This window comes from Musa acuminata, chromosome BXJ1-7 (assembly GCF_036884655.1).
Source record: "Musa acuminata AAA Group cultivar baxijiao chromosome BXJ1-7, Cavendish_Baxijiao_AAA, whole genome shotgun sequence".
NCBI classification, from domain to species: Eukaryota; Viridiplantae; Streptophyta; class Magnoliopsida; order Zingiberales; family Musaceae; genus Musa; species Musa acuminata.
The window spans coordinates 35,909,639-36,031,534 of NC_088333.1; the positions used below are offsets into that span (position 1 = coordinate 35,909,639).

A 121,896-nucleotide genomic window follows, 5' to 3' on the forward strand; every position below is an offset into this window, starting at 1 on the left:
TGCATCACTGTTTATGGAGTTCCACCTAGAGTCCATCAAGATTTGGACTCTTAATAATAATTAAATATTAAATAAACCTCTATCTGACTTTAACTAAACTAAACAGACTCAATAAACATTATTCAAAAGTTCAGAAAAAGGGTCCTAACACTATCTACGTTATTATGGGGATACACCATAGAATCTACAACTTACCTTCTGAACATAGTTTCAACTAATTTTGTAGTGTCTACACCGTATGAGATATGAAAAGTGAAGAAGCCTGATCTTAAGGTTGTTAAGGTTTGGGGTTACCCTACCCATATTAGAAGACATAACCCTAACAAGTTGGAATTCAAGACGGAATGGTGCAAGTTCGTGGAATACCCCAAGGAGACTTATGAATATTATTTCTAATACCCTAAGGACTAAAATATATTTGTAGCTAAGAGGATAGTGTTCCTTGAGAAGGAACACACTCTTGGTGGAGAGAGTGAGACCGTGATAGAGATAAATGAGGTTGAAGAACCTAGCTCAAGCATCATTCCGCAGTTCGAGTCTATTTAAGTATCTAACACATAAGTTTTGACTTTACTTAGGTCCGATAGAGTACCCCATTCTCCTGAGAGATATGTGAGATATATCAAAAAATGGGATGTTGAGGATATTGATCCTCAGACCTATAAGGAGGCTATTACGAGTATGGACTCCGGGAAGTAGTAAGAAGTCATGAATTCCAAGATGGATTCCATATATTCCTATAAGGTTTAAAACCTAGTTGATGCACATGACGGTATCACACTCATTAGTTACAAATGGATCTTTAAAAAAAAATTAGATTAAATGGAAAGGTGGAGACCTATAAAGCAAGACTAGTAACTAAGGGGTATTGTCAAAGGCAATATGTTGACTATGACAAAACATTCTCCCTAGTAGCTATGTTAAAATCCATCTGAATTCTATTGGTTATTATAACATGCGTAAAAGCAGTGAGCAAGTAAAATTAGTAAGTAATGAAGGTAAATAACAAAAGAAAAGAGCACACTAGATTTACAGTGGTTCGATCATCGTGACCGACGTCCACTCCCGATTCCTCTTCACTTGAGGCTATCAGCTTCCACTACCAATCTACCAATCTTCTTTCTAATGGGTAAAGATCAACTACCCTTATAACTCTTTCTTCTTTTCATAGGCTTGGGAGAGAACCTTTACACTCCTCTTTTACAAAGTATCCCTCATACACCTCCTTTAGAACAACCTCTAAGCTCAACGAGGAGGGACTCAACTTTCTCACGGAGTTTTCATACTTTAAACCCCAAGTTTTCATTCACTTTTCTTGCTTAGCTAAGTAGGAAATATTATGGTATTTTATAGACCCTAAATGACTTAAAAAATAGAGCCAAAAAATTATATCATCCTAGGTTTCCAAGATACTAGTGGTACCACCATTACTATGTGGTACCATCATCTACTAGATTGACAACTAGCGGTACCACTACTTGTTAGTCTGACACTGGCATTGGGTGGTATCATCGCCTAATCTAACGATATCACTACTTGACATAGTCTCAGAGATTGTGTCTGGGTAGTACTATCGCCTAGATAGCCTAAGAGGCCGAGTCTCAAGCGATGCCACCGCTACCCTTGGTGGTGCTATTGCTTAGGCCAACTAAAGGTTACTGAATGAGCTTTCCTTTTAGCCCAAAATAGCCCCAACTCAGGCCCAATGAGCCCATAGTTAAGTTACCATTATTGTACCCCAAAATTGACTTAATTATACCTAAACTAACTCGATCTAAATACACTCGATTATAAGCATAAATCCTATATAGTCCGACATGTTATTAGTTCATTCGACGCTTTGTCCGATTCTTCAGCGCATCATCCTCTCTTTCGGTGTATTGCCCAATCGGCATGTTGACTCCTATATCTTCCGATCTCCTTAGCGCAATGTTTAATTTTTCGACCCGATGCTTGAACTCATGGCATAAAGTCCTTTCGGCATGTCGACCATTCCTTCAGCCCAATATCTTATTCTTTCTCTTTTTAATCGAATTATCTTTCCATGATTGAAGTTATGTTGAATCTTCAATTTTGATGATGAAACTAATTGATAATGTTATGATCTAATCTATGTTTTAAGTGATGCAGAACTAACTTCGATCAAGGAGAGGTAAATTAATTGAAGTAGAAGGAATCAGATGTTGGGTCGAAGTTGAACATGTTAGAAGATTGGACATTGGGCTAGAGGATTAGTCACCGTGCTAGCAGAAGGACTTCGTGCCATGAATTCGGGCATCAGGCCAAAGGATCAGACATTAGGCCAAGGAGATCAGAAGTTGCAAGAATCAACATGCCGATTGGGCAATACCTCGAAGGATTGGACGAAACGCCAGAAGAACCAATAACATGTCAGACAACATATAATTTATGCTTTGTAATAATTTGTCTAGATCGAGTTAGTTTAAGTCTAATTGAGCCAGTATTTGGTGAAACAATATCAACTCAATTAGGGGCCAATTGGGCCTGAATCAAAACTGAATTGGGCCTATTATTTGGCCCATTTAATGTATTGTAGCAGGTGTTAGGATCGAGTTGGCACTAAGAGGGGGGTGAATTAGTACAACGAATAAAATCATCGGTTTTGAAATTTCATCGTACAATGATAAACCGATTCCGACGAAAACCATTTTATAAAGATAAATTTAACTTGAAAGCATACAGAAGAATATATTGAGAAGGTAAAGCAAATAAGACAATTTGCAATGTAAGTAAAGAATTTAAAGTAAATGCAAATCGAGTTTTATAGTGGTTTTATCGTCATGACCTACATCTACTCCGTCGATTCCCCTTCCGTCGAGGACACCAACATCCACTAATAATCTTCCTTCAATGGGTGAAGATCAACTACCCTTATAACTTGATTCTCCTTTTGATAGGTTCAGGAGAGAAACTTTACAACCCCCTTCACTCCTCTCTTAAACAAGACTAACACTTAAGAGTTTTTAGAGGAGTTCTCACAAGATTACAACAGCATTTATCTTCTTTTTTTCTCTTTAATCTTATGTGTGTTAACTAAGGATATGAGGGATATTTATAGGCCTCAAGTGGATTCAAACTTGGACCCTAAAAAGATCTCATTCCAGGTTTTCTGGGTCCTGGCGGTACCACTATCTATGTTGGGTGGTACCATTGCCTGCAGCACTAACACTAGGCGATACCATCGCCTAGTCTGATGGTACTACCACTTAAAAGACTATGTCTGGGTGGTATCACCGCCCAGACTAGTGGTACCACTGCCTGACATTGACACTGGACAGTACTACCGCCTAAAATAGTCTTAGAGACTGTGCCTGTTGAATCTCGAATTTTGATGATGAAGTCAATTGTTGTTATCTAATCTATATGTTGAGATAAGTGTGCAGGATTAACTATGATGAAAATAAGATATGTAGCAGGAGTTGCACCAGAGTCAAGACAATGATCACGTTGGGAGTTCGACGGAAGTTCGGACAGTCGTCGGAGGTTCTACGGGAACAAATCCGAGAAGTCCATGAGCTTGCCAAAGAAGCTCGTCGGAACTCGCCAAGTGGATCGTCGCAAGTCTAGGAGTTTGCCGGAAGTTCGCAGGAGCATCACCGAGGGTTCATCGGATGATCGACGGAAGTTCGCCGGAAGCTCGCCGAAAGAAGCGATTGACGCACCATAGCAAGTTGTAGTAAATGTCTTAGGAAATATTATAGTTAGCACAATGATTAAGTTGGAAATGAGTGATGATCCCATTAACTTAATCTTGGGGCAATTGGGCCCTTGAAAAACCCAAATTGGGCCGAATGGATCAACCCATTCGGACCCTGATTTCTGCCAGGTGGTTGAATAGCCCAAGCCAGGCGGTGGCACTGCCTGGGCTCAGTCTTCGAGCTCTGGCAGGTAGTGCAACTGCCAGATCCCGGAATTATGGGAATTGACAATTTTGAGCTCCAAATTCAAACTGGGTTGGAGCCTATAAATACCCCACCCTTTCAGCACTGAAAGGGCACTCAAAACACACCGAAATCCTGATCTTATTCTGTGATTCTTAGAGCTCAAAATTGTTGTAAAGGCCAAAAGTTCTTCTCCCTCTTTTCTTCCAAGTTCTGATCTTTAAAGAGAGGAGAGAAAATTCTGTAAGGGTTGTCTCTTAAGCCGTCAAAAGGAGTGAAACTGTAAATGGGTGGTTGACCTTCGCCTATTAAAGGAATGCCTCTAGTGGACGTCGATGACCTCGTCGGTGGAGGAAGCCAAAAGTAGAGTAGGTCAAGATTGACCGAACCACTCTAAATCTCAGTTTGCATTTACTTTGAGCATCTTATCCTTGCTGCAAATCTCCTCAAAAGCTTACTGCTTTTTGTGCATATACGATCGGGTTTCAAGCTTTGCACTTTCCGAATCGGCGTTTAGACGTAAATCCGTTTTATCGTACGATCATCATATTTCAGTTTACATTTATGTTTTGATTTCTATAATAACTGTAAATTACCTTTATATCCTTGCTTTAACTGCATCTTGCTTAATCAAGTGATTTACGAATCAGCATTGAGACGTAAATCAGTTTTTTCGTACGAATATCATATTTCAGTTTGCGCCTACTATCTGATTTGAACCATAACTGCAAACTGCATTTATATATTTGCTGCATCTCACTTAATCAAAAGTTAAAGTGATTTATGAATCGGCTTTCTTACCGAAATCACTTTTATCGAACGAACGCGGTTTTTTTTTAATCGTAGAAGGTTTTCCGCTGCACTAATTCACCCCCCCCCCCTCTTAGTGCTCTTGATCCTAATAGTGCCACGATAGTTTCACCTGTTTGGTCACTATTTGGGCCTTTTCACTTGGCCCAACAGTCCCCTAATTGGATTGGCCCAATTCCGACCTAATTATGTACTAACTACGAATTGTAAGGCATACACTAAGCAAATCTGATTCGGTTAGTTTAGGTTTCTTCCGGCGAACTTTTGACGATCTCTCAGCAATGTTCCAACGGACTCCCGATAAACTCTTGGACTTCATGACGATCTTCTTAGCGAGTTCCGACTAGCTTCTTCAACAAGATCTTGGATTTCTCAGTAAATTCCGGTAGAACTTTCGACGAACGTTCGAATTTCCAACGAACTCTCAAACTCCCAATGAAATCTCGTTCTTGACTCCGGGACTTCATTTTGCTTTATGCCTTGATCACTATCGTATTTAATCCTGCACAAATAAAATCTACTTCGATCTAGATAATTATTACAAAGCTTGAATCATGTTGTTCAGTATGTCATTGATTCATCAACGCTTCGTTCGATTCTTTGGTGTATCGTCCTCTCTAGTGACCTATTGCCTAATCGGCCATTTGACCTCTGCAACTTCGATTTTCTTAGCTCAATTTATGCTCTAATTGGTTCGATGCTCGAACCCATAGCCTGAAGCCTTTTATCGATACGTTGACTGATCCTTCGGCTCGACGTCTAATTTTCTAACATGTTTCTCTTCGGCCTAACATGATTCTTCCTGCTTTAATTGTCTCTCCCTAATCGAAGCTTTCTACGTCACTTAAAACGTAGATGAAATCATAAATACTATCAATTTGTTTTATCATCAAAATATGAGATTTAACAGCAAGGTCTAGTGGTGGTACCGCCCAAACACAGTCTTCAAGATTGTGTCAAGCGGAGGTACCGCTCAAACATAATCTCTCAGACTGTGTCAAGTGGTGGTACCATCAGATTGGGAGATGGTATCACTAGTGTATATTGGAAAATCTAAGGGTGACATTACATGTGCAGCGGAAGAATATAAAAATAAAATCCCTTAATTTCCCATCGATGCGTTTGTCGTTATGCAAAGATTGGTGCGTAAAATCTACGAAACTTAAAAATTACATGTAAAATAGTTGTATTACCTAGAGAGATCGTATATCCTTGAATTCCTACATATTTGAAGGAGAGGATGAAGGAAGTTAAGTGCTCGTCTCTCTAGCGGTGATTCACACAGTAGGGGAGGGGGAGAGGAGAATAGGAAGTGACAACCAAGAGAGGCTTTAGCCTATGAACCATTAGTTCCCTCCTATTTATAAAGATCTACTGTCAACTTAACCCTAATGAATCCTGCCCTATTGGGTATTAGATCTTCATCCAACTACCCAAGTCTATTAGATTAGTGGGTCTCTACCCAATAATCTCTTATTAACTCGTATTGGTTCTCATCCAGAGGATCCAATAATTCATTGGCTTTTTGGATATCCAATAAAATAGGGGCTTCGACAAATATCTCATATCTGAACCTCTACTCATCGCAATACCTACCATATGTGTGTGACCCTCTAGGCCCAATATCGAGCTAGCCGTGAGTCATACCTATCAGAACTTCTTTTAACTCAATGAATTATTATCTCCATAATAATTCACTCGACTCATCGACAACGGACATACTATGCCATTAGGCCGCAGTCCCTAAACGATATAGGGGAATCCAATCCATTGGACCTATTTGTCCTCAGTTACCATATACCTATAGTCCATCATCCATCTAATATCTCAAAGACCGTATACTGGGCATGATGCTGTCAGACTCATACGATCTCTGCTCAAGTCTCACTCTAATTGGATTCTTCCGGAGAACTCTTCTCTCTTAATCTGAATGACTTTGGCCAGAGATTTGTCTAAGTAAGAATACATGAGATATTCCTCTTATGACAACGAGAGCGGATGATCCTATATCAATACTCAATAGTCATCGTAAGGTTGGCTATCACTCTCGATGATCGGCTATGCTAGATTTGGAACCTCCAGACTTATAAGTCCGGTATCAAAGATTGGAGTACTAATACATGACATCCTTAGAGTCTCAAGTCTAAGGACCAGATACACCACTGGGACTACGAAATCGCTATCTGATAGTAAAGTATTATCGACCATCTAACATTTCTTAAGCGGAGCAATCAATGAACTCATTCTCCAATGAGCACATATACTATATCCCTAGTGTCCCCACACAAGTAGCTATAAGACCAGTTGTATCTATCATATAGACGGGTATACAGCACACCAATCTATCCGGTTATCTCAATGTCCCTCTCGAGTAACCTATGATCGGAATTATTTAGGATTTATGTTTAAAGGCAAATCAGTCTCATTATTGTGATCTCATGACAATCTGATTCCTATTGCACAGATCCATGGACATCACAATATATTCAAGCAATAGGCAATATAAAGTGATAAAATACCAAATAATAATAATAAGCAAAAATACTACGTGTCAAGTCATACGTGTCATCACTCACGTGATTGGCTTACAAGGCATCTATAACTAATAGTATCAGTATGTTAGTATCGTCAAACTGGGTGATGGTACAGCCTAGTATCAGACTGGCAAGCGATGGTACCACCCAATACTAGCGATGGTACCGCCTAGTATCCCGAAAAACCATGATGAGATTATTTTGGCTCTAAATTTGACTATATTTGAGGCTTATAAAAACCCCACTCATCCTTGCTCGGTGAACGTATCAACTTAGAGCAAAAAAGAAGGAAAACACGATTATAATATTATGAGAATTCCTCTCCAGCTATAAGTGTTGGGTAAAATTTAAGAGAGGGGTGAGTGGTTGTAAAGGCTATCTCTCAAACCTGTGAAAAAGAGAAAATAAGTGTAAAAGGATAGTTGATCTTCACCAATTGAAAAATGATCGGGTAGTGGAAGCCGGTGGCCTCGAGTGAAGAGGAATCGGGAGTGGATATAGGTCATGATGACCGAACCACTATAAAACTCGATTTGTATTTCTATTTTTCTTTTTATTATCATTTTCATATTGCAAACTGATTTACTTCCTTACTACTTTCACTACATTTACAAATGCGCTTTCAAGTTAAACGCTTTCCAATATCGATTTTCATCGAACGAAAATTTTTAAGCCATCGTGATTTTATCATAAGCACTAATTCACCCCCCATCTTAGTGCCAACACAGTCCTAATAATTGGTATCAGAGTAATATTTTTCTCATTTGTTTTAACACCCAAGAGAAATGACTTTTATCGGCTTTCAAGAGGGTCACTCTATCATTTATTTTCCTATGTTCAATGGGATAGACTACACTTATTGGAAAACTCGGATGAGAGTTTTCTTACTTTATATGAGTTTTGATTTATGAAATATCGTTGAACTTGTTTTTTAAACACCTTCTAAATCTATGAATGAATAGAGCGATTTTGATTAAAAAAAATCTTTTTCTTTGAATGCAAAAGCTATGAATGCTTTGTTTTGTGCTTTGGATAAAAACGAGTTTAATCATATTTCCATTTGCGAAACTATGCATGACATTTGGCATACTATTGAAATCACACGTAAAGGTACTAGTAGAGTTTAAAAGTCTAAAATAAATCTTTTTATACATGATTTTGAATTGTCTTGAATGAAGCCAAGTGAAACTATCATTAACATGTACACCTATTTTATGGATGTCATCAATAGTTTAAAAGCTCTTGGCAAATATTTTTCGAATTTTGAACTTGTTAATAAAGTTTTACGATCTCTTTCTAAAAATTGAGATTTAAAAGTAATTGTAATACAAGAGGCAAAGGACTTAAACAAGTTTTCACTTGAAGAACTTATCGGGTTTTTGATGACCTACGAAATGACTTATATGACCCAAGATGAACTTGAGAACAACCTTCCAAAGAACAGAAATGATTTTGCACTTAGAACAAAAGAAGACCACTCGACGAATTAGAACAAAAGAAGACCATTCGACGAAAGCTTAAATGATGATGACTTTGAACTCTTAACAATAAAGCTTGAAAAGTTCTTAAAATAAGAATTAAATAATAAAAATGAACATAAAAAGAAGAAAGCACTCAATGTGACTTGGGATGAAACGAGTGCATGAGGAACAAACTGATGAAGACAAAGTGGTGAACTTTGCTTTGATGGCTCTTAACAATGAGGTAAATGACTCAACCAAAATGTCATTACCATACAATGAATTATTTGATGCATTCAATAATTTGTATGATGAATTTAAATTAGTTGGTAAGAATTTTATATTGCTAAAAGGATCATGTTTCTCTTGCTAGTGGATTTGAATAATTAAAAAATAAGCATGATAATTATATGTTAACTCCTTGCACTAAGTGTGAAGAGTTAAACTTATTCAAAAAGGAAATATTTAAACAACAAATGTTAGATAAATTTAAAATCGATAGCAAATCTTTAAATATGATTCTTACAAATAAGAGTCATGTTCGTAGAAAGAAATGAATCGGCTTTGTGAGTAACACTCAACAAAAGTCAACCACTTTTGTTAAAGGACCCATATTACATGTTTCCCATGAAATTAGATATAATTTTTGTGGTAGGTGTGAACATTTTGTATATAAATGTCCATTTAAGAAGTATGACTTGTATAAATTAGTTTGGATTCCTAAAGGAACCATAAATGATCTTATGTCAAAAATCAAGATAGATAGATCTAACCATGACGGATCCAAAGTCAAATCGGTACCTAAAGGAAACTCATGTTTCATATAGAAATATCTACAATTGAAAGCTATGAGCAAAAATCTTGATAGTGGATGCTCAAAGCTTATGACCGGAGATCTAACACAAAGCTCACTATCCGGAACAAAGTGATTTTAAAAATGCTTTATGTTTAATGAAATCATGCTTGATAATTTAATGATTTAATTATGCATGATGATTTAAAGTCATAATAATTTTTATGATTTATGGCTTATTGGTCTTGATACTTTTGTGATGATTTTTTGTTTTTTGTTTTTAAACGATGATGCATGTTTTGATTTGGGGTAAAAACTTAGGCATGCTTGTATGAAATCAAACACTTAAATTTAAACAAAAATGAGATAATATATTTTTTAAAAATATCTCTAAAGTCTTTCGATTTTTCAATAACTGATTCTTAGTTATGAATTGATTTTATGTTATCTATTGAATTAAGAAAGCGATTTTAATAATTTTGATGATTTAATGATTTTAATTTGAATACATTTTTATCCATGATCTTGATTCCTTGACATGTATAACTTTGAGAATTTTTTTGTGAATCAAGATCTCTCAGTTGATCTCTTATGTTTTTTTTGTCATTTATTAAAGAGAATACTTATCCAAATGAATCATGATTTTTATCTTGATTTCTCGATATTCTTAAAATTCTCTATGATGCATTTTATTTAAGAGGAGATTTTCTATATGTATCGTGAGATTTCTTATGCATAAATCAAGATATTTTACCATTCTAATCTCCTAATAATTCTTTTTGTTATTTACTAAGAAAGAGATTTGTCAAAATGAATAATGTTTTTTGGTATTCATGACTTGATCTTTCATTTTTTATGATTGAAATATTGATGTAAATTTATCTTTATCATGATTTAAAAATTGATAAAAAGAGAAAGGAATTATAATATTGTATTCTTCCCTTCTCATTGATAATAACAAAAGGGGAGAAAGATTTGCTAGCTTGCACAATTGAAGAAGAAGCTAAAACTTGCAAACTTGCATATCTCAAAAAAGAAGCTAAATTTGTAAACTTGCATAACTCAAAATTATTGCTAGCTTGTATGTTGTAAAATTTGAATATCTCAAAAACTTGCTAGATACACTTCTCCTTTTTTGTTGATAATAAAAGGGGAGAAGTAATGATGATGATTTGAATCCTGTGTGGTATCATATATTTTTATATTTTGAAACATTTGCATGATTTTCTGAATTTAAAGGTTCTCTCAATATGACATATTGATAGGGGAATTTTAGTTAAACTCCGTCATCAATTGGTTGTCATCATCAAAAAGGGAAGATTATTGAATCTCGAATTTTGACGACGAAACCAATTGATAATGTTATGATCTAATCTATGTTTTAAGCGACGTAGGACTAGCTTCGACCAAGGATAGGTAAATTGATTGGAACAAGAGGAATTGGATGTTGGGCCAAAGTTGAATATGTCAGAAAATTACGCCAAGGAGGATCGGTCAATGTGTTGGTAGAAGAACTTCATGCTGTGATTTTGAGCATCGTGCCGAAGGATCAGACATTACGCCAAGGAGATCAAAAGTTATGGGAGTCAACATACCGATTGATCAATATATCGAAGGAGAGGACGAAGCACCAAATGAACCAATGACATGTTGGATAAATGATTCATTCTTTGTAATCATTTGTCTAATATCGAAGTAGTTTAGGAGGCTAATTAAGTTAGCTTTTGGTATAATTATGTTAACTTAATTAGGGGCTAATTAGGCCTTAATTGGGACTAATTTGGGCTCATTGGGAGGCCCATTCAATGACCCGAAAGTTGAGTTAGGCGGTGGAACCACCTGTGAGTTGGAAAACTCATAAAACCTAGTCTCTTAGGTTGTCTAGCGATGGTATCGCCAGATTGGACGATGGTACCATCCAATGATAATGTGTCTGGCAATAGTACCACTTAGTGTTAGGCTATAGGCGGTGGTACCGCCCATACCCAGAAGACCCAGAATTTTAAATTTTTGGCTCCATTTTGAAACTATTTGGGGACTATAAATAACTCACTTTAGTAGCAAGAAAAGAGCAAAAATTCTTGAGGAAAAAATTGAGTAAACTATGCCAAAACTTTGAGTTCCCTTCTCCTAATGCTTAGAGTTAGTCCTAAGAGAGATATGTGAGGGACTACTGATAAAAAAAGTGACATGTAAATGTTACCTCCTAAACCTGTGAAAAGGAGAAAGTATTGTAAGAGGGTAATTGATCTTTGCCCATTGAAGAAAGATCGATAATGGACACTAGTGGCCTCAACATAGGAGGAATCAAGAGTAGATGTAGATCACGATGACCGAAGCACTATAAACTTGGTTTGTACTTCTGTTTTATTGTTTACCTTTATTACAAAATGTTTTACTTCCTCGTTACTTTAGTTATACACTCTTACGAATATTTTCAAAGTTAAACATTCCTTGATACGATTTTATTATACGAAGATTTTTGAATCGATGCAACTTTTATCGTAAGCACTAATTCACCCTCGCCCCCCCCCCCCCCCCTTAGTACCGACTTGGTCTTAATAATAAGAGCCTATGAGATTATTGGATAGAGATCTACTAATCTAAGAGGCTTGGGTAATTGGATGTTGATCCAATACCCAATAAGGTAGAATCCATTAAGGTAAGTTTATAAGGATCTCTATAAATAGGAATGAACCAAAAAGTCATAGGCTAGACCCTTTTTGGTTGCCACCTCTTATACTCCTCTCTCCTCTCCTTCTTAGTCGATAGCCCCTGTCTGGGGCCTGTTGACAACAAGAAGGGCTGGCCCCTTCTTGATCGTGTGGTACGCGTGGAAAGGAGGATTGTGCAGTAATTTCAAGAGTGTTTTCTTAGCCCCTACTGTGTGGATCATCGTTAGAGATGAGGACAGTTAACCTTTTTATCCTTTTTTATAGATTTATAGGATTTCAAGGTTATATGATCTTCCTAAGTAACACATCTTTAATATATGCATAGTTTTTCGATTTTATAATTTTTGCATACTAATCTTCACATGATAATGAAATCTTCTTTTTCTGTAGAAAATTTTGAGATTTTATTTTATGTTCTTTTGTTGCATATGTGATGCTACCCCAGATTTTCGAACATCAAGAGCCTATAAGATGGATGAGTCTCGAGGCCCACAGAAATGTTTCATCATTCAAGAGAACACCACTACAATAGGGATCAACAGGTATGAGATCAACCATAGTTAACATATCCTATTGAAACCAAGCACCCCCTTTGTCCGGACTAGGTGATGACCAGAAGTCACCATGACAGATTTATACTCCCACTATGGTAATCGAGCCAAAGCCCACCATCGACAGAACACCCTCTCTTGGAAGCAACAGAAGGAGAGTTCGCTATTAACCTCCTGGAGCTGAAGGGGGGAGGCAAAACCACCATGACGGATTCATAATCTTACTATAGCGATCGAGCCAAGACTCACCAACAATGGAACACCAAAAGTCAGCACCCTTTCCTGGAAGTAGTAGAAGGAGAGTTCGTCGTCAACCTCTCAAAACGGAAGCGAGAGGCAAAAATTAAGAAAAGGTGTAAACTCCCAAAATAGAAGGGGGAGAATGGAGAAAAACACAAGAAGATGGAATCTATCAAAACAAATCTACCATGATGGAGCCATAAGCTGCCATGATGGGTGATCCGAGATCAAGTCTCCAATGACTCATCACCCTTAGACATGATTTCAGAAGGGGTCACATAATTAATTGTAGGGAGCATTAATTCTTGATGGCATGACCCAACTCTTCGAGCACTTGATGTCTATTCCTATCCCTTGTCCATTTTGAATATGGCCCTACTTTGATAATCAATATGCCCCTAGACATCCTTCCCTAATGTTGCCACATTTACTAGCCTTTGACATATCAAGTATAAAATCCAATCCCCAAAACCAATCAGTAGGAGGAAAAACAGAGACTATAAAAAAACTCTCTCGAGCCCTTCTAAACCTTATCTATTTTCTTGATTGACTTAATTATCGGATGAGTTGAGTTTGGAAGTCTCTCGACACTAATTAATTATGCAAGATTCACGCACATCTAGGGAATACCTCAGGACTACGTGGAGCATCCCTTGATTAGGCCAAGGCTCACCTTGGAATAACTCCAAACTTCCTTCAAGAGACGAACCATATCTTGTAAGAACTGTGAGCAAAGTCTCAAGATTATACTTACTACCCCACTCTCATTCCCGAATTTCACCCTAGTAATCCGTTTAGGTTTCTGGGGTGGGTCCGTGCTTTCGGATTTGAATCGAGCCATGTTGACCTCCCGATGACACCTAAATAAAAATAGTTTGTAATTATAATATTAATAAGATCAAATTTATATGAACTTAGAATTCAAAACTATTATTAAAAAAATATTATTTTGAATTCAAGTTGGTTATATTTTTAAGATGACATGTAGATCTGGAAAATCTCGTTAAGACCTCATCGTCAATTGATTTTTCGATATCCATGAAGTTAGATGACTATCTTTATATATAATAATGTTAAAATAATTTTTATTTTTATAAAATTAGAATATTGATTTCGAAGAAATAAGTAATGCTATGACATGATATCGCAATGTTGTTTTGGCTGATGATACAAAAAAGTACCATGACAACACGGCGGGTACGTCGAGCAAGCCCCAAGCTTGGACGTTTCGTCAGGCGCCGCCCCATATCGTCAATCTTGTCATGTCACGACCGATTTCCACCGACACGCTATTCTCTGGCGAAGCACCCGGCGTCAACGTTGCCACCACAGCAGGAGGGAAGCATGAGCTGCAACTGATGTCTGCTTCCGGCGAGCCACTACGCGGTCAAGCAATGCACCCGGCGTCAACGTTGCCACCACGGCAGGAGGGAAGCATGAGCTGTAACTGATGTCTGCTTCCGGTAAGCCACTACGCGGTCAAGCACATGAGCTAAACGTGGACGACGAAGACGAGGAGGACGAAGAGGACAGTAGCGAAGAAGATTAAAATTGGATGTAGGATTTTACGAGGAGAGGGCTCTTCTCCCTTTTCCATCTTTGTTCCCCTTCTTATTCTACCTCCTCCTCCCCATTTGTTGCTGGTACTTGATGTATCGTTCCATTCAGTTTCATAACAAAGCAGAGTGGCCTGCAGCCATGATAAACCATTCTTCGTGCGAGTGTAGTGCTGCTTCGATGCGGGTGGCGGTGGCGGCGAGGGACTGGGTCAGTTGCAGGGGAGGAGACGACGTGGTGCGAGGCTCCGCCTCTAGGTAGGACGCGGGACCCACTCCTCCTTTTACTCTTCCTTGTCCAAAACCGTGGACGGGGCACTGTTCCGCACTTGCGCTCTGGCGTGGGATCACCCACGCATCTTGTTTTGGTGCCTTCCGTTCCGCCGACCACGTAAACTAGGCAGGATGGGCCAGTATAGGTGGGCGGGCATCCATCACTTTGTCGCCTTCATATTTGCTCCAAATGTGGTGGTTACGTTAACGGGATCTTCCCATGAAATCAACTACCAGCCGGCCGTGTTGTGAGTTGATCTTTTTGTCTTGTTTGTTCTGCAACCTTCTTATCTTCGAGTCGACGCGCATCCATGGATTCGTCCCTGCAGCAGGATCTGGCTTTTCCCCACCCAGTTACTGATATGGTATCTAATGCTGACTGGAATTACAGCATGACGAACGTGATAGAGCAACTGCGAGGTCAGCTTACAGGCCCCTTCTCCTTGATCTTTATTTTGTTTGAAACGGGTGATAATGTCTTTCGTAGTTTTAATCACACCTACAATGAAGTTGTTGGGTTTGGAAATTGCTACGCTGCCATCTTTCAACTTTTGACTGGTTGAAAAGGCTAGGAATATTCGTCTGATAAAAAAAGATGTGGCTCTTCTGATTATGTTGGGACATAGTTGCTTTCAGTGTGACCTCTCTACTAAGATTTGGAGGCTTACTCAAGATCGAATGAATATTCAATTTGAATTCTTTATATACCAATGTAGGGATGCTTGGATTAAAGAACTTGTTGAGTTCTTTAATGATTGGAGGAAAAAAGCTTCAATGATTGGGTAGTATATGCTGGTTCGGTTGTATATTGGTTAAGAACTTGATGAGTTGAGATGAACAGATGAAACCGATTGAGCTTATAAATGATTTTCAAGATATTCTGAATTAGTTGAAATTAAAATTCTATTGATAGATGAGTTGTGGACTTGTATTCTCCTTGGTACCTTACTTGATAGTTGGATAATTTTGGTATAATTATGATTTTAATAATAAGTTTTCGTAATGAAAGAAAAATTAAAAGAAAAAACTTGTAATAGAAAAGAGGAAGAGACAATATGAGAAGTCCTAAAGATTTTAAAATCATGGTAAATAAAGATCGAAGGTTCAAATTTCAAATTAAGAATGAAATATATCATTGTGGTAAATTAAGCTCAATGAATCTATTGGTGACATTATCTAATGAGATAATTGACCTACCAACTTTGTTAAACTGAAACTAGTGGATATATACCCGTTAGACTATAAGTCAATGATATAATCTTGAAATATCAATATTTTGATTAGTTAAAACTATCAATGTCTTATTTTGTTCATGAGAAAAATATGAATTTAAGAAAATCTCCATTAATGATACTTCATGTGAAAATGAGTTTAATTGGCTAAAATTATGAATAATTTGTTTTGCTTATAAGAAAAATAAAATTAAAAAATCTACATTTATGATACTAAACATGAAAATATGATAGACATTTAGAGTCACACATGATAGAAGGCTCGTGACATGTCCTCCAATCATATCATGGTAGTCCTGTACTTTGAGCCTTTCATTATGCCCTTTGCTATGTCAACTGAATAACAATAATAGATTAAAATTATCTAATATAAAATACTCTACAATTGAATTGGTAAGTAAAATCATTTTAAAAAGTTTGGATCTAGAAATTATTATAATTTAGTAAGTCAAAGATACAAGTGATTTTACACTTGAAGAATTCATAAAGATATTAATAATTGATATACCCATTAGACCTATATAAATCAGTCCAAATTCTTATTTGATTTTGATGTGGGACTACACCAGGTTACATACATATTAAATTTATAGATATTATCAATGGATTAAATTAATTTGATAAAAATTACTCTATCATTGACTTGGTAAGTAAAATTACTTACAAAAAATTAAGATCTAGATATGATCACAATTCAACAAGTAGTCAAAAAACACAAGTGATATTTCACTTGAAAAACTCACAGGGTTATTGATGACATATAAGATGATATACAAGACATGTGAGAAAGAAGAAGAAAGCCTACTCAATTAAATAAACAAAATAATACTTAAGGTAAGATAAAATAAATGTAGTGAACTAAAAGTAGAATAATGATCCATTAGAGAAGTGATAAAGTACCTTTATAACCTTTGAAAATAAGATAAGTGATCCATCTGAAACTTCTTTATCATATGAAGAAAAATATATAATGAGCTAAAAATAGTTTGTTTAAAATTATAGTCATGATAAATAAAATCTAGAACGTGATAAATCAAAGTCTACATCTCGTAAACATGTATTAATTATCTTTGATACCTTTTTGTTTTTCTTGACTAGCTTATTGTTCATTTAAATGTCTATTCACCTCCTCTATCAACACCACTATTATATAGAATCCAAGTCTTGTCTATATAATTAGAAAAGAATTAAAGTGAAAAGACTTATAATAATTAAAAAATGATAGTAAGAAAAAAAAAAAAAAAAAGGAGACTTACCATCATCTAGTGCCTTAAAACTTCATTAGTGAGCTTTAGGAAAATCACATCTTGGACAAAGGTTGTAACCTTCTCAAAATCCTATGATGGCTTGTACATATCTAACATCTACTAACGGTTACTGATATCCTTATCATATGGGTTGGACAATCACTCGACTACCATGACTTAGTTAGAAGAAGGGATACAATATGATGTTTACTCCTTTGTAACTCTTATCTATGAGATATTTCTTATCTTGAGACAAAGATAAAGCAGGAAAGCAATATGACTAATTATTGACTTCTCTCGTTAACGTCATAGAGGACTCTCCCCTAGACATCTTTTTTACTGCTCTACGTTTCTACCATTGCTCCACATCATTTGAGGGCATTGCAAAAGCTAAAGATATAGTCTCAATAACAACTTAGGGGGGCCTCTTATTTTGATGACCTTAAGATCTTGGATCAATTCCTTGAATTATTGATAAAATTTTTAGGATTTCAACAAGCTTTTCAACAAGTTTCTCAACTTGCTTTGCCTCATGATTGATTAGCCCTAAAGCTCTTTAAGGAGTAACAGAGGCTATCAATAGTAACTCTTTTTTTTTTTTTACTTTCATAATGCTTGAGGCTCCTCGAAGCCTAAAACAAGTTATAGCTATGACTAGTATATTTTCTAGTAGTATTGAAAGATAGTGCAAAAAAAATTGTCATTCAAGTGGCACACACCTATGAAGACAACCAGATTGAGTTAGGAATTTGATGCAATTTGAATACGAGTCGTTCACTAATAATTAAGGATTTCATCCTAAAATGATAGAGTATATATATTCAGGGCCACATTGGCTTATATTGATGTTGCTTGACAATAGAGCTAATAACTAGTATCTAAGAGTAATTAGATACTTCTCCTAGGAAGTCTCTACATCAACCTCCTAAATCTCATAGTCGTAAAATTATCCTATCCTATAAATAGACATGTCTATCTTCTCTACACCTATATTTTATAGAGGTAACCAAGTTATAAAATCTTAGGTAAGCAAGTTATAAAATCTTAGTCTCTTAGAGATGGAGGACAACTAATAGATGTTCTAACTCCTAAATCTCGGAGCCCCTAAACCAATCCATCCTTTAGATGAATATATCTATCTTTTCTATACCTATATTTCATAGAGGAGGAAGAGTTACACAAACCTGGGCCTCTTGACGTAGAGGACAAGTAACACCTTTAAGAGGGATAATTCAAATTTTGGCTCTTTTAGGTGGAGTTATGAGGATCATTGCCCTAAACTCTTTTGATAAATAAGACATTAGAATTTGACAAATATGGACTCATGCTAAACTAGCCGATGCTTTTGTCGTTTGGCTTCTCCGATAATAACAAAGCTTTTGTCGTTTGACTTCTCCGATAATAAACTTTGTTAGCTTGGTAGAATTATTACAAAAGATGTCAAGATTCAAATAATACAAAATCACTTTGGTACCATGTCACTATCAAATCATAATGACATATTCAATATCAAAATAAAAAATATTCTTTATAATCATATAGACTTAGGGGCTCTTTTATAATGATATATTATTTTTATTTATTTTTCTTTAATATGTTATTATTCTCCTTACGCTATATAAAATTTTCTCCTTATAGAGGGAGACAAAAAGAAGCTTTTTCAACCTTGTTTCAAAAATCTCTCATCCTCTCATTCATTAAACTCACATAACTCATACTATCTTATATTTAAGACTTAAGAATCGGAGAAAGATTAACCAAGAAGCCTCCAATAACTTTTATTTTGTAATTTCTCTTCACATAGCTCATACTATCTAGTAACTTTTGAGACACTCAAAAAAAGGAATAAGATTAATTCCACTAATGCTTGGACATTATATTAGCTTTGATTCAATCTATTTGTTGAAAACTAGATAAATTTAAAATTTTACATCAAATAAGATGCAAAATTTATGGTGACGTTAATTTCGGAATGATGGGTGAATATTTCACATATTTATTAAAAGTTTAATATAGAAAAGATATGACATGCTTTATGTTGTTGCGTTACATCACTCGAATAAGATCACAATTCGTTATAGCATTGCTAGAATCATCAGATTTGACGATCGGTGACGACGATGGGGCTTCTCACCACATGCTTATCTGAAATCCATCTCAATTTTCCTTCAACGGAGTTGACTGGGCGACCCGTCCACTTGGCGCTGACTGTGAAACTCTTCCTCTCATTCACTTGGGTGAAATTGAGGATTTGAGGCTCAACAGTGAGAAACACGGTGTCGGGCACGTTCACCTTCACCTTGTAGCTCGAGTTCGTGGATCCCACGTTGGTGACTGTCCTACTCACAGTGTGGGTGATGTTCCTTGGGGTAAGCGTGATGGTGGGATAGTTGAGTTGTGCTTCGGTGAGGTTCTTGACTGTCTCACATTTAATGGATCTGCCACGAACTATGGCCTTGGCACCAGCGTCTCCATACTTGCCACAAATGTAGGCGATGTAGTCATCGATGTCCAAGTCGTAGACGAGACCGGGATCAACTGCTTTTGAGGGATTGACGTGTCCGGCGCCCATCGCATAGAAGCTGGCCGACCCACGCTGTTCGTCCTGGATGAACCTCCCCTGTCGGTCTTTGTCGTCGGAGGTGGTCATGATGGCTGATTTGATCGCCGCCGCCGACCAGTCGGGATGCAAACTTTTTACGAGTGCAGCGATCCCGCTCAGATGAGGGGCTGCCATGGAGGTACCGGACTGTATTACAAAGGTATCATTAGCTGTTCGTCGGTCGATCCACGCCGCAAGAATGTTGACACCAGGTCCGGAAATATCAGGTTTTATGATGGAATAGCATTCCCGGGCAGGACCCCTCGAGGAGAAATGAGCGATGGCGGGAGCAGGAGTTACTCCAAGAACCGTGCCTCTGAAGGAAATGGTTGCCGTCGCATTGGACGTTGAATTCACATATGTTATAATTGGATTGCCGTCGTTGAAGGGAACCGATGCCGTCGGGAAGTTGCAGGTGCGGTCAACCATGGTGTAGCCTTCTTCATCAAGGTTGACGACTATCATGCCGATGCCGCCTGCAGCCTTAACATTAGCCGCCTTACCTGTACAAATCAAGTCGTCGGCCTGGCAGACGGCCACCTTACCCTTGACTTTCTCGCTGACAGTATAGCAATTATGGTAGTCGTAACTTGTGTCAGTTATGAATAAAGGAACAGGGCCTTCAGGAAAGTTTGGTGGCTGGTCCATAGATTCCGCGTTGATCTTGCGCCCGTCACCCAGCTCCACGGTGGCTTGCAGGCTTCTGTCCATGGTAGTTGCCGCCACGGTAAGAACCCATGGCGCTACACTGGACAGGGTAGACTTGAATGGCCCGTCATTACCAGCGGAACAACTCACGAAAACTCCTTTCTCAACAGAAGCACGAAAGGCAGCAATGGAGACGGGATCCTGATCAAAACGGGTGGGAGATCCTCCCAGAGACATGGAGATCACGTCGACACCATCTTTAACGGCAGCGTCGAACCCGGCCACTACAGCTGATTCCGAGCATCCGTCGTCGTTGCACACCTTGTAGATAGCTAGATGAGCGTGTGGTGCGGTCCCGGCTGCAGTGCCACGAGCTAAGCCAAACGCGCTGGCGTTGCGCACAAAGTTCCCAGCTGCGGTGCTTGAAGTATGGGTTCCATGCCCGTATACATCGATGGGTGGTTTTGCAGTATCACCAGCAACCAAACTCTTGGCACCGATGAGCTTGTTGTTGCAGCCGGTCTTGAGGTTGCACGAACCTTTCCATTTGCCAGGCGGCGGCGGCGGCACCCCGCGGTCATCAAAGGAAGGGTGATTGGGCGTTATACCAGAGTCGAGGACTCCGATGATGACCCCCTTGCCTAGGCCGGAAGCCTGCCATAGTCCTTGGCCTACTTTAAGGCCGAGGAAGTCCGCCGTATGCGTGGTGTGAAGAGGCAAGACACGGTCCGGGTGTGCCCGCAGGAAGCCCTCCTTCTTTGCCATATTCTTCACCTCCTCCTCCGTTAGCTTTGCGGCGAATCCGCTGAAGACCTCACTGTAGGAGTGGAGCAAGCGCTCGGAGTTGTCGTTAGACTCCGGCAGGAAGGACTTGTACCATATCTTCAGACTCTCTTCATCCAAGCTCGCAGTTGGCGTTTCCAGTTGAATGATGTAAGTCCGTGGCTGCTCGGTCTCATGGTTAGGAGTGTTGTGACAGAAGGCAACGAAGGGATTCTTCGATAAGAATGGAACGAGAGCAAGGAGGACAAAAGAAATCCATGGTGCATGAAAGTTCTCCATGCCGATGAAGCAAGCAGGAGAGAGAGAGAGAGAGAGATGATGATGATGATGGAGGACCTCCTCTTGTTAACCTTTCGATACAGCTGCCATGTACACAGAGAAACAAAAGGACCTATGGATGGGAAATAATCATCACATCATATTTGCGATCAAAAGAGATCGTTTCTGTAATAATTATGATAAAATGTAGAATGCAATCATCACATAATATTTGTGATCAAAAGAGATCATTTCTGCTAATAATATTTGTGATTAAAGGAAAAGTTTCTTGTATAAGAAACTTTTCCTTTAAATCTTATTTGGAATACGAAGATAAAGTATCATAATGTTGATTTAAGAGTGTTATTCTTCCTTTGTGACCTCTATTTGGCAAATTATGTTACTTAGAAAGAGGTTAGCAGGGGACAGATTGGAAATAATAGGAGGATTTATCATAGTAGTAGAATGAATGCATAGAAAATTTGCCCAAAAACAAAAAAAAAGACGAATAGGATATTTATAGATGCAAGATTTGACTCGATTTGCCTGCATAAAAATAAAAAGAAACTTAATAAACTTCTAAGCATGGGCTAATTCCCAGTTTACATTCTAATTAGGGCAACGACAGTAAGGCTGTGTGATAATAGCGTGTTGTTTTTGGTTGATAACTTGATAATTATGGATCATTGGCCATAATTATGCTGTCAGATTTTTTAGAATTTTGAATTCACAATCGAATTTAGATTTCCACCACTAGAAAGTAACTGTTACGAGTACCACACCTTTGCTCTATTTGTCTGTTGGATAAATGAATTTATAAAAGAAAATTAAAATTAAATTAGGTGAAGGCACTTTAAGATATGTCTAATCCCAAAATGATAAAAAAAAATTATTTTAAATAAGATAATATGATTTTTTTTTAATGAATTTAGACATTAAATGATAAAAGGTGACTCATTGACACCTTTCAAAAGTTAAGGCAGAATCAGATTTTTTAGGTATGTGGAATTTGGAGCTAACTTTGGTCCTCTCAATGCCTATCTTAAACTTAGTCTTAGGAGTTAATTGGGTCTGATGTGGGATCATGTAAGAATTATGTTAGGGGCATATCAGACAGGTGCTCTTCTTGTGCCTAAATTAGTGAGTAGAAAAAAAAAATTTATAGAATTTAGAGAATTCGCTTGAGTTAAGATACCTTGAGCCTCGAGCTGTAGTAATCTTTGTAATTAAATAAAAAGTTAATTTAGGAGAATGATTTCATGAGATTATTTAAGCACTAATCGAAGGTCAAAAATCATTTGAACTATTAGATGTTATAGTTGGCACTATTATGCCGACCATGTGAGCCACTCGTTTGATGCATCGGGTAGATAGGTTGTATGAATCGTTGTTGGGTTAGCGATGGTGATATGACGTGATATGATATTATGATATCTATATGTTATATTTCTCATTTCATCTATCTCCTATTATGTTTTGACATATAAAAAGTATCAAGAAATAATGTCTTTTATCTTTAGCCACATCACATGTGGTGAGGATCATAATTATAAATTTGGTTTATTCAGATATCATGGGTGCTTTAGCCTCGCTTGATTGTGTTAGACAATAGATATTTTGCTACCAAAGATGCTTGATAGGTGGATTCAATTGTATTAATAGATAATAGATAATTGATATTTTAAGAACTTAGAGTATATTTTAAAAGATCACAAATTAATATCTTACTTTTTTAATAATATTAGATAGAGGTGTAGGTATAAGGAATTCTTAGTTTAAAAAGTTAAAATATATTTTTAAAATATCAAATTGATGTATTATATTTTAAATAATATTAAATAAAGTTATAGAGATTAGGGACTCTTGTATTCCATATCTACAAATACAAATAGGTGTCATCTACATGTATAGATTCATCCAAGCCTCAATTACTCAAGCCAATAGAACTAAAGTGCTTTTCTTTTTTAGAAGTTTAATATTATTTTTCTTTTTCATCTTGATTTTTTTTCTTTTATTTGGTTTGATCTTAAGCAAGTAATATATTATTACTACTATTTGAGAAAGGCTTATACTTACATGTGATCCCTCCCTTTCTTCACACACCATAATCAGATTCGATCACAATAGGGACAACATATGCTCCATAGCATGATTTAACCACATAGTAAAATGACACTTCATGATTAAATTTAATTATAAAAATATAATAAACTATTTAAGGCCAAATTCAATCACGTCAAGAGATAACATATACTTCATGATCAAATTTAATCATGTCAAAAAAATATATTATAGTTAAATAAAGGATACTTTATGATTAGACTTAACTACACTCAAGATGAAGTCCAACGTAGAATTTTGAGATATGCATTTAAGATGAAGTTCATGTAGAATTCAATAGATAGCATATGCTTCTTAATTGAAGTCCAGTATATCAATCAAGGTGACAATCCACGCATGTGGTCTATCATTGGCGCTTCATGCATTAGTATGCATAACTATCACTGCTTACTGATCAGTGTTTCCTTGGCTTATGAAGGGGTTCCACAGGTGAACTATTGGGATCTAAAGGAGATAGATAATGTCTATCAATCTACCATGGCCAATTAGAGATGGCTCTGTTCCTTCTTAATTGAAACGTTGGACAAACCAAGGGTTTTTTGGGTCTTTGTTCCATGTACACTTAACGAGAGCTTTGGTATTTCTAGGCCATTGAGCTTTCGGCATTCAGTAACTTCCCAAGCTCACGTTTTAAAGGTTAAAAATGTATTGCTTTGGGTCATTTCTTTATAGTTATATTTTTAAAATTATATTTATGAGATAGCTTTCGAGTTTTGTTGATCATAATCTTCAACCTCGAATATATCTAGTATTAATTATATTTCATAATTCTGAATCTAATATTTGTGATTCATTTATTCTCTTGAATGCATAATTATATTTTTACTGATTTATATAGATGACTTAATTATTATAAGTAATAAACTAATAATAATTAATTAGTTTATTCAAACAGCTTTGAAGCAAGTTTTCTATCAAAGATCTTAGGTTCTTAGATATTTTCGTAGTACTCAAGTCATCCATACAACAAGTGGTCTATTTTTTTCTCAACAAAAGTATATTTATGATCTTCTTGATTGTACCAAAATAGTTGAAACCAATATTGTTACTATGCCAATCTATACAAGTATTCCTCTTATATTATTTGATAGTGACAATTTTAATAATGCCATTGAGTATCATTAAGTTATTGACAATTTATAATATTTGACATTTACTCATCCGAATATTACATGCATAATTAATAAATTATTTTAATTTATGCACAAGCCTCCTTCCAACCATTTGATAATTATTAAATGCCTTCTATGGTATTTAAAGTGCATTATTAATCATGACTTATTTTTTTGAAAGAATTCGCCTCTACTGCTTCATGTATCTTCATATGCTAATTGAGTAGGTAATAAGAATGATAGGATATCTATTAGTATTTATATCATATTTCTCAATCATAATCTCATCACTTCGAGCTTAAAAAAATAATGTTACTTTGCAAGATCGAGATTGAATATTGAATGATTGCTTTTACAATTGTCGAATTTTATTAGATTTCATCCTTGCTATATGAACTCTTTATCACATTCTTTAATACTCCATCAATATATTATGATAATATAAATACAACATATCTATCTGATAATATGAAGTACATGATTATCGATTTTTACTTTATCCATGACAAAATTTAAATTGATGAACTATATGTCTCTCATATCTCAACTTCTCAACTTATAGATACTCCTACTAAGTCTCTCTCTTATCAACAAATACTTCTATTTGGTCTAAGATCGGTACCTCCAATGGGAGTACCTGGGGGCATATTAGAAAGAATGTCATTAAAAAAAATATCGTGATCCTCTTAGTATTTTGATAATATGTTATCATAATTCTAAATCATAGAATTTATGATAACATATTATAGTAATTCTATCAAATAGTGAGGATCATATTTTCAACATAATTTCTCATGTTATAAAATAATCTAGATAAATATTTTATATTTATAATTGATTAAAAAAATATATAATCATCATATTTTGTAACTCTCTTTATGTATATAAATTCATACTCACTATCAACAAAAATTAAAGTTAATAATTTCTTTCATATATTTGGATGGAATTAAAATGACATGTTTAGCTTTAATAATCCACCGAATCCCTCATGCATTAAGATCTAAATGTTTGTGCATGGTTTATACACACGAAGTCCTGCCTTGGGCTTTGCCATGCAAAATGGACAGTACCCAAACCAGTCGTTTCCCTTCTATAAATTAATGGCTGATTCCAATTATGGTCAACTCCTTACAATGTTCAAGAACAAAGGGTAAGTTGTCTCTACGTGAGGCATTTGAACTAAGGTTTATACTAGTAACTTGGCATCTCCCTAGTGGTACTGAATCCAACAGCCATCCACATTAACAAATCGCGAGGCAGAAAGCTTGTGAGATGAGCCTGCAGATTGTAAACAGATCTATTTACAGGGCGACATCCATGTGTGTAGTGCTAACGTCGGATTAAGATGGATTAAAGATAACGGGGTCAATCAGATATAGTATTATGATTCGACTATATGCAATATAGTTTGAGACGAGCTCTTCCATTTAGGGATCCAACGAATCTAAGTTGAATTTGCCAACCACTGAGATATATGGAATCTACGTATTTGTTTTTTTGATGTCAACTGTCTTTCTGACAGCCCGGCCATTTGATCTTAATTTAGTCTCATGTTTTCATGAGTTAGAAATTGGAGAGGAAGAAAAGTGTCTCATTTAATGTAGATTTCATGAACTAAGAACTAACATAAAGGATATGGTGCTGCTTACTGCAATCATGTAGTTGAGGCCTCACTCTAGTTTCTGTTCTCCCTCATTTTGCCTCTCGCAGTAAATTGTAATGGTTACCGTCTTTGCAGTTCGTACTGCAAAGACAGCAGTCTTTTGCTTGTTTGCAATGTCACCTCTTGTGATTACAGTAGCTATTGTGAGTATGCTGGGTCAAAAGTAGCTGTTGATTTCAGATTTTGATGGAAAGTTCCTGGCATGAAGACTGCAAGTTGTGTGAGTGTGCCTTTGTCAGCTGATCTATTTCATCCTCCAATGCGATTGCCAGTCCCACCACAGCCAGCTGGTGTACTATGCCAACACCAAAGCCATCAGTGCCAGGGGAGCTCGCACTTCCTGGTGTTTCTCCTGCAACTGGGGCTGGGCTGCTGCTGTCACCAAGGAGAGAGATGCTTCTCTTTTCTTTGATCCCCCCTTCTTGCTGAATCTTTGTCCTTCGACCTAACAGGGCGTAAATTTTGTTTGATTTATTTGATTATGGACTCGATTTGTATGTAGCTGAACAGATATAGTGTTAATTTTTTGCAATTAACTTCCATGCAGTTATTTGCGTTACAAAGTTGAGTTAATTAAGGTTCTGTTAAATTCTCCTCATTTAGTGGATAAAGACAAGTGGCAGTCCATGTCAGCCCATTATTGTTCTTGAAGGAGGTCTCAAATGCACTTTTAGAACATTGAGATGTACTTTTATTGTCTTTTTTAATCATATACAAGTTGAAAAATTGAGACATCTGTTGACTTTGATATGGTCCAAACCCATGAGAAGATTTCGTCAACTTATATAGGATGTGATGCTTTAGTCATTAGATGTGGTTCAGCATCAGGGGACCATAGCTCCAATCCAAGCATGGTGGTTTCTCTTTTATGCAAGGGAATCAGTCTCTTACAAGGATAGCTAGAGAAATCATTTGTCCTGTTTCCTCATCCTTCATCATGAGTTAGATTGATTTCTTTCTCGTTGTAGGCAACTTAAGAACATTATTTGAGACAGTATCATCAAATCCAGCAATGTGGGAGATGTTAATGCCGAAAACATCAACAAAACTGTATCAATACCCAAATGACCAGCATATTTTTTTGATCTCAATCGTAGTATCCCACAGATCTATGCCCCTGATGATTGTTTGATTGAGGATGAAAACCATTAGCTGAGTTACGAGTTTGAATGGTGAGGATCAAGGTCTCTTCATAGTGCAGCTTGGTCAAGAACTGGTGAAGTGAATGAAAACTTTAATGGTCATGGGCTTGACCTTTTCCTTCTCTGCTACTCTACCATGTTACACATCTACTGCTGTGTTTATGTTCCTAAAAGAACTCGAGCTTGAAGCTCACGATAACAGACACACAGGATTTTGACATCCATTTCCCAGCAACTTTACCATGACTTTTGCATTGCACCAAGTTCTTCACCGATTGCCTAAAGCCTCTTAATGGATTCGGTGACTTGGTAACGAGTAAAAGTTGTTCTTCATCCTTGGACACCTGTGCAAAGGCATCTTCAAATCGCTCCCATGCATCACGAGATGCGTTCAACCCCGTATCAAGATGGAGGGCTTCTTCTCATAAAGTATCACGAATCCAGCTTTCGACAAGGCCTTTTTATCCTATCTCTCCATGGTTAGATAAAAGCTACAGGCTTGCTGAGCTTAATTCCTTCTCTTCTTAAGATCATCATTTCCAAGCAGTACATAGATTTTATTGTCCTCGATATTATGTGATCATTATCTCTGTTCTTAGTGTGCAAAGAGTAAGTGGCGAAGACTGAATTCGAGTTCACGACATTACGACAGACTATCGATATCTTTATCGATTATGTTAGCTGACACCGTTGTCATGACCTCTGTTGAGTAAAGCGAAACCCAAAAAGACTTAGCTTTATAATATTCCAGCTGATCTAAAGGAAGCTTACACTTCACACTAGATAAGCATCCGGCACTGGTGAGACACAGTAGTATAAAGTGAGATGTAGAAAAAGATGATGACGCCGTGCATCCCTCAAAGCTTTTTCCTTTTTGAATTCCCCATATGGATAGCAAAGATGAGCACGATGCCAACTTCATCTTCTTATCAGAAATCGTCATTCGACGCAGGAAAGACACGTGCATCAGATGCGTCTTCTCTTGCGACATGCTTTAGATTATGTTGTGGATTGGCCTTCCATCGAGTGAAATCTATGGTTGATCATAGGATGGAAGTGAACAGGAAAGATAAACTTGAAGAGAGTTCTCCTGCGCGCTGAAACGAAAAACTAAACACCAATCTTATAAGTTCATCAAATCATGGTAAAATGGGTTACAATTGCTTGCTGGCAGTCAGCTATTTAACATCATCAGCATCATCATCAGCTTTTATGTCATCTCTCTCTTCTTTTGCCTCGTTTGTTTTCGGTCAACATGAGTGCAAAGGGAAAGAGTGGAGGTGGAGGCTATGGGAGTGATGCGACTCCCGCTCGATGAGCCACCGGAGATGGAGGAAGTCGTCGACGGAACAGGGAAGCTTGAGGGGGCCGGAGGAGCGGAAGCCGTAGACCTCTCGAGCTGCCTCGAGAAGCCTCGTGAAGTGAGGGTGGTGGAGGTAGGCTATAGGGATGACGAACCTCCGGAAGCCGCCTTCCTCGCCTTCCAGCCCTACTCGTACTGCAAGCCATCCTTTCTTCACCTTCGTCCTCTTCTCCTCTTGCATCGCTGTCTCGCTCGCTCGCTCACTCGGCCTGAGGTTGGGTGGGGAAGGAGAGCTCGTCTTAGCCTTGGCTTAAGCACTGCTCGCTGCTTTATAGAGTTGAGGGAAGAAAGGTAAAAAGGTGGGAGGCTCCAAGATTGGTGGCCACGTCCGTTGCTACGGAACTCGTCCTCCATATTCCTCATCTTTCCATTGCAGTATGTAATTTTTAGATATTTCACGTATCGGCCCTTCATACTTTCCCCTATTAATTCGTGTATTTATATGTTTGTCCTTTCAATTTTTAGGATTCTTCACATATACCCTCCTCCGCAAATAAAAGATCCGAGGAAGATCATTGTATCTGATCTTATATCTAAATATTTTAAAAAAAAATTAATTCAACATCTAAAAATAATAATTTTGCTGATTCTTTGCTGACTAAACCATGTAATAGTGGTAGATGGGATCCGTATCAGCCGACAATTCCAATACCCAATGATCAACATGCAACTTTCCACATAAAAGCATGTGTCTCAATAGCCTTCTTTATCTCAATTATAAATTGGATTGGGCATAATGCAATTCTGATTCAGCTTATCTGTTTAACATTACAAAATGAAGTCATAAACACGAGTGATTAGCACAGAGAGTGAGTCGTCGGGTCAAAAAATTTTCGTCACTCGAAGAATATAAGACCAAAGCGATGATTCGTTCTTGATTCTATATTGAAAGAAGTCTGGTGCATTGAATTCATCTCATAGCGGCTTGAAATCGAGATAATATAAGGGTACACTATTCATGGGAAAATAATGTAGCATCATGGAATTCTAGTCATCCATCTGCCCAAACAAGAAGAATAAATGCTTTTGGCTGGTTACCTGCAATGTTGGTCTCTTTGGAATTGCAGAAGTTGGTCTGATTCAAAGGGTAAAGATGCTTTGCGCTGTTTTCAAAAGCAACTGACTTGGACTCTTTGGACTCTGGCCATCCCTTTCTTCATTCTTCTCGAGTCATTTGGAAGATGGAAGATGCCATTTGGAATTTATAGGTGATTTATGGCTCAAAATGCAACTTAAGAACAGAGATGCCAACTATTCTCAATATCCATGTCCTCCTCCTACAATTTGGACGCTGAAAAGGATGTGTGTTGGAATCCAGATCTTGAGGAGCACCTTCCTTTGTATGTGTGAATATTTCTGGTCTTCAATTGGCATCAGGAAATGCTTCTGCTTGTGCTGTCGAGGGACATGGTATCTTGGTCTTCACTGTCATATCTCCTACTTGTCTCCTTGAAGTGGCCAACCAACTGTTCCTAGAGCCAAGCATCCCTTGGCTCTTCTCCTACTCTTCTGTATTGAGAAGTTGACGGTATGATGCCAGAGAGCTCCGTGATCCCATAAAACACCTCTCCCGATATGCGTCTTGCATCGGATGGTGATGGTCTTAATCTCCGGTCTCAGTGAGGTGTGGGTTCCACCACCTAATGGGAGGCAATGCATGGGAGCATCCATCCCTGGAGCTCAAGTTCAGTGCACCATGGAGGATTACAACAGGTTTCTTGCATGAAAACGATGGTGCTGCCTTTTTCTTGGTTGTTTTCTTCCTTTGTTTCTTTGACTCAGGCTTCAGATTTGCACCAACACCTCACCTCCCGTATGAGCATCTGCTGCGACCCAAAACTCTAAGATGTGTTTCTGGGTGATGGGACGGACGTCTCAAGTGTACAACCAACAGCATGATGACAGCAAGGAGGAAGAGGAATGATGCAAACTGATAGTGCTAGATAGTGATGGTGGCAAATGGTGAAGAGGAAATGGAACTGATTGCAAATGGGGTCACGAGATATTCCTTGTATATTTGGCCACCCAAAAAAGAAGGATTTAAGGGTCCCAATTGGAGATTGTAGGGATGTTCTACTTACTGAGGGGGTTCAGTTCTCCCAAGTTGGGCTGCGGTGGAGCACTTCACCACATGGTTCCCCTCTCACTTGGTTTATGTTTCCTGAGAAGTCAATCTTCTTCCTTGAGTTCCGTCATGGAACACTCGCCTCCCCGAGTGCTTGGTTGAGTCCCCCTTCACTTATTGGAGCTGCAAGTCAACCCTCCATTCATAAATACTTAAACCAAATGTGGCCACAGAAAGAAGCACACCAGTTCATCAAATAGCAGAAAGGAAAGCAGTAACCTTTAGTTCAGATGATGCAGTCTCTTTCCAAGATCACTAATAATGGCCAACCAAATCAGCTGCTATTGAGCTTGTATAGATAATTCTGTTTCATTCTCGTTCTATCAGCGATAGTTCATCTTGAACATTCAGCCGAACTGCCCAATGAGTTCTGAAGATTGAAGTCTTTGATGTGTTTCCTTGAAGCTGTTTGCCAGAAATTTCATCATCTGCAGCTATTCTTCTTGGTTGACGCGTAAAAGTGGCCTCTTTCGGTGGGACTAGTCTTCTCCTTTCCGCCACCTCCTATGTTGTGATCCGTCCTTCTCACCTTCTCGCTCTGGTGGCCCGCAGCACCAACCGGTCCTTTGGCGGACCAAGAGACGCAGAACGCTCATGCATTTCATGTGCTGCAATCTTCTCACCATGAAGTCGGCTGAAGCCACAGTCTCCTAAACAAAATTCTCATCGGTCTGTTGGTAATCCTTTGAGCGAAGCATTGTTGGGATCCAAGGAGGGTCAATTTAATGCAAGTAGAGTCAATGACCGTCGAAAAGGTACGATCTTATTGTGATGCCAAAGCCCATTCTGTTTTGTTGGGATTGGTTCTTCTGAGAATAAAGAACAGAGATTTCAGAGTTTCTCGACCTCTAATATGTTTCTGGTTGCAGGCATTACTTTGCTGTAGTTCACAGAAACAGGGATCAGCTACATGAATCATTTACCACCATCATCTATGTTCTCGAGGCCAACGTTGCCTTGGATCAAAGGAAATCAAAGATTCCAGATGTTAATCCACCACGTAGAATTGTGTTAAACTGGTGCTAAATCATAAACGGATGGAAACTAGGAAATGGATGAACATTCACATTTGGTAGTGATAATTGAATGGCTGAAGGTTCAGTTGCTTTCGAGTTTGGTGATTCTCTGGCTGATGAAGCTGGAATGGTTCCTCAAGTGAAGATTGCATATCTAACTATTAATGGCCAGAGGTACCTCCCACCTGCCATGACTGAGAGGATGAAATGATCTTAAAGCTTGTAGGTGGTAGTACAATTTGATCTGGCACAAACATTAGGGAATATGATGTTTACAAACAGAATTTACAATTGAGAATGGAGAATGGAGAAGATGACAATTGAGAGGAAATGCTACTGCAACTGTGAGGATTTACAAGCAGGATGGGGACATGGCATGATTACAAGATCAACCAGAAGGGAAATCTTTCTGGCAGAAAGAAAGGAATTCCAGGCTGCTTCAAAATAGAGATTGTGATAATTTAACTATGCTTCAGAGACTTCTAAATGGCAGCAGATTAAAGTTCAGTGAAGTAATAGTTACTGAGTGCTGCGAGGAAAGATGCTGGTTTCCTGAAACTATGGAAGATTGCTAATTCTTGAGATCCGATCTAACACATTTAGTTTCTATGATTTATGTTCTCATCGGTCAATCTTAAAATTATAGCATTACTGCTAGGTTGTGGTTTTCCGATCAATCCTCACCATTGATCACATTCTCTCTCTCTCTCTCTCTCTCTTAAGTTCGTGGCATGATATGTGTAAGCGAGGGTGATGGATTCCGAGGAGCGAGCAAGGTTTGGGGACTCGAGGGGGCTGCTTCTTGTCCCCAAAACCCAATCACAACTAAGTCCTCTCATGTGATCATGCCTGGTCATCCTTGTGGCATGTCTTATTCTTCCATGCACCGTGTTGATGGTCTCTCTTATGCACATATCTTTTTTTTTATCCTAATTCTTTGATTTTGGATCATGGCTAGAATTTGGATCTTTTGAATGATCGGTTTGATCTCTCGGTGGTCGAGGAAATATCAAGGATCACACTTTCGCTTAGTATTGAGGAAATTAGATGAGAAAAGCGAAGCTTCACTCTTGTCATAACCAATTCTCATCTTCTTCACTGTGATAGTCTTTGTTGATCTGCCAACACTCGGTGGACTTAAGGAGAACAAAGGACGGGCCTCTACTCACTCACGAAGCCTCTAAACACCTAAGGGAGTCTCTCTATTCTGTTGAGGAAAATCCAATTATATAATAAAATCTATCTATCATCGAGTCATTAAACACCTGAGAGAGTGTATTAGACAGATTGATAAACATTATCTTTGTCAGTCAGTCTAATATACTCCCTCAGATGTTTAGTTTAGTAGATGTGGTCTTAATGAATGCCAAAGGCAGATTGCTTTTGTTTCCTTCTTCTATCTGCTACATTTCACTTCCTATTCGATGAAATGGATAGTAGGAAATCTTCCCCCGTTCTTCCTCGGAGGAAAAGAAAGAGGAAAGAAGAGAGAATAAATGGGTGATCAGTCTCAGCTGGATGAACAGCTCTTCTGATCTACCTGAATTCTCCAACAGGTGAGAAGTTCCTCTCCTTAGTGGGTTGGTTGATGATGATGTTAATTAATTTGGAGCCTGTGATCCAACAATTGATTGATCACCAAACCTCGATCAAATGAGAAGAGACTTGCAAGTCTCAACTTTCTTGCACTGGAAACAAACACCTCCCTAGTTGCTCACCAAACCTTAATTAGTGGCGTATGTATCGTCTTCTTCCCAAGTCACTGCCATTTCTGCTAAGTTGTAATCTAATTCATGTTCCAAAGTGCCATCAGATGAAAGCACTGATCGATCTAGACCATCTAATTAGCTCTATAAACACTTTCAAGTGCTCACAGTAATAACTTCTATGTGATGCCTGACACACCTCCCAGAGTTGTGCAGAACTGATATCCTACCTATCCAAACCTAAAAGCGAACAGAGGAATCCAATAAGACTACTACTAAGCATCAAACCCCTGCTATGGATCAACTCCATACTCTATTAGGTACGTTTCTGGTCTGCAACACTTCTTTTCCATAGATTTCTTCCAGCCAACTGCACTAACATCTATAGATCAATTAGTCATGTCCTCATGATTAGAAGAGCCTTCTGCAGTGCCTGATTGCTTTCTTCAAGGCTTGTGACGATGGGAGTAATTCGAGTATGGCTTCTTCTGATGTCGATCATGGCTCTTGCGATTCCGGAAGCCTGTTCTGAGCTAAATGGCCTGAGATTAGAGCTCGCCCATGTGGACTCCAATGGCAACTTCTCAAAACTTGAGCTGCTCCAACGAGCAGCGCTGCGGAGCAACCACAGGATGGCAAGGTTGACAGCTGCAGCATCTGGCAACAAAGTCCAAGCTCCGGTCCACGCCGGCAGCGGCGAGTTCCTCATGGACTTGGCCATCGGCACGCCTGGTCTTGCCTTCTCGGCCATCATGGACACTGGGAGCGACCTCATATGGACGCAGTGCAAGCCCTGCGTGGAGTGCTTCAGCCAACCTACTCCAGTATTCGATCCCTCGAGCTCGTCCACGTTCACGAAGCTGCCATGCTCCAGCAACTTGTGCCAGGCTCTCCCTACCTTCAGATGCGGCGCCTCCGGCTGTGAGTACCTGTACTCTTATGGCGACTCCTCATCGACTCAAGGTGTTCTTGCAGGTGAAACCTTCACGTTTGGGACTGCGAACCCGACTTCGGTGTCCAACATCGCCTTCGGCTGCGGCGACACAAATCAAGGCAGCGGCTTCTCTCAGGCCTCGGGTCTCGTGGGTCTCGGTCGTGGACCGCTGTCGTTGATATCCCAACTAGGCCTAGGGAAGTTCTCCTACTGCCTCACCTCCTTAGACGAATCCAAGAAGAGCCCTCTTCTGTTTGGCTCACTAGCTGATCTCAGTGCAACCGCAGTCCGATCCACACCTCTACGGAAGAACCCTACACAGCCATCCTTCTACTATCTCAGCCTCGAAGGCATAACAGTGGGCGGGACTCGCCTGCAAATCCCCAGCTCTACGTTCGCTCTGCAGGAAGACGGAACCGGCGGCTTGATCATCGACTCCGGCACCTCCATCACCTACTTGGAACTCGCTGGCTACAGGCAGCTGAAGAAGGCCTTCCTGTCTGAGATGCAACTCCCGGTTGCCGATGGATCCGAAACCGGTCTCGACCTTTGTTTCTCGCTGCCGTCGGGGTCGTCGACGGTGGAGGTTCCCAAGCTGACGTTCCACTTTGACGGAGCCGATTTGGATTTGCCGGCGCAGAACTTCATGATCATGGATTCAACCACCGGTTTGCTGTGCCTAACAATCATGGCATCCAGTGGCTTGTCCATCCTCGGCAACTTCCAGCAACAAAATATACAGATACTCTACGATCTGAAGAAGGAAGTCTTGTCTTTCGTGCCAACCCAGTGTGATCAGCTGTGAATTGCTTCTGTAGATAGGGCATATATATGTTCCTTGGGATTGTATGTGCTGCTTCTGCTTTCTGTGGTTAATGTAATTAATTGATGCTTAATGAAGTTATCATTTTTTTTCCGTGGTCGATCTCAGTTAATAAATTTGATGAATAGTCTTCGAAATATTACATTGTGTAATTATTAATGAAATAATTTGCATAATATAAATCCAACTCTGAAAGACTTAAATCCAACAGCGTACTACGTAATGGACAAACTGACTGTTACATGAAGTAACTCGGAACTGGACATCTCACAGCTTATATTCACGTCGGCAGCCTTCATCCAATCCTTGCCAGTGCTAAAGCGTGTCCACCGGCATCTCAAGGATGAGGAGGCAGATGTTTGACCTCTGAGTCACCGACGCGGTATGGTTCTGTGAGACAGTGGAGCTCCAGCTATTAATTAGGGTTAGTAGTTCGAAGACTGGAAGCTGGCGCTGATCATGACTCCAAGTCTGCCTGCAAGACTAAATTCTCCAAGTTCTTCACAGGTCCAGCTTACAGAGACCATCCTCTCCCCAGTGTCCATCCAAAGACTGGCTGCTGGAGTCGCTTCCAGTGTCGTCTGATACCTCTGAAGACGATGATGAGCCCGAAGGAAAAAGGGAGTGAGGTTTGTGTCATGCACCCGTCTCCAAAGTGTATGGATTACGAAATCCACTGTGAGTAATCTACTAATGGAAGAAGGTTTCGAAGAGTAATCTACTGAAGGGAGTGAGGATTACTCTTCCAGTCTAATCACAGTCACGGAACACAATCTATTAATCATGTGAATGCATGCAGTCAACCTTATTACCAATGTTCCAATGTGCAGTAAAGGTAAGAAACCTACCCAATTGATTGAAGATATCATTGTCACTCCTTAAATGAATGTGAACATAACGTACGGCATACAAGTTGATCCCAATGACCATAACATATAAAAATTATATGGAATTAATTTTCGAGATTGTAAATATTATCAATCAAGAAAGACACATCCAAAAGACCCAATGAAACAATTCTTTTTGGACATTTGAAAGATCATAAATTATCACGGTTGGGGCAAGTCTTTGACCCTTAGCGGTCATAATTATTGCACCGTGGTCACCTTTTGGACCAAGAAAACCTCTCAGCTTTCCCCTTTCACGTGCAACTACCCCTGTCGCACGTGCCGAAGGCGGATCTAAGATCCGATATCGTTGCCGCCTCCAACAACCAACCAATCATGCCCGAATCCGATGGTCCGGAGCGCCACCGAGTCTTCTGGCGTGGAGGATCTAATATACTTTTTGTAAAGAAACCAAATCTTACAAGCTGCGCCATCGCCGTTGGTTTCGGATCCAAACATCCTATATTGCAATTAAGATCTGGTCACCGGTTGGTGGGTGCAACAAGATTCTCTCCCCGAGCGGTTCCCCTTTTAAATCCTTCCCGTTTCTCTGCTCTGCTCTGCTCTGTTTCGCCATGGCTTGCAGAGGGAGTTGATCGAGATGGAGTCGAAGAAGGGTAAGCTCATTCGCACGCAGTCGTCCCTCCTTCGGTCCCCCGTCGCCCGATCCTCCATCCAGAGCATCTTCTCCGTGACCGAGGCCAACGACGATGAGGAGAAGCCCCAACGCCCCCGCCGCCGGCGGAATCGCCACCGCCACCACCTGCTGCTCCTTCTCCCTCTCCTAGTATTTCTCCTCTTCTTTTACCTCAGGCTGGACTCCCCTGTCTTCGCAAACCTCCTCCTCTTCGCCGCCCTCATCTCGCTCGCCTCCCTCGCCGCCCGCCGCTCCCGCGTCTTCGTCACCCGCCGCGCCTCCTCCGTGGACTGGTTCATCGGCGACGACGACGGCCGTGGCCGCCACCGGTCCGAGAAGAAGGAAAACCCCAACGGAAGGGCCGTCCGCGAGGGGGTGGAGGTCTACAGCAACGGGGACTCCTACGAAGGCGAGTTCCACCTGGGCCGGTGCAGCGGCAGCGGCGTGTACCGCTTCTTCGCCGCCAAGGGGAGGTACGAGGGCGATTGGGTTGATGGTAAGTACGACGGCCACGGGATCGAGACCTGGGCACGGGGGAGCCGGTACCGGGGGCAGTACCGCCACGGCCTCCGCCACGGGTTTGGGGTTTACCGGTTCTACAGCGGGGACAGCTACGCCGGGGAGTGGGCCGGCGGTCAGAGCCACGGGGTCGGCGTGCAGACGTGCTCCGACGGTAGCCGCTACGCCGGGGAGTTCAAGGCCGGCGTCAAGCACGGCCTTGGCTGTTACCATTTCAGGTAATTTTTAGCCTCTTTCTGGCAAAATATTTTTTCTGCTGCTGATAGAGTTGTCAAAATAGTTTGCACATTATTAGTGTTGACTGTTCTTAATTACTCTCTGGGGAACACTTTGGAGTGTGAAAGAAGAACACTGCCGTAGTTGATGTGGAAATTGTTGGTCTGTTGAGTCTAACAAATGGAACAGTGGAGTGTGGAGGTGGTAGAAGAGTTCGACCGGTTCAAGTTTCGAATATGAACTGTATATTGCTTGTCTATCTGACGTAATTCTCATAATTCTAACTGGTCTTTCCATTGGGTTAATCTCATGATTGATGTTTGAGTTATATGGAAATGAAAGCATATGAACTAAAATTCTCCTGTAGATGTCCCAATTGCATTTAGACAAAGAACGACAAAGGCAGCCAACAAGAATATAAAAGTTGTTCTAAACTTAGTCAGGTTTGTAAATCTGTCAAGGAAGATATGAACCGGCACAAGATTGGCTATTTCTTGCTGCTAGTCATGTTCAGAAACTTGTGGGCGAGGGCATGAACTAGTACGCAAGACAACCGTCCAAAGGGTTTCATCAAATTAGGTTAATGAAGTTACGCTTACAGTGACATTTTTAATGTTTGTGGATTGGATGGCTTTTCTGGTTCCCATGCTGCAAATGTCTAGATGCAGGCTTCTAGCTTTTTCCGTCATGTAGTTTGTTGTCTTATTGTTTGCTATAAAACAAGATGCAGTCACTTTCAATATTTTGAAGGACATTTATCTTTTTTTTCTCTCTCTTAGTAACCACAAATTTTCAGGATTGAACTCTGTTCTGGCTCCTTCACCAACGTAGAAGCTCTATATTTTTCTCCTCATGTTAGACAAAAATACACATCTGCACGTGAAGATTGGTTTAGCTGTTCTGTCGGTGAAAAGATTTCAAATCTTATTGTTTCTCATTCTCCATGTTATTGTTAGATTGATCATGTAATTATCATCGGAAGTAACTTCCTGAGTTCTCAAGTCGGTTTTTGTTCTTCAGTGATATGGAACCATTCAGAGATAATTCTGAAATTATATTGACTGCAAGCTTTACATAGTGAAACATCAACCTCGACTTAGTCTAAAATTAGAGTATTCTGTTCGATTGCTAGATCTGGTGTGTAGTCCTAATGATAGAGGTCTTCTGTTGCTGCAGGAATGGTGACCAGTATTCTGGAGAGTATTTTGGTGACAAAATACATGGTTTTGGAGTATATCACTTTGCTAATGGTCACTGCTATGAAGGTTCATGGCATGAGGGCAAGAAACAAGGTTTTGGATTATACACATTCCGGAGTGGTGAGACAAGATCAGGAAACTGGGACTGTGGAGTCCTAAACAACTCTCTCCCCCCATCCGACCCTGCTGTCCAGGGAGCTGTTCAAGTATGCGCGCTTTCAGTTTCACTAACCTTTGCTATCTTCTGATACATTTTACAATCTAAAATTTCAAACATGTTCCGATGGATCAGGCGGCTCGGAAGGCTGCGGGGAAAGCTGTTCTTATTCCGCAGGTCGATGATCAAGTAACCAGGGCAGCAACTGCTGCAAATAGAGCAGCCACTGCAGCTCGAGTCGCTGCTATCAAAGCTGTGCAGAACCAGATGCATGGCAAGCTCTGTGACACTGATGTTTAAGTTCCAGCTTTTACACAAATTGTACATTTAGCTACTAGACTGCCGGTGCCCAAGTTAGCGACCGGGTAGGGAATCACCCACCTGAGTCGGAAACTAAGAGAGAAGCTTACAACATCAGACATTTGGTGTCACATGTAAACACCATGCTCTGCTCACAAATGAGAGATGTACATAACTCCTCATGTATATGATCTGAATTTGAGTTCACAGAGTAATTTCAAGTATCATGTTCTCACAGTTTCACTTGTACAGTCCCCAAACAAGTCTATCATCGGAGAGTATGTCCCATGTGCTTGTATATGGATGTTCACATGGGAAGCAGTAACTTGTCTCGAGAACCTTTGGCATCTTATATGTCTTTTAGGAACTCCTGAGTTGATTCAATCATTCTTTCGGTCTTGGTTTCTGCATCTGTACCATACTATATTCCAACTTCTGCTCTCACAGTAGTTGCGTGTTGCCCGCTCGATGTTATAGGGTCATAGTATTCAGAAGCCCAGAGTAAAAAGGGTGTGTTCTAACTATTGTCATGAACTACTTTTTCTCTCAAAAAGTCGTCTTTGCACCATTTCCCATCCAAAGGTTTCTTTATAAGCCAACAGTTCCCACCTGCATTCCTGTTCGTTAGAAATGGTGGAGGCATGCTTGGGTGGACATGATTGAACTTGTTTTGATTAGACTACTGTATGAACAGAGTGGGCAATTACGACTCTCTCGTTTATCCTCGGTCTCTGTTCTTAAATGTTACAAAACAAGAAATTTCACAAAGCATTTTATGTTTGATGTCCTTCGGCACCCAACTCTATCTGGAGGGTAATTAATGATGGTGTGCGAGTCATTGCATTTTGTACTCGGTTGCTGTTGATTCATATGATCTTATTCGGCGTGATTTCTAGAAATCATGTGAAGCAACACTTGCAAATAACGTCAGGTTATTTGTCAGCAATTAATGATGAGACGAGTGCAGAATTATTGCGAGGAAGGCGTGAGGAAGACCATCTTGATTTTGATTGTAGGATGAAGACATTGTTGAGATAACGAAAGGTTCATAGTAGGGATGATAAGCCTGTAGAAAATGTTGTGGTGCTGATGTTGGCAAGGTTGACCAATCTTTGTATATTTGCTGACATGATGTTTGCTTCGATGAGCACCAACTGAGAGTCCCATTTGTTGCCCTATTTTTCTCAGGTCAGAAAATGCAACAAAACATGCTTGGCTAAAGCCCTACAGAAGGATACGACATACCTCCCTTCTTTTTTCTCTGACGTGAACCAAATCACTAACTGTAAGGCCGGAAGTCAGTGGTCGCATACAGCATCTGGGAGAGTGACAGCTGAAACTTCCATCAAAGCATACCTGTGTCACATGTATAAAATATCAATATATTCATCAGCCTCTCTCTCTCTCTCTCTCTCTCTCTCTTAAACATGCAGAGGTAATCACACAAGATTTTATTATCTTTAAGATTGTGGATCCTCTAGCTTGGTTAAAGCAACAAGAAGAATATGCTAAGCTATTGACAATCTTCATGGCATAATTAGTTTATTAAATTTGCATGACAATAAACAAAGACAATACGAAACTGTAGATGTTATTTGAAGCAAAGCAAGGAGGAGGCATTATTCATTGGGCTATTGCTCCATGGACAACTTTACATCTAAAAGATGATCCCTCGATCTCTTGTTTGATGTAAAATACTACCAAGATATGGGTAAGTGAGGCACCATGAGATGGTTTAGTTATGGAGAAGATGCTGATGACAATGATGAAAATTTGTTTGCTTGGGGCCCTCCCTACTCTCTTGAGAAGCCAACCTTTTGTAGAGTATCTTCATTAAATAAAAATATATTATAATTATATTTGTATAGTCAACAACCATAGTCCAGACATTTTTCTCTCTCTATTTCTTTATTAAATAATAAATTAAAAATATTAATTAATTTATAAAATGTTGAAACATTGTTAACATAATAGAAGTTAAAAAATATTAAAAAATCTACATAAAGTAGTAATAAAAATATTAATATTTTCAAAAAGATAGAAAGTTCAAAAAACCAATTTTGTAGTATTAATATGTAAACAAAAAGAATTTAGTAAAACCCTAATAATCTATAATATTTAAAACAATGAACACAAAAAAACAACTGTATTTTGTATCCAAAAACAATAATATACAATAATATTCAGAATAATAAAAAATATTAACTGCCAGAAAGACAGAGGTATTCAATAAAACCAGCACAAATCTTGATACATTCCTCTTTATCTTGGGACCTTATCAAAGCTCTAAAAGTTATTAATGGTTCAGAAACTGCAAAGTATTCTGTGTTCTTTGATGAATATATTGCATAAATAGGTTTACCAAGCAGGTTTAAGGCTAAAAGAACCTTCAATAAGTGGTCAAAGCAGGTAAAGCTTAGTGAGTAGTCCAAACAAAAACAAGACAAGGAAGAAAAGAATTAAAACACACAGATAAATCAGAATATAAAGATGCTATAACCCTTATTATTGTTTCTTTAATATAAAGACGAGCATATAAGAAGTCAGCAAAAAGATTTAAGTTGAGGAGATTATTCAGATATGGAACAAAAGGTGATATGTGCATAAAGAGATTTAACTCTTGAAATAAGACTTGGACTATAAAACAAATTGTAAAACTATTGGCAGAATCAAAGAATGAAGAAAAGAGTTCTATTTAATTTCTTCAAGGTACTGACCAATGAATCTAAAGTCAGATAACACTACTATTCATCTGCAGCTAGCATTAGGACCATGGCTGTAATTATGAATGCTAATTGAAGAGTTCTGTGGAATATTTGATGTCAATAGCATCAACTTATGAATTACCAAAGCATTTTCTACGTAGACAAACATGAAGTGATTCAGGGAATAAAACACACGTAGCCAAAATTTCATCTCACAGGAGACACCTAAATACATCCGACTTTACACAAAACTTCATCTCAGGATCATATATCTGCATGATAGAAAGCTAAAATCAAGAAATCCAGACACTCTTCTTGATTGTCCATGACACAGATCTAGAAACACCGCAATATTCTTAATACCAACATGACTTTGAATAATGAGACAGAACATTCAGATTAGATTCTCTCTTCATGTTCTAATAGAAGCCAAGATTCAAGATACATATATCCATATGCTAAAAAGACTTTCTTTTCAATTTCAGTTTTTTCTTTTTTTCAAGTGAAAGCATGACCCAAAGGACCAAAAAGGTCTATACTGTTGTAGCAAGCATAACTAAATGGCTAAAGAGAAGTACCGAGATTGGGCAAAAAGGCAAACTACCATTTCAGTCATCATCTGATTAATCAGAGGCATCACAATCCACCAGTCCCACGTCTTCAGCACTACTGTTGTCCCCTTCATCTTCCGAAGAACTAAACTCATAATCATCCTCCCAGGGATCTCTAAAGGATTGGATTTTGGCACACATCGCCTCAATGTTGTCTTCCATCTTAACATTCCAACACCCACGGACGTCAAGGATTTTAAGAGCTGTGCAGTTAGTCAAAATTGCTGCCAACCCATGGTGGCTGAACTTCCCGTATGCAAGCTCTAAATGTTCAAGCCCAGACATATTGTTGGCTATAGCCATGGCTTCCCCCTCATCCACCTTGGCAGCCACACCATCATCCTGGGTTGTCTCAAATTCTGGTGGAGGCATATTCCTCGTCAGTTGAACTAAAGCCTTGCAGTGCTTCCCCAGTGCTTCCATGCCCTTGGAGGTGATCTTCAGACAGTAACTAATGTCCAACACAGTCAGAGTTGAGAACGATTCTGCATGCTTCTCCACTATCTGGTCAGTCACATCACTCATTGGTATTTGAAGTACGCTAAGGAACCTGACACTGCAAAAAAAAAAAAAAACAATATCTAAATCAACTTAGCTCCAGTCTAGTCATTAGAGCGAGTCTCACACATGGAAATTACACAGTTTCTAAACTTCATGAAAAAGCATAGGGGCATACCAAGACTTACAATAGCTAAAGGTTATACATGTGCCGTGACTTTAAATAATCACCTTCATCTCACAGGTAAGTGGAACTACATAACTACAACAGTTGTACACTGACCTCAATTTCAAGTCACCCTCTTGTGGAATTTGCCAAGGATGAGAAAAAGTAGTAAAGATTTCATGAATCGAAACTAGGGACTTTCATATCATATATGAGTCCAAAAACCAAAAAGGGCCTCAATTGTGTTATATCCGTATTCACCAAATTCACGTGCACAATCATATGCAGATGACTACTACATCTGTACTAAATCAAAAGGCTAAACAACCTTTTAGAAAAAAATTAGCCTAGATAATTTCTATCTTGGACCTCATATCACACTTTAAGGAATAACTTGTCACTTTGCTGTTCCTGCGCTAAACAATGCATGTGCATACAAAACCCATAAAACTCATGCCATGGCCTTAAGTGTAAGAATATTCTAAGGTAACATACTAAACTCATGCCTCAAACAATAGTCATCACTTTGCCTCCACCTGTATAAAACCCTGCACAATATTTAGACTGATAAACTTAAAACACCTAGTAGATTCAAACCAAAGAAACTAAATAAAAAATAAAACCTAATGAATTATTTTTCTTATAACGTATGTTGTAAAGTCATCATTGTCAAACATGGGCCACAAATTCACTACTTTAAGCCAAAAAAGCCTGAAAAAGTTCGGTTGACATGCTTGTACTATTTTAGCACCTCAAACAACTCAAAAACCTATAAAGATAAATGAAAATTAAAGAACAGAGGTGTTAATGAAGTAGAGACAAGGATGCCAAAATACAAACCAGCTTTTCTTTCCTTGTGCCACCAGAACTATCTCCCTGTTTATCTCCTAGTCGGTACAGAACATGCTAGACAAATAATACTTTCCGACTAATTTTATTAACAATCTGAGATGGTAAATATAGAAAATGAACAAACTTGGAGCATAACAGCAGCGACACACCACAAAAATGAACCAAGAACAGGGAAACGGTACTAGAGATTGCTACCACACAAGATTACAGATTTGAATAATAATGTTCCTATTAGAAGTTAAGCTGTTTAGTCTGTAGCAATATTCACTTAATTACATTTATATCTGCAATAATTCCTGTGATCCTCGTTCAATATTAAAGCAGTTAAACCAAAATATGTACTTACTGACAAAAAAAAGTCATAAAATGCACGTCTTTTTATCTGTATCCAACGCTAGAAACAGATCAAACATTTTGAGAATCACACAAATGAAAAATACAATAGAACATAATGCCTAGAGAAAAGCGTAGCACCAGGCCATTGAATAAAAAAAAGTTACACCCATCATTTTAAAGTAACTCATTAGACAAAACAATGATAAGGGATATAAACAAATGACATCTTAACCACAAAAGAAAACCCATACACAAAATCTTCTTCAGCTGCCTTTTGCTCCAAAGTAACTACTGACATACCTCTAGTAAATATTTAACTTATTTGTCAGTGTGAATATAAAATTAGATGTGGTTACTTAGACAGAAATCTATAACAATATTTCTTATTTATGCGTTATGAGCAAAATAAAGAGACATACACAAAACAGACAACACCTGTGTGAATCTATAGAACAGATGGCAAGCATTTTTCATTTCAATGCAAGAACAAGGACTAAGCAGAATGTAAAATATATGAACAAAAAAGATGTCTCACATGCTGTAAAAATGGAAAAAGCTAATTTTCCACCTGCATCTTGAGACAGTTCATTAGACTATGAAAATAAGAGATAAAAAAGGATACAAGTAACAACACTATAAAAGAAACAAAATTACAGAATCCAGAAAAATATAATATGTTCAGCAATCCTCTTTGAAGTTTAGATATAGTGAGTTAGTTTATTACTACACTCATGTTAACCATAGGAAAAAAAAACTAAAATGTCGTATAGTATCTCGACTTGTGTACGCATGTAGCAGCATCTCAATGCAAAGGGTAGCACCGTAGCAGGTATCATATCAGCACAGTTTCCTACAAAAATCTATGCTCTAAACCCTGACGAAAGAAAGCACTCAACTACCAATGAGTACTAAGATAAACACAAAAAACACTACTCTGCAGATAGAGAAATCCTCACCTTACCGCAGATTAATCAATCACTATGACTCTGAAACATTAAGACAAAACTGATAAAACTAATTTCAAAGAAAAAAAGTAGAGAAAATAAGATAGCCATTTTTAAGCAGTAAAAATGAACTGAAACAAGTCGTTCCCACATATTAGACAAAATGAAGGTCCAAATCATCATTGAAGACGCCATTAAACCATCAAAAAAAGAATATATATATATATATATATATATATATATATATATATATATGTGTGTGTGTGTGTGTGTGTGTGTGTGTGCGCGTGTGTGTGTGTATGTATATATATATAACAATAACAATAATAATAATAATAATAATAATAAATCTTACAAGGCAAAAATGATAGAACAAATGAACCATCAAAAGCTTCCTCACGACGACAAAAACATCGAGAGAGTAACCCTAAATAACGTTTCCAAGCATCGATTGGCTTCACTTTTCTTGAGGGGACATCTATTGCTTCATAGCAGAAACTTCTGCGTTCCATGGACGACAATAGCCAGAACAGATGGGGTAGAGATTATCAATTATGTTTCATACATGAGAGAAAGCAGGAAAATATCAGGGAGGGAAGAGGGGAGTTACGATGTGGCGACATAGACGAAACCGGTGTTGCTGAGGCGGTAGGCGGAGAGGCGGCGGAGGGTGCCCCTGCTGCGGCGGACGAGGCGACGGACGACGAAGTTGATGACGTCGGATCGGTCGACGCGGCGGCACCACTGGTCTAAGTCGATCTCCGACCAGCAGTACGGCCCTGCCATCACCTCCCGCCACGACCGGCACACGAACGGAACCGTCCGCGCCAGCACGTCCGCCGGCATCCCCACGAACACTAGCGCCAGCACCTCCGGGTTCATGTCCTCCCACCGACTCCACCTCCCCCCGCCCCCTCCTCCTCCGCTACTTACCGCCACCCACTTCTCCATCTGCGCCTCGCTTCTCTCGTTTGAACGAGGCCTGTGGCCTGTGGCCTGTGGGTAGCATTGCTGCTTCTTTATTGAGGCACCCAGCGTGATCCGAACAGGCGACGCGTGTTTAACTATTCCGATCGAACGGCCTCTACTCTATTTTAAATTGCTAGTGTATTTTGTCTTGTGTCGGATCATAAAGATCGGTGCAATTCGGGGTCTTCTGTATTGTTCCCAGATGTGGACACAGCACGGTTTAACGATCAAGTAGTGGGTCGGTCGGACGTGAAGAGCACCACTTGTCTTCCGACACGATGCTATCATATTGCCTCTTGTGGCAAGCCATAATATGCAGGTAAACATGGACATCTTGTTTTGTACGCATGTCGTTATTTTTGGATAGTTTGTTACAGCCCTTTGTTAATGATAGTCCCATGCGTAAACCAAGAACGGTCAACTTTGTCTAATATCATGAGGATGGATATTAATATAAAGAGTGAAACCAACATATTGTCAGTCGTATATGGGACAAAATAAAGTATTGTTTTGGATCAATGGAATATAAATTCTCAGACTAAGAAGGGAACAGAATAAAGACGATTTAATTATTATGCAGAATCCAGTATATTGAAAAGTTAAATATATAAATAATATATTATTATTATTATTATTAATTGTAAATAAGGATCTTAAGTATATTGTCGAAAATATGTCACATGGCGCTCCCACCTTGCAGCGGAAAATATATATCTACCCAAACGTCGGTTACGCGCATGTGAGACGGGTGACCGTGAGCCATTAAACCAGTAGCTAGAGCATTGCTCTGACTCTCTGGGCCCTCTTCAAGAAGGCGACCGTCAGTCGTTGGGTACTAACAAGTCTTTATTTCCTATAATACCCTTCTCTCCCTCGGTTTCATTTCTTTTTAATTCTAAAACGTCGTAATCCATAAGTTACCTAAAGAATACCTTTCTTCTGCTTCCAATCACAAGTAGGGCATACAAATGAGTAATCAAATGGGTAGGTCAAGTAGTTCTCGTTCCTTTCCCATATCAACGCTCTTCTTCTTCAAGTCACCCCGTTGTGATACGAGTCAAGCGACGACTTGCTCGCCTGACACGCAGGCATAGCACCTCGGGAACTTGGGCCGCGCCATTATTGGCCACCTCAACACCTTATAACTTTCCTTACATGTTACCACGACACTCGCTCTCGTATCTTTATCTCAGAGACATATGATGGCTCTCAGGTAACTCTATGACATCATTACGCCGGCCTGTGGGACGTATAGGAGTTCTACTGGAAATGAAAACATTAAATATGAGGGCGTTTTCGTCATCTGAGGTTCTGGAAATAGGAACTGCCCCAAAGAATGGCGCATCACGGCCGGTTATGCAGCCTTTGCTCCGCTGTCTTCGGTGTAGTGCAAAAAGGCTGCTGGAGAGAGAGAAGAGGGGAAGACGCTCTTCTCTCATCCTCCCCTTCTGCGTCCAATCTCGTCGATCCAAACCCTAAGCCCGCCGCGGGAGGAGCGATTGAAGAAGACCCTAAGCGTCGATGATGGATCTCTCTGAGCAGTCTCGCCGATCCCTCCTCCCCAGCTTCCTCTACTCGCCCACCTCACCGGCCTCCAGAACCCTCGGCCTGGAGCAGATCCTTGGGAGGGTCACCCCGGCCTCGCCAGCCCCTCCCGCCTCGGCGCCCGGCGGGGGCGCTCCGACAGGCTCGTTTGTCATCCAGGCGCCGAGCGAGCCCGGGAAGATCGAGATGTACTCGCCCATGTTCTACGCCGCCTGCACCGCCGGTGGGATTGCCAGCTGCGGCCTCACTCACACGGCCGTCACCCCGCTCGACCTCGTTAAGTGCAACATGCAGGTGAGGTCCTGGGCTGTATCATTTGGCGTGTAGATCCGGGGTTTAAGTCGCAGATCCTGTGGTTCATGGCGGCCAAAAGGATCTGGTTCAGTAGAATTCTTGGATGTTTTTATATTGGCTATTTCATGTAATTCAGTCTTTTCCTTTGCTTATTATGATTGTCGACCTAGGTTTTACTGACATTTCTCTTTTGTTGCCAGATTCTTCCTTGTATGCTTTGGCCATCATTACGGATTTGCTTCCCTTTTGAGTTGATCAGTATGCAAAGTCCTATGTCATGTTTAATATGTAATTTGGTTTTGGAACTTAGGTTTCTGGTTCGTGGATCTATTTTCAGATAATATGTGGTAATTCATACATCAAATGAATAAGTTGAAAGGACTTTGGTAACCCTTTCATTGTGGTTTTCGATGCGACTTATCTTCTTCGTGAGTTCCTGTTTCTAGGATGCTGCTTGAGCTTCTTGGTTGATCTCTGATTTGAAATTTGTGTTCAATGGGTCGTTTGATGACCATAGAGATCGTCCATGAGTAAATGTCGATTCGACCCTTTGGTCTCTGATCTACTAGTTTCAACTTTAGAATGTAATTAATAATGGATATATCTATTTGATGATGAATGCTTGTTTGAAATTTCAGATCGACCCAGCAAAGTACAAGAGCATCTCTTCTGGTTTTGGTGTTTTGCTTAAAGAACAAGGGTTCAGAGGTTTCTTCAGGGGCTGGGTGCCTACACTGCTTGGATACAGTGCCCAGGGGGCATGCAAGTTTGGGTTCTATGAGTACTTCAAGAAGTACTATTCAGATATTGCTGGGCCTGAATTTGCTGCAAAGTATAAGACTCTTATCTATCTTGCGGGGTCAGCATCTGCTGAAGTGATTGCTGATGTAGCTCTCTGCCCCTTTGAGGCAGTGAAGGTGCGAGTACAGACACAACCAGGGTTTGCTAGGGGGTTGAGCGATGGGTTACCTAGGTTCGTCAAATCTGAAGGTGCTCTGGGGTATGTATCTTCTCTTTTCTTTCTTCCTTTTGCTTGTGTATTAGATTGTTGTTTGAAATTTTTTTGTGATTCTGAAATGACTAGTCTCTGATGTTCTGCTTTGTAGATTGTACAAGGGAATTGTTCCTCTCTGGGGGCGTCAGATTCCTTGTAAGTAATTCTTCTTATCTGCTACCATGTTATTGCCAAGTGATCAATATATTGTTGTAATTACTTTTGTGATCCATGTTTCCAGATACATGAGAAGTATGGGTAGTTAACCCAAATAGTTGGACGGATTTTGCGGTCGTTCTTGTTACTTTTTGTTGTATTTATATTTGACTATCATAGTACAAAAATATGCTAAATCCATGAAACTAAAAGTTTAAATTTGATGTGTGAATTACATTATTGATCACTTAGAGTTATCTTCTGGACATCATCATAATCTATGATACATTGTTAAATACTAGAGTTGTGCTGCTTATCTTATTAGATATGTGTATTTTCACTGGAATAACTTTTTTTATCATGTAATATCAGAATGTATTGATGTTATTCTTGTTTGTATGCTTGTAAGTAATTGCTATGTAGCTAAGAGGATCTACGTTTCTTTAGGGGAAATGTGAACATGGTATGAATATGTTGTTATCTATATTTTCTTTCTAACATCCGTTTATTTTGTCTCTAACTTCATTGTCAGCTGCTTGTCTTATTTTCAAACCACATTTACTTGCTTCAGAAAAAGGGAACTGATGTGTTAGGTTTGTATACATTGAAACTTCAGACTATTTGCCATTTCTTTTTTTTTTCTATTTTTAATCTCTCTGTATGATGATGCTATCATTGTGTTTCCAGAGACAAAGCCAGGATAACTTTCATAGTGGGGCAACCTTGATATTTTGTTGTCAAATGGTCTGCAAATGTAGTTACTTGAGATATGAGATTTTACTGAGACTACTGCATTTGCGTTCTTATATAATACATGTGTGTGTGTGAACATATTAATAGATATTTTGGAGTATAATTACAACAATATTTGTTTTGCTCAAAAGAGTAGGAGATGTTTTTGTCTTTCGTAGCTACTTCTAAAGAACCATTTTCATAGAGAGTACAATTTTTGTGATTGCTAGTTTACCAAACATACAAGCTTATAAGATGGTTTGCTTTGAAAAGTGGGAAGCATGATAAACTCATGAATTATCCATTATAAATAAGTAAAGAAAACAATGTACGTAGTCATTTTTTATATCTCCATTTTTTTATTATTCATTAATCAATCTATCTGAGTAGTTTCTGAAAACTTGGTCTTATGTTGTCTGACCAATTGCTGGAATCATTATTCAACTCATTTCTAGTGGCATATATTTGGAATCCTCTGCAAAGTTCTCTTGCTCATGCTTTTCAAGTTTGGGGTCATAGTTAAATTATAGACTACAAGACTTGAATCTTGCTTAACTTCATATCCTTTCATATGTATTCCTTGCTGGAATGAGAGAATATTAGTTACATTTTCTATAGATTGATTTTTCTCACCAACTGGAAGCAGAAATATTTTGACTAAGGAAATGATGAACTGGCATCTTGTGTTTTGCTGAAAACTGTTGATGTGGCAGCTGCGAAATCAGTTTATTTTTCATAGCTCAGATGTATGTGATATAACTTTAAAGGGGAAGTCAAGTTTAACTTCCTCTTTTTTTATGCTGTGCATTGGTTCATTTTTTTATCAAAATAACGATAGAAGTTTGATAGTAATAATGAAAGAATAAGTAGTATTATCTTTTGATTTATTTTTTTCAATTATCTAATATAAGGGTTATGAAGTGTTTCTAATTGCAAACATAAACTTGAATTGCTTATGCAGATACTATGATGAAATTTGCTTCATTTGAGACTATTGTTGAGATGGTTTACAAATATGCAATTCCAACACCAAAGGACCAATGTAGCAAACCACTCCAGTTGGGAGTGAGTTTTGCTGGTGGTTATATTGCTGGAGTATTCTGTGCTATTGTTTCCCACCCGGCTGACAACCTTGTCTCTTTTCTTAACAATGCTAAGGGTGCCACTGTTGGTGATGTAAGTCTTGCGTTATTTGCTGGATCCTGTGACTCTTTCCTCCTAGTATGTCTACATGACGGATTGTCATCATCTTGTGAAGGACTCCACTTCTGGTAGTCTGATGTTGGAGACATTAAGAACCCGACATGTTTATTTTCAACATTTACTGATCTCTTCATTTTCATCAATCAGGCTGTGAAGAAACTTGGGGTGTGGGGTCTGTTTACACGTGGGCTTCCACTGCGTATCGTCATGATTGGCACGCTTACTGGAGCACAGTGGGGAATTTATGATGCTTTCAAAGTGATGGTTGGCCTGTAAGTAACTTATTTTATAACATTGCTACCATGAAAATCCTATGATATTAGTTCCTCTTTTTCAATTAATTTTTCCTAAAAATTCTTTTTCTGCAGTCCTACAACTGGTGGAGTTGCCCCTGCCGCTGCTCCCTCTCCAGAGCTTGCTGAGCTTAAATCTACTGCTTGATATATGTTTCTGAAATTAATCCACTTCATACGGAAGTGTAATTCTTTAAAAGAACAACCCTTTGCTTGCTTTTGATTTTCCATCTCTTAGCCTGAGAAATTTAAACATGTTAAGGTGGCTTTTCAAATCATAGCCAAAGCAAGGATTAGTGAGAAATAAGATGGAGCACGAGGTCTTTGTAACCTTGACCTGCGAAGAGTTGCTAGAACAGGTGATGTTTACTTTCATTTCCCAACCTTTGTAATCTGTTTTCGTTATAAAGTTTGCTAAGAAAATATGTTTCTCATGTATTTAGCAACTTATGGTTCCCATGCAGAAGTGTTTCTTCAGCCAAAAAGATGGATTTCCGTAGGAATACAAATATTTTTATAGTCATATAAAAAATCCTGGTAAAGCAATTCTGATCTTCTTTAACTTGAAAGTTAGCTTTAAGATTGAGGGTGGAAAGTAGTATGTTATATTATTTGATGTAACTTTCTTTCTATTAACGACAGTGTATTAGGCTATAATACATTGCAATTTTACCTTACAATATGAGACATTGTATCTATGATTTGGACTCTAATCATTCACTTCGTGACAGGGAAATGTTATCATCGGCGTCAAAGATTCATCGTCAAATTATTTTATTTATTAATAAAAAAGTAAAACGTATTTATCAATCTATGTTGTTTTGAGATTTATTGAGAGAGATATTGTCATGCATAGCTTATTGCTTTTTCTTCTAGGTTCTAATATATTTGGAGAAGTTGCTTAAGAATGTTTGATTCATTCGGGTTTTCCAAAAGAACAAATAATAAAGTTAAAAAAAGTTGGCCTCCTCAACCCATTTGTGTATGTAATAAAACCTTCCTCAATAATTGATAAATAATAAGACAGAGACAAAATAGATATAAAAACTTCACGGGCAGAGGCTGATGATTCCTTCTCTTCAGGAAATGTTGCACAAGTTTAGTCTACGTGTAATGATCAGATGTTTGACTTCCTGTCATGAGAGTGGAAGCAGACACCACAGCTCATGCCGCACCATGTCCATGCTCCCATGCTAGCTAAGAAAATCTTTTGCTATTGTGTATGTTGAAAATGTTGGTAGCATTGGTTGTGAAAAATTAATTTTTGTAAACTTAAAAATTATATTTATATTGTTATTATATAAAAATTTTAATATTAAAATTAAAACTAAATAATAATAGGTGAATATCAAGATTATGTACTTTTTTTTTTCATTCGGTAAATCTTTATCTGTTGTATAAACACATCATAGTAGAATCTAAAAATTTAAGAATATATTTATAATCTTAATTTCTGACATTTTATCCTAGACTAGGATGGTAATTAGGTGAGTCTCTCCTACCTAGATCATCTCCTACAAAATTTTATTATTAATTTTTTTTATTATCTGATAATTATAATCAAAATTCAGTTAAATCTATAATATATTTTGCTTAATTAGATAAGATCACTTAATTAAAAAACCTTTTAACTTTGGCAACATATCTATTATTCTATCACTATTTAACTTATCTAACATTTTACAGAAATGACTTAAACTACAAGTCAGTAAACTCTTCAAGGCTTTTGCTATCGTGTATGTTGAAAATGTTGGTAGTAGTGGTTCTTGATATAAGAGTAATGATTGTTGATAGAAGATAAGATTTTTTCAACTATACAAGGAAATCTTTTTATTCTCTTAATGAAAATCATGAGGAAAATCCTTTCTCGGAACAATTTAATGTATTTAAGCTTTTTCATTGTTCTTATCTTCTATTCTTTCCATCATAATATCATAGCAATGAGAAAAACGAAGCTTCGCTCTTGCCTTTGGCCAGCGACAAAAAAGCGAAGCGATATGCTCTTGCCCTACTCATGAAGCCTCTCTATTCTGTTGAGGAAAATCCTCTATTTTGTTGTAAACATAAAAAATTATAATTATATTTTTATTATAAATAAAATTAATATTAAAATTAAATTTAAATAACAATAGATGAATATCTTATACCTTTATCATTTGGTAAATCTTTATCTAATCTATAAATATATAGAATTTCAAATTTTAAAATTAGATCTATAATCTTAATTTATGATGTTTTATCCCGGATTAGGATAGTAATTAGGTGAGTCACTTCCATTAAAATATATGATGTTTTTCTATTATATGATAATCATAAATAAAATCTAATCAAATTTATAATATATTTTACTTAATTAGATAAGATCATTTAATTAAAAAAACCTTTAACTTGTCAACATAACTATTATTCTATCACCATGTAACTTATCTAACATTTTATAGAAATTAGAAGTCATTGCAGGCACTTCACTACATAATAGACATGTTAGAGAGCCTAGGATGATAATTAAGAGTCTCTACATCCTGTTATATCCTAAGAAATCTTATAATAATCAAACTTATTTTTTATTGATCGATAATCATAATCAAAATCTAATTAGATTAATAATATATCTTACCTAATTAAATATCATCATATAATCTAACATCCTCTCACTTTCTCTATTAATTAGTAAGATATAATAAAATAAAATAAAATTTTATTTAAAATTTAATTTTACCTAATTGGATTCTAAAATTTTGAAAAGATTTTATACATGACCATGAATTTTTAAAACAAGTGAATAAGTCTAATAAATATAATAATATTATAATAAGTCTAACTATCAATGTGAGTTATAGCGATTGTATATTATTAATGTCATACTCATTTTTATATACTACAATATTATTAATCTTTCCTAATGTAGCCTATAATGACTCTTGTAATTTATCTTGTTAAGATAATCCTATTATCATATTCAACTATAATATGCATAAATATCAATATAAATATGATAGCAAAAATAAATAATTTTAATTAAATAAGAAAAATATCAATAATAGTACTATCTAAATACATATAAATATGAAGTTTATATTTTTTTAAAAATCAAGTCTTGTATTTAATATAATCCTCTTTATATGTCCTTTCTTATCATAAAAAATATTTTACTATGATTTTTTTATTAGTCTATTTAATATTTTCAAACTCGATAAATTTATTTGGTGAATGATGCTTTAACTTTCTTGTTTTATTATCAACTCCTTGAGTAATAGTAAATAATTATAAGATCTTTCTTAGCTTAATCTTAGTTCTATTTGAACATACTTATTAGTTAGTTTATTCAAATCTTATTTATCCTTATTAATATTATATTAAATATTAAATAGGTCAAACTAAGGAGGAATAGAACTAATAATGAACTATGGTTCATCTATATTTATATCTAATGCTTTAAGTTTTGCATCATTGTCAATTACCGAGAATGTTATATTGAATCTCTTGAGTGTCATTATACTAAGCCATGGATGTGATATTATAGTGTTATCATACCTTCATTAATATGTTGGTTAAAGACTCATCAATATATTTAAATTTATCTTGGAAGATTTTATATTATTTATAATTATTATTCTTATAAATATTAGATTGAGCCAATTAGATCTTTCATGAGTATTCATTTTATTAATTTATTCTATAATATTTTTATCGATCAAGTTTATGTACTTTTGAATAAGTAGTGTTAGGTTAAGATCTAATACATGTTCTAATTATTCTAAATAATTTGAATTAGAGAATACAAAGAGCAATGTATGGAAAGAAAATATCACTTTAAAATATACAATAATATTAATACTTTGAGTTATCAAAATATGATAAGCTTTTGATATCATCAATATTTTACCTAAATATTGATATATCCAATGCTTATTTAGAATTATTTATGAAGTACTAATATCATAATATTACTATCTTTGAGAATATAATTCTAAACTATAAGAATACTAAAATAATTTTATCCTACTCTATCATATAATTATTGGAAGTAGATTCTTCTCTAGAATTATCTAAATCTTTTAATTATATATGGTATCATGAATATTATTATTTTTCATATCATTTAGGATAAATTATTTAATACAAATTTATAAGTTATTAGTTTAAGCTCTTTTGATAATTACAAGACTAATATAATAATTTAAAATATCTTATAAATAAATAAAATATTTATTTAATTTATATCGCATGAGCCTATCATCTTCAACCACTTTGGCATCTACTAATCATATAAAACTTAGGATATAAGTTAAAAATAATATTTACTAAATATCCTTTAATATTATTTATGCTTAAGCAATTGAATAATAATAAAATAATTATTATTAAAATATTAATCAAAAAAAAAATTCATATAATAACTGTAATAATAATAAAGCATAAATCATATCTTAATGTGAAAATAAATATTATTTCATAATTTTAAGCCTATGCATATGAATAACTAAACAAATATCCAAAGGAATAATTAGAATTTAATTATCATAAGCAACAATTTATTAATATATCATATGAGAAAACTATAAAAATAATAATTTATATTTTAAAATTTTATATAGAACCCTAAATTAGATCAATCAACCCTATTTAATTGGATAAGTTCAAAACTAAGCTAAACATTAGCCCAACTAGATCAATCAAACTAAAGTTGACCAAAGTCAAATTATGATATTTTTTTTTCAAATTCGATCAGAACAACATTGATCGAATCTCAATCTAGTTAACCAGTTAAAATATAGTTAAAATCAAGTCCAATCAAAATATTTGATTAAAACATATCAAATTAATTAATTTTATAATTGAGACATAAATTAGAAATATTTATTTATTTTGGGTAAAACTATATTTTTGTCAAGATATAGTTGAAATATCTAATTTATTAAAGGGAATAGTTGTGAAGGATATCGATAATAATTAAAATAATTTATAAGGGTAAAATTAATTTTTTAATGGGTGAAACCCTTTTTTTTCCCTAAGCCATCACACTGCATAATCAATTTTCATCTATGCACCACTTATGGTCATCGTGGCATGGGATTGTTTTCACATGACCAATTAACAACTCTGACGGTTGTTACATTGTTCCACCACATGGTTGTGCTTACGCATTGACTGATGGTCGTTGTAGTTATACTATTACATGTACTGATCAAAGGCAATGACATCTCTATAGCCATCATAAGTAGTGACACTATTGCTTGGCCTAATACACACAAACAACTGTGTATATGATCGTCACTAGTTGTCGCACCCCCTATTACCTATAGTAGCACCTATGTGCAGTTGTTGTATATAATTAGACCAACGACCATGAAAAGTCATTACCCTCGATAATGTCATCGTCGATAGCAAACTATCAATAATAGTTCATCGATCAAACATGAGAAACCTCACATGGCTTGCAAGCAAGTGATAGAACAGATGAGATAAGGAAAGCAGATCGACAACACAAACGAATCGTTTAAATATCATAAATCAAAATTGAATAATATCTTTTCATAAGCGAAGAGTGTTAATAAATAAATCTAAATATAAAATAAATCTGACATATTTTTGGATCTAAGGTATTTAATTTTAAAACATGGTTCTGATACCAATTATAAATATAAAAACTATAATATGCTATTGCTATATGAAAAATTTTAGTGTTGAAATCAAAATCAAATAATGATAGATTAAGATCAGGATTGTGTTCCTTTCGATACTATTTTTAAAAATAAATTATTTGATTTACAAACTCACTATCGTCAGATCCGAAAGATACGGTAAAATCAATTTCTCTTCTTTTTATCCTTTACATGACCACTACTAACGATATAATAGGGAATACGGAAGATCTTTTATACATAAAAATAGAGTCTAAGATAATAATTAAAAGAATTCTTTCTATTATAATCTCTTAAAAAAATCCTAATATAATTATTTTTTATTAGTTAATAATCATAATCATAATCAAAATCTAATAAATTAATAATATATTTTATTTAATTAGATAGAATCACTTTTAAAACTTGTTACTATAACCGTTGAAATTTTTTCGCGTTTTGCTAAAGCTAGAAGCCTGTAAATTTATCGATGAAGATGCTTGGAACGTGTTCCTCGTTCCACGGTACAGAACAGATGCTTTGGAACGTGTTCCTCGTTCCACGGTACAGAACACCGAAAGCACTACGACACATGCGTTTGTATTCAATAAGAACGGAGCTGATAGTACGGTGGCGTTTGGAGGAGTTAATGTGTTCCTCCCGCTGTTTCTTACTCAAGAGCTCTATTGAAACATCGGAGCTGATAGATAGTACAGGCACTTGTACCCTGTGAATCAATCCAAGTTAACAGCCAACTCCTTGCATTTGTGGCTGCTCCAAGGTCAACTTTATCTTCCATTAGAACGCTCAAATGGCTGTCTTGATCATCCTTGATGGCCTGGTAATTCTCATCGACATCTTTTCTCGTGGAGGAACCCACGGGTTTGCTTGCTCGGCCCTTAAAGTTGACAGAGAGACTGTACCTAATTCCCAAATGGAAATATATTTCACGTAAAGTTTAACTCGTCCACACGCTTCTCCATCACAAGACACACACTACTAGTCAAGGAAACAGGGAAGGAAGAAGAGAAGACATAAAACATGAGCAGAAAACACAACACCATGGAAACACGCAACTTCTTCCTTCTTTCCGGATCATCTTAAAGTACAGGATGAGACCATAAATCCTGGTGGAGACAAGGTTGACAAACTTTATATTAAGCTCTTGTATGACATTAGCAGACATTACATCTTTATTAAGTACCTTCATGCATTTTGAATAGGGCAAACCTGTAAACGAATTTGAGATCAACTATTCAGATTTTGGCATATAAAGTTTTGATTAGGTCAACTATTTTTTATTTGATTCAAAAACATAATATAAAGCTATGATAAATACGATGAGATTAGGTCAACTATACAAAACTTTTGATTCTCTTCGCATCATGTTTAAAATTTTATTTTATACATTTGTTGTAGGGAATTCGAGATTATCAGCTTGGATATATAATTTGTTACATACTAGTTTATCTTAAAAAAATTTCACGAGAGATCGTAAAAAAGGACTAAAAGAATAATCTTACACTGATAAATATCGAGAGAGTCCAGTGACCCATAATAGATGAAGGTTAAATCGGTGTTGGTATTAAAGTCATACCGATAAATATTTCTGATTTTTTTTCTCTATAGAATGAGTCATCAACTAGAAATTATTGGTTGTTCCAACAAGTTAGTGCAGGGAACTTTCCTACAAAGGTGACCGCATGATGGAACAGAGATATTTATATTGGAAGTTAATTAACTATGTCAATTCTCGAACTAATCGATGCTGAGACAATGGTTGCCTAATCAAAGCAGTTCGATCTGATCTGGCCAATGGAAAATGGTGCATGCGGAGAAGTCGATCCCTCCCAAGAATCTCTCGAGCTTCTCTTTACGACGAAGCTACTGATAAGCTTTTCTTTAAAGGCTGCGTGCAAGACTGGACCTAAAACACGCGGAGCCAAACAAAGATTATCCATCACCAGCGCGAATATATTCTGCATCCTCTTCACATAAGCCTTTAAGCTTAAGAGGTCGAGAACGCTCCTTTGCTCTTCATGGCCTCCGAGTGTGATGGTTTCAGCGATTATATGGTGTTGAGGCCCGACAAGGCAGGCGTTTCTGATCTCTTCCGCCTCTTGTATTCATCGAAGGTGGCGGAGAATGAATCGGTGGACTGCCCCGTCGACACCCAGATCAACGAAAGGAGGCGAAGGTGGGCTATCTTCATCTCTCTCCTCCTGCAGAAGACTTTTCTCCTGTGGAGGAAGCCGATGGCTTGGCTTGGATCTGCACTTGAGTTCTGGCTAAACCTTCTGATGGACAACCATGGATTCGTCTCGCTCTTGTGTAATATCTTCACAGGTGAGTACTATCCATGCCCGCTCACATTGGATTTGTGTTAGCAGCAGTACATATATCTGCAATGCGTACTCCATATGAATTTGTCCTATCCATACAATGGTGAAAGATGACCAGATCGACAAGATAATAGAGCATCCTTCCACAGATTAGATGAATGTGTTTGTAGATGTACCAAATCTAAAGATGAAAATATATGTTTCCTACTACGGTCAGTATCGATCCTATTATTTCCAAATAAATTATTTAGAACAATTTTATACTATCAAAATAACAAAATTTTCCTCTCTTAGTTTCAAAAGGGCACTCCATGTTTTAGATTTCTCATTGAAGTTCTAATCTCCGACTAAATAGAATTGGAATTTCAATAGGACTTGGTCAATCCTATTAATTAGCTCACAAATGAGGGGGTTATCAATACATTTAGGGAAAATGACAAGATCAATGCTAATACATCTCTTCTAATAGGACTTGATGAATAGATTATATATATTAGAAAAGAAGGACATGGAAGATGCTAACATATATATATATATATATTTGGCCATCTTTGGAGTCAACTATAATCCAATTGGCACGTTTCCACTGTATGCATTTATTAATTAGGTTAGAAAAGTAACATTGGAATGTGTCAAACTTTGACAATGATGAACATGCCAAGTCAAGCTTATGTGTCTTTCTACCTCCTTGTTGATGCTTATATATTTCAGACCTTATGTGTATTCTACATAATTATATTTAGCTATTTCGTACCACCTCTTTCTGTATTCTAATTGCTTTTGCATAGGATTACACTTGGCATTCTTCTGATTTTTACCTCCTATTTTTCACCATTTTCTTCCTCATATCTTTCTTTTTGTATGGAAATGGAATTTTGGACATGATTGAATTAAAAGATGGTGCTTTGTTGCAATTAAGATAGCATAGAAATTATTTTTAGGATTTTTTAATCGATTACATGATTTGGGTTATTTTATTTGAGTCTCTGTGATGAATAGTAATTAGTGAGAACTTAAATGCAATTATATAGAAAATTACAAACTAAAATTTAAATTTCTGTAAATTGTAAAAGAAATATTGACTGCAAAATCAATATTTTTTAAATAAAAATATTTTATTTTTTGACTAGCTTACACATCATATTATGAAGTCTTATTATTCAAGTATACATTATAAGAAAAAGAACAAGAAGAGTTATTCCTCGAAGTATTGATGTTTTGGTTGAGAATTCATCGCAAGAATAATTATTTCTTTCTAAAATGATAAAAATGAAGGGAATAGCTCATCCTATTTTGGAATCCAAGCACAAGTGTAAAGAGCTTCAACTCAAGAAATTTAAGCTAGATCGGAAAATAGGCATTCTATTTCCAATCTGTCAGATGATGCGTGGAACGGAGAATTTAGAGTGGCAGACGAATCTGGGAGAATTTTTTTCTGATAATTTAGTATAAGACTTCTTTAAGTTATCATCATTAATGGCGTTTCTTAAAGGAATCGAAAGCATTCGAGATGAAAGAGACGTGATACTGTTCTCGTTCCTTTTTCGAACCAATCATAATTTTAGAGGATTAACATATTCTAAGGCTTTATTATTTGCCTTTTGCTGTGTATTTTGATTCTGCTTCTTTATGTTTCTTATTTACTTCTCAGAAATAGAAACAGATTAAATTTCTCCAATTTATTCCACAAAAAATGAAACAAAAGAAGGCTTCGTTCTCTTCAGGAAAAGTGGCGTATCCCCAGAAAGAATCATCAGCATATAGATCATGTATTGGACAAATGGACACGAGAGAGGAATTAGACGCGAGAATTCAACCAAGCGACGGGAAGTATCACGCAGCACTCTCAATAATGGCTGCAAAACTAGCTTACGAAAATGAATCATGCATCCAAAACATAGTTACTAACCACTGGAATGTAAGCTTCTTCTTGTTCTGCTCTCTGAATACTGCATGCAGAATTCAATTATATAGCTCATTACCATCTGAAAGAACTATCTCATCATCAAAGGCTTATATGATGATGTTCAAATCCTTGATCTTGTCTGCAGATGGAGTACTTGGGATTCTACGATGGTTGGAATGGTAAGACTGATCGACATACGAATAATAATCATTTACTTCGCCCATTAATCTTTTGGATATGTTGCAGCATGCATGCATGCATGCATGCGGCTACTAGCCATCAATATTACTTGCCTATGATTCTAATAGAACATGCTGCAATGCAATGCTACAGACTACCAGGAGCAGTACAGCTCAGAAGCATTTGTGTTCAATGACAAGGCAGCCGACACCGAGCTGATCGTGGTGGCATTTCGAGGCACCGAGCCCTTCGACGCCGTTCAATGGTGCGCGGACTTCGACTTCTCCTGGTACGAGATACCAAACGTTGGCAAGGTCCATGGAGGCTTCATGAAGGAGTTGGGATTGCAGAAGAAACTTGGGTTTCCCAAGGACCTACCTCAGAGGAGAGACAGACCGTCATATGCTTACTACGACTTGAGGGAGAAGCTCAGGGAAGTGCTGCGCCATAAGGAGAAGGCAAAGTTCTTGGTCACCGGGCACAGCTTAGGAGGGGCACTCGCGATACTGTTCCCGTCCATCTTGGCACTGCATGGGGAGGAGTGGCTGTTGGGTAGGCTGGAGGGAGTGTATACATTTGGGCAGCCCAGGGTGGGAGATGTCAAGTTCGGGGAGTTCGTGGAGCAGCACTTGGACAAGCCAAAGAAGAGGTACTTTAGGTATGTGTACTGCAATGACATCGTGCCAAGGGTTCCCTACGATGACTCTGCTCTCCTGTTCAAGCACTTTGGGACATGCATCTACTTCAACAGTCTACAAGGGAAAGGTGGTGAAAGAGGAGCCGAACAAGAACTATTTCTCGTTGTGGACAGTCATCCCCAAGTACATGAACGCAGGGTGGGAGTTCATCCGGAGCTTCTTGATCGGGCACGTGATAGGGCAAGATTACAAGGAAGGATGGTTCATGACATCTATGAGACTTCTTGCTCTCGTAGCTCCTGGTCTTACACCACACACACCTCAAGACTACGTCAACTGCACCAGACTGGGGGCTTCACCTCCGAGCAACAAGCTCGAGTGACTCGGAAGCAAGCTTCGGCATCTTCTTCTTGCTCGGAGTTTCTTCTGGATCGAATGATCTGATCCAGCAATTGTTTCACATATATACTGGCTGTTGGATGATGTATTTTTTGGTTCTATCAAATCATGCAACTATATATTTTACATGGATATACATCTCCTACTTGTAGTGCAGTTTTATGGGCTTTGGTATTTACTTGTGGAGGATCGAATGCACTTTACCAAAGTTGAGTTTTTTTTATTTTTTTATTTTTTGAAAAAGTAAAGTTTAATTTTTACTTTTTTTGAATAAAAAACAAATGTAGCACCGCCTAACAAATTTACATCCCTATCCTCTTTCCCTTCTCTGGTCGGTCATTCTACGGGTCAACTCCGCATCTAAAAATGGAAACGTGGAGGTGACTCAGTCCACGGCAGTAAGAATCGTGTGCGTTAACGCAACGAAGCACTCACCAAGAAAATTAATAGCACGCATCTCATCACGCGCCACAATAAATTTACGGGAGCCAAATATCCCCTTAGCAACGGAGGAAAAGTGAGTACAACATCCACTCGTCCAACCCTCTTCCACCCGCCCGACCCACTCGGGGTTGTCCGCACCACCACACGCACCATGTGGCAGCAGAACACCCCCTCTCCCGCTAGCCAACTGACCGCGTCGTGCCACGTTGCCAATCCCAACACCTCAGTGGCCAAACGAGTGGCGCGTCAAATCTATGGATAGATTGTCATCTCCCTCCCACGATCCATCTCCGCCACATCTCATGAATAAAATCCTCCCGATCTATTTGGTTTAAGCGCTACGATTGTTGCGCTGGTAGCCACCCTTTCTTCACCCGCAACGCACCGGCTGCAGCGTCTTAATGGCACTGTTGTACAGTGCTCCGCTCCATTCTCCCCCGATCCCCTTTCCCAAGACCCAATTCCCGTCCTTGGCTCGTGGCTTCTTCTCCGAAGACTCCTCACATTCCGTTGGTCATGGTCTCCACAGTTGCAAGTGTAGGCGGAGGTGTGCAACCATGACTGTGTCTGCAAGTGGTGCTCAGTCTGCTGCGGCTACCGCGGATTCCGAGCCGGCGCCGGTGCCGGCTCCGCGGAAGCTGAGGATTCTGGTAGCCGGTGGCGGAATTGGGGGGCTGGTGTTCGCGCTGGCGGCGAAGAGGAAGGGGTTTGATGTGATGGTCTTCGAGAAGGACCTGAGTGCCATCAGAGGGGAGGGGCAGTACAGGGGGCCGATCCAGATCCAGAGCAATGCGCTGGCGGCGTTGGAGGCCATCGACATGGATGTCGCGGAGGAGGTGATGAAGGCTGGGTGCATCACCGGGGACCGGATCAATGGTTTGGTGGATGGGATATCTGGGAACTGGTGCGTGTTCTTGCTCTGTCTCTTGACTTTCTCTTAGTTCCCGGTAGAGTTTTCTTTATGGCCTCGCTGTTTCCATTTACTCTTTGGAGTGAAATCGAGTGACATTTGTCCTGAGTTCATTATTTCCTTTACGTAGTTTTTGGCTGCCATCAGATGTATGCTTAATTTGTGATGTCAACCGACGCATTTTATGATGCATATGTAGGTACAACTATTATAGAAACATTAATTCAAGCAATCAATTTATTGTGCGTTCATGCTATTTGTAGTTGTTTCCTAGCTAACCAGGCACTTCACCTAATCTTCTTTTGGTTTCTTTTTTTGGGGAAAAAGGAAGGAGACTGATATTTCTTCACAGTAGATTGATGTAAGCGGAGCAACTTTCATGGTTAACTATCTTGATTAAGGTGGCCTCACTTGATGGGTTAGTAGCTGTATTGACATTTAAGACATGGAAGTTTCAGGCAATAACAGATGTGGGGATGCCTCTAGCTGTTCTGTGCTGCATGCTTGCCATACCAAGGAACCCAACATGTCCATACACTAAGCTGATAGGCCCGAGCAATTATCGAAAATTTCACCAGTTTTGGGATTGATCATTGCAGTTTCTTTGATCTTCAGAAGTCAAGCAAAGAAGTGATGGAATTAGAAGGCATGACAATATAAGTCATGTTCTCCTAACATTCTCCACTTTGGTTAGACATTTATGGACCACATATTTGGAGGGACTTTCCCTCTTTCTATCTCTCTCTCCCTCTTCTGTTTCTCTTTCTTATTGTTCAAGAATTCAAAGCAAATCAGGGCCCCTTATCTATAGAAAGGACTGCCTCTCTACTTTCGAAATCTTAGGGGACCCTTGTTTCCAAGGCTCTTTAGGAGATGTGCAACATAAGTCACACTTCTCTGAGTTCAAAGGTTAAGTTCCACATTGTGTTGGGCCTTTCTAGATGGAGTGAAAATTTTGTTCCGTTGTATTACAGATGATTTCTGGTCGAGTATGTTACCGTTGATTTGGACTACTTGAATAATCGATCTTGAGGAAGAGAATTTGTCAGATGATTGTTTGGTGAAACTAGATATCCTAGATATGGAAATATCCATGGACTAGCTAGCTTCTTCTCGTATCCATGCTCTTGGAAAGTTGGTTTGCTTGGAAGTTATCAAGCCTGGATATGAGAAGCCAATAAGATACTTCTGGAGTAGACAAGACTAAGGGCTGACACCAACGGAAATAATATAACAGAGAGGAGCAAAATATAGCGTGTAATCAGATAGAACACACAACAGGCCTCTGTACATGGGTGAAGACAATTGAGAATAACGCTACTAAAATGGAGGTGGTTTAAGAATAGTGCCAATCACCTCAAGTACTTTTGGCTTCATCTATGCCCTTTCTTTTCCCCGAACTCGTTGATAATGTGTATATCACGACAACGACACGTCATACTGTCTCAACTATTTGGTGTTGGCTACATGAACCTGTTTCCACCATTGAGCTTTGTGTAAGGTAATAACCTTGATAAAAGTACAGATCTCTCTATCTCATGTTGCACCACTAATTCTAATTGACTCACCTCATCTAAGCAGGACATCTATCATGTCTTACCATTCCTAGGTAATAAACTAGATTATCATTTGAAGGATTGCCATTCTTGTACTTTGAGACGCTTTTGGCTGCCTCACTAATTAATAATATCGTCAAGTCTCTTCAGAGTCATCATTCATGGGTGCAAATTAACTACATTTTGATGTCTCATGTTTACAATGTTTGATTATATCTTGTCGCATTAAGATGGACATAATAAAGAGAAATTGTTAAAAATGCCTTTTCAGGTAAACTTAAAGCCAAATTTCTTGACTAGCTTTTAGGTTCCTGTGTACAGTTGCATAATAAGAATTTTGTTGATACATGAACCATTGACTTTGGTTCAAAATTCAGGTACATCAAATTTGATACATTTACTCCTGCAGCAGAGCGTGGACTTCCGGTCACAAGAGTTATCAGTCGCATGACCCTACAGCAAATATTGGCCCGTGCAGTTGGTGATGACAAGATTTTGAATGACAGTAATGTTGTCAATTATGTTGATAATGGAGACAAGGTTGGTTTTCCTTCTTGTTGGATCTTTATCTAATATAATAGGTAATCTAATTTGTTACTAATGACCCAGGTTACTGTAGTACTTGAGAATGGGCAGCAGTATGAAGGTGATCTTTTAGTTGGAGCTGATGGCATATGGTCAAAGGTATGATATTGTATGTTTACAGTACTTCTTCACATGGTTGGATGAATTTGTCACCACCTCTTGTTTATTAATTATGCAGGTGCGTAAAATACTATTTGGGCCCAAAGAGGCATCTTATTCAGGATATACCTGCTACACTGGTATTGCAGATTTTGTACCTCCAGATATTGAAACCGTTGGGTATGCTGAAATTTTTGTCCTTTTTTATTCCCTTCGATGGCTCCAGTGCACAACAGCTCTTTCTTATTTAGATAGCAGTTTCTTGTTTCTTAGTATCTTCAGAATCATTAGAGTTAGTGCCTAAGATTGCTTATTTACTACCTTGTAATTCTTTTGTCAAGGTATCGAGTATTTCTAGGTCACAAGCAGTATTTTGTTTCTTCGGATGTTGGCGCTGGAAAAATGCAGTGGTATGCATTTCACAAGGAGCCTCCTGGTGGCACTGATGTTCCTAATGGTAGATATTCTGCATCTAGGTTTTCCTTAGTTCTGTTCCAACCTTATCCATAAAATGATTGGAAGGGAAAGAAAATCTAAATGATTAATGACTGATGTGTAGATTTCAGATAACAAACTTGAAACCCGAGTCGTATTCACTTACATGTCGGTGCTAGCGTGGCCAAACTTCACATCTTCATGGATAAAAAAAAAACGACGAGCAATTTCTACAGTTCATCTATTTAACATCTAGTATGGTTATGTAACAGGTAAAAGGGAAAGACTTCTCAAAATATTTAGTGGTTGGTGTGATAATGTAATAGACTTAATACTTGCAACTGACGAGGATGAAATTCTTCGTCGTGATATATATGATCGTATACCAATTATGAGCTGGGGCAAAGGTCGTGTGACATTGCTTGGAGATTCTGTCCATGCGATGCAGCCAAATATGGGTCAAGGTGGCTGCATGGCTATTGAGGTATGGTTTCATGCATTTATTTTTTTGTCTTGGTATAAAGATTTTCCCTATCCAAAGATGATCAAATTCCTGGCCTGGAGTTTTTTAAGCATGTAAACCTGAAGCAGAAGTTTATGTATCTGGAAATAATATATACATCTAATATCGATTCATTTGTGAGTCTTACATTTGAATCTTAATATCATCCTTGTAGGATAGTTATCAGCTTGCTCTAGAACTTGAGAAATCTTGGAAGCATAGTGTTGAAACGGGAACTCCAATGGATATTGCATCTCCTCTAAAACGGTAACTTTCTTGTCGAATGATACTGTGCTATTTGGAGTTGTTATTACATTTGAATGAAGGAAAAACTCAATAAAAATGTATAATGCTCGGCATTTGTTAGCCTGCCACTGGCACGTTACATGACATCTGTGCCCATTCTAACCAGGATCATGACATTTATCTAGGTGTACAGAATTTTGTAGATAGTTCCTTATGTCGTCCGTGCTGAAGCATGGACATTACCAGCCATTATGCATGGCATGTAGGCATATCCTCGTGTCTATTAGCATATGTCGCATGAGATAACATTTTATAGTTCTTGTATGGCAGTTATGAGGAGGAGAGAAGGATCCGTGTTGCTCTTATATATGGAATGGCACGAATGGCGGCAATAATGGCTTCCACTTACAGACCATATTTGGGTGTGGGGCTGGGACCATTGTCGGTATGACACCAGGCTGATAACCTCCAGTTTATCTTGATACTAGGAACTCAATTTTAAAGGATCAAATCTCCTTTGTTTATTGCATGACGTCTCTTCCCAATTGAACATCTTTGTCTTGATATTCTTTGTAGTTTTTGACCAAGTTCCAGATACCACATCCTGGAAGGGTTGGTGGCAGATTCATTATACAGTTTGCAATGCCCCTGATGCTGAACTGGGTTCTAGGGGGCAACAGGTAAATTGTGGTTACCCACTTTTGCCCTGTAATTCTTTTGAGTCCCTGTTGTTCAATTTAAACTTTTCTGTGCCTGGAAATTTTCTGAACCGATCTTGAGACTGAGCCAAGTAACTTGTTACTTTTGCAGCTCGAATCTTTCAGGAAGGCCATTGAGCTGTCGTCTAACTGACAAGGTACTCTCACTAGAAGTTAGATGCAGATCAAACTGCTGCAACTGTAAAATTCAACTTTTGTGTGAGAGAGAAGTAACTCATTATAGAATCATGGTAATGCAATTATATGATAACTTTTGCAGGCAAGTGACCAGTTGCAGAGATGGTTTGAAGATGATGATGCAATGGAACGAGCTATGGGTGGAGAGTATGTCTTCTCAAGTTGTCATTAATCAATCATTATTTACACTACAGTTCATAACTAATACATCGTTACTTTTCCAGGTGGTATCTTCTCCCTGCAGTTACAGGAAATGATAGTGCATTGAAACCCATTCATTTGGTCAAAGATATGCATAGACCATTAATAATTGGGTAATTCTTGAGCATACTGTTTTATGTTCACTTTTGTTCTTGACGAGCTAATTAGATAGTCACTGAGCAATTCATGAAATGGCAGAAATCGTGCACAAACTGGCAAAGAAGGAGAGTCATTTGTCATTCCTTCACCACAGGTTAGAGATTGCTAATCTGACACTACCATACCTACAAGTTTTCCTTGCTCTTTCATTGTATAGTCACGATTTGTTAATGTTCCCCCAGTAAGTAGAATGAATTCAGTAGTGACAGCTTCTTGAAAAAAAAAGGGTCCTTCGGTTTTATGTGATGGAAATATAACATAGAGTGAACCTGTTGTCACAACAGGAAGGCTCTCCATGTACTTACTATCATTCAATGAATGGAGCTGAGTGGTGTACCGTTCTACCTATACCACGACCAAAAATGCTCCACGTTCTTGGTGGTTTTCAAAATGAAATAGCCTGTGTTCTCTTGTCCATTAAGGAAAAATAGTTGAAAAAAAGATACAATTTGGGGAGTATGATAGCTTCTGTCCAATTTTGTTTCGAGTGATCAACACAGGTCTCTCTTCAGTTTGTTGTCTCATGTTCTCTCTTTTATTGTGCCATGTGTCTGATTTTGGAAAATTCTTGGATAAATTAATGGAAATTCTCTTACATTGTTGCCTGAATATAGTGGATTCATCTTGGATCAACTGTTGTAGTTTTGTGATTATTTTGGTTTGCTTGCAGATGTTTGAATTAGCTTAGGAATTTTTTTCTTAATGATCGAGTATGATTATACTATTATTTTTGAGAAATGTGAGACTCTTACCCCTTGCACTAAAATACCCTGTTCAGATGAACCATATCAATTTTGTGGCTCTTCCATAAAATAGATGTATTTATATTCTCCAGGAACGAAAGGGGGTTCTGTTCTTCAACTTGTGTTCCTAGCCTTCAAAATGTTGTTGTCTGATATCTTGATCATTTCATGGATAACAATTTTCTTTTTAATCGATAACCTCCTGACAGGTGGCTGTAGAACATATATGTATTAGTTACAAAGACAATGCCTTCTTCTTGACTGATTTGCAGAGCCAATATGGTACCTGGATAACCAAGTAAGTGATGGAAAGTTAAAGTACTACATTGTTGTTTTTAGGAAAATGACGACAGCTAAATGGAAGATTGACATTCTTCTTCTATTTTTCTTCGAGTGCAGCAATGAAAGGAGGAAGTACCGGGTGCCTCCTAATTTTCCTGTTCGAATCCACCCATCTGATGTCATCGAACTCGGTAGTGATAAGAAGGTATTCTGACTTTTATTACATTTTACCAATGTATAGATAATATGAAATTATCATGCATGGGCATGTTTATTAGGATTAATAATGAAACGTGCTTATTAAAATAGGTCACACCATGCACTTCTACCATATAGTCAATAGATTCATGTGCCATAGTATTTCACCCGTACAATGAAATATTTACCTGTGTTAAACCGTGACTACCATGGGTTTCACATGCTTTTATTTGTATGAGGCAAATGTCTCTGTCACATAGACGAAAAATCATTGGTAGTGGAACTTCTATAGCTAGTTGCTGCTAATCTCATTATTAGTGGCGGAACCATATGTTTAAAATTACTAGTAGGTGTGTCTTAGATACTAGAAGAACCATAGTGGAACCATAATTTTTGTGTCTCATTTGCATTCCACTTTAGCAATGTTTCTTCTCTTGATTGTTATAGTAGGTAGATCATCAATAATAATCCTTACCATTTTCATCTTAATACATTGATTTGCCAGAAACTAATATTCATTTATCTTTTGATCCTTTTTCAGGTAACCTTTCGGGTAAAGGTACTAAAGACAGTACCAGAAACATTTCCCAATGGAGGACAGGCGATCCTGCAGGCAGTGTGAAAATTTTTCCAGAGGTGTTCATCGTAAACACGGTTGCTGTACAGCAGGCAATCATACTTGGAGCAGTGTATAATAGCTTATTCATTTGCATTATTAAAGCCATAGAATGCACATCTGTAGTTTGGCGCTTATTTCACTTTCATATCAGATATGGAAGAAGAGTGCAACTAGTTCAGGTTGCAATTCTCCACCTTCTTGTTTTTTCCCTTTCCGCTTATTTTTGGATAAACAGGTCATGTTTTAAGAGGCATTTGCAGTATAATTTTTAGGTGAATTCTGATGTAGTATATGTTGAACTTTATAGTCCTGCACAAAAAGATGTTGAACTTAATGTTGAACAGGTCATTCGCAAAAAGATGGATATGAATGGAGGGTTGTGTATATTAATATCATGTGTTAGAAGACTTCTCGGTGTTTGGATGTCTTTATCTCTTATGTTATGGATATATTTAGCGATTTTTATTGATGTTAGTGCAGGTTCCAGTGTTTTTTCTATCGGTGGGTGGGTGATCATGGACATGTGGATGTAATCTTCTGTTACAACCTTTGAAGGTGCAAGATACACTCGGGAAAGCTGCTGCAGCAATCTTTCTTCAAATCAGATAAGGCTCTTTTTGCGCCTAAATGCATGTAGAAATTTTATGTGTAATCTGGAAAGCATCTGAACTGAGATATAGAAAACACATGTTAATTAAATTAGAATGACCATTGTGGTGCTCATTATTGTACTAATGGCTGATCATATCGCGCCCATAAGATCATGATTTATTTCAGTATGAGTAAATGTTTTCTTGGAACGAAGTATATTAGTTGCTCCATCTTATTGCTTCATCTTTTGCATCCGATTTCTCAAAGGAAACTTCTCCAACCGTGTGCCTGCTTTTTCGACTTGTGTTCTTATTGTGCAAAATTAATTCAGATAGTATAAAAGTCTCATATAATTGCTAGGATATCCAAAACACTTAAATGTTTGATGATCTTCAATGGTTAACATATTGTCCTTGTTTTCCTGGAATTGTACAACATTTTTTTACTTGGAAGAAACGCCTTTGATAGTTTCATCAGGTAAAGGAAAATTTTTCCTGCTCTGTCAACATTTTTGATGAACATATGAGTTGAGATCAATTTGATGATGATGATGATGACATTACTTACAGTAGAAAATATTGTCGACACTCAGATCTTGTTACCTGAAATCTAAAGCTTTCCTCTTCATCTAACATGCTGATGATAGCTTAAGCTTGTTTCCTTAACAGCAACAAAAGATCTCTGTATAATTATAGTACCCCCACCATTCACCTCATGGAAGAACTCTATTTGGTCTTGAACAGCTTGAAATAAGAGCTAGCAAATGAACTGCCAATCACCTAAAGGAACTTGCAGCTACAGAAAACACTCATCAGTCCCAACTTCAATTAGGGTGAAGTCTTCTGCCAATCTTGGAAGCGTGCGCCTTAGTTCTACTTGTCGTTGTTTATGCTATCCACCGAATCAAAATATCATCTTGCAGTGTCAACTATGAAACAGGAATTCTCTCGATAGAGAGAAAGTGTAGGAAAAAACAGTATATGTTGGGCTGACAACAAAGGAGAGGAAACCTATGGTTTTCACACAATGTTTTTGTTTTCTAATCAACCTATAGTTTTCAACCATATGTTTTCTTTTCTAATCAGAAACATTTTCCATGTCGAAAGAAGGCACTCAATTCTTGTGAAAGAAAAACAGAAACTGGCAAAACACTTTTGTGGTGTCCATTTCAACCATTTTAGATGCATACACTAATACTGTTCTGCACGGAATTGCTTGAGCTCTTTCTTAGCTACTTTACATTGGCATCATACAGCCGTATCCTTTTTATCTATTGAAAGCTATAGACACTTTGCTTACTGCATAAGACACAACAACGAGTTCAATTGCAGACCCTGCTGCTCCCATGCTGGACTGTGCTCGACATCCCCCACCATGGCCAGCCAAAACCCATCTTCATGGGCCGCTCGCCGACGCTACACCCATCGGCGGTCTCGTCGCACCTGCCTCTCTTTGGCCTCCGACTCTTGTCGCTCCCCTCTCCCCCTAAACCCTTCAGCAGCACGCCAAAAAGCTTCAGACCTTCTTCTTCGTTATCCATCTTCTCCTCTTCCGCTTCCTTCTTCTTGGTTTCTGTTTCTGATCCGTTTCCTACGCTTAATGCGGATTTTTCCTGCATCAGAACACTGAGGTTTGGCTGACTGACACCCACGAAGTTGGAGAGGGAGGCTAGGAGCTCCCGGTACTGGCGCTTGGCCTGAGCTAGCTCGGTACTGAGGATTTGGTTGTCCATCCTCAGTTTCTCGTTCTCGTGTGTGAGTTCCAGAAGATGCTCAGAGGGTGGCAGCAGGGATGCAGTGGAAGAACTGTGAGCTTCCCCGGAATTAGACAGAGGGGAAGGAGGAGGACGGTTGTTTCTGTCTGCGCTGGCTTTTCCAGCGGAAGGAACTTGTGGCAGAGCTGCCTTTCTCCGGCGGATCTTGCAGAGGAGCCTTTGCTCCCCTTGCCGGAAGTTGTCATTCGCGAACTCCCACCGTTCCGGCACCACTTTGTGAAATCCCTGCCACCAGTCATAGCCATAGCTTCAGGCAGTAAACGACAAGCACAGTTGTACCAAGTAAATATTTAGCTGGTGGATAAGAATAACATATATAAATGTAGGAAGCAGCTCCTGACATCCAAGTAAATGGAGCTTTCAGCATTATTAGCAGCTGCAGGCTGTGGACAATTAATGGTGGGTAGGGTCAAAGTTCATGTGAACAGACAGCCTCGTCTCCAAATGCAGAGAAGACAATGACTTTGATGCAACTCCATGGTTTGAAAACAAGAAGCTCAGATTTCTTTGTGAGAAGGCCTGTGGAAACTGATGCACCTCCGTCGACTTTCGTGCACTACGGCTGCAGCTTTTTAATGCATTAGCGACAGCAGAGAGGTACTTATCAACTACTCTTTCAATCACCAGCGTAGTTTTGTATATCCAATTCCACGTTGTCCAAAGAAAACTAGAAATGGGAGTCTCTGCAGAATTGTGCTTCTCTCACTCAACTCTCCGAAGATGCCAAGTTATGCGATGATTCAAGCTTTAGAGATCAACTGTAGTCTTAGAGAATAATAATAATAATAATAATAATAATAATAATAATAATGTTCTTTAGCAGATAAGTTTGGCCACCGACAGTAACCAATGAAACAGTAGAGTATATTGGTCATGAGTCTTCACCTAAAATGCCTGACGACGAACTCACATCGACGATTCAAATGATATTAAGCTGGCGGATTATGGATCGACAGTACAAGTCGGAGAAGAAACAGAAGAGCAGTAGAACTTACGTAGGTGTTAAGCTGGCGGACGAAACTGGAGAAGTTGTTGTGCTTGAAGTGGACGGGGAGGAGGTCTCTGGCGAACTCCACCGGCTTCCACACCACGAAGGACGTGCCGGTCTCCCCCCACGATATCACGTCGTCCGTCACGTTGTCCTCCACCATCTGGTGCGTCTTCACCAGGAACGGCGCCGGCCCGCCGCCGCCGCGGCTGCCACAGTTGTTCCTCTTCGTCATCATGCCTACCTCTTTCAAGAACTAAACCACCTTAAGACTCGTGGACTCCTTTCCTATGAGAACAAGAAGAAAACTACAGGAAGAGCGATCGACCGGTGCACTATTTGGTTGGGTTTCAGAAGGATCAAAACGCGAAGACGAGGAGAGCGGTCAAGAACTCCCAACCCCAGCAGTAGAAACCGGTGATGATCACCCTGTTGGAGCAACCCAGACCGAGGCCGCCATCAACGTCGCTCCTCCCTGCAACACCTATCGGTCTCTCTTCTTCCATAACCCGACTCACGGAAACAAGAGAAATCATCTAACCCAAAGCCATGGAGATCCGAGGCCAATATGAAACTACGAGCCGAAGGAGAGAAAGATAGGGAGACAAAGAACCCGAGAGCAGAAGTTGCTTTTGGGCTATATGGATATAAATTCTTTTCTTTGGTGATGGGTGCAAATAGAAGTTTCCTTGCATCGCCGTAAACTTTTGGTCGCTTCCAGAGAATTCAAAGACGTAACAAAGGGAGCAAAGAAAGACAAATGCGACGGACCATCTCGTTCTTCACCTTCAGCTTTCCAAATGCTGTGCGCAACAAGACGCTCAACAATCCCAGAAAAGTGAATGCCTTTGACTTGATTTAATTTTTTGCATGCATTTACAAATAATATATATATATATATATATATAATGATTTTTTGTTCTTAATGCTGAGAAGAAAAGAGTATGCACCACGCATGAATTGACTGTTTCCTTGTTGACCAAGACAAACATCTAAATTCGACATGTCAAACCTGATGTAGGATCGATTAACATATCAGATGTCAGTTGTGAATTAGGTCTGTAAGGTAAATGTCGATGTTCCAGGTTTCTTCCAGGAGGAAGATATTGGTAAAGTAGCAGTAGGTGGGGGGAATTCTTTTACTAAAAGAACATGACTTTGGTGCTGTGCCTACTTGCTTTGTTCCTTGGCACCCTCATCTGCTGTGGAATCTTTCTCTTACTTATTGGTATTGGCTTCTTTTCAACCAGAAACAGTGAAAAGATGATGACATCGAAAGCCAAAGGAGGGGTGGACGTGGGTGGTGCATCTACATTTCGTCAAAGGGTTTGATTGTGATGACTTGTTTTGGTGCAATGTGGAGGAAGTTTCCATTTGTTGCTGCCTCGGAGTCAACACCACAAATGGTTGGCCCTTTGGCTCATAAATTTATCTTGTCATGTATCAGACTTTATCAAGTGATGCCTTTGGTCAAAAGCTAGAGATCGATCAACTCTTTTCTTGGAGGTTTTCTTTCGAATGACTCCTATGTGTGAGCTTTGCATACCTATCCACACTATATGTTTGTAATGGAACTCAAAATCTCATAGCTGTTTGCACATCAAAATTATTAGCAAGCTTTCGTCTTCCTCTCTTCTCTTCCATCTTTTATCTTCTCTTCTTTACTAAAATCAAACTCCTACTTTCTGTGTTCATTTTGAAGGATGAAATCGATGTCCGTTCCATTCTCATGTATGTATGTATGTATGTATCAGCATCACCGTCACCCGAAGAAACAACATTCGAAGATTGGTACGCCATTGAATGTGTCAGGAGGACGAGAAGAGATCCATCTAACATTAAATATGAATGGACTTTGTACCTCCATGCAGAAAAAAAAGTCAAAAACTGAGAAGAGTTAATCCAAAAGAGCATTAGGAAATTTTACTTGGTCTTTACGTTGCATGATGTCGAGTCCGATCAACAAAGTATACATACCTCATCTTTTCTTGACTGATGAATTTTCGGAGAAGACTTGGTCTTGTCTTCCATCTGTTGTTCCAAGAAATCTGCCTATTGTTTGGAGGTGCTTCCACAACAACATTTCAGAGTTGGGAAGGCCAAGTCTCAAAAGGACTCCCCCTCTGAAGCACAACACCATCAATGTTCGTAGTAGACCTTCAAACAGACCAAAGGCCACCATATATGATCTTGTCATTGATTGCCCTTTGCAAGCTTGTTGTAATCTCTTCTGACTAATGACAAAGGCCACTGATACAACTTCTGAGATACTGAGACAAAGGTTCACCCTTTCACTTTGTCCAAAACTGCATTGCGGTTAAACTATATGTGCTGAGGAAGGGACATATCGAAAAGGTACAATAGTGATAGGAAGAAGATTGAACATGAAGATATGGTGAAAATATAGTGATCTCTTTGACTAGGAAAATGATGCTTCTTCTTGTCATTTTGGGGCAAACTTTTACTCACACATGCAAGAAGCTAAAAACTTTGATGTTTAATTGACTTTGAACGATAAATCATGCTAATTCCTTCAATTCTATTATCTTAATCTCTTGGATGAACCGGCATCGCGAAAATGTAAACATAGCAGAAGAGTGCATTTGAATCTTCAAGCTGCCTAGTTTTCCTCTTCATTTAACTCGTTTTCTACATGTTAGACTTTGATGCACTTCATATGCTAGAAAATATATAGAGAACAACACTGGTCAAACTAAAAACAAACCATTCAAAAGTTCATCACATTCGAATATACTTTTCGTCTCAAGTCTAGAAGAACTGTACATGGACTTGGAATATCAACTGAACTATCTCAAATATTTAAACTGTACAAAAAAATTGCAGGATGATTAAAGTAGTAAAGGACAGATAGTTTTGAGACATGCGCAATCGACGAAGAAGTTACTATGATTACTTCTGTTTCCATCAGCTCTCATGAAGGATTTCAAGAAGTGTCTCATAATTTAAAGCAACTAGTGATGGCTCTTATTGCTAGCATTCCGTTCTTTTTCATTCATAAAACATTGACAGTAACTCCATTTCAGCTCCTGATCAACCAGATGCAGGCCATGTTTCAAAGTCCAGCAAGATAGTAATCACATGCTGCTAGAATTGATTGCCTAAACAGAATTTCCTGAAAAGAATATCGACAAGTACGATTCAATAATAATATCAAAATATGATCAAAGCGATCCAGCTTGCACAAGAAATTACTGGACAGGAATATAATCAAAGTATAGGATCCAACCAAGGTTTTAGTAAGTTTATTTTTTGGCTCTCTTCCTCCTAATTGATCGGCTTAAGTTCTCTGCTTCAGGATCCATATCTACAAAGTTCTGATCTGACACCTCTTCAAGTGCTCCAAGATTTACCTGATTCTGAAGTAAATAAAAAATCCTAAAGTTAGTCGAAAAGAGAAGAGCAAAAACAATGAAATTTAGACAAATCGAAGGATAATGAGCTTTGCACATTGAAATTTTCTCGCAACTGCTGGATTCATTTTAAAAAGACAGCACCGAACATCACGACTGGCACATGTAAGAAATTAAGTTTTTTTATGATTGTTGATTTGGGAACATAGTGAACGAGAGTTTAGACAGGGTATTTAGTATTTTGACAGTTCTCCAATAACATTTTTACCTTCTCCAGTGGTAAATGTAACTTGCATCAATTTTGACTAATTTTTAATGTTTTATGATAAAAAGACATTGTTCAAAGATACATCGACAGAGAAAAAGGCCTTACACTTGGAAACTGCTGTTTTGGACAGTGTGCAGGAAACTAACTCGAGCAGGATTCCTAGGATCAGTATTGATCAGATTCATCTAATCTTGCATGATCCCTAGGAACCATAAAACTATAGCTCATTGCATCATGAATGTTGTGATGTGGCCTTCAAGCTTTTTGTTCATCTTAAGAAAATAAAAATAAAAATTGTCCATGTTGTTGCTGAGGTTAATGTAGTTGTTGAGCAACACCTCTTTACACAAAATGAAATAAGGAAGAGGAAAAACATAACTGCAGGAAGAAACAGGTTGCATCCTGCATCGACACGACTAGTTTAGCAATAGAGTCCTAACAGTTCATAATTGAAGCTCTACAATGGGGTGAAAAATTGTTAGGATAGATTTGGCAAACAGAATTCTGTCACTTCCATACCTGACCATAGAGCATGTAGTTAGAGCCTGATCCATATGCATGCCTGTCTTTCTGTGTCATTGTCGGAAACCATCCAAAAAGTTTTCTCGAACCACAATCCGTGCTATGTAATTGGTTAATGAATGATGCTTCCAGAGAATTCAGATATAGGTTGTGCTTCTCATCTGTCCATTCCATGAGCGGGGATTGTGGTATCTGAAGTACCTAGTAAGAAGATGCTTTTGTGAGGCCATGATGATTATGAAGAACGGAGAATTGGCATGAATTATATATACTACATTTTCAGAATTTGTACCACAAGAGCATGGTTTAAAGTACTACTAGTAATTTGTAAAGTTGTCAAACAAAAATGGAATACTGAAACACCAATGCAGACTAAGTCGAAGACGAACACAGAACATACATACGGAAAGACAATAAAGTTTCTCCAGGTATTTGGACATCCCCTCACCTCCATGGCCATTCTAACTCATCTTCTTCAAGATAAAGAGAAAAGCCAATTACCAGCCAAAACCGGAGTCCTAAGAGCGCGACAACAGTTGCCTCAATTGACATTCTATACAATGATGGATCTTTTTTCTCTTCTTTGGAGCAGATGCATAACATTGTGCATCCAAAATAGTCATACCATACCGTAGTGTCTGACAAAAACAGAGCAACATAAGGAAACCCAATCTAAATCATCTCCAAACGAGAAATTAAACTAGGTAAAATGATCCTATCCTATTCTTGGAAGTAGTCATCCTTCCGATTGTATAATTACAATATGACATAGGATGGAAATATTTACATGGTAAGTGTATATAGAACATATGAAATTACAAGGGCAAACAGTCAAGTTCGTGAGCAAGGAAATTGAATCTTAACTCGCAGATGGTTTCAATCTCAACCTGATGGAAGGTTTTGGGATAACTTGCTCTCAACTTTTCTCAGAAATGACATGCCAAACTTCTGTAATAAGCTTTTCGCACTACATCGCAGCATTATTGCACATCCATATAAAACCTACTTAGGAAAAACACGAGAACCAAAGAAGAAACAGAAGGCACAGACTCCATTACCCTTGTAGCCCTTTCCTCGTCGGCGCCGGTGCCTCTCGGCTTCCGACGCTCCGCACCCGAGACCTCCCTCGTCGCCGCCGCCGCACTACCAGGCACGGGAGCCGGAATGGGCCTCCGACCATCGTCCATTTTGAGGGATAATGAAGGAAACTATTCTCGCGTTGTTGGAGCAAGCAATCGAAGAGCAGGAAGGGGAAGCCTCCTCGGGGCACAGCTCGCACGGACCGAACTATTCAGGGAAGGAGTGAGTGGGAAGAGGCGAGGAAGGAGAAGAGTCGGATATACGAAGAAAAGAGGAAGCCTAACTCAGCCGACGTGGCTGTGCACTTTAGACGTGGAGTATCCTGGCACCTTATTCCGTGGAAGATATTTTTGCCAACCAAAAGGAATCTCGGCGAAGATGCCTTTTCCTCACCTGTTTGGCCGCCTACCCGCGTTGTTATCCGAGACGACGGCCCGGTCCCACTGAGCGGGTCCCGCGAGAGCCGCATCATTGCCTCCTGTTGCGAAAGTGGTGGTCGGACGAGTAACTTTCGACGAGAGACGCAATTAATGCACGTGCACGATCTACGAAGATCTGAATTCGGAGCCGTTGGATTTGTGGTCGAAATATTATTATTTTTCGAAAACATCACCGCAAAATGTACAGTATTGCCTCTTCGTAATTAATTGCTATACCACAACAAGCCAACTGTTTAATTAACTTAAATACCCCATTCTTATTTATGATCCCAATGGGTTTCTAACCAAACTTATCCTGTTGGCTCTGCCGTCATCTGCCCACTCTCAGAGTGACAGCTGATGTATGCTACGAGGTTGTCGACAGCGTTCTATCTTAGAGTGGCCATGAAAACGTTAACCTGCACATAGACAATATCTGGTACTATATGATTCTTAATCAGCTTTCTAATTCATGTTTGTCATCCTATTTCCCATTCCTCGATTTGTCATAGGTCTCCAGGCCTTCGGTATATGACCAGGAAGCTGCTTAGGAGATATCTATGGCGCTGGAGCTTCTTGATAGTTCTCGGCTTATAAGGGTTTCAGTCGAGGAAGAAAACACTTTCCCCAAGGATGTTGGTAGTGTGGAATTGCTGCAACTTGAGCTCTGATCTCGAAGTCGTCATGATCGATGCAGCAGCAGCAGCGCACGAGACACAAGGTTTGTGGTAACAAGTGCATGCAGCACAGCTGCCGCGGCCTGCACGCGGTTTCCATCGCACGGCATGACGTCGCCTGCCTGCCAAGGGCGACGAGACTGGCGTCATTCTGATACCGGCCAGCAGCAGACCGCAATCCTTCATTCATCCTCATCCAGCTCTCCGGCGTTATCCATCTGCAGCATCCACGGAGACGTGCCGCGGAGTCCAACTTGCTTCGGTCCTCGTCGTCATCCACTTGATTGGCGGCCGAACGAAAACAAACATCGCCTGCAATTTTTGGCCAGAGCGTGTCTTTCTTCTTTACGTGATGGATGGCATTCGTTGGACGACGCCTGCAGACATGAGCTTTCTAGCTAGCCAGTATCAGCTAAGCTTTGTGGATATGTTGCTTCTGCCAATGATGGCATGCCTTCTGTTTCACTGAATCATATTCGAATTCTTCTTCCTTTTGCCAAGGTTTTGTTTTCTTAGTCTGTTCCTCTTATGACAGGACTACTGAAGAACAGGAAGGATTCGGGTATGGTAAGGTGAAGTTTTCTGCCCTTTAATCTTGGGTGTCTTTGTGCTAACACTATGTTTGGGTATGCATCTGCTTGGAGCTCATTGAGAAGGATACAAAACTAATCAAACCTTGAAACAGGAAAGCCAACTTTTGGGTCAGAATGGCTGGCGTCTCATTATGGTCATCCAACTACACGAAATCAGCTTGAGCAGAAACCCCCACAGAATTACGCAGAGGTCAATGTTCTCAACTGGCAAAGTTTACAGTGCCAAGTTTAGATCACTCTTGCAATCTAGAAGCAGACATGAAGTCCTTCGAAGGCTCTTCCACGATTACTTAATCGTAGTGAAGAACTACACTATCACTTTGCCTTTGGTGGATGAACTCGGACATAAAGTCGACATTGGATTGGCAAGTGTCGATCTCGCATAATCGATATCTATTAGAAGAAGGAGATGCATTAAATTGCCCTTGTTCGATGGGATAAGATGCGCTTCACCGCTTGTAATGATCAGTGGGCCTTCGTCTAGGGTTGGAATTGATCCCTCCCATGCATCCTTATCGCTTCACGGTTGCTTATCGGCAATCTCTCGCAGGTGCTCACACCGAGGAGCTTTTACACGGTTGTTTGTTGACAATAACTTGCAGGTGCTCACACCGAGGAGCTTCTTCAAGCTTCCAACTCGCCACCGATAACCCAATGACTCGATCATTACAATGTCTTCTTTATTTATTGCACTTTAAATGAGCGTGAAGCTTAAAGATCATATGTACAGTAAAATGCTCTTTTCGAAAACAAATCTGATCTGCGGCCAACGAGGGTCAAAGCAGGTATATACAGCCATTCATATCAATGGTCAAGCAAGAAATCTTGTACAAGGATAAGGTCATACCTTTCATGGGCGAAAGAGATAACGCAGTTTCATTACAAGCTCCACTTTAGCTTTCAACACATGACCCATGCAAGCGTCAAATGGAATGTTTGTGGGTCTCGTTCGCAACCCACTTCCCCTTATCCTCGTTCCGGATTACTATAGGCGCTGGCATCGCGATGGGACCCGCCACTGACGTGGAAGATTGACCGCTTGGCCCTACCGACTTCTATATAACGAAGCCCTCGGGTCTTCGCTTTCTCATTCTAAGCCATTCCTTCCTTTCTCCTCTTATTCTCTAGCTTGTTTGAAGGGATAAGACTGGGAGAAGATGAAGCCACTGTTGCTTGCCTTCGTCTTCCTTGTCGTGCTTTCGCTCACGACCGCGCAGTCTCAGATCCTCTTTCAGGTTGACACAGTTGTTGTTGTCTCTTATTCTCAGCTAATGTTGTGGTTGAGAGTACGATCAAAAGAATGATGATGCATCGCAGGGTTTTAACTGGGAGTCATGGAGGAAACAAGGGGGCTGGTACAACTTTCTGAGGAGCCAAGTTCCTGACATAGCCAGGGCTGGAGTTACACACGTCTGGCTACCTCCACCATCCCACTCCGTCTCGGAACAAGGTTCCACCTGTAGCCATGCAATACTTCTACGCCATCATCATCATAGTTATTTTTATAGCTTTATTTTTATATTTCTTTATTCTTTTCCCATTTCAAATCTTTATTGGCAGCAGTTTACGTTGTATTAGGTTCACATGTCTGATCCAGGCCAGGAGGAGATAACCTTGAGTTAGCTCACTCCCATCGTCATGACGGAGACGTGATAGTGCGTTTTATATATCAGATAAACCATGTAAAAAACTTAGAAAGACGGCTAGCTTTCTCACCGCTTAAATAGGATCTCTGGAGTAAATGTAGACAGGTTTTGGATAGGATTCACTTTATGACGTTGGTTGCTAGTTCTCAGTCGTTATTGGATAAACGTAGCATTAATTAGATTCCACGGTCGTTGCCTTTATGTTGCAGTACTAACCAAGAATGCAAGCAATCGACTCCATTAGGATCGTCAACTGCATGATCCTTCACCATGAGCATCTATCTTTTCTATCTCAGACGCACCGTCAAACTTCTCTTTCAGGTTACATGCCCGGTCGGCTATATGATCTCAATGCGTCAAAGTATGGAACTCGGGATGAATTAAAGTCGCTGATCGCGGCGTTCCACGACAAAGGGATCAAATGTGTGGCCGACATCGTCATCAACCACCGCTGCGCCGAGCGCAAGGATGCGAGAGGAATATACTGCATCTTCGAAGGCGGGACGAGCGACAGCCGCCTCGACTGGGGGCCGCACATGATCTGCAGCGACGACACGCAGTACTCCGATGGAACCGGAAACCGCGACACCGGCGGTGACTTCGGCGCCGCGCCCGACATCGACCACCTGAACCAACAGGTCCAGCAGGAGCTCACGGACTGGCTGAATTGGCTCAGGACTGATATCGGCTTCGACGGCTGGAGGCTCGATTTCGCCAGGGGATACTCCCCGAGCATCGCGAAAATCTACGTGAGCCATACCAGCCCCGGCTTCGTGGTTGCAGAGCTGTGGAGCTCTTTGACTTATGGCGGCGACGGGAAGCCCGCCTACGACCAAGATGGTAGCCGCCAAGAGCTGGTCAACTGGGTTCACGACGTGGGCGGTCCGGCAGCAGCGTTCGACTTCACCACCAAGGGTGTACTGCAAGCTGCGGTGCAAGGTGAGCTGTGGAGGCTGCGGGATCCCCAAGGCAAGGCGTCGGGGATGATAGGGTGGTGGCCGGAAAAGGCGGTCACATTCGTCGACAACCACGACACCGGTTCGACCCAGAAGCTGTGGCCTTTCCCTTCTGACAAGGTCATGCAAGGCTATGCTTACATTCTAACACACCCGGGGGTTCCCACCATTGTAAGTACCACGAATTTGCCTACTTCATCACTAGCAAAAGATTCATGTGCATCTGATACAAATATCGTGTTCTTGGGTGTGCAGTTCTACGATCATCTGTTCGATTGGGGACTCAAGGATGAGATCACTGGGCTGGCCGCCATTAGGACTCGCAACGGGATTCTTCCGGGCAGCACGCTGCGTATTCTAGTTGCTGATGCTGATCTCTACTTGGCTGTGATTGATGAGAAAGTTATGGTGAAGATTGGCCCGAGATACGATGTCGGAAATCTTGTTCCCGCCAACTTCCACGTAGTTGCCTCCGGTAATGGATACTGCATCTGGGAAAAGAGGTGATCGTTCCACGATGAAGAAAGGTCTTGGTGGTCGTTTCTTTGCTTTTCTTTCTCTGCATCACTGCTATAGGTAGGTTTACGTATGACCGTGGAGCTGCATGGTCTCCTAGGAATGGCAACAATTCTTGTTGTAATAGGCCAACCTGAGAAATAAAATCCAAAGCATTTGGGTCATATATTTGCGTGTGTATGTGTTTGAAAACCAGCAACAGCTGACGATGTTCTCGATAAACATTATCGGACTAAAAATCCGAATCGGGTTCGAAACGGATTCGGATGTAATGGCAGCTGCCCGATTCGGATGTTGAAGCACGGAGAGCGACTGACGATGGTCCTCACGCACCAGTGGATTACGATGCTGACATTATTTGTCATGTTGACTGGCCCATTAGTGCAGGTTAACAGGAATCAGTCAACTTCCAGTCGATGACAGCTGGTCCGTCGGGAGAATGGAAAGGTCTACGTGGATAAAAAGTTTGACTTGTAGACTAAAGTCAGCCTGATTCACGTTGGCTCGAGGTCAAAAACTTCACCGTGGAAACTCCGCGCAGTACACCACACCGCCTGTCAAGCACCCACTGGATACTATCCGGCGTGTCACATCCACCACCATCTCCACCAAAGTTTTTGTGCCACTTTCACCCATCACTTTTTATCCACGTCAGCATCTTTCCAGATCCAACGTCTCAAATCTTACAGAAGTGAATGGGGTCCATCGGCGGATCCGTGTTCCACATTCTTATGGCGGATTTCGCAAAGCGGGCGTCGGGATATATCCAATCTCGCTTTGGAAGACGTCGGACAGGTAAGTATAGAATGGATGGATCTGCGTGTGCTAATTTGTCGCCTCGCCTAGGTTCGGGTACGAACGCTCACGAAAGAGACGCGGGTCCAGGTGCGAGTTGTGTCACTTGCACACATGATTGCCTCGTTGAAGCATCGATTCGTGCTCAGTTCACCGAATTAAGACGCGATCCGCCAAACGAACAGTGCCATTTCAGACCCACCATTGCGGGACGACCAGCAGCCACCCGTTGCGTAAACGCCCCCAAAAACTAAAACGGCGCAGCAATAATCACAGATTAAATAGGTAGGTTGTTAGGAATATTCTGATTTTGTCTTAATAATACACGGTCGAGTCGACCAAATAGCTCAAGCCCAATTCTGGATTAAATCTGTCATTTTGGAGTTAAATCCAGGTTATTGATGATCAATTACCAGCATATTTTTACTAATTGACACTTCCAATCATCGATTTCAATAAATCGAAGTTTTGCTGATTTGATCCTTAAATCTTATCAGGTTATTAAGCTGGAATAATGGATTTCTCATAAATCATGTTGAGATTTTATTGAGCGATGTGCACCACGTGCTTCCCATCCCTACAATTTTTCTCCGCGTTGAACATGTGATCGATAGCTCCGAGACCAACAGATAAATCAGACGCTCCACCCACACTGAGAGGAGCCAAGTGTATCCGCGTGAGTCTTCTTACGTAACCTATGACGTGATACTCTCCCCGCGCTTTATATACCCACTCCAACGCTCTTCTCTCGACTTGAACACAGTCCACTCTCGTAGCAGCTGCTCGACAAAGCTCAAGCGACCTGCGACAGGCTCATCTCAGCTTCCATGGTGGCAAAGAAGGATCGCCTCCAACTCCACACCGCCCTCTCCTCGGATCCCCAACGAGTCATCGCCAAAGAAGGGACGAGCGACCGCGACCATCAGCCTTCCGGCGCTCCTTACTCCCGCATCTCGCGCGAGCAGGAGCAGTCCATCATCATCGCCTCACTGATCCACGTCGTCTCCGGCCATCCCCCGGAGGTCCCACTTGCCAGCACCTGCGGTGTATGTGGCATTGCCGGATGCCTGGGCTGCGACTTCTTCGTCTCCGCCGCGGATAACGAAGACGCGACGCCGCCTGCAACCTCGGAGATCATTGATGGGAGTGGCGAGATGCAGGTAAAGAGGAGGAAGAAGAAGAACAAGTACCGAGGCGTGCGACAACGGCCGTGGGGGAAGTGGGCGGCGGAGATACGGGACCCCAGGCGGGCGGTGCGGAAGTGGCTGGGGACGTTCAACACCGCGGAGGAGGCGGCGCGGGCGTACGACATGGCCGCCATCGAGTTCCGTGGTGCGAGGGCCAAGCTCAACTTTCCTTTCCCGGAGCAACCTCCGGCGCTAGGCGGAGACCAGGGGACTAGCCAGTCCACCTCGCTGTCTTCTTCCCATCAGCCGCAGCAGCAGGGATTTGGCGCGCAGCAGAAACAGCAAGTCGTAATGGATCATCAAGGTCAGGAACTGATCGATCTGTGGGCAGGGATTCAGGACCTGATGGCACTGGACGACGAAGAGCTCTACAATGGTTCTAGCTAGCTAGAGCAAGTCAAAATTCATCCGTTGACTAAAATCAATGTCACTGATATGTCATAGGAATCTGGAATGGTTTTAATCGTATTCCGGATGTAAAATACTTCAGCTGATTATTATTATTCTTTTAAGAGTCGGAAGAAATTAATTGATCGATGGAAGGAAGAGTGTGAGAAATAAGGATGAGGCGGATGAGTGTTTGACCCGCGTCGAGTGCGATTCGACCGCGTCGGTGGGTCCCATGGCGTATGATGTCTGGGAAAGATCAAGCGGTCGCCATCGCGAGCTTCCGGAATCGGGTCCCACGGCAACACTTACTGAGTCCGGTGGTAGTCTATCCGTCACGTTGTTGTGGTCACAAGTACCAAGCAAACGAGGACCGCTGGTATGTTACGCTGAAGGTGAACGCTCTTAACGTGGGCGCTCAGTTCTGTGGGAAACGTTTCGCCAATAAAACAATTTCTTTCCTTTTTATTTATTTTTATAATAAATAACTACAAATATTCTTCCTCCAAATCTTTTTTTCTTTAAAAAAATTAAAATCCCATAAGTTCATATTTATATTTTTATTTTAACAAATAAATTAAATTTATTTTTTTTTTCTTTTTTAATCTTTTTTCTTAACACCACAAATTTTGTGGATTCGTCGATACCTTGGGAATCAAATATTTCATAAAAAAATAATAATTAAAAAATAATAATTTTATAAGTTTTTCATCTAATGCTGATTATCAGCTAATGTTATCTCGACTCTTGATATATATTAAATTTGAATCATTTATCTTTTATGCTTATACTAATATCGAGAGGGACTTTTGATTTAGTTCATCTAACACTTAAGTTAGTATATTACGAGATAAATAAGAGAAAAATTATCATAATCCGATAGGATAGAATAACTTGTCTTGTTATCTCATCAAACCAAGTATTAAAAAGAGAATTTAAACTTTAAATATCATATTCATCTTTTTATACTCGAGCGGTTAATAAAATATTTTTTAAAAAAATAACTAAATATTTTTTATTTTTTATCGTGGCTAACATGATGTATTTGTCCATTAGTACTTGCTCAATGAGAACCAAGAGTCCTCATATTAATTGAGAAAAAAAAATATAAATAAATGATTAATTCGATATTCTTGTGGAAGGAGAAGGTACATCATCATGCACAACCTTTACTCAATGCAAATGCCATCATTGAACAATATTATTACTATTATTTTCAATAGCATGCAATTGGAATAACACTATTAATCAATCATGGAAAAGTTCCGATTTATGATTCATCATGATATCACTGGCCTTAGAAATTTCGTAAAATAGGAAACAAACAAAGCTCTCGATGAAAGACAAATAAAATGACTCGTTCTATTAGGATAATAGAGTATGCATGGATGAACTTTGCAACGCTACGACAGGTTGGTAAAGTAAGACTGCAAGTCTCCAAATCAGCAACAGACACACTGCAGTCACATTTGCTTTAAAATTCACTTACCCTGATGATGATGATGAGAGACAAAGGAAGACACAACCCTAAAGCCTACCTTCATGCCCTACTTTGACTGCTAATCCAACATCACCTGGATAATATATCCATTGTCATTTCCAACACTCGTCATGGATTTAAGTTAAGTCCTAGTGCTCAGACACCTCTCTCTCTCTCTCTATCTATCTATCTATCTAATCTCTTTTCAGCGTGTCAAATCTTATTTCCAGCCTAGCGATATCAGAACGCTGCCACATTAAAGCCTCGAGAGCAGACATCACTGCATTTATGATTAGTGTATTGTGCTGCATCTTCTTCGTCCGCTTGAGGGGAAAGGGTAGAAGAGAAGATAAAAAAAAAAAATTCAAAGTTCTGTCACCAAAAACACAAAAAAAAATCGGAATAAAATTAATATAATTCGATAAATCTCTATCTATATTTATGAAAATAAAATAAAATATTAATATATAAATTTAATTATAAGATTATTGAATTATACTTATTTAATTATGAGTTTTCTTCTTCACTTTATTTCTTTAATTATACTAATTTAATTATGATTTATATAACTACAATGAATTATACTCATTTAATCCAACTAACTCTTTCAATTTTTTTAGATTTTTTAAAATCATCGTCACAAAAAAAAACTATTTTATGCAACGATCTTAAGACTCAAAATATATTTACAAAAATAAATCTCAATTCACTAAAAAGTTTCAATTTAATTAAGACTCTAGTAAGTAATTTGAATATACTTAACTCTTAAAAAGACTTACCAATCATAACAATCTCTACCTCAGTCAGTCTTTTTTTTTTTTTAGCTTCTATAAAAATTGAATCATTAGTTTGAAGAATTCATTACAACTATACAGACCAAATCACCTGTCACCTAATTTTAATAAGCTTATCACTGTATCATATGCAATTGAACTGAATAAGTGATGCTACTTATTTCTGAAGAAAGATATTAATTTCATCGTCTTACCACGATTAGATTTTTTTCCGTACAATCACCTACATTTAGAAAATCATGAATATCATCATTATTTTTTATACTATAAATGAAGCTCCTGTCTTATGTACTTATTATTTTTTATTGACTCTTTCAGATTTTTATTGTATTAATATAATATTTCTTTCATTAGAATCATGCAATCCAATTTTCAGAACTCTACCTCTAGCCTTATACTCGTAACCTTAAGAATATAAAAAGACTCAAAAAAATTTAATTTATTTTTGTATCATTGGAACATAAGCTATATCCACTAAAGTATCTGGTGCTCCATCAATCATTACTAACACCCATGACCTCCACAGAAAAGCCATCACATAAACTTAGCTTACTAGTAATTTTGTCATTCAATGAATCAAAACAATCATAGCAATCATAAGTAACACAAGTAGAATATAAAAACTAACCCTTCTATAAAGATATACCGTTACCTTTGGCATTGGTCATAACATCTCCATCACCAACTATCACTTGAGAGCACTAATTGTTTTTTCTCTCTATTTTTTTTTCTCGAATAATTTTACATTATATGTTTGTACTCTTTGCATTTATAACATTGAACATTATCGAATGATTTATTTGTTAATCTTGACTCATCGCACTAAAATCTACCCTTATTAGAAAATCTTTTTTTATCGACCTTCACCCTGAATAACTAATATCTCACCATCCATATTTTCATATTTATCTTTTTTCTTAATATCATGAGACACTAAAACTTTTTTAACTTGTTCTGGAGTTACTATATCTCTACAAAGCTATCATACGAGTCAACAAATGATATAAGAAGTAATAGTATATTATCTTTTTCATCAATTTTTTTCGATTGATCTATTATTTTTTTTAATATGTTTATATGCTCCGCTAAGTCTCCACCTTCCTCTATCCTTAGCTTATATAACTTTTACATCATAAGCGAATTATTAGTTAAGTTTTTTTTAGATAAAACTTTTATAAATTATCCCAAATGACCATAGTAGAGTCACCATCAATAAAATTATTGATAATATTATTAGCAATACAAAGATAAATAGTACACACTTTACCTTAAGCTAATTCCAATCTTCATCTCACATCTTTTTTGGTTTGTCTACGTATTCCTTCTAAGGTTCTTACTAAGCCTTACTGAACAAGAACAATGTGCCTTTATAAGTTTTATATGTTTTATATAAATTTATATATATATGGTATTTTATATAATATTTTTATATATTTATGTCTTTTGATTTTGTTTATGTTTTACATAACATATAAAAAAACTTACAATATGCTTAGTAGCTCTATTTTGATTAACTTTTATGATCATTTTAGTCATATAAACATAAATTATATGTCGTCAACATGCATAGAAAAATTGCCTAAAAGTAGACCAATAATGTAATCATTTTATAAGTTTTTTAACTTCACGGAGTGATGTGAGTATTAGTCAGTACAACACCTTAGAGCTACTATGGTAGCATATGACTAGATATACATTTGGGGTATTATCTAAAGTTGGTTCATTGTCTTGTTTATTATATAGGCACTTGTGAAGACTTATAGTCATGGTGGATTATCTTAGACCTTTTGTCATGTGATCTTTTAAGCATACAAAATATATATTTATAATTTGTATTGTCTATTACTTGTGGGATTCCTAGTTAAATATTTTCTCTAATTTGTCTTCTATTTTACAAGTCCTTATATGATCATAAGAGATTTTGGAGAGATTGATCATTTGCAGATAAATACTTAAGGGTGTTGCATGACTGTTAGGACTATATCTAGGAGAGTCCTAATTGAGAGGGATATTCTGTTAGGACTCTAGCTAGGAGAGTCCTAATTGAGAGGGACACTCTGTTAGGACTCTAACTAGGAGAGTCCTAATTGAAAGAGACATTCTGTTAGGAGGTTTTTTCCTAGAGAAGAATTAGGAGTTGTAAGGGAAAAGGAGTCTTGAGTATGAGTCATATTAGGAGTTGGTTAGAAGTAAGGGTCTTAAGTATGAGTCCTATTATGAGTTAGGGTTTAGAAGCCCTATAATAGTCATGTATTCCTTCTCTTTTCATAGGCAATAGATGAATCTTTTCTACAGCCTTTGAGCAGCAACTTGGAGGGAGGAACCCCTATAGAGTTCCAAGGAGGCCGATCCCCTGAACAAGCTAAGGTTTTAGCCATCTCCCTTCCTACCACCAGTCTCCTCGAGGACATTAGGGAAGAATGGAAGAAGGATCCAGAGATCAACAAGATCATAAAAAAATTGGAGGAGGATCCAAGTGCAATAGCCCACTACACTTGGGATTCGAGGGATTTACGCTACAAAGGTCGCATTGTGCTTATACCTGACTCCCCTTGCATCGCAATCATCTTGCATGAAATGCACTCTATACCTTCAGCAGAGCACTCTGGATTCCTAAGAACCTACAAAAGAGTGAAGTAAAATTTTTATTGGAGAGGGGTGAAAAAAATTATTGCTGAATATGTGGCACAATGTGATGTATGTCAACAGAACAAGGGTGAAACTGTGACAAATCAAGGGAAGCTACAACCACTACCCATACCAGACTCAGTGTAGACTGACATCTCCATGGACTTCATTGAAGGGCTGCCATCTTCCAAAGGTAAAAGCACGATTCTTGTGGTGGTTGATCGACTTACGAAATATGCTCATTTTTGTGCTGTGAGAAATCCCTACACTACTGCTAGTATTGCCTAGATTTTCATAGAAAATATTGTTAAACTGCATGGGATTCCAAGGTCCATCGTAAGTGATCGTGACAGGATCTTCACTAGTAAATTTTAGACCGAGTTATTTCAGTTACAAGGCACCAAACTCAAGATGAGCACAACATATCATCCACAAACTGACGGCCAAACAGAGGTGGTAAATAAGTGCTTAGAGACGTACCTCCAGTGTTTCGCTAGCGACCGACCAAAAGAGTGGGCGAAATGGCTTCCTTGGACCGAATGGTGGTATAATACTACATATCATTCATCTACAAAATGTGCCCCTTATAAAGCATTGTATGGTCGACCAGCACCTGTGATTCCAAAGTATGTAATTGGCTCGGCCAAGGTAGATCAGGTTGACCAAGAATTGATTGATATGGACAAACTCTTACAAATGTTAAAAGATAATCTCTCTATCGCTCAAGCCAGAATGAAGCAGCAAGCCGACACACGACGAAGTGAAAGAGAATTTTCAGTGGGAGATTGGGTTTATCTTCGCCTACAATATACAAGCAACTCTCTATCAACACTCGAGCCTCCATGAAGCTATCCCCACGTTTTTATGGGCCATATCAGATCACAGAGCATATTAGAGTCCTGGCATACAGACTTAAATTACCTGAGGATGCCAAAATTCACCCTGTCTTCCACGTATTATGCCTAAAGCCCAAGTTTGGAGAACACGAGTCACCAGATCCAACTGCCCAACACAACTGAGGATGGAGTTATTCAAGCCCAACCATAGGCCATCCTCGATCGCAGGATCGCGATGCGTCGCCGACATCCCTCTAGTGAAGTACTAGTGCACTGGAATAATCTACCACTTGAAGACGCCATATGGGAACCATATGAGGAGCTAAAGACCCGGTTCCCTGAGTTCATGGAATCTCAGCCTTGAGGACAAGGCTGATTTGAAGAGGGCGGGTCTGTTAGGACTCTAGCTAGGAGAGTCCTAATTGAGAGGGACACTCTGTTAGGACTCTAACTAGGAGAGTCCTAATTGAGAGAGACATTCTATTAGGAGTTTTTTTCTTAGAGAAGAATTAGGAGTTATAAGGGAAAAGAAGTCTTGAGTATGAGTCATATTAGGAGTTGGTTAGAAGTAAGAGTCTTAAGTAGGAGTCATATTAGGAGTTAGGGTTTAGAAGCCCTATAATAGCCATGTATTCCTTCTTTTTTCATAGGCAATAGATGAATCTTTTCTGCAGCCTTTGAGCAGCAACTTGGAGGGAGGAACCCCTATAGAGTTCCAAGGAGGCCGATCCCCTAAAGAGATCAACCCCAAGTTTAGAATCTGCAAGGGTTCTAACAATGACTCATTTGGGGGAAACTTGCATAGAGACATAAGGAAAGGAGTCACTCAAAAGAGTGGGCATTCGAGATTGGTATTCAAAATAATGACTAACCCTTAATGCGAGAGACACCATAAGGATAAATGAGCTCAAAAGAACGTGGAGCATAGAAATGTTAGGATGGTTGATTTTGAGCTAAAGCTTAATATTAGTAACCAAACTTGACAATACTCAAGGGAAGTGAGAGCAGTTGGCAAAAGATGAGACTGTATAATAAGGGATGGGTTGTTCGATGGCTAAAAAGATTATACAAAGCTTATAAAAATAAGAGGAATTGCTAATGCAAAAAATTTGATACTTGTATAAGGGTTTGTTTATATGCGATAAATTAACCATCCTAAGGCAACCAAAATTTAGTGCTATAGAGTATGTTACCTTTCTTTTTAACATAAGAATGATACATTCTTATGAGGCTAAATTATGTAGGTTCAACATATTGTTAGGGCTTGAGGGGCGTAGCGAGGGCTCTATTGGCAAAAAGTCATAATCTAGCATATGCATTTACAGTGGCAGCAAGGCATAATAGTCTAAATGGATAATAGTTTCTAAAATTTCTAAAAGAAAGGATGCGAAGAGAAAATTTATTATAACAAGACAAATATATAGGAAAGATAAGTTTCATTTTTTTAAAGGGAGAATCATATGTAACAGATCATACATGTTGAAGGGGGTACCTCAACATGATAACTCCATAAAGCTCAATGGCCTGAGCAAGCAGTGAAGAGTTGTAGCATGATCTTGCATAAACTAATATATTAGTAGATATATTATGAGATCAATGAGGAGTTATCCTAGATAACAACAAATGAAGGCACACTTAAAATTGATATAGAGATCAGACTCAATGGAGAACTATCTAATGAAATGATGGATGCAAGGACTATTATTAGCTCAATGCAAACTAAGTGGCGAAGCAACTCGAGTGAAACTTAGTGAAGTGCCTGAGCCACATGAAATGAGTCAATACATAAGACATAATATAGAGTAGAGACACGAAGCTTTCCTTAGATAGAGGTAAAGGATATAAAATTTTATAAAGGTAAAAGTAAGATTATGTCATTCAATGGGTCCCTCATTCTGATGAAGTAGACTCATCTTGCATAATGTGAAAGTTTAGGAGAGCTTCAAAGCACATTCATCTTCTCTTGATAAAGCAATTGACAAAAGGACTGAGACAACTCAACTCTTAGGGTTAAAAGGCCTTAGCATAAGGCAAGAGGATATGGAGATAGGTAGTCTTAAAGAATATGTCACAATGATGTCATTTGAGTTATCGCAAATGAAGTTTTAAGCAACGAAGATTATGCTGGAGGTAGGGGCCTAAGATAAAAAATATTACACACTAATTTCAATAAGTCAATGGAATTCGAGAGCTATTTGGCAACAAACTGTTTTAGAGCTAGGCTTCATCTATGTTCGACCAAAGAGAGGGTGAATGAAAGTTTAATGCTAAAGTAGTGAATATAATTAGAGATGGCAATGACCTTGTGATGTACTAGTAGAGGCTACATATGGAGAGATTATAATATGAGTTCATCCCATAAAGATTAGAAAATAATAGAGAAGTCACAAAGATGCGACATGATGTAGCATTGCATATCATGATGGAATAATTCAAGGTAATGCGACATATACAAGAGAACTCTAATGAGGGACTTGTTTATAAGGTATGATCAAGAGCTATTGAGAGCTTTACTTTGATGAACAATATGATAATAAGAGCTATGGATTCAAAGAGTGAATACCTTGGTATTATAAAGATAAGTCTTCCATGCATGCATTAAATTTTTTATTAGGTAAAGTCATGATCATCAACATATGGAGGTTATGTACCATCGAGAGGGATTTAAATACAAGTATAATGAGCCAATGAGAGGGAGACTTGATCATGCAGAGGTATAATCAGAGTTGTTAGAGAGTTGGATTGTTTCATAGCTCATATTTGCTTGAGAGAGATCGACAAGTCAAATTACAAGGCTGAGCGAGTGAACATTACTCTCAAAGATGCAAAATAGAATATAATCAATGAAAGCCTTGTAATATGATGACGAAGACCACATAAAAGTTGCAATCTATTTTTTCATTGACTAAGGGGGAATTATTTGAAAAACATAAAGGTATCGAAACAAGTGGTCGAAAGGGATGAGGAAGCGATGATAAATCTAGATGGACTTAGCTACCTAAAACTAAGTGTTAAGATAGAGGTGGATGTTGGGAAATCATGGGGGTAACATTACATGCATAGCGGAAGAACAGAAAATAGAATCCCCAATTTACTAAAGATGTGTTCGTCATCATATGAAGATTGGTGTGCAAAAATTCGTGAAACAAAAAACCATGTGTGAGATAGATTGTGTTACCTAGGGAGAACGTATATCCCTGAATCTCTACAGATCTCTAGGAGAAGATGAAGGAAGTCAAGTACCCTCCTCTCTAGCGGTGATCCACTATTAGGACTGCGACGACCCTCCTCAAAACTCCAAGCATGCATTGAGGTGGAGAAATGGGATGAGAATAGGAGAGGCAAGCAAAAGACTCTAGCATATGAACTACTGATTCCCTTATTTATAGAGGTCCCCTATCAACTTAACTCTAATGGATCCTCCATGATTGGGTATTAGATCTCCATCCAACTACCCAAGCCTCTTAGATTATAGATCTCTATCCAATAATCTATCATTGGCTGTTATTGGATCTCATCCATAAGATCTAATAATTCAGGGGCTTATTGGATATCCAATAAGATATCTCATATCCGAACTCTCATCGTAATACCTATCATATTTGTGTGACTCTCTAGGCCCAATATTGAGTTAATCGTGAGTCATACATGTCAGAACTCCTTCTGGCTCAGTGAATTATTATCTCCATAATAATTTATTGGACTCATCGATTGTAGATATACAAGGTCATTACGCCGTAGTCCCCAAATGATATAGGGGAATCCAATCCATTGGACTTGTCTGTCCTCAATTATCGTGTACCTATAGTCCCTCATTCATCTAATATCCTAGAGACTATATACCGGGCATGGTGCTGTCAGACTCATACAGTTTCTACTCGAGTCTCACTCTAATCGAATTCTCCCAAAGAACCCTTTCTCTCTCAATACGAATGACTCTTGCTAGGGATTTGTCTGAGCAAGAACACATGAGATATTCCTCTCATAACACTGAGAGTGGATGATCTTCTATCGACACTCAATAGCCCTCGTGAGGTTGAGTGTCACTCCTGATGACCAGTTGTGCTAGATCCGAGACATCCAGACCTATAAGTCTAGTATCAAAGAGTGGAGCACTCATACAGAACATCCTTGGTGTCTTAAGTCTAAGGATCATATACACCACTAGGACTATGAAATCATTGTCTGGTAATAAGGCATCATCAACCATTCAGTATTTCATAAGCAAATCAATCAATGAACTCATTCCACAATGAGCACCTGTATTGTATTCCTAGTGTTCCCACATGAGCAGCTATGAGACCAACTGCATCCATCATATGGATGAGTATACAACACATCGGGTTGTTCAGTTATCTCGATGTTTTAGGATTTGTGTTTAAAGATGAATCGATCTCATTATCGTGATCTCATCACGATCTGATTCTCATTGCATAGATCTAAGGATATCATGTATATATGTAATAGTCAATATAAAGTGATAAAATGTCAAAATATAATAAGCAAAAAGATTACGTTTCAAGTCTCACGTGTCATCACTCACATGATTGACTTATATAGCAAATATGACTAACAGTGGATTCATAAGAGTGTTGCATGCTACAAAAACAGATATATTAATTATAAAGAAAGAGACACATATGTAAGATGACTAATAGTATGACCATAGGCATGATAGTATCATTGTACTATTGAGATAAGACTTTTATAGAGTAATCGATACTTTGCTCTCATAGATGAAGAGCATATGGTCATAAAACGGGGTCAAGGAGATAAAGAATACAGAGATAAACTTTGAGTATCGAGACAAGACAAAAGGGCAGAGGTTAGGAAACTTTATAAAATCGGTGTCGATTGGCTTCTCATTAAGATAGTCGTAAGTCAGCGACTTTGGGTTGATTTAGGAGTGCTCAACCAAGGGACAAAGTAGGTAGTACATGATGTTATACCTTTTTACTCAAAGGAGTAGTCGATGAAAATGATAAAGAAGATGGTATAATCCCAAATGTTATCATAACTATTGGAAACTTGCTCTAAGACGGAGTGAAATTTTACTCTTTTTGGGCAAGACTTTTTGTATTCCGAAAGTTCGATGGCAATGCAAGGAGTGCAAACATTATAGGTGCTTTAGAAGTATGAATAAAGAGTAGATAAATGTTAGTAGTTAACTTGATATATAAAATACAATCATTGAAGAGGCGAACAAAGTTAAATAATTATTATCTTCTCAAGAGAATTGGTGAAATTAAATACTTCGATTCTCTTATTTATCTAGCAAATGAGCTCTACACATGTTAAAAAATGCTTTGAAGGAATTTAGTAGAAGACAACAGTTGTCAAATTCGTACCAATGGTGATTAATTTTATTGAAAGTAGATTGTCCATTTTATTTTTTAATAAAGTATTAATTAGAAAAAAAAAAGTGATATGGACCTACTTAGAGATCATAACTAAATAGCCGATAGACAAATTTTGTAAAAGAAAATTCTTAAAAACTTTAAAGTTTGAAAAATATTGTTTGTTAAAGCTCTAGAAAACATTCATCCAATTGAAGCAGTGTTAGGAATCATTAAAGATCAACATAACTCAATCGATCCTTCATTAAAGTCAAAGTCATTAGCAACTTAAAATAATATTGACAGATTAAATTTTCACTATTCAACAATAGCAATAGGGAGCAGTTAAAAGTTAAGATACGTGTATTGTAGTTAAAGTAGAAGATTGAAGATTTAATAAAGATAAAAAGATGTAATATCCACAAAGGTTTCGAAGAGAATGTCAAAGGAATAAGTGAGAGAAATTGTCATAGATAAATCTATACATAAGGTGTTCAATAACTTATTAAGAGCTTATAATAAACTTAATGATCCTGTTATGATTAGCTTTTATAGTTGTTTTAGTCTTGTAAATATAGGTTATATGTAATTATCATGCATAGATAAAATTACCAAAAATAAGCCATCTATATGATCATTTTAAGGGTTTTCTAATTTTACAAAGTGGTGTAAAATATTAGCTAGTAGTATAACACCTTGAAACTTCCTCGATAACATATAATTAAATGGGCCTTTGGGGTATTATTATGGTTACAAACTTCCTCGATAAAAAAGTATTGTTATGTGATTACTTGTAGGGACTTTTGGTTGAAACGAATCACTTTATATCCTTTCTCATGTGATCGTTTAAAGTTTATAAAATTTATATATTATAATTTATATTATTTATTAATTATTTGTTGAAATATCTATTTGTAGATCTTGAGTTAATTTTTTTTAATTTATCTTTTCTTTTATAGGTCCTTATGAGACCATAAAAGATTTTGGAAAAACTGATTTTTGTGGACGGATACACAAAAATACCATATGACTCTAAGAATAAGGTGAAATTATTTCTTCCGTCAAAATTTTTCATAGTAAAACCAATAAAAACAATCGATGATATTTTTGTTAAATCTCCAAGCATCAAAACTTTTGGATTATGATACCACTTTGTTTTGTCGTAGAGGGAGAAGAGAATTAAAAATAAAACACTTAGAAATTAATAAGTTAAAGAAATATATCAAAAAATGAAAGCATAATTAACATTGACAAATCCCCACCTACAAAAGCAGATTCTTCAATATATAATATTAATTACAATTGGGTTATCCTCACTCAAGTACGATTTCTTTTGTTCACCTCTTAATTAAATATAAAGAACTCTCTTAATTCTCTCTAAAAGCTCTAGAGACTCTATTAATCCTCTCTGAAAGCTCACAAGAATAAACTTCTTATTTTAATTTAATTAAGACTCTATTAATTAATTTAAATATAATTAATAATTTTTTTTTAAAAAAATAATTAAATAAAAAGTGGGGGATCGCCTTGCCCTTCACTTGGGAACACGTGATGCGAAGAGCTCGATGATTTAGACATTGTTAAGGTGGTTTTCTTCTTCGATTTTATCCAAAACCACACAATTCAATTCCATAATGCCTTTCCAAACCATCGCTTTGCTGCTCTCTCTATTATCACTGACTATAGTGTCAGATACAAGATGGGTATACAAACTAAAGGCACGTCACAACAAGCTCAACTACTAAACACCTCCTCCACTATTGTATTTGTCTTTCATGCTCCTTAATGTGCTCACATTTCATCACCTCAGAATACATATCCTTGATGTGCTCACTTCTTTTATCATATGGCAAGATCTATGATAGTGGAGTTCAGTTTCTCTTCTGCGTTATTGTGTTTACTGGATGTGAAATGTATCTTAATTAATGGTGGAGATCTCATGCAAGGATGAATGGGGGGTGCATGAGAAAGTATTTGGTGTATCTATCTTGCTTCACAATTTTAATGTTGTCTTGTCTTCTGCTGTCTGTGTCTGACCATATGTTCAGAATGCTTCACAATCTCTCCAACCTTGGGATGGCATACCATGTACTAGTTATGTCCTCTATCTAACAGGATTCCATCCTACATTACCTTACTGTGGTAACATCACTGGTTAGTGTCAGCTTGGATGCTTCAAAGGTAGGGTTTCGTGACCCAACTTCTAGGTCTATGAACCAAATTAAATTGCATCTACTCCCTTAAAATAGTCCTCTAATGAATGAACTATACATATACCTTTCAAATCAGGCATTAATTTTATGTAAACACTTCAACGGAGATTGACCAATAAAAAGAAAACATGCATTCACACAAATCACTTTGACTAATTTATCTTGGTCAAGAAACAAAATTTAACTTAGGCTAATTATCTTCTTTTTCTTGAGAGTAATAAATAATTCCGTCGATGTCAAAGTTCAGCTGAAATGTAGGCATTAATTGGGTTCATTTTCCTAAGACCATTTGCTTCTTAATTGCATGCATCTCATGCACGTCCAAAGGCTATTATCCCAAACTCACGGCGCTTTAAAATGAATGCCATATAAGATATAGAACCTCACATATAGAAAGAGTCAAACCTGCTTATTCAGCATTGTCTTGATCTTAATCATCAACTTAAAACACAAGACATGATCACCTAATCATAAAAAATTAAGGCAAAAATTTCAAAAAATATTTTATGACTGTCATGCTTGAGCTATGAGACATCTAAACCTAATGGTTGACCTCCATCTCGATTGCAAAAGCATGATCATGTTACTCATTAGAGATTCCCCAGTGTCAAATATTGCTTTGTGGCCACTGCAGTATGTCACCGCTACCAGCTTCTTAGATGGCTCCAAACTTGTCTTAGTGTACTGTTTTACGAATAGACTACAGTATGTGTAGCTGTTCGCTTTTCTTGGTAATGGTGTAAAGCTGTCTCTCCCAATAATAAATACAGGAGCGTTAATTACCTATCAACTTGGATCTAATCTTGATTAGATTTCCCGATTAGAGATTTGATCGGAGGCTGTCCCATATTAACCTCAGGAAAACTCTCAGCCATCATCGGTCTCCATATTAAAGAGGTCAAAAAGAGATGTTCTTGTTTCCTTTTTATTTTATTTTAAATCAATTAAACTGTAAATAAATGCTGGAAGATATATCAAATTTGTCTCGCTAAATTCAGAAAACAACGTCAAGTCTGTCTTTAATTGCCAATTAGTTCTCCGAGGAGGTATTGATTAATAGCCATAGGGAACACACGGATATATATCTATACCTATACACGCTCGAGTCTACCTTTGCTGTCCCTCACATTTTCTACTCCATGCAACACACACGTACAGATCCAGACATCTACCCAGACGTACACAGATTGAGAGCCAAACCATTAATTGATGCTGAACAGTATACGACGGATCTAGATGCTATCCTAAGCCATTCATCTCTACAACCCATGCAAATCCATAATATAATCACAAAACCCTTGTCCCCATCCCTCACCTCTCTCTCTCTATCTCTCTCTCTCTCTCTGTTTGTATGTGTATATATATAGAGGTTGCCACTGTGTTATATGTATCTTATCTTCCACTGTGAGAGAAGAACACAAGAGAGGAGGAGTGGAGGGAGGCTGGGCTGGTGGTTTGGTTTAAGTCTTGTTCTGTTCATGGCATGCATTAACATGTTCAATCCGGATCATCCCAGCCTCCACGACGCGGCGATGAGCCCGCGCATGTCGTTCTCGAGCGACTTCAACATGCAGCCGCCGCCAGCGCGCACCCCTGGCCCGCCGCCGGACTCCGACTTCGAGTTCTCCGTCGGGAGCCACCCTATGATGGCCGCCGACCAGCTCTTCTTCAAGGGTCGGCTTCTTCCTCTCAAGGACAACCATCAATGCGGAGGCCACAGGATTACCACACTCCGCGACGAACTCCGTGCCAACGGCAGCGGGGAGCGGCTGCCTAAGGGGTCCATCAAGTGGAGGGGCCTCCTTGGGCTCAGGAAGACTGCGGCGAAGAAGGGTGACAAGAAGGAAGACGAGCTCCCGGGCAAGTCTCCACAGGTTGGCATCGGTGACATACATGTACAACATCTGTTTCTTTCTGCATGTGACATTGGTGCATTCAATTTCCTGGCCTCCTCGATCTTGTTTCCTCACATGCATACTTTTCTTGGTTCTCACAGGATCTATGAATCCAACGACGACGGAGCCTAATCTCCGGTCAGGGAGGAGGTGTGCAGTAAATAGAACGCTTCTGCTTCATCTCACTCTGATGCTGCTGTCGTTCGCTTGGGTGAAAAGGTTGTGGAAACTGGGATTTGAGAGGGAGCTCCTTCGATTTTTTTCCAAGTTAGCAGGGATGACCGTGAAGAAACTTTGAGTCGTTCGTGTGGGGTTGGTTGGATGGCATTAACTCTTCCATTAATCTGTGCTTTGTTCTTTTGGGAAGGAAATCCACAGTATTTTCGGACCAGGGTGGTATTCAGCTGTCTACTTTCCATATCAGTTCCATCTGTACAAATCTGCGCAGCTGGAAACTTAATGGTGCTCTGAGCCTGAGTTGAAATCTCTGTCCATGACTTTGATCTGACATCAATCTTGCTTGGCCCCTCTAGGGTTTGGTGCTGTCCTTACCCCTGTCCTTAGAGGTGGAGCAACAGAGACTGAGAACGTGCATGCTAATAATATATTTTGAATCGACTCCTGTCTCCTTCATCTCCAAAGCAATCTTAATTACTTAGCTGTTACACGCAGAACTGAACTCTTCTCTTCTTCCCGTCATTGACATCTTGATTCATACTGATAGAAGAAGACAAAGAAGTAAACTAAGTTAAGAGAGGCAGTAGGCTGTAAGCGTGCAGATAAAAATACTTTAGAGGTCACTTGACTCCTTGGAAGAAACTACGGAAACTTCGCCTTCTTTGCCTCATGGCGAACCCCAAAAGCTGGACTCTCACCTCAAGTGCATTCACGAGCTACATCGAAGTAATTAATGTCATCACCATTTTAATGCGTGGGGTTAGCTTCAGTTAATGTTTGTACTTGGCAGTGGCGGATACAAGTAAAGACGACGACTGTGATACAAGAGGAGGATTCTTACCGCTACTTCGAATTCGAGAATGCCAGCGATTCTTGATCATCTTCTTAAGAAAGCATTAATATACCTTCTTAATAAAGCATTCTATGTAGAAAGCGAAAGCTCCATTTAGAATACAAGATAAAATGATTAGCGTGCTGCAGGAAAAAGTGCTCTGTAAGCAGCAACCGGGATGGCCTTGGAAGCCTGGACTCGGGTCGACTCGCGAGTCGACTCGGTAAACGCGGTAGACTCGCACGAGTTGGTTCGAGTTTTCTGAGTCGAGTCCAGCTGGTTGGGTATAAGTCGGTTCGAATGAACGAAAGTTCGTGATCTTTTCCCAACCGCGCGACCACGGATCGGTGAACCCTAACTAAGATCTGCCGCCGCCGCCGCCGGAGAGATCCCTGGAGCCGGTAATCTACCGCCGCCTTCTGGTTCTCTCGAGCCGGATCTCGCCGGTAGTCTCGAACGGTCGTCGCTGCCCAGTCTTTCGGTTTCGGTACGATTTTCTCACCTCTCCTCAATCTCACTATGACTACCACCCTCTCTTCTCTATGTGATAGCCATCCTCAACCGTCAGAACCCTTCGTCATCCCCAACTACTTCCCTCCCCTAACTGAGCGCTGCTGCTTGTCTTCTCCTTAACAGCCCATAGACGGCCCTCTGCGCGACAGGTTAGCTTTGCAACGCATGGGATAGTGGTGCTCAACTGCTCATCACAATTTCCTGTTCTTTCGATGTAGACAACTATAAGGAATAATATGGATGGCTTAGTTCTGACTTCTATTTATTCTTTTGAGACAATCCATATAAATTGTGATTAGGAATGAGTTTTATGTTACAGAATTCACTTAGTCGATCAACACAAGAAATAATTGAATACTTGGTTATGTTACTGAATTTTTTTTCTTAGAAATCAAGTTATGATAAATCTTTTAACTTACAGATTATCGTATGTTACAATTAAAATCCATTGCAATTGTGCATTTCACCTTCCTTGATTGATATAATTGAAAATTTGAGCCTTTGGATTGCTAAAACGTAAGCAAATTATCGAGAGGAGAATAGCAATATGTTAGATCATAGTTTAGTGATAGACTATCACTGAGTTGATAGTTACAGAACCAGAAGGATTTTGCTGCAATAAAAAGTATGTTTTTGGACTAGTTTCTTTATCGGTTAAAACAGGGAAAACACTAATCCCTCACTAACATAAATATAGCTAAGATATCCTTTGTCTAGAACAGCTCAAGCTTGAAGATTAACTTTATACTAGTCTTTAAGCTGGGGATATGTTCAAAGATCCACTTCTTTTAAAAAGGAAAAAAAATGCAGGATCTGTTTGTTCTCTTCTGGGTAGGTTTCCATGTGAGGGAGTGGAGTTTATTCAGCAAATTCCTACCATCTTTGAGAAGATAGTGAACTTTTGAATACAAGCATAAGAGAGACGCCTTTTGCTGGAACTTCAAGGGATAACTTTTTACCAAAAGTTTACTATGAAATTTTGTTTCAATAATTTATTTTACTAGCATATTTGTTGCCTTAGTACATGTTTGTAGGTTTTCATATGGCATTCATTTTGCTTAATCTTATTTTTATATCCAGTGACTGCATTGAAGGTTAAGCTTTTAGCCATGTTTCTTACTGGTCAAAGCTTCTTCCAAAGGACCCACTATGAAGTCTTGTCAGTTGAAGAACATGCAAGTTATGATGAGATCAGAGCAAGTTACAAAACCGCCATTCTGAATTCTCATCCTGATAAGCTGCACAAGAAATCTGATGCATCTACAGATCACCAACGAGATTTTCTAGATGTGCAGAAGGCATGGGAAGTACTTTCAGATTCTATGTCAAGGGCAAACTACGACAAGGAGTTGCAATTGATGAGACAGGAATTGGAGGTTCCTGCTAATGAAATTGAATTGGGAGATATGTCTGTGGAGTCTGTTGGTGATTTTGAGGAGCTTTTCTATGAGTGTAGGTGTGGTGACTACTTTTCCATCACATGGTCGGAGCTCAAAGAGATGGGCATTATATTGGATAAAGAGAGTGTAGAAGTACATTCATCGACTGTTTCATTACCAGCTTCAATTCTTATTCCTTGTGGCTCTTGTTCACTGAAAGTTCGTCTGACGATAGATCGCAGTTCTTGAATTGGATTCACTTCTCTTACAATGGAAGAACACCTTTTTTGTGTCTATTTTGCTGTTCCCTGTTTTTTTTTTTTTTCTCGACTTACAGGGGAGCAAAATTTTGATAGGTGCCCTGCCAGTCCAAGACAGTAATCTAATTTTGTCTGTTATGTTCAATGTATTAATACTTTCAGAAAAGAGAGCGCCACTGCAACCATATTATGAATGTCTTGTATTGCAAATACTTTACTGAGATGAAGCTTTTGTCACTTGTATTGAATGTTTGGGTAAGCATTTGTGTCCTGATGTGGTTCAAGATTGAACTTGACCTTATTTATGTCTTGTATTACAAATACTATATTGAGATGAAGCTTTGTCACTTGTATTGAATGTTTGGGTAAGCATTTGTGTCCTGATGTGGTTAAAGATTGAATTTGACCTTATCCACCATCCTGAATATGATGTTTTGCATTCTGATCCTTCCACCAAGGAAAGTGTAATATTAAATTTTGATTGTGGTGACAATTAATGGGGCCTGTCATAGTGTATTCTGCAAATGAGTGTAGGGTAAGATTTGTTTCTTAAACTACAAATTCTGTATGTGACAGGAAAAATTATTGTAGTTAATAACCATGTCATTTTATAATAATAAAAGCATGAATCTACTTCTGTCATTGTAGAGTGTACTCTATATTATAATGTGATACTGACTTGCAGTAGTTGATTCATCCTTACATAGCAAATTGAAGTTTGTCCATTTGTTATGACATCAATATAAAGTCAGTGTTTAGATATTATTTTGATTTTTTTTCTTTTGAAGGTAAAAATGTTGACAGTTTTATCTACAGTTCATCAAATGGATGGATAAGATTGAGTTTAGATGAATTCTGAGTCCCCATAGTTACTCAAAATTAAATCTTTTGCATTTGTATGAAATGTAATTAAGGTGAATTATATGAAATATATTAAATAGAATGAGCTGCAATTGATGTGGCAGCATCCACTTGCAACATACCACCAAACACTTGCATCCAATAAAAGTAACTCTTTCTCCTGCTGCGAACTCCCATCCCCCATGAGTTCGTACCCATTCTCACAAAAGAGAAGCGGGCCCACTCCTGGAGACTTCGGAGGGGCCCTTGTATTCTGTGTCTTGTGGCACCTCAACTATGTCAACCCACTTCTCTCACATCCACATGCCACACGTGCCAATCTTTTGACTAGGAAGGAGAACTAATGCATCCATATCATCGCTGTCCTCACCGTCTCCTGTGCTCCCCCATCTGCTGGTGCTTCTCGTGAATACCGTGCGATCCGATGAATCCCGACGACGAGATCGTATACGATACGACGCCCCGCCTCATCCGCGTCTTCAAGAGCGGCCGCGTCGAGCGCTACCTCTGCACAGACGCCACGCCCGCCTCCGTCGACTCCGCCACCGGAGTCTCGTCCAAGGACGTGCTCGTCTCGCCGGAAACCGGAGTCTCGGCCCGCCTGTACATCCCGAGGCTCCGCGAAGGCGATCGACCGGAGCAGAAGCTCCCCGTCCTCGTTTACTTCCACGGCGGTGGCTTCTGCCTCGGCTCTGCCTTCATCCCGCTGTTCCACAACTACCTCAATTCCCTCGTCGCTCAGGCCCACGTCGTCGCCGTCTCGGCCGACTACCGCCTCGCTCCGGAGCACCCGGTCCCCACCGCCCACGACGACTCGTGGACGGTCCTCCGCTGGGTGGCCGGCCACGCGGGAGGAGGGGGGGGGGCCGCGGCGGAGGCGTGGCTGGCGGAGCGCGCCGACTTCGAGCGGGTGTTCCTCGCGGGCGAGAGCGCGGGGGCCAACATAGCCCACCACATGGCCATGCGAGCGGGGATCGGCGGGCTGCCGTGCGGCGTGAGGATCCGCGGCGTCGCGCTGATCCACCCGTACTTCCTGGGATCGGACAGGGTGGAATCGGCGGAGATTTACCCGGCGGCGACGGAGAACCTGGAGACGCTGTGGAGGACGATGTGCCCGTCGTCGTCGGGGTTGGACGACCCAATGATCAACCCGGTGGCCGAGGCGGCGCCGAGCCTGGCGGGCTTGGGCTGCGACCGGGCGCTGGTGTGCGTAGGCGGGGCGGACGCGCTGAGGGACCGGGGACGGGCGTACTATGGCAGGCTGACGGAGAGTGGATGGGAAGGGGAGGCGACGCTGTTCGAGGCGGAAGGGAAAGCGCACACTTTCCATCTCTTCGAGACGGACTGCGAGGAAGCCATAGCCCAACACAGGGCTGTTTGCTCCTTCCTTAATCTTTAGTTGCATGTGATGAGTGGATGGCAAGAGCGATTCCGGCGATCTCACTGAATCGATCCTCTTTGGTCGTGAGAGTTTGAATCATGTCAATTCATGGTTGGTTTGGCTATGAACAAGTTTGATCCTTTGGCTGTTGACAAAAAGGGTTGTTCTTTCTTTTGGTATTTGGGATCAGAAATGCTTGAAGGCGATTCAATTACTTTTAATTTTAAATGAGGTTCAGATGCTTTTTGGTCGATTTACAAATAAATATAAGTCAAATGTGAGTCCTAATTTAATTTAGTTTGGGATTGAGATAAGACAGACTTATATCCTGAGAGCTAATTTCGATCCTTGAATGAAACGATATTCTAATTCTATATTTGATAAGTGATTATATGAACTTTTATATCATGTTTTATATTTGATAATTTATTTTCGTTATAAATATGTTATGTTAATCGCTTGCTGATATGTTAGAAAACTTTCGACAAATTTTTAGTGGATGATATGTTTTTATTATATAAGTATATTTGCTATCCAATGAAATATTGATGATAAATATAAACTTATTCTTTAGTGTAAACCATAAAATCGTCGAATAGCCGCAACTTATTACTTGGACTCCACTCTCCAACGTGGCTTGTTTTGGAGAGCAAGAAACACAATCTCACGTGTTATTGGACGATTCTACTCGAAGAATCCAACGTCGTCTGTTCCATTTGGATGATTTGTTCTGTCTTTTCGTATGATATATTATATTGTTAGGAGGTATGTCCAAATCATACCGCTGCGAAAAACATATATAAATAGATGAAGAAAAGCTGAAAGAGTAATAAAAGGCGGCTTATATTTTAGCTCTGCAAACCTCCAAATCTACTGTAGGATTTGATTGTTGTCTCTCCTCTTTGGTCAAACAGTACTCTCCCTCTTCCCTTCCCCTCACCTTCCCCGCAGCCTTCCTCATTTAAGACTCCACCTTCGTTCTCCATCCGTATCTCCATGCTGTTCCTCTTCGAAGGCCATCAAGAAAAAGAGACACACAGAAAGGCTTGAGAGAGAGGGGTGACGATGGAGGTGGTGGTGCCGGTGCAAGACTTGCACTTCGACAGCGCATGCACTAGCCCCTACGTGAGCGCTCCTTCGAGCCCGAAGCTCCTCGGCGAACCCTTCGACTTCTTCCGCCACTACAACAGCGCTCCCACCAGCCCGACGCGCGCCTCCGCCATCTACGCCCGCTTCGACGCTGTCTCCTACAACAATTCTCTCCCTCCGGCGGCTGCTGCCTCCGGCAACGGCTTCGACTTGGAGGAGAAGCCCGGCACGACCAAGCCCCGCGGCAGATCCGCCAAGGATGAGCAGGAGGACGTGTCTGACTTCGTTTTTGAGTTCAGTGGCCACCTTGACAAAGACGGGTTGCCGGTGCTGACCACCGCCGATGAGCTCTTCGAAGAAGGGAGGATCCGGCCGCTGAAGCCCCCTCGTCGAGTGACACATCAGGTTATGGAAGACGCGAGCAGCGTGGCCTCCTCGCCGAGGTCACCGAAGCAGAGGGGTTTGTGGTCTCCCTGCCACCGAGGCAGTGGAGGACGGGGAGAAGAGTTTGAGCCCTTCTCCGCAGCGACGGTGGACGTGACGAGAGATCGAGGGAGCGAGAAGAAACCTAACCCTCCCTCGTTCTCTTCTTCCAGACGTCGGAAGGGATGGAGATCGCTCTCTCCGCTCAGAGAAGGGGGTCTCTTCAGGACAGCTGCCAACAACTCTCCTCCTCCCCCCACCGTTTCCACAGCCGCCCTGAAGACTGGCAGCGGCAGCGGAAGCAAGAAGTGGCGGCTAATGGATTTACTCCTCTTCCGGAGTGCGTCTGAGGGACGCGCCACCGGCAATCGGAGCAAGGATCCTCTCCGCAAGTACACTCTGCTATCACCACCATCATCATCAAACAAGAAAGCCACCACCGAGGACTTGAAGAACTCGAGCTTCAGATCGACCGACAGCAGCGGGTCGATCAGGAGGCGGCGTGCGTCCTCGCATGAGATGCACTATGCCGCGAACCGGGCAGCCTCGGAGGAGCTGAAGAAGAAGACCGCACTTCCCTACCGGCAGAACCTTTTCGGTTGCCTCCGCTTCAACCCGGCCGTGCTCAGCATTTCCAGGGCATTCGACAGCCGACGATGACGATGATGAAGATTCTTGTTGTCCTTCGCTTGTAATAATAATCAGAACGACGCCTCATGCAATTCAAAACACCAGTCTCTATTCCTCTGTTACGTATTTACTCCCTGTCTCATATCAAGTAATCTGAGATGATGAACGTAAAGGGAACAGTTACCCTGCAGAAGAGTCTGGTATGCGCATATGAACATAAACACGCAAGTTATGTCGAGGTTTCCCACGGACAAACGGCAGCAAGAACGCAATGTCAGCCCACGCTCGGTGAAGAAGGTGAAACCACAGTAGAAGTCGAGGCCATCTGCTTCAGCTACAGTGAACCTGCGGCACGGCGCAGCGTGCATCGCAGCTTTCGACGGCAGGGTTCCATTGACTTTTCCTATGTGAGCCATGGCTTTACATCGGTGTCCCCACCGCCGGGGCCTTCTCCACGTACCACACCTCGCTGCTTTCTCCGACAGTTCTGCTCCTGTCGTTCGGGGTTTGGACAGAAAGTCCAATCCGATCGGTGAAAACGGACGCTGATTACAGAGGAAGAGTACTACTGTAGGTTTTGGTCTGTAGCTCGCACAAGTCAAACGCATGAGAGCATCAAATAGCATCGTGATTTCCATGTCGAAGTTGCCGACCACAAAGAGAGCAAATGGGTATAGCCGGACAACAGAAGTTACACTGCATCATGAAAGGTTAACTTCGTCGATGGGCAACAGAAATGGACAGCAAAAGATGGATAGAAATCATAGCAGGTCGAAGATGCAACTCGAGTCCACTGTGTTTGCATCACCTGCTCTCCATCTGGTGGATGATTTATGAAGCCGAATTCCAACGACCAAAACGCCGTCCGACGATCAGAGTTTGTGGCTATGTTATGAGGAATTATTATGATGTGGATGGCAAGAAAGGAGGCACCCAAAGTCCACAGCGTTATTTATTAGGCTTATCGTGAGTCGCTTGAACCTATCGTACTTGAAAATAGACTATTATTACCTGTGGAAAGTATATTGCACTGTCTGTATTCTTAGATGTTGTTGTCGATCACAATCTCCAATCAAGCTTAGGAGTGATGGGGGTTAACTCCACCAGCAAGTTGGGTGGCCTAAAATGGTGGGCGTGTCAAAGCTCCACATGTGGGTGGTCGGCACAATAGAAGACACTAAAGAACAAGCAAATCGATCGAGAAAGGCGGAGCACCACATCGTCTTCCACCTCGATTCTGCTCGTGGTGTTGCAGGGTGATAGGGTTATCTTTCGGGGTGCCTGCCTGCAAGCTGTATGATGAAATGCTCAGCGGATTTCTTTGACGACCTCCCTCGGGGACAGAGAGAGCGGTTGGAACAGTAGCAACGTCATGCTGGCTTTGAACAAAGTCCGAACATATGAACGCGATTTAGAATGCGGCACCGCGGATTGTGGTGAGATGCAGAATTCTTGGACTGCCAGCTTCATGTGACTGATAAGAACAAGACAGGAACAAATAACATGGCATGGATTGTACTGTGAAGTGGTTCTCATTTGATGCCCAGTCAAACAAGCACAAGGTTACATACCATTCAATACAATAAATGAAGTGGTTTTGCTTCACAAAAGAAAATTCAGTATGACTTTCTTCCATTCTTTTCCTTGCAGCCTCCATTGCCTTCAGAGCCTCCGCTTCCTCCTTAGATATCATCTTCGCTTTTTCATCATCCCTTTTTCTCCTTTTAACAGTCGCTGAAGATTGTGCACGCTTAACAGCTCTCATGGGGTTCAAAGGTGTTGAGATAACCAACCCTGGAGCTCCAGCTTCTGCACAACACGATCATTCATCATTCCATCGAAATTGAGAGTGAAACATAATGAAGTTGTGACATTATTGAGGTCCAGAGATTTTGATGTTAAAAGAGGAGAATAACATGATTATTTCAGTTAAAACTTCATCCATTTTTGAATACATCATCATAAGGCCTCCTTTTATAGGGCCAAAATTGTCATGCAACTACAGTAACTCAAAACATAATTGTGACAAGTCAACAAAAATTCAAAGACAAGAGAAACCAAGTTTCCTGAAAATAACTCATCCCATGATTCCAACATTTGCCCTAGTCTACATCTCTTGCACTTTGTGCAAATCATTTTAGAATTCATAGTTGGGCCACCATGACATGTCCAAAATGGAAGTCCCATGGACCTGATCCCCGCTCACCCTGACATTTGGCCATCAAGTTTAACCAGATATGGACCAACTCGATCCTGCTAATAACAATGACATTTTGCATCCACAAACCATTCAAGTCTATACAGTGGATATGGGTTCAGGTTACCAGACAAATAGGGTCAATGTCTGGAATCATCAACATATGAAGATCTCAGTATTGAACTCCTTAGATAGGAGACAAATTTAGATGACTGGTTTGCAGTCTGGCAACCTTACCGTACAATGCGGAGTCAGCTAGTTGATATTACTCGGAATATCATGGTGAGTGAAGGAAAAGGTTTAATAATGTGTCATGCAAGTGACTGTTGACATGGTATGCAAATCAAGTTCTGTGGAAGTAATAGTATGCATGTTGGTTTTCAAAGTTCAGAAGACTAATTTGAGAAGAATATTTGTCTTGTTACCATTTCTAGTTGCAGCTGAACACTGGGCTTCATCTGTAATTGTCTTATTAGATTGTAGTCCATCGCTAGTATCAACTCTCTGGAAAGAAGCCAAATCATTCTGGTAGCTCTTTTTTGCTTTCTGCATGACACATTAAAATATAAAGAATCATCAAAACAAACATTTCAATCATGATAATAACACTAGATTAACATCAATGTCATGGTTCATAGGAAAATTACTGCTTCTATTTCCTTTAGGGCACGTGCTGCTTCTTTTTGTTCCTTCTCCCTGGCAGCGCTCTCCTTTCTCATAGTAGCAAGCCTCTTAGCAACATTGTCCTTGTGGCGCTGACCAAGTTCATGAGTTCTGATGTTCAAAGGGTTGTTTGCAATATAGAACTTGCAGAAATCACACCATTTTTTTCCTTGACTAACCCAATACTGCAAAAAACATGCAGAAAAAGATACCATAAACTGCTTCTGAAGTAGTAAGACAGCAATGAAATGACTCTAAGAACCAAGCTGAAATTTTCTTTCACTAGATCGACCACTTTACTGCAATAATCAAAAGAATATTATTGACAAAGGATTCACATAACGCCTGGCAAAAGGAGAAAGGTGGAACCATAATACAATTAAGGAGATCAGAAATACTGGTATCCCCATATCTCGAACACTGTTTATCCATCTAAAGATTATTTCTAGTATCAAAAAAAGCATGCAACCATCAGTCTTCTGAATCTCATTTATACCTTCTTCAAAATCAACATATGGTTCAAGATTGTACAGAAGTAATATAACCAGCATCCAGAGGCATGTAAATTTCAAAACGAATAATGCGCCCCCAATTGTTTTTGCAAGAAATCAGTGACTCTTCCTCAAGAACACACATCAAAACGGCATCATCAAGTTCCTCATCTCATTTGCCACTCAAGAAAGAGATAAACCAAAAGAAGATTACCATCATCATCATTCTAAACATCATATTATTCCAGAAATGTTATTTCACATCGAAGCTTTTGCACCGTTCCTCTATGCCCCTTCCATAGAGTGAGACAAAGAACCCTAATTTGAAGAAATAGACCAATCGAGAGCGGTTACCTCCGTCATGCTGGAAACGATCAGGACCGAGTTCTCGAGGAGAAAGGGAGAGCTCTGGCGATCGCAGTTCCTTTCCGGCAAGAGTCTCGATCGAGGTTTATGATTATATCAAAAACTGTTAACGGATCGGATCGAGTCGGATCGTCAATATACAATCCGAGCTTATTCAGATGTGGGACCATTGATGGAGATTGGGTTCGTTAAACCCAAACGTCCCTCGCCCAACCCGATCGATGGACCCAATTGAGCCGGCTTTGTAGAACCTAAATCGGGTTTGGGCCGGGAGGTCCCAACTCGACCGTAATAATAAGGTAGGGTCCGAACCGGACCAATTCAGTAATATGTATTATACATAATTAAAAGCTCGTTATATATATATATATAAAAGGAAGTGCAAAGGTGGGCTACCGAATGGTCATTTGGATTAATGATGGTGTGTGTGCATAAGCTGATTTATTAAGAGCAGCACTGAAAATAGTAACTGCAAAAATTGCATAAAGTGAATTTTTTTTGCATTAATCCCTCTGAATTTTGAGTTAATATATTATATCTTTATTTGGGATTCATCATCTTCCTTGAACATTCAAATAAAAGGCACATTACAGAGAGCATTGTTAAAGACCTGCAAACAGCTTCTACCTGATTTATATATATTCACAGTGGTTACTGTGAATATAAAAACTAAATATTACAATCAAATAGAAAATAGTATGAGTTTATATGAAGAAGTGAATAATTGCAACATTCAGGAACTTCAGAAGCCTCAAGATATGTGGATGAACATAGTGATAGACACAACTATCAGACTGTTCAAGATAACACCAGTTTGACATTAGCTAGCAGATCCATATCAATCACAATCTCAAATCTGTGACTGATTTTGAAGATACTACGAAGCCTTTCTCAATTTGAAGCAAAGACACAATATCATAGAGATTGGATAATACAATACCTCTCTTTACTTTTTACCGGACATGTTCATGCCATATTATAACGGACAAACTTCTAAACAAGATGTTGGATGTAATGCTTATGTCTGTCCGTTGTATTTTGGCATGTTCATGCCTTATACAGCAGGTAGAGGGGCAGCCGAAGGCTAAATAGTCCCATGTTAGTTGGGTTGGTGGCCTCTTTAGGCTTGTAAATAAAGGTTGTGTCATGTAGACACGTGCGAGAGCTTTTCGGTCTATAATGGACCATTTTACCCTTTGTTGTGCAACTATTCAGAGCTTGTAAAGTCTGTTTGTAATTTGTATTGTCTATGAAGTATTTTTCGGACATGTTTGCTTGTGGATCCTGATTGAGGCGTTCTCTTTAACCCGTTCTCTCTTTTGTTGGTCCTAAGGGACGATGGGAGGCTTCGGGGAGGCTGACCTTTGCGGACGGACGCGCGAGGGTGCCGCACGCCTTAGACAAAACCAGCTAAGGTCGTGACATTATGGTATCAGAGCGGGACAAGCACTCATAGAAACACTTGACATGCAAATGTGGGGGACCTAGCGGGGCTGCGTTGAGGGCAGTCAGCAACGCGCGACCGTTTGAGGGAAAACGAGCATGGAGATGTAGGGAAAAGAGTCGCTCAGAGGAGCGAGCATCTGACATTGGCATTCAGAGGAATGGCCAACCCTTCGCGCAAGAGGCACCACGAGAACAGGCAAGCTTGGAAGAATTTGGAGCGCACAAAGGTTGGGATGGCTGAGTTTGAGCTACGGCTCAACGTTGACAACTATACTTGATGGTGCTCTAGGCAAGCGAGGCGCTTGGCAAGAATGAGACCATCCAAGGTGGAATGAGTTGCTCAACGACCAAAAGAGTTATGCAAAGCTCACAGAGGTGAGGGGAATTGCTAACTCGAAGAATTTGGTACTCATGCATGGGCTTGTATGCGGACGATGGAATGTTCGTGGCCATCCCAAGGCGACCGAGACTCGGCGCCATGGAGCATTGAAACTTTCTCTTCGGCATGTGAAGGATACGTCCGTAGGAGGCTGAAGTGTGCAATGAGTTCAGCATGTTGCTGGGCCTTGAGGGGGCGGCGGTGGCTGTATTGACGTGGAGGCGCAATCTAGTAAGTGCATTTGCAAGAGGCAGAACAATGCACAGTTTGTTCAGTAGATCAGAGTAGTCCAAGGGGATGGTGGTCTCCGAAACGAAGAGAGATGTTGCTCCAACGGGACAGTTATCTAGGAGGGATAAGTCTCGACACTCCAGAGGTAGAATCATGTGAGACGGACTTCACATGTTGAGGAGGAGTACCTCACAAACAACAACTTCACGAAGCTCGATGGACTGAGCAAGCGGCGAGGAGTTGTCGCATGATCTCGCTTGAGAGAATGCATTGGTGGATGCATTGCGAGATCAAGTGGGGGAGCGACCTGAAGCAACTTAAATCAAGGTACACTTGGAGTCGATGTGGAGATCGGACTCAAGGGAGGGCTGACCCGTGAAATGGTGGGCGCGAGGGCCACCATCGACTCAATGCAAAAACGAGGAGCGGAGCAACTTGGGTGTAACTTGGCGAAGTACCCAAGTCGCCCGAAGGGAGCCAGCAGAGAAGTTGGAACATGGAGCAGAAGCACAGTGCTTTCCTTAGACAGAGGTCAAAGACATGAACTCTTGCAGAGGCAAGGGTAGGATCATGTTGTTCCATGGGTCCTTCATCCTGACGGAGCAGACTCATCTTGCATGGTGCCAAAGACGAAGGGAGCTTCGCGACACATGCACCTTAACTCGGAAGAGCATTTGATGGAGGAACTAAGGCGACTCAACTTGCGGAGGCGAAGTTGGGTTCAGAAGGCCTTAGCACGGGGCAAGAGGACGCAGAGGCGGGTACTCTTGAAGAATATGCCACAGTGTTGCCATTCAAGTTGCTATGAAGGAAGCAGTGCGCAGCGGAGATTGTGCTGGTAGGGGCAGAGGCCCAGGATCCAGACAATGGTGCACAGATCAGTGAAGTCGGTAGACTTCGAGAGCTACTAGGCGACGGACTGTCCTAGAGCGGTGCTTCATCTAGGTGTGACCCAGGAGTGGGTGGATGAAGGTCGATTGCCAGAGGAGCGAACAAAATCGAAGGTGGAAGGGACCCTGCGATGTATTGGCAGAGGCCACACATTGAGGGTTCACAATTCGAGTTTATTCCACAAGGATCTGAACGCAATGGAGATGTCACCAGGAGGCGACATGGTGCAGCGGATCGTGGTGGAACAGTTCGTGGCAATGCGATACACACAATCTGTCCCGTGAGGGATGAGATCATATGGAGGTATAATCGGGAGTTACTGGAAGCTCCACTTCGATGAACAACACGACGGCAAGAAGGGCTATGGATTCAAGGAGTGAAGGCCATGGTACCGCAGAGGCGGGTCTTCCGGGCGTGCATCGAATTTTGCATCGGATGAAAGCCTTGGTCATCAGCATATGGGGGTTGTGTTCCACCAAGGGAAAAGTTCGAATGCAAGTACCAGTGAGTTCCATGGGAGGGACTTGATCATGTAGAGGTATGATCGAAGCAGCTGGAGAGTTGGACTTCTCCTGAGCTCATATTCGCTTAAGGGAGCCCGACAAGTCAGAGGACAAGGTCGAGTAAGCGAACGTTGCTACCAAGGAAGCTAAGGAGAATAGAATCGATGCAAACTCTACAACGTGATGGCAGAGGCCATGCATGGGAGTTGCAGTCTGTCTTTCCATCGACCAAACAGACTGCTTGGAGAACACAGTGGTGTTGAAGCAGGGGGTCGAAAGGGGCGAGGAAGCGACGACGAGTCCAGAGGGACTTAGCTACCCAAAATCAAGCATCAGTTAGAATGGATGTGGACTCAGAGGAGTGCCACGGAGACATCTCTACTGATTGTGAAGAAAAGGGATACAGAGGCGAGGCGACGGATAGTAGGGCCATGGGCATGGCAGCGCCATGGTACCGCAGAGGCGGGACTTCCGTGCAAGTCATTGATCCCTTGCTCTCATGGAGGGAGAGTGCTTGGTCGTGAAAGGGGCTGAGGAGGTGGAGCATGCAGAGGCAATCTCCAAGTACCGAGACAAGGCTGAAGGGCAGAGGCCAAGAAACTTCGTAAGACCGGTGTCAACAAGTTTCTCATCAAGATAGCCGTAAGTGAAGGACTTCGGGTCATGCAAGAGTGCACGGCCAAGGAACGAAGCAGGCAGTACGCGGTGCTGTACCTTTGCTACTCAGTGGAGTAGGCGGCAGAGTTGATGGAGAAGACGGTACAATCCCAGAGGCGACCTCATCTATCAGAGAATTACTCCAAGTTGGGGTGAAAACTTCCTGCATTCCAGAAGTTCAATGGCTTTGAGAAGGTGAATCACAGTAGCTAACTCAACGCAAGGAGTGCAAACACTTCAAGTGCTTCAGAAGTGTGAGCAAAGAGCAGGCGAAGACCAGTAACCAGCTCGATGCATGAAGTACAACCTCGAGGAGGCGGGCGAAGTCAAAGTAACCTTTGCCTTCTCAACTCTTAAGAGAATGGGCGAAACCGAGTACCCCAGTTCTCTTATCTATCCAGCAGAGGAGCTCTGCACAAGTTCAAAGACCCTTCGAAGATAATGGAAGACAATAGTTGTCAAATCCTCACCAACGGTGATCAGTGCTACTGAGAGTAGATCGTCCGCTTCATTTCCCAACGAAATGTCAATCGAAAGCGGAAGTGATGCGAACCTACTTGGATGTGACAACTAACTGAAAGAAGAGTCAATGAGCAGATTTTGTGGAGGAAGGACCCAAAACTTCAGAAGTTTGCGAGGCGATGCTCGTTAAAGCTCCAACAAGCATCCACCCAGTTCAAGCAGCATGTGGAAATTTTTAGAGACTAGCGCAGAAAAGATGGTCTTTTCCTTCATTTGGTGGATCCGCAAGAATCGACAAGGATCAACACAACTCAGCCAACCCCACACCAGAGTCAGAGTCATTGGCGAGTTGAAGCAGCATGGCGGATCAAAGGTTCGACTACTCAGAAATAGCAGCGGAGAGCAGCTGGGAGCCAGGAGGTGCATTGCAACTGGAGCAGAAGATTGAAGACTCAGTAAAGGCGAAGAGTTGCAGTGTTCACAAAGGCTTCGACGAGGACGTCGAAGGGATAAGTGGGGGAGAATGTAACGGACAAACTTCTAAACAAGATGTTGGATGTAATGCTTATGTCTGTCCGTTGTATTTTGGCATGTTCATGCCTTGTACAGCAGGTAGAGGGGCAGCCGAAGGCTAAATAGTCCAATGTTAGTTGGGTTGGTGGCCTCTTTAGGCTTGTAAATAAAGGTTGTGTCATGTAGACACGTGCGAGAGCTTTTCGGTCTATAATGGACCATTTTACCCTTTGTTGTGCAACTATTCAGAGCTTGTAAAGTCTGTTTATAATTTGTATTGTCTATGAAGTGTTTTTCGGACATGTTTGCTTGTGGATCCCGATTGAGGCATTCTCTTTAACCCGTTCTCTCTTTTGTTGGTCCTAAGGGACAATGGGAGACTTCGGGGAGGCTGACCTTTGCGGACGGACGTGCAAGGGTGCCGCACGCCTTAGACAAAACCAACTAAGATCGTGACAATATGTTGGCATGATCTTCAGAGAATGGAGATAAATTCCTTCTGAATAAGATAGAAATATCTCAGCCTGACTGAACAGATGAAAACTATAAATAGGAGACATATGGTGAGTGTAATACAATGAAGAAGTACTTGTAAATGAGTCTCTTTTACTCTGCCATCCTTGTTTGTTTGCTGATAACCCACAAACCAAGGTTTGGGTGTTGAACATGAAAACAGAGTGGATGATGGAACATGCAGTTTTGACATGATGATGTAGTGCAAAATTGTGATTGATTGAGCAATCAAGATATGTACTGCATCAAGAGTCATGGTTCTAAATGGCATTAATCAACCACAGGTACTAAAACTCAATGGGTGAAGAACTTGTGATGCTTGTTCTAATCCTAGGAGCTCTGGTTCTAGTTGAAATGACCACCCACATGATCAATATTTTGCACTCCCTTACCCAATAAATGAGGCACTCGAGGAGGATGTCGTATAACTTCCATGACAAACAACAAGAAGTTCCATAACATCATTCTTATAAATTAAGTGGTGAATGAAGCAATAGTTGGGAAGAATTCATAGTCCAAGACAGCAAGTGAGAACCCAGATCTCTTACAGGTGATTACAAAAGAGGTGATCTTTGTATCTGATTTTATGTGATTCATAAAGCAAATCAAAGATAAGAAACTGTTGAAAAACATTCAGAAATCTAATCACCAACTGATCATATGATACGAAGTCCCAAGGATTAGAATGAACTCAAAAATAAAGGTTCAATAGAAACCCTTCAAACCCATAAAAATATTTTGAACCAGAGACAGGGATCATTACCAACAATTCAGCAAGCTTGCAAATCTAACAATTGCAAAAAAGTGCTCTTTATAGTTAATTGCCATGATTTTATTCACGCTAAGCTTCAAACAATTGCCTTCAATCAAACATGTGGAGATGTTGTTTTGTCTAGTCAACGTCAAGCTAAATAAGCATTGCAGACAAGGATGACAACAACAAGAACCACAAGAGGCCAGCAAAACATTCTACAAGCAATAAAACATTCTACAAGCAATACTATACAGACAAGAAGTTTGCCAAAAGAACAAGCGAGACAAGTTTCTGATGATGCTCAAGGTTGAATTGACGCAGTTAATGTCAGTCGAGGAAATGGGTTGGCAAAACACAGGCTTTTTTCCTCACCTGTCAATACTTCACCTTGCTCCTGACCCAAGCTTCTGCTGTCGCTCATAGAGATCCTCCGCCAATGCCTGTCTCAAGCTCTCACCCATATAGTGAAGAGATCGTTCACTCTCCACCAGGCTGGCCGGCTGAGGACTCTCGGGCGGATCCCGCCACATGTACCTCCCTTCGTCTTCCGGCTCCTTGGCGAATTGACACATATTGTGCAGAACCACGCATGCGACCACCGTCTGGGCCGCATGATCAAGCCCTACGTTGAGGTTCCGAAGTATCTTCCATCTTCCCTTGAGCAACCCGATAGCAGCCTCCACCGACGCTGCGCGACCTTTAGCCAGAGCAGAATCGAATGCCTCCAGTGCGGGGGCACTCGAAGTGGCCGCCGACGAGGACGACGAGAAGGGAGTGAGGAGGAAGGGGAGAAGGGGGTAGGAGGAGTCCCCGACGAGGTAGGGGCGCACGTGCTGGCCGCGGACGGAGATGACGTGGTCCCGAAGGGGGAGGGCGCCGCTGCTGCCATTGTTGTCGAGGAGGAGGCGGTAGAGGCTGCTGTCTCGGAGGTGGGAGGCAGGGTCCGAGGAACCAGGGGCGCGGACGCAGGCGTCCCAGAAGACCTTGCGGTGGTCGGCAACGGCCTGGAGAAGGATAGAGGGGAAGGAACGGCTGGGGGATCGGAGGAGGTCGGTACCGGGTTCGGGGGCGGAATTGGGGTGCGAAGGGTTGGGATGAGGGGCTTGCCGGAGGCGTAGTCGGACGGGGGAGGAGGCGATGGCGGCGGCGAGGTTGGGGAGCGCGGTGATGTCCTTGAAGGACTGGAGGGTGGAGAGGAGGTGGTCGGGGTTGGCGGGGAGTGTGACGTAGCGGGGGTAGAGGCGAGTAGAAAGGAGGCGGGTGAGGGCGTGGGTGCATCGGGAGACGAGGGCCGGGGGGAGGGAGAGGGAGCGGGCGAGGGAGCGGGACGAGAGGCCGCGGGAGAGGCGGGCGAGGGCAACGGAGAAGGCTCGGTCGAGGGGGAGCGACGAGGGAAAGGCGGCGGAGGCATCGAGGTGGCGGAGGTTCTTCAGGAGCGTCTCGAAGACGGGGTGGGAGACGCCGTAGAGAGAGCGAAAGCGGGCGTCGCGGGCCGAGGGCTCCAAGGAGAGGACGCGATCGGAGGAGAGGAAGAAGAAGCCGGCGGAAGGGGAGGCGACAGAGCGGGGGGGAGGGGGTGGCGGAGGAGGGGAGGGGGAGGAGGAGCTGCGGCGGCGGCGGCGGCGGGATCGGCGGTGGCGGAGAGTGGAGGAGGCGTAGGAGAGGACAGAGGCGATGGCGAAGAAGAGCAGCGGGGCTGCAGCGGAGGATGCGGCGGCGGCGGAGGAGGAAGGGGGGTTGGAGGAGGAGGTGGGATCGAGGTAGGTGTGGAGGTGGAGGAGACTGGAGAGCATCAGCAACAAGGACGGATCATCCATCCTTCTTCTTCTTCTCCTCCCTCCTCTCTCTTCCCCAAATGACGACGGACGGGGAAGAAGGGAGAGGAGACGGAAAGAACACGGCGGAGACTCCTCGATGCGCACAACTCGGGAGGCAAACGGCTTTCCAGAGCAGAACGCGACGACGAAACAAACCGTGAGCGTTCAACTCCAACCCGGTTGCTGTAGTGCGCTCCAACCAAACCAAAACACTTCTGCGTTGTGGAGCCGAAGACAACGACAAGGGCTCTTACGGCCTTGTCGTTTGGGCTTGTGTTCTTGTGGGGAAGACCAGACCGAGCCTCGGCCCTCATGTCGCCTACTTAACAGGCCGATATAGAGGCCCAATTCGAGATGAATAAGAGCGTGCATGAAATGCACGAGTTAGGCTTCGAATATTTCAGTGATGGGATAGTTGACATGCACAGTGAAATATGGTTCACGTAAGCTGGAAGTGAGTGCGAGCATGCTATGAAGAAAGAATCTTAAGTAAAATTTAGTGGGCAATAATTGAAAATTACTTGATAAGACTATCATGAACTGCTTATTTTCTTTTAACTTTGTTCCAACAATTTGAATGGGAAGATAAGGACGATCGGTAGCATGGTGACTATTATTTTCAAGCAACACTATAGTGATTCGTCGCTGTACTGTTTGAATTGACACAAAATGAATGCAAAATGATTTTAATGACCTACTCTTCAGAAGAACACTGTTGTATGTCCCAACAAAGCAGCATCTGTTATTAGGTTTTTTTTTTTAAATTT

The 121,896-nt window shown here is 39.9% G+C and overlaps 16 protein-coding genes and 1 non-coding gene across 32 annotated transcripts; 11 read left to right on the top strand and 6 right to left on the bottom strand.

Annotated features, from left to right (window-relative positions):
- Positions 1 to 19,310: 19,310 nt before the first annotated feature.
- On the bottom strand, positions 19,311 to 21,585 carry LOC135679717 (subtilisin-like protease). The gene has a single exon (XM_065193698.1). The coding sequence runs from the start codon at positions 21,583 to 21,585 to the stop codon at positions 19,369 to 19,371; it is 2,217 nt and encodes a 738-aa protein (XP_065049770.1). The 3' UTR covers positions 19,311 to 19,368.
- A 7,270-nt stretch (positions 21,586 to 28,855) lies between these two features.
- On the bottom strand, positions 28,856 to 29,149 carry LOC103992263 (auxin-responsive protein SAUR32). Its single transcript, XM_009411898.2, has one exon. It carries the CDS (start codon positions 29,147 to 29,149, stop codon positions 28,856 to 28,858), a length of 294 nt encoding a protein of 97 aa, XP_009410173.1.
- Positions 29,150 to 33,841: 4,692 nt separating this feature from the next.
- LOC135679153 (aspartic proteinase nepenthesin-2-like) lies at positions 33,842 to 35,665 on the top strand. Of its 2 annotated transcripts, none has more exons than XM_065192595.1 (2): positions 33,842 to 34,135; positions 34,213 to 35,665. In XM_065192595.1, the coding sequence occupies exon 2, from the start codon at positions 34,277 to 34,279 to the stop codon at positions 35,552 to 35,554; it is 1,278 nt and encodes a 425-aa protein (XP_065048667.1). In that variant the 5' UTR covers positions 33,842 to 34,135; positions 34,213 to 34,276; the 3' UTR covers positions 35,555 to 35,665. The 2 variants fall into 2 exon arrangements, with proteins under 2 accessions (XP_065048667.1, XP_065048666.1); XM_065192594.1 differs by having other exon boundaries at positions 34,246 to 35,665.
- Positions 35,666 to 36,968: 1,303 nt separating this feature from the next.
- LOC103992204 (uncharacterized) lies at positions 36,969 to 39,724 on the top strand. The gene is made up of 3 exons (XM_009411820.3): positions 36,969 to 37,833; positions 39,008 to 39,236; positions 39,323 to 39,724. The coding sequence occupies exons 1-3, from the start codon at positions 37,061 to 37,063 to the stop codon at positions 39,485 to 39,487; spliced, it is 1,167 nt and encodes a 388-aa protein (XP_009410095.2). The 5' UTR covers positions 36,969 to 37,060; the 3' UTR covers positions 39,488 to 39,724.
- Positions 39,725 to 40,509: 785 nt separating this feature from the next.
- Positions 40,510 to 46,570, bottom strand: LOC135679155 (F-box protein FBW2-like). 2 transcript variants are annotated; one of them, XM_065192600.1, is made up of 3 exons: positions 46,210 to 46,570; positions 42,797 to 43,359; positions 40,510 to 40,843 (listed from the first exon to the last, which is right to left on the bottom strand). In XM_065192600.1, the coding sequence occupies exons 1-2, from the start codon at positions 46,548 to 46,550 to the stop codon at positions 42,816 to 42,818; spliced, it is 885 nt and encodes a 294-aa protein (XP_065048672.1). In that variant the 5' UTR covers positions 46,551 to 46,570; the 3' UTR covers positions 40,510 to 40,843; positions 42,797 to 42,815. The 2 variants fall into 2 exon arrangements, with proteins under 2 accessions (XP_065048672.1, XP_065048671.1); XM_065192599.1 differs by lacking the exon at positions 40,510 to 40,843 and having other exon boundaries at positions 42,560 to 43,359.
- Positions 46,571 to 47,904: 1,334 nt separating this feature from the next.
- Positions 47,905 to 52,219, top strand: LOC135679154 (mitochondrial phosphate carrier protein 3, mitochondrial-like). 2 transcript variants are annotated; one of them, XM_065192597.1, is made up of 6 exons: positions 47,906 to 48,407; positions 49,046 to 49,407; positions 49,514 to 49,557; positions 51,251 to 51,465; positions 51,640 to 51,764; positions 51,861 to 52,219. In XM_065192597.1, exons 1-6 carry the CDS (start codon positions 48,090 to 48,092, stop codon positions 51,931 to 51,933), a joined length of 1,137 nt encoding a protein of 378 aa, XP_065048669.1. In that variant the 5' UTR covers positions 47,906 to 48,089; the 3' UTR covers positions 51,934 to 52,219. The 2 variants fall into 2 exon arrangements, with proteins under 2 accessions (XP_065048670.1, XP_065048669.1); XM_065192598.1 differs by lacking the exon at positions 51,861 to 52,219 and having other exon boundaries at positions 47,905 to 48,407; positions 51,251 to 51,560.
- A 7,125-nt stretch (positions 52,220 to 59,344) lies between these two features.
- Positions 59,345 to 63,006, top strand: LOC103992206 (triacylglycerol lipase OBL1). Its single transcript, XR_010515169.1, has 4 exons — positions 59,345 to 59,755; positions 61,476 to 61,669; positions 61,803 to 61,836; positions 61,991 to 63,006. It is a non-coding gene; the product is annotated as a triacylglycerol lipase OBL1 (transcript).
- Positions 63,007 to 63,649: 643 nt separating this feature from the next.
- Positions 63,650 to 71,472, top strand: LOC135679156 (zeaxanthin epoxidase, chloroplastic-like). Of its 4 annotated transcripts, none has more exons than XR_010515171.1 (17): positions 63,650 to 64,222; positions 66,162 to 66,324; positions 66,394 to 66,468; positions 66,548 to 66,648; positions 66,810 to 66,925; positions 67,176 to 67,387; positions 67,581 to 67,672; positions 67,982 to 68,096; positions 68,228 to 68,331; positions 68,462 to 68,507; positions 68,630 to 68,694; positions 68,772 to 68,861; positions 68,947 to 69,001; positions 69,860 to 69,948; positions 70,050 to 70,137; positions 70,672 to 70,928; positions 71,225 to 71,472. XR_010515171.1 is itself a non-coding variant. In XM_065192601.1 (16 exons), exons 1-16 carry the CDS (start codon positions 63,720 to 63,722, stop codon positions 70,750 to 70,752), a joined length of 1,995 nt encoding a protein of 664 aa, XP_065048673.1. In that variant the 5' UTR covers positions 63,650 to 63,719; the 3' UTR covers positions 70,753 to 71,156. The 4 variants fall into 4 exon arrangements, 1 of the variants encoding a protein (XP_065048673.1); XR_010515170.1 differs by having other exon boundaries at positions 71,230 to 71,472; XR_010515172.1 differs by having other exon boundaries at positions 64,052 to 64,222; positions 66,194 to 66,324; positions 71,230 to 71,472.
- A 1,009-nt stretch (positions 71,473 to 72,481) lies between these two features.
- LOC135679157 (heat stress transcription factor B-1-like) lies at positions 72,482 to 74,898 on the bottom strand. Of its 2 annotated transcripts, XM_065192602.1 has the most exons (3): positions 74,431 to 74,897; positions 74,110 to 74,342; positions 72,482 to 73,339 (listed from the first exon to the last, which is right to left on the bottom strand). In XM_065192602.1, the coding sequence occupies exons 2-3, from the start codon at positions 74,338 to 74,340 to the stop codon at positions 72,662 to 72,664; spliced, it is 909 nt and encodes a 302-aa protein (XP_065048674.1). In that variant the 5' UTR covers positions 74,341 to 74,342; positions 74,431 to 74,897; the 3' UTR covers positions 72,482 to 72,661. The 2 variants fall into 2 exon arrangements, with proteins under 2 accessions (XP_065048674.1, XP_065048675.1); XM_065192603.1 differs by having other exon boundaries at positions 74,110 to 74,898.
- Positions 74,899 to 76,810: 1,912 nt separating this feature from the next.
- Positions 76,811 to 79,623, bottom strand: LOC135680001 (uncharacterized). Of its 2 annotated transcripts, none has more exons than XM_065193980.1 (4): positions 79,322 to 79,623; positions 78,261 to 78,464; positions 77,350 to 77,479; positions 76,811 to 77,235 (listed from the first exon to the last, which is right to left on the bottom strand). In XM_065193980.1, exons 1-3 carry the CDS (start codon positions 79,448 to 79,450, stop codon positions 77,366 to 77,368), a joined length of 447 nt encoding a protein of 148 aa, XP_065050052.1. In that variant the 5' UTR covers positions 79,451 to 79,623; the 3' UTR covers positions 76,811 to 77,235; positions 77,350 to 77,365. The 2 variants fall into 2 exon arrangements, with proteins under 2 accessions (XP_065050052.1, XP_065050053.1); XM_065193981.1 differs by having other exon boundaries at positions 78,261 to 78,455; positions 79,322 to 79,622.
- A 2,485-nt stretch (positions 79,624 to 82,108) lies between these two features.
- Positions 82,109 to 84,314, top strand: LOC103992212 (alpha-amylase isozyme 3D). Its single transcript, XM_009411829.3, has 4 exons — positions 82,109 to 82,267; positions 82,350 to 82,482; positions 83,000 to 83,805; positions 83,890 to 84,314. Exons 1-4 carry the CDS (start codon positions 82,190 to 82,192, stop codon positions 84,139 to 84,141), a joined length of 1,269 nt encoding a protein of 422 aa, XP_009410104.2. The 5' UTR covers positions 82,109 to 82,189; the 3' UTR covers positions 84,142 to 84,314.
- A 1,387-nt stretch (positions 84,315 to 85,701) lies between these two features.
- Positions 85,702 to 86,678, top strand: LOC135679159 (ethylene-responsive transcription factor ERF109-like). Its single transcript, XM_065192604.1, has one exon. It carries the CDS (start codon positions 85,773 to 85,775, stop codon positions 86,517 to 86,519), a length of 747 nt encoding a protein of 248 aa, XP_065048676.1. The 5' UTR covers positions 85,702 to 85,772; the 3' UTR covers positions 86,520 to 86,678.
- Positions 86,679 to 101,216: 14,538 nt separating this feature from the next.
- On the top strand, positions 101,217 to 102,287 carry LOC135584394 (uncharacterized). Of its 2 annotated transcripts, none has more exons than XM_065193982.1 (2): positions 101,217 to 101,701; positions 101,803 to 102,287. In XM_065193982.1, exons 1-2 carry the CDS (start codon positions 101,285 to 101,287, stop codon positions 101,809 to 101,811), a joined length of 426 nt encoding a protein of 141 aa, XP_065050054.1. In that variant the 5' UTR covers positions 101,217 to 101,284; the 3' UTR covers positions 101,812 to 102,287. The 2 variants fall into 2 exon arrangements, with proteins under 2 accessions (XP_065050054.1, XP_065050055.1); XM_065193983.1 differs by having other exon boundaries at positions 101,217 to 101,680.
- Positions 102,288 to 103,014: 727 nt separating this feature from the next.
- Positions 103,015 to 105,200, top strand: LOC103992215 (uncharacterized). Of its 7 annotated transcripts, none has more exons than XM_065192607.1 (3): positions 103,015 to 103,197; positions 103,279 to 103,372; positions 104,304 to 105,200. In XM_065192607.1, exon 3 carries the CDS (start codon positions 104,333 to 104,335, stop codon positions 104,849 to 104,851), a length of 519 nt encoding a protein of 172 aa, XP_065048679.1. In that variant the 5' UTR covers positions 103,015 to 103,197; positions 103,279 to 103,372; positions 104,304 to 104,332; the 3' UTR covers positions 104,852 to 105,200. The 7 variants fall into 7 exon arrangements, with proteins under 7 accessions (XP_065048679.1, XP_009410109.2, XP_009410111.2 ...); XM_009411834.3 differs by having other exon boundaries at positions 104,318 to 105,200; XM_009411836.3 differs by having other exon boundaries at positions 103,347 to 103,372.
- An 883-nt stretch (positions 105,201 to 106,083) lies between these two features.
- LOC135679160 (tuliposide A-converting enzyme 1, chloroplastic-like) lies at positions 106,084 to 107,357 on the top strand. Its single transcript, XM_065192608.1, has one exon. The coding sequence runs from the start codon at positions 106,148 to 106,150 to the stop codon at positions 107,120 to 107,122; it is 975 nt and encodes a 324-aa protein (XP_065048680.1). The 5' UTR covers positions 106,084 to 106,147; the 3' UTR covers positions 107,123 to 107,357.
- A 663-nt stretch (positions 107,358 to 108,020) lies between these two features.
- Positions 108,021 to 109,368, top strand: LOC135679161 (uncharacterized). Its single transcript, XM_065192609.1, has one exon. The coding sequence runs from the start codon at positions 108,170 to 108,172 to the stop codon at positions 109,274 to 109,276; it is 1,107 nt and encodes a 368-aa protein (XP_065048681.1). The 5' UTR covers positions 108,021 to 108,169; the 3' UTR covers positions 109,277 to 109,368.
- A 1,132-nt stretch (positions 109,369 to 110,500) lies between these two features.
- Positions 110,501 to 113,014, bottom strand: LOC135679162 (zinc finger protein ZOP1-like). Its single transcript, XM_065192610.1, has 4 exons — positions 112,952 to 113,014; positions 112,091 to 112,291; positions 111,869 to 111,989; positions 110,501 to 111,055 (listed from the first exon to the last, which is right to left on the bottom strand). Exons 1-4 carry the CDS (start codon positions 112,958 to 112,960, stop codon positions 110,658 to 110,660), a joined length of 729 nt encoding a protein of 242 aa, XP_065048682.1. The 5' UTR covers positions 112,961 to 113,014; the 3' UTR covers positions 110,501 to 110,657.
- Positions 113,015 to 121,896: the final 8,882 nt, after the last annotated feature.

Coding starts and splice junctions, on each gene's coding strand:
- LOC135679717 (XM_065193698.1), bottom strand. CDS start 21,585: ATGGAGAACTTTCATGCACCATGGATTTCTTTTGTCCTCCTTGCTCTC.
- LOC103992263 (XM_009411898.2), bottom strand. CDS start 29,149: ATGCAAGAGGAGAAGAGGACGAAGGTGAAGAAAGGATGGCTTGCAGTA.
- LOC135679153 (XM_065192595.1), top strand. CDS start 34,277: ATGGGAGTAATTCGAGTATGGCTTCTTCTGATGTCGATCATGGCTCTT.
- LOC103992204 (XM_009411820.3), top strand. CDS start 37,061: ATGGAGTCGAAGAAGGGTAAGCTCATTCGCACGCAGTCGTCCCTCCTT. Junction 37,834..39,007: donor CTTGGCTGTTACCATTTCAG/GTAATTTTTAGC, acceptor CTGTTGCTGCAG/GAATGGTGACCAGTATTCTG. Junction 39,237..39,322: donor CTGTCCAGGGAGCTGTTCAA/GTATGCGCGCTT, acceptor CCGATGGATCAG/GCGGCTCGGAAGGCTGCGGG.
- LOC135679155 (XM_065192600.1), bottom strand. CDS start 46,550: ATGGAGAAGTGGGTGGCGGTAAGTAGCGGAGGAGGAGGGGGCGGGGGG. Junction 43,360..46,209: donor TTCGTCTATGTCGCCACATC/GTAACTCCCCTC, acceptor TTTTTTTTGCAG/TGTCAGGTTCCTTAGCGTAC.
- LOC135679154 (XM_065192597.1), top strand. CDS start 48,090: ATGATGGATCTCTCTGAGCAGTCTCGCCGATCCCTCCTCCCCAGCTTC. Junction 48,408..49,045: donor TCGTTAAGTGCAACATGCAG/GTGAGGTCCTGG, acceptor TTGAAATTTCAG/ATCGACCCAGCAAAGTACAA. Junction 49,408..49,513: donor AAATCTGAAGGTGCTCTGGG/GTATGTATCTTC, acceptor TCTGCTTTGTAG/ATTGTACAAGGGAATTGTTC.
- LOC135679156 (XM_065192601.1), top strand. CDS start 63,720: ATGGCACTGTTGTACAGTGCTCCGCTCCATTCTCCCCCGATCCCCTTT. Junction 64,223..66,161: donor GATGGGATATCTGGGAACTG/GTGCGTGTTCTT, acceptor TTCAAAATTCAG/GTACATCAAATTTGATACAT. Junction 68,332..68,461: donor TGGGTTCTAGGGGGCAACAG/GTAAATTGTGGT, acceptor TTACTTTTGCAG/CTCGAATCTTTCAGGAAGGC.
- LOC135679157 (XM_065192603.1), bottom strand. CDS start 74,340: ATGATGACGAAGAGGAACAACTGTGGCAGCCGCGGCGGCGGCGGGCCG. Junction 73,340..74,109: donor TCCGCCAGCTTAACACCTAC/GTAAGTTCTACT, acceptor GACTGGTGGCAG/GGATTTCACAAAGTGGTGCC.
- LOC135680001 (XM_065193980.1), bottom strand. CDS start 79,450: ATGGACGATGGTCGGAGGCCCATTCCGGCTCCCGTGCCTGGTAGTGCG. Junction 78,465..79,321: donor ACGAGGAAAGGGCTACAAGG/GTAATGGAGTCT, acceptor TCTTCTTACTAG/GTACTTCAGATACCACAATC. Junction 77,480..78,260: donor ACTACATGCTCTATGGTCAG/GTATGGAAGTGA, acceptor TATTTACTTCAG/AATCAGGTAAATCTTGGAGC.
- LOC103992212 (XM_009411829.3), top strand. CDS start 82,190: ATGAAGCCACTGTTGCTTGCCTTCGTCTTCCTTGTCGTGCTTTCGCTC. Junction 82,483..82,999: donor CCACTCCGTCTCGGAACAAG/GTTCCACCTGTA, acceptor CTTCTCTTTCAG/GTTACATGCCCGGTCGGCTA. Junction 83,806..83,889: donor ACCCGGGGGTTCCCACCATT/GTAAGTACCACG, acceptor TTGGGTGTGCAG/TTCTACGATCATCTGTTCGA.
- LOC135679159 (XM_065192604.1), top strand. CDS start 85,773: ATGGTGGCAAAGAAGGATCGCCTCCAACTCCACACCGCCCTCTCCTCG.
- LOC135584394 (XM_065193982.1), top strand. CDS start 101,285: ATGGCATGCATTAACATGTTCAATCCGGATCATCCCAGCCTCCACGAC.
- LOC103992215 (XM_065192606.1), top strand. CDS start 104,333: ATGTTTCTTACTGGTCAAAGCTTCTTCCAAAGGACCCACTATGAAGTC.
- LOC135679160 (XM_065192608.1), top strand. CDS start 106,148: ATGAATCCCGACGACGAGATCGTATACGATACGACGCCCCGCCTCATC.
- LOC135679161 (XM_065192609.1), top strand. CDS start 108,170: ATGGAGGTGGTGGTGCCGGTGCAAGACTTGCACTTCGACAGCGCATGC.
- LOC135679162 (XM_065192610.1), bottom strand. Junction 111,990..112,090: donor CCCTAAAGGAAATAGAAGCA/GTAATTTTCCTA, acceptor TGTGTCATGCAG/AAAGCAAAAAAGAGCTACCA. Junction 111,056..111,868: donor TTCAGCTGCAACTAGAAATG/GTAACAAGACAA, acceptor CGTGTTGTGCAG/AAGCTGGAGCTCCAGGGTTG.